The 138,761-nt window shown below is 51.8% G+C and overlaps 5 protein-coding genes and 1 long non-coding RNA gene across 16 annotated transcripts in view; 5 read left to right on the plus strand and 1 right to left on the minus strand.

Moving 5' to 3' along the window:
* The first annotated feature begins 8,169 nt into the window (after positions 1-8,169).
* Positions 8,170-13,479, plus strand: MMP11 (matrix metallopeptidase 11). Its single transcript, XM_050745950.1, has 7 exons — positions 8,170-8,592; positions 9,535-9,678; positions 9,758-9,891; positions 10,035-10,276; positions 10,369-10,585; positions 11,391-11,648; positions 12,573-13,479. Exons 2-7 carry the CDS (start codon positions 9,584-9,586, stop codon positions 12,704-12,706), a joined length of 1,080 nt encoding a protein of 359 aa, XP_050601907.1. The 5' UTR covers positions 8,170-8,592; positions 9,535-9,583; the 3' UTR covers positions 12,707-13,479.
* Positions 13,480-15,913: 2,434 nt separating this feature from the next.
* Positions 15,914-57,357, plus strand: SMARCB1 (SWI/SNF related, matrix associated, actin dependent regulator of chromatin, subfamily b, member 1). Of its 2 annotated transcripts, none has more exons than XM_050745942.1 (9): positions 15,914-16,211; positions 20,908-21,046; positions 22,707-22,836; positions 28,535-28,672; positions 30,889-31,016; positions 41,237-41,403; positions 47,962-48,152; positions 56,423-56,554; positions 56,985-57,357. In XM_050745942.1, exons 1-9 carry the CDS (start codon positions 16,119-16,121, stop codon positions 57,022-57,024), a joined length of 1,158 nt encoding a protein of 385 aa, XP_050601899.1. In that variant the 5' UTR covers positions 15,914-16,118; the 3' UTR covers positions 57,025-57,357. The 2 variants fall into 2 exon arrangements, with proteins under 2 accessions (XP_050601899.1, XP_050601900.1); XM_050745943.1 differs by having other exon boundaries at positions 20,908-21,019.
* Positions 57,358-57,678: 321 nt separating this feature from the next.
* DERL3 (derlin 3) lies at positions 57,679-61,906 on the minus strand. Of its 2 annotated transcripts, none has more exons than XM_050745966.1 (7): positions 61,724-61,878; positions 61,541-61,606; positions 61,337-61,410; positions 61,127-61,220; positions 60,430-60,625; positions 59,824-59,914; positions 57,679-57,781 (listed from the first exon to the last, which is right to left on the minus strand). In XM_050745966.1, the coding sequence occupies exons 1-7, from the start codon at positions 61,814-61,816 to the stop codon at positions 57,694-57,696; spliced, it is 702 nt and encodes a 233-aa protein (XP_050601923.1). In that variant the 5' UTR covers positions 61,817-61,878; the 3' UTR covers positions 57,679-57,693. The 2 variants fall into 2 exon arrangements, with proteins under 2 accessions (XP_050601923.1, XP_050601922.1); XM_050745965.1 differs by lacking the exon at positions 57,679-57,781 and adding an exon at positions 59,507-59,735 and having other exon boundaries at positions 61,724-61,906.
* Positions 61,907-78,610: 16,704 nt separating this feature from the next.
* On the plus strand, positions 78,611-107,943 carry SLC2A11 (solute carrier family 2 member 11). Of its 8 annotated transcripts, none has more exons than XM_050745924.1 (12): positions 78,611-79,210; positions 79,564-79,741; positions 84,362-84,460; positions 90,619-90,779; positions 97,685-97,809; positions 98,578-98,707; positions 99,257-99,405; positions 103,687-103,874; positions 103,987-104,097; positions 104,954-105,206; positions 105,480-105,607; positions 105,841-107,943. In XM_050745924.1, exons 2-12 carry the CDS (start codon positions 79,700-79,702, stop codon positions 106,039-106,041), a joined length of 1,587 nt encoding a protein of 528 aa, XP_050601881.1. In that variant the 5' UTR covers positions 78,611-79,210; positions 79,564-79,699; the 3' UTR covers positions 106,042-107,943. The 8 variants fall into 8 exon arrangements, with proteins under 8 accessions (XP_050601881.1, XP_050601880.1, XP_050601882.1 ...); XM_050745925.1 differs by having other exon boundaries at positions 78,616-79,741; positions 104,954-105,055; positions 105,131-105,206; XM_050745923.1 differs by having other exon boundaries at positions 78,611-79,741.
* A 7,400-nt stretch (positions 107,944-115,343) lies between these two features.
* MIF (macrophage migration inhibitory factor) lies at positions 115,344-116,122 on the plus strand. Of its 2 annotated transcripts, XM_050745974.1 has the most exons (3): positions 115,344-115,479; positions 115,669-115,841; positions 115,945-116,122. In XM_050745974.1, exons 1-3 carry the CDS (start codon positions 115,372-115,374, stop codon positions 116,009-116,011), a joined length of 348 nt encoding a protein of 115 aa, XP_050601931.1. In that variant the 5' UTR covers positions 115,344-115,371; the 3' UTR covers positions 116,012-116,122. The 2 variants fall into 2 exon arrangements, with proteins under 2 accessions (XP_050601931.1, XP_050601930.1); XM_050745973.1 differs by having other exon boundaries at positions 115,669-116,122.
* An 18,094-nt stretch (positions 116,123-134,216) lies between these two features.
* The window catches only part of LOC126929566 (uncharacterized), a 16,522-nt gene continuing 11,977 nt past the window's right edge, over positions 134,217-138,761 (plus strand). The window contains exon 1 of the long non-coding RNA XR_007717214.1: positions 134,217-134,306. This is a non-coding gene — a long non-coding RNA (uncharacterized LOC126929566). The remainder of the gene's footprint in view (positions 134,307-138,761) is intronic.

Below are 138,761 nucleotides of genomic sequence, written 5' to 3' on the forward strand. Positions count from 1 at the left end.
CGCCTGTAGTCCCAGCTACTCAGGAGGCTAAGGCAGGAGAATGGCGTGAACCCAGGAGGCGGAGGTTGCATCAGGTTGCATCACTGCACTCTAGCCTGGGCGACAGAGCGAGACTCCGTCTCAAAAAAAAAAAAAAAAAAAAAAAAGAGAAAGAAAAGATTATGAACTGTCTAGGTTGTAAAAATCACTGCTGTCTTACTTCTCCTTGCCCTCTAGGAGTCTCTGTGGAGTCTTCTTGAATAAGCTGTGAAACGTTTCCCCACCCGCTTCCCTTTCTTGGCCCAGGCTTCCTGACCACAGCTTCACCTTAGAGCAGCTCAGAGCGCTGCCTGCCAGGATGGGAGCCACTGCCTGGATTGTGGCTCTGCAGGGCCACCCATGATGGAACAGGTCGCCTGGTGAGGTGGTGAGGCCCTTCATCATTTCAGGGGGTGTACAGCAGGATTGGGTAACCCCAAAACTCAGGGATAAGACTGGAGGATCCCTTCCAGAATGTGGACACACCCCCTTCTTTAAGTCTAACCTCCTTTCTTTTTTTTTTTTTTTTTTTGAGATGGAGTTTCACTCTGTTGCCCACACTGGAGTGCAATGGCACAATCTCGGCTTACCGCAACCTCCGCCTCCCGGGTTCAAGTGATTCTCCTGCCTCAGCCTCCTGAATAGCTGGGTTTACAGGCATGTGCCACCATGGCTGGCTAATTTTTGTATTTTTAGTAGAGATAGGGTTTCACCACGTTAGTCAGGCTGGTCTCCAACTCCTGACCTTGTGATCCACCTGCCTCAGCCTCCCAAAGTGCTGGGATTACAGGTGTGACTCACTGTGCCCCGGCCTCTCACCTCCTTTCTTTCAAGTCTCAGGTGGCTAGCCTGGAGGAGTCCCCAGGGGCTTGTTGGGCCTTGACCAGGGGACACCCTGGGGGCCCAGTACTACACTCATACACCTCCCGCATCCTTCTGACAGCACCCTCCCCCCAGCTGACCAGCTAGAGGACCTCCTGACCCCTCCACTTGTCTGCTGGCATGGAAAAGCCCGGCCCCTCCCTCTTAGAGCCTCAGTTTCCCTATCTGTAAGCTTTGGTCTATCCCAAGCTGAAGGACTGGCCAGTCCCTGCCATTTGCCTCACTTTCCCCTGGGACACATTTTAATATCCCATTCCTGACCAGGTGCAATGGCTCACTCATGTAATCCCAAGCACTTTGGGAGGCCAAGGCGGGCAGATCACTTGAGGTCAGGAGTTCGAGACCAGTCTGGCAAACATGGAGAAACCCCATCTCTACTAAAAATACGAAAATTAGCCAAGCACGGTGGCACACGTCTGTGGTCCCAGTTACTTGGGAGGCTGAGGCAGGAGAATCGTTTGAACCTGGGAGGCGGAGGTTGCAGTGAGTGGAGATCAAGTCCCTGCACTCCTGCCTGGGAGAGAGAGAAACACTGTGTCTCAAAAGAAAATAATAATAATAAATAAAATAATATCCCTTTCCTCAGAGGGGCTATTGTGTCATCTTCTAGAAGGATCCATTGAGGCTCTGAGGGGTGGGGGAACTTGCTTGTGGGTGGGACCACCTGTCACAAGCTAGCAGAGGTCAGAGGTCAGGCCACCAAGGATACCCAGTGGGATCGCCTTCCAAAGGTGGGGGCACGGATGGGACCCATGAAACCCGACTCCCCTCAGACTCTAGCCAAGTCTAAGACTTTGGACGGCCACCACCCAGCGGAGAAACTGAGGCTCAGAGCGGCACGGGTTGGCCAGGGTCACCCAGCACCAGACAGGGACTTGGCCAGCCCGGAGGAAAGACCCTGTCTCCGACCCTCGACCCCGCTGGGCCGTCCCCTCCCCGTTCACCTCCCCCACCCGGGCCGCGCTGGCTAGGAGAGTTCAGAACAAAAGGCGGTGGGGGGCGGGGCCGGGGCGGGCCGGGGGTGGGGCGGAAGCTATAAGGGGCGGCGGCCCGGCGCGGCCCAGCAAGCCCAGCAGCCCCGGGGCGGATGGCTCCGGCCGCCTGGATCCGCAGCGCGGCCCCGCGCGCCCTCCTGCTCCCGATGCTGCTGCTGCTGCTCCAGCCGCCGCCGCTGCTGGCCCGGGCTCTGCCGCCGGTGAGTGCCCGCCACTCGCCGGGCGCTCCTCGCCGAAGGGGCTCCGGGCACGCTGGCTGGGCCCAGCGGCAGATCCGGACCCAAGGGGGCGCCCCGGGTGGCCTCCTGCGCCTGGTACCCGAAACGGTTTCTGGTTCCCTCTAGGCGTGATAGACAGCGAGCTTCCAGTCCCTGCGGGCGTGAAGGGGAGCCGGCGCCGGCATCGCTCGTGCTGGTGGGACGGGACTCCACGCTGGACTCAGGCTTGCTCCCAGCGTGGGGACCTGCCTCTCGCGCTCCAGCAGCGGGTGCTGGAGTGTGCGTTGAAGGAAGTAGCAGAGGGAGTGGTTACAGGGCCCCCTGTTCATCGCAGGGACAAAGCCGAGCAGATCCCAGGCAGGTGTCAGCCTGCAGGTGTGTGACCGCAGTTAGTACACCTCCAGGTGTGCGGTGCGATGAGGATAAAGGGAGAGCTGGGGAGGGCAGCGCTGTGCTGCGGGAAATGGGGTCTGAGCCTGGAGATGTCCCTCGCGGGCACCTGCCGGCAGCAGCTTCGGGAGGCTTGGAGCCAGGAGAACATGAGTATGAAATAGTATGAGTGCAGTGTGTGTGACTGAGAGGTGGCTGTCAGAAAGAAGCAGGGAGAGAAAGGAAAGGGAGAATTTATGTGCTCAGGAAAGGAGAAGAAAGCCCAGGTAAGAGAGGACGGCAGAGTGAGGAGAGGAGGGACTGTCATGGAAGTGTGTGTGACAGCTTGCATGTGTCCCAAAAACTGACCCTTCCCTGGGGCACTTCCAGGCACCAGTCACACGGCCTGGGGCCAGAGCCTGGGCCACTGTGGGTCCACAGCTCCTTGGGTGCCTGGGCCACTCCACTCCACAGCGGAGGCATCCAGACAGCTCGGGCAGGGAAGGGAGCAGGAGAGGGTGACAGGCAGGAGTCTCAGGACTGGCTTGGTGAGGAGGGAGGCCTGGCCAGGCTAGGAACCTCTGTCCAGCCACTCTGGCTCTGCCCTGGGCAGCCTTGTCCTGTGCTGGCTATGGGAGCAGAAAGGGATGGGATGGGAGCGGTAGAGCGCACAGGGGGCATCTCAGTCTGGAGTCTTGCCTCCTTCCCAGCCCCTCTTAGTCCCTAGGACTTGGGACAGAGTCAGGAATCACTGTGGGTAGCCATTGAACCCACAGGTCTGGAAACTGGAGAGATCTGGGTTTGAACCATGCAACCCTGGGTGAATCCTGCCATGCCTCAGAATCTTACCTACTCTATCTCTAGGGGGTGGGAGGGGGCAATGGTGCCTACTGCTGTGCCCACTGCTGAGCAATGAGGTGATGCCAGGCTCACTAGAAACACTGTTACCTGTAGCTGCCACTTTGACACTTGTGCATGGTCAATGCTGGAGCTGGGGGCCAGCTTGGGGTGGGGTCTGAGCTGGACTGTGGTCTGTCATTCTGCAAACACGCAGGGAGCATTTGGGGTCACCTGTGATGTGTTTATCCCTAGGCTGCCTTCAGCAGGGCTGGGAGAACTCTGTAAATATTTATCCAGCCCAGTTCCCAGTTTTCAGGGTTGATGGAAGCCCTGCAGTCCGATGGACGGGATGAAGCTACCGTCCCTCCTAGAGCCAGCAGCAGAGGGGTGAGAATAGGAAAATTAGGTGAAGGCTTGAGGGAGAAGATATCCCTGCTTGCCAACTGGCTGTGAGGGTGGGGCAGGTTGCTTGACCTCTCTGAGCCTCAGAGGGTCATGATGATACCTGCACGGTGATGCTCCCGTCTTCCTCCATAGCCTAACAAGTGCCTTCCTCGAAGGCTCACCTCCCACTGACATCAGAAGGCATAGCTATAATTAATTATACCCACTAGACCGACTGCAAACTGAAGCCCAGAAAGGGGCACAATGAGCCCGATCTTCCGCAGTGGTTTCCTGGCACCCTGGGGTCCTCCCTTTCTCCCCTCTATCTGGTGCCTCCCATTTTCTGGATTGCAAGTTGACTCCGGGGCGGGGGTGACTCTGAGTCTGTAAGCTCTGCCAGGACACTAGATCAGCTGAGAAATTCCTTGAATGTGTCTGAGGCTGAGGTTTGGTGCCTGCCAGAGGAGGGCGGGGCTAAGTGAGCTAAGAACCCACCACAGGGCAGGCCAAGGGAGGCTACTGGCCAAGACAGAGGGAATGCACTGGAAGCAGGAATGCTTCTTGGGAAAGTAGGTTTTGGAGAAAAGCCAAGAGATGGAGAGACAGGGGGAAGCCCTGGATGTGGGAGGCTTGAGCCCCAGGTCTAGGCCCAGCTCTTGCATGACTTGCTGTGTGATCCCAGGCAAAGTCCTTAACCTCTCTGGGCTCTGTCTCATCTCATCCTCTGGGAAATGGGGGAGCTGTTTGTTCCTCAAATTCCCCAGGGGTGTAGTTGAGGCCAGGGGTAGCCTGTGTCTATCACCTCACCTCACTGAATCCCAAGAGTCCTGGGAAGGCCAAGCCCACCTGTCTCACAAGTAGCAAGCTGCTTGATGCCACGCCTTGTAGTTAGGGCATCTGGCCCCAGGCCAGAAAGGACTCGGAAAGATGAAGTGTGGGAGGACAGTGAGGCAGAGAGTGTGTGTCCTATCCCAGCCATGGGGAAACTGAGGCCAAGAGCTCATGGGCTCTAAAAAAATCATGGGCTCTAAAAACAACCTCACTAGCTGGAGGCCTCATTTCTAGCATCTCCTGCTCACTCACTTTCTAAGAATTTAATGAACGAGACATGGACAGGGAGAAGAGACCTTGATATGCCGGAAGACCCCGCACAAGGCGCTTCTCTTTTCTAGGTCTGAAAGTTGCCTTCTAGCTGTGGCTTCTATTTTACCATTTGAAGCCTGGAGATTTGGTTGGGAAGCTAGAGGGGAGGTGGGTGATGGGAGCTGTAGGGACTGGCAAGGGCAGATTCCCAAGGGAGGGGAGGGCCTACAGGGACAAGGAACAGGGCCAGGTAAGAGGTGCTTCTCTGTGCCAGAGGCTACAGCAGGCATTACAGAAGGATGTCATGTAGCCCTTTGCTGTGGCACCATCCCCATTTGACAGATAGAAAAGTTAAGGCTAAGAGAGGAAGATGACTTGTCTAGAGTCTCCATGTCATAGAACTAGGCCTTCTGAACCTCAATGACTGGCTTTTTTTGCTACACTAAGATTGTCATGATCCAGGGGTTTGGGCATGGACTGGGTGCCTCATAAGAGAAGGACAGGAAAGGACAGTGGAAGGGGTGGGGCATGCCCATGGCTCTCCCTCTATGGCTGTCTGCACCAGGACTCACTGGAGGGCAGAGGAAGAGATTTCTGGCCATGGGCATAGATAGAGCTGGCAGGCTAGGCTCTGGGTTGTTTGGAGCTCCCAGGGGACAGCACAGCTCTGCCCTTTCCAGAGAGGGTCTTCATACCCCTGCCAGGCTGGGGAAAGGAATCTGTTTCTCCTGTAGGTCAAGGAGGCAGTGTGGCCAGGAGGAGGAGGCAGGCCCCTCTGGCAGCCCACATCCTCCATGGGAGAACTTGGACATGTAGCATCTCCACCTTCCTGGTGGGTATTGGAAGCCCAACGAACCTGCCTGCAAAATGCCCGGGAAATAGCAGGCGCTGAATAATTTGAGTTCCTTCTCTTCTGTCACCAAGGTGAGGCCAGCCTGGGTCCCTCCTTCAGGGGAAGGGTGACTCAACCCCTGCAGAACAGAGGTAGCAGGGAGCTGGGTGGGCTGTGAGCACAGACAGTCCGCTGCCTGCCAGCTCTTATCTGAGCAAGCCGCTTAACTCCTCCAGGGCGCATTTCCTCATCTTGGAAATGAGGGTGATGATGGTGGAGTTGGTGAGAGGTTCCATCAGGGGCTAAGAGCAAGTCCATGGAGTGTTGCCAAGGTCCTAACCTGCAACCAGTGATAAGTACTTATTAACAGTAAGCCCAGGCTGGGTGCGGTGGCTCACGCCTGCAATCCCAGTACTTTGGGAGGCCGAGGAGGGTGGATCATGAGGTCAGGAGTTCAAGACCAGCCTGGCCAAGATGGTGAAACGTTATCTCTATTAAAAATACAAAAATTGGGCCGGGCGCGGTGGCTCAAGCCTGTAATCCCAGCACTTTGGGAGGCCGAGACGGGCGGATCACGAGGTCAGGAGATCGAGACCATCCTGGCTAACACGGTGAAACCCCGTCTCTACTAAAAATATACAAAAAACTAGCCGGGCGAGGTGGCGGGCGCCTGTAGTCCCAGCTACTCGGGAGGCTGAGCCAGGAGAATGGCGTGAACCCGGGAGGCGGAGCTTGCAGTGAGCTGAGATCTGGCCACTGCACTCCAGCCTGGGCGACAGAGCGAGACTCCGTCTCAAAAAAAAAAAATTACAAAAATTAGCCAGGTGTGAGGCCAGGTGCGGTGGCTCACGCCTGTAATCCCAGCACTTTGGGAGGCCGAGGCAGGCGGATCACGAGGTCAGGAGATCGAGACCATCCTGGCTAACAAGGTGAAACCCCGTCTCTACTGAAAATACAAAAAAATTAGCCAGGCGTGGCAGCATGTGCCTGTAGTCCCAGCTACTCGAGAGGCTGAGGCAGGAGAATGGAGTGAACCTGGGAGACGGAGCGTGTGGTGAGCCAAGATCATGCCACTGCACTCCAGCCTGGGCAACAGAGTGAGACTCTGTCTCAAAAAAAAAAAAAAAAAAAAAAAATTAGCCAGGCGTGGTGGTGGGCACCTGTAATCCCAGCTACTCGGAAGGCTGAGGCAGAGAACTGCTTGAACCCGGGAGGTGGAGGTTGTAGTGAGCCGAGATCGCGCCACTGCACTCCAGCCTGGGCAACAGAGCGAGACTCCGTCTCAAGAAAACAAAACAAAAAACCAATAAGCCCAGAATCGGCCAGAACCCACAACCCAGTGAGGCTGCGCTGTGCCAGGTAACCATGCAATAAGCAAGCTCGGAAACGGGAGGAAGCTGCTGCACAGCCTCACACCATTAGTAGTTCCATAGCCTCTGTGTTCAGAAGGCCCCCCTTCATGGTGGGGTGTTCTTGACTCCTCAGCTCTGGGATCAGGAGCAGGGAGCGTTGGGACGCTGATCAGATCCCTGGGGTGTCTGGAGCCTGGGAGAGCTGCCAAAGGCTGAGGGTGAGGTGGGGCCTGAGTGGCTGAGCTCCTGCCCCAAATATGGCTGTGAAGAGGTTGCAGTTGCCGGGACCAGACAGGTGCTGAGTCTCTCAGCAAACAGCACAGCTCCATCCCTCTCCTTCAGTGCAGGAAGGAGACTTGGCTTCTGTGCGGTATCCAGAACCAGGCCTTAGCCTTAGCCCTGGGCTGCCAGGGTCCTGGCCTGGCCTTGCCTTGCCCTTGCTGGGTGACTTTGCATGGTCCCCAACCTCTCTGAGCTTCTGTTTTTCTCATGCACAAGAACTGTAACGTCTGCCCTGGAGACTTATAGACGGGTAGCAGGATGTAGCTCAGGTCTGAATAGCCATCTGTGGTCCTGGGGCTTTGGCGAGTGGGGCTGGGCCCCTGGTAATTAACTGTCCCCACCCTCCCCGCTTGAAGAAGGCAGGCAGATCACAGATCAGCTCCCACCTTACTCCTAGCCCTGGTGGGGTGTGACCAAAACTGCCTCTGCTAGAAGCCAGGCCTCAGTGGCCAGGTGCCCTCCCGTGTGCTGGGCCTGTGCTAGGTGCTGTACGTACCTCACCTTGTCCAGTCCACAAATCAGTGTCACCCCCAGCAGTCAGATTACACTGACTGAGGCCACACTACAGGGCTACAGCCGCTCCACACTGGGGAGGAGGTGGGGGAAATCCTGGGCAGGAGAGAGGGCAGAGCCTGCTCACAGGACAGGGACAGCATGGGGGGTGACCCAGGTGTGTCTGAACTTAGTGGACACAGGAAGAAAGGGAGGTGGAAGTGAATTTCTGTGGGGAGCAGGCGGAGGTTGCCTCGTGTTCCCTTGGAGGAAGATTTTTGGGGTCCATTCCTGGAGTGTATGGCTCATAGCCAGTCCCAGTGTGCCCCCACCCCCAGACCTCATTGGCCTAAGTAGCTGGAGTGGGTGACAGGCAGCCCAGGGCCCTCTACGCTGTGGGGGACAGCTTGATGCCTTGGAACAAGGTGTCAGGAAACCAGAGAGCCAGGCTGATGCCAAAGGGCCTGGCCACGTGCTGGTGCCCTTTTCCTCCCATTTGCCCTGCCACACAGTGGGCTGGGGTTGCATGTGGGTTTGCTGATGGGCCACGCCTCTAACTGTGGGCCATGTGGACCTTAGGCCTGACCAGACCCTCGTGTCATCTCTCCTGCCTAGGACACCCACCACCGCCATGCCGAGAGGAGGGGGCCACAGCCCTGGCGTGCAGCCCTGCTCAGTAGCCCGGCGCCTGCCCCTGCCACGCAGGAGGCCCCCCGGCCTGCCAGTGGCCTTAGGCCTCCCCGCTGTGGCGTGCCTGACCCACCTGATGGGCTGAGTGCCCGCAACCGACAGAAGAGGTTCGTGCTGTCTGGCGGGCGCTGGGAGAAGACGGATCTCACCTACAGGTAGGGGCCTGGGAGCAGGACACTAGAAAGCCACCTGTGTGTCCGTGGGTAAGCCAGCCTCCCTCACAGCTGCGGCTTGAGACACAGGCCAGGGGTAGATCTTTGTGTCTAACAGCCCTGTGTGCCCGCTGAACCCCAGGGGGCCATCTATGGGCAAACACCCTGAAACCCCGACTTAGACACACACACATATGGAGACCCTCCCTCAGCAGAGGGGCAGTGCCTCTGTCATCATGCAAAGAGTCCCAGCACATGCCTGCAGACAGGTGTTCAGTCACTCAGGCAGCCTTTACTAGAGACCTGTGAGGACCAGGCTCTGGGACTGCATGGTGAATGAGGCAGACATAGCCCCATCCTCAGTCTGAGGTGGGTGTCAGCCATGTCATTGTCCAACTCTACCATCACAACTTGGGCTTCGAGCAGGTGGAGACAGTGGTAAGCAGGGAGAGGCAATAGTGGGCATCTCACTGGGTGACCTGGGAGGACCCTGGGCAGGTGATGGGGAAGCTGGGACTCACACATCCTGCGGGCGGGGACCCAGCCTGGGAATGAAGAACGGGCTGGTGTCACACAGCATTGGAGCTGAGACTGGGGTCTTCAGAATTTCCTAAGTGGGGGTCTGGGAACCAACAGGGGCTCAAGGAACAAAGGTCTCCCTACAGTGAGTGGCACTGTCACGTCTAGGATGGGGGTCTCGGGACCCCTAGTCCTGGTTCTTTCCACTGAATGCAGACACTTGTGTTTGCCTAAGTATGAGCAAACCACATACACATGTGCCTGTGTGGCCAGGGAGACCAGTGCACTGAAGCTGAGGCCCAGAGCACACCTGGCCTGTGTCCTCAGTGTTCACACACCCACCAAGCATCCAGGGGCAACTCCTGGTGCCGCAGCCATCGGGTGCTGGCCCTTCCCTGAGGCCCAGGCCCCTCCCTCTCCCTCCAGGATCCTTCGGTTCCCATGGCAGCTGGTGCAGGAGCAGGTGCGGCAGACGATGGCAGAGGCCTTAAAGGTATGGAGTGATGTGACGCCACTCACCTTCACTGAGGTGCACGAGGGCCATGCTGACATCATGATCGACTTCGCCAGGTGAATGGGTGGCCTGGGACCCCTCCGGGAACAGCCTCACCTGCCAGCAGCCACTGACCCCGCCCCCACCCATCTGTAGGTACTGGCATGGGGACGACCTGCCGTTTGATGGGCCTGGGGGCATCCTGGCCCATGCCTTCTTCCCTAAGACTCACCGAGAAGGGGATGTCCACTTCGACTATGATGAGACCTGGACTATCGGGGATGACCAGGGTATGGGCTGGGGACCCATTTTCCAGATGGGGCAACTGAAGATCATAAAGAATGGGGACTCGCCAAGGTCACTGAGCTGGGGTCTGGAGCTGGATGTCCTGGGCAGGAGGTTCGGGGGTTGCTGAGCCACCTCCCTTTTCCAGGCACAGACCTGCTGCAGGTGGCAGCCCATGAATTTGGCCACATACTGGGGCTGCAGCACACAACAGCCGCCAAGGCCCTGATGTCTGCCTTCTACACCTTCCGCTACCCGCTGAGTCTCAGCCCAGATGACCGCAGGGGCATTCAACACCTATATGGCCAGCCCCGGCCCACTGTTACCTCCAGGACCCCAGCCCTGGGCCCCCAGGCTGGGATAGACACCAATGAGATTGCACCGCTGGAGGTGAGGCCCTGCCCGCCAGTCCCCCTGCTCCTCTGCTGGCCGTTGTGGCTGCAACGTATGCCCTCGGCATGTGTCCCTCTCTCCCCCCACAGCCGGATGCCCCACCAGATGCCTGCGAGGCCTCCTTTGACGCGGTCTCCACCATCCGAGGCGAGCTCTTTTTCTTCAAAGCGGGCTTTGTGTGGCGCCTGCGTGGGGGCCAGCTGCAACCCGGCTACCCAGCATTGGCCTCTCGCCACTGGCAGGGACTGCCCAGCCCTGTGGACGCTGCCTTTGAGGATGCCCGGGGCCACATTTGGTTCTTCCAAGGTGAGTGGGGGTTGGGGATATGCTCAAGAGACTTCCCAGAGCCAGGAATGTTATGGCCAAAGGCAGGAACAGACAGACGGATCCTCAGGGACACAGTGGACAGGGAGAGGTGCCCCAAAGCCTGGGGGCCAAGGAAGAGAGTGTGGTTTGCTCCTCAGGCACAGGTAGGAGGCTCCCGGAGATGGCTCTTGAGATAGGAGCAGCATGGAAGGGATTGCACGGTGGGGCATTCAACTCTCATAGCCACCCCATGGGGCAGGGTTCTAGAAATGCGGCCTCTGGGGCTCCCAGGCAGTGAAGTGACTCACCAAGAGTGTAGCTGGGAAGAGGCAGGGCAGGGAATTGATCCAGGTCTGTCATCCTAGAGCTGGGATTTCCATCTTCAACTGGCAGAGATGAGAGCCTGGAGCATTGCAGATGCCAGGGACTTCACAAATGAAGGCACAGCATGGGAAACCTGCATGGGTTCCAGGGCAGCCCACCCTGCAGGGGCCCAGGGAGTGGTCAGCAGGCATTTGTCATGGCCAAATGCCAGTGGAAGGAGCAGGCGCCCAGACAGCCCTCCACTGATGAGAGTAACCTCGCCCATGCGCTAGTTTACAGAGCATTCACTGCCCCAGCTTATCCCAGGCCTCCCACTTCTCTCTGCGGGTGGGGTGCTGAGCAGGCATTATTGGCCTGCATGTTTTACTAATGAGGAAACTGTGGCTGGGAGAGTCTGTGGTGGGAGTCAAGCAGGTCCACGGTGGCTGGGCATGGCAGTGGTGGCTGGGCAGGTCCTTGCAGCCTCTTCCCTCTCCGGCAGGTGCTCAGTACTGGGTGTATGACGGTGAAAAGCCAGTCCTGGGCCCCGCACCCCTCACTGAGCTGGGCCTGGTGAGGTTCCCGGTCCATGCCGCCTTGGTCTGGGGTCCTGAGAAGAACAAGATCTACTTCTTCCGAGGCAGGGACTACTGGCGTTTCCACCCCAGCACCCGGCGTGTAGACAGTCCCGTGCCCCGCAGGGCCACTGACTGGCGAGGGGTGCCCTCTGAGATCGACGCTGCCTTCCAGGATGCTGATGGTGCGTTGGGGGTGGGGTAGCTGGTAGGAGGTGGGCACGGCAGCCGCATCTCCAACCTGGTGGTGGCTGGGCTCCTACATGCCTGCAACAGGAAGCCTGGCTCTTCATCACAGGACCTTTGCCCAGCGCCATCTGCCCTCCTCTCGGTGGCCAGATAGTGCTGCATTCCATGTTGCAGATGAGCAGACTGAGGGTCAGAGAAGTGCAAGGTCTTACCCTGGTTCCTCAGCCACAGCCAGTAGAACAATAATCTGCCGTACACTGAGGGCCAACAATGCTCTAAGCTCCTTACTGGTCTCATCCAGTTCTCAGAACAGCCCCCTGATGTAACACCTGTTGTGAACCCAGTTTCCAGAGGAGCAAACAGAGGCTCAGGCAATGAGGCCCCTAACCTCAACTTCTACCCTGATGGTCCCTGCTCCTAACCACTGACCCACCCAGCCTCCCACAACCACAGAGGGCTAGAGCCAGTCCAGTGCTCCCTCCCCTGCTGGGCTCCTCTTCTGTGTTCTTTCTCCCACATCAGGACCCACTGGGACAGCTATCCTAGGATAGCCTCCAGCTCCAGGACTCCGGATGCCCGTCAACAGCCTGGTTAATGGGTGCAGGAGAGAGTGATGTGGAGGGTGGTAGGGGCAACGGGACTTGCTTTCCTGAGAGGTGGGACTCAGGCCTCTGAGGCTATGGGTACCTGTCAGGCTGGGTATTAGCCCAGCCCAGATTCCGCGGCAGGCAGAAGGGCTCCCTAGAGGGAAGAGAGGTTCCAAAAGGCTGGCCCTGGATCCTGCAGGACTCGAGGAACTCAACAGTGGCCAAGGGCTGCTCACCCAGCCCTCCCTTAGTGCCCATCCCTGGGCATAGCCTGACAGGCAGGAGTAGGGCCCAGTGTCCACTCGCCTAGGCTTGACCACCTTCTCTTCTCAGGTTATGCCTACTTCCTGCGCGGCCGCCTCTACTGGAAGTTTGACCCTGTGAAGGTGAAGGCTCTGGAAGGCTTCCCCCGTCTCGTGGGTCCCGACTTCTTCGGCTGTGCCGAGCCTGCCAACACTTTCCTCTGACCATGGCTTGGATGCCCTCAGGGGTGCTGACCCCTGCCAGGCCACGAATATCAGGCTAGAGACCCATGGTCATCTTTGTGGCTGTGGGCACCAGGCATGGGACTAAGCCCATGTCTCCTCAGGGGGATGGGGTGGGGTACAACCACCATGACAACTGCAGGGAGGGCCACGCAGGTCGTGGTCACCTGCCAGCAACTGTCTCAGACTGGGAAGGGAGGCTTTGGCATGACTTAAGAGGAAGGGCAGTCTTGGGCCAGCTATGCAGGTCCTGGCAAACCTGGCTGCCCTGTCTCCATCCCTGTCCCTCAGGGTAGCACCATGGCAGGGCTGGGGAAACTGAAGTGTCCTTGCTCTATCCCTGTTGTGAGGTTCCTTCCAGGGGCTGGCACTGAAGCAAGGGTGCTGGGGCCCCGTGGCCTTCAGCCCTGGCTGAGCAACTGGGCTGTAGGGCAGGACTACTTCCTGAGGTCAGGTCTTGGTAGGTGCCTGCATCTGTCTGCCTTCTGGCTGACAATCCCGGAAATCTGTTCTGCAGAATCCAGGCCAAAAAGTTCACAGTCAACTGGGGAGGGGGATTCTTCATGCAGGAGACCCTGGGCCCTGGAGGCTGCAACATACCTCAATCCTTTTCCAGGCCGGATCCTCCTGAAGCCCTTTTTGCAGCACTGCTATCCTCCAAAGCCATTGTAAATGTGTGTACAGTGTGTATAAAGCTTCTTCTTCTTTCTTTTTTTTTTAAACTGAGGATTGTCATTAAACACAGTTGTTTTCTACCTGCCTGCTTGGTCTCTTTTTGTGAATGTTCAGCTAAGATGGGGAGGCCTGGCCGCTGTTCAGCCCTGTCCTGGGAGCCAGGGTCGAAGTCCGCCAACCTTGGGGCTGGGCACAGTGCTAAGGGCTCCTTCTGCTCCATTTCTATATCACATTTTGTTATAGTGACTTCTTAACTGGCTCCCCACTTTCCTACTTGTCCCCTCTGTTCATCCTCCAGGGTGGTGGTCATTTTATCTGCTCATGCCACAGTCCAGCCTTCCATACATAGCTGTGGTTTCTGCATCCATAGGCTTAACTAACCTCAGGTAGAAAAAAAAAAATGTTTAAAAAAAGGATGCAAGGCCGGGCGTGGTGGCTCACACCTGTAATCCCAGCATTTTGGGAGGCCGAGGCGGGTGGATCACGAGGTCAGGAGATCGAGACCATCCTGGCTAACATGATGAAACTCCGTCTCTACTAAAAATATAAAAAATTAGGTGGGCATGGTGGTATGCACCTGTAGTCCCAGCTACTTGGGAGGCTGAGACAGGAGAATGGTGTGAACCCGGAAGGCAGAGCTTGCAGTGAGCTGAGACTGCGCCACTGCACTCCAGCCTGGGTGACAGAGTGAGACTCCATCTCAAAAAAATAAAAAATAAAAAAAGGATACGACTGGGCGCAGTGGCTCATGCCTGTAATCCCAGTTCTTTGGGAGGCCGAGGTGGGCGGATCACCTGAGGTCAGGAGTTCAAGACCAGTCTGGCCAACATAGTGAAACTCCATTCTACTAAAAATACAAAAATTAGCCGGGTGTGGTGGCAGAAGCCTGTAATCCCAGCTACTTGGGAGGCTGAGGCAGGAGAATCACTTAAACATGGGAGGTGGAAGTTACAGTGAGCCGAGATAGTGCCATTGCACTCCAGCCTGAGTGACAAGAGCAAAACTCCGTCTCAAAAAATAAATAAATAAATAAATAAATAAATAAATAAAGGATGGTTACCTCTGTACTGAACATGTATGGACTTTTTTCCTTGTCGTTGTTCCCTAACAATATAGTATAACAACTATTTATATATCATTTGCATTGTATTAGGTAGTATAAGGAATCTAGAGGTGATTTAAGGTATACAGGAAAATGTGTGTAGGTTATATGCAAGTATGACACCATTTTATATAATGGACTTGAGCATCTGTGGACTTTATTATCTGCAGGGGGTCCTGGAACCAATTCCCATGGATACTGAGGGATTACTGTACTTTGGTTTCCCACTACTGTGAGGATACTGAACAAAGCAACTTCAGTCACTGCCCTTCCCAACTCTCCAGTGTCTCCTTGCCCTACCTTCCAGCCCCATGTGTGTCTTTGTAATAGCATTTATCATAGTTGCATTTTTTTTTTTTTTTTTTTGTAAGAGAGACAGGGTCTCCCTTTGTTGCCCAGGCTGCAGTGCAGTGGTGCAATCAGCTCACTATAACCTTGAACTCCTGGGCTTAAGGGATCTTTCCCACTCCACTTCCCAAGTAGCTGGGGCTACAGGTGCACACCACCATGCTACACCCAGCTTATTTATTTTAAAATTTTTGTAGAGACAGGGTCTTGCTGTCTTGTCCAGTCTGGTCTCAAACTCCTGGCTTCAAGTGATCCTCCCTGCTTTGGCCTCCTAAAGAGTTGGGATTATAGGCATGAGCCACTGAGCCCAGCCACAGCTGCAATTTCATTAGACTGAACCGTATGAAATCATCAGTAGTGGGCCACTGTTTTACTCCCTGCATTATTCAATCAGTTACATGATTGCTTTGAGACTTTCATTAGTTTCACTAGCTTCAGGCTGTAAGAGCCAAGAGGCAGAGCCGAAGGACTGGGCTGCCTGGTTTCGCTCCCCACCATAGGGCTGGGTTAAGCAGACTGTGAAGCTAAGAGGGAAATGGAGAAGGTGGAAGGTGTCTCTCCCTTCCAACTCTCGCTCATCTGACGCACCAGCCAAACCAAATACCAACCTGGGCCTTTGAACATTGCCAAGCCTCATCTGCTGTTGTCATTTTGCCCACCTCCACAACTGCAGGGACAGCTATAGGCCCGGAACTGGAATATCTGTTCCTAGGGGCCTGCCTATCTGCTCAGCTGCACTGCGTTTTAGGGGTGGGGAAGCTAAGGCAGGAGCCTGGGGTCCCAAAGCATGCCAAGACCACTAAGGCTTCCAGATACTAGGTCCTCCTCCTTCAGGTCTCACTTCATTTCTTTTCCCCTGGGCCAGTTCCAGTCCTGGCTGTAAGACTTGGAAAGCCACTGCTTGACTCAGGACCTCAGTGGCTATTTTTGTCCGTGAGAAGTCCTCTACACCACGACTTGGGAGGCAGCCTGGGAGAAAGAGAAATTAGTCGTGGCTCCTTTAAGGGGTCCGCGGAGGCGCGCCCGGCCTTTTGTTTGAGCGGCGGCGCGCGCGTCAGCGTCAACGCCAGCGCCTGCGCACTGAGGGCGGCCTGGTCGTCGTCTGCGGCGGCGGCTGCGGCTGAGGAGCCCGGCTGAGGCGCCAGTACCCGGCCCGGTCCACATTTTGCCTTCCGGCTTCGGTTTCCCTCGGCCCGGCACGCCCCGGCCCCGCCCCAGCCCTCCCGATCTCTCGCAGCCCGGCTCCAGCCGCCCGTCTCTGCCGCCGCAATGATGATGATGGCGCTGAGCAAGACCTTCGGGCAGAAGCCCGTGAAGTTCCAGCTGGAGGACGACGGCGAGTTCTACATGATCGGCTCCGAGGTAGCCCGCGGCGCGTCCTCGCCCTCCCCGGGCTCGGCCCCGCGGGAGCCCTGGGGCAGGCCCATGCGCCGAGAGCGCGCGTCTCCATTCATCGGGGCGGGCGGGCGCGCGCGCGCTCGGGGCTGCAGGGCGTGGCCTAGTGGGCGTGTCGGGCATGGCCCCCGCCCCCTCATCGACCTGGGATTTCCTTACCCATTTCGCCGAGGTGCGCCATCTGTAGTGCTACCAGGATTTTGGTGCCGAGAGGGTCCCCAGTGGTTCCGCGCTGGGTTGATTTCCAGCCAGACGCAAATTAACGAGATATTGAGTTAGCTCCTGCGATGCTTGGGGGACCGCACTGCTGCCTTTGACCCTTTTTAGATGTTGTAAATTTCACATGCGCCCCTCCTCCTATTGCTACTTGTGGGAACCTGAAATGGCAGACTGGAAATCCCGGACTTAGTGAGGGCTCATCCCCATTGTGTTTGTTGCCTCTAAGGTGGGCAGTGGAGGTGTTTTGACCTTTTTACCAGTGAAGAAACAGACTGGAGGGTGTTTGCTTTTGGGTGAATAAGGGCCCATGCCTAAGCCAGATCTTTCAGCAATTCTGAAGCAATTGACACTTTTTCCATATCTGTGAACTGATTCTGAATTGTTACAGCGGAAAGAGCCTAAAAATGTTTAACCCTTAACTAGAGAGGCTGCATTTTGTTGCATCAACTGGATGACTGACTTTAGGAAAACCCTACAACTGGCCTTTAATGGGTGTTTGTTCCCAGTATATTAGGTTCTTGTTTTTCGTTTTTTATAGAGACGGGGTCTTGCTATGTTGCCCAGGGTGGTGTCCAACTCCTGGGCTCAAGCAGTCTGCCCGCCTGGGTCTCCCAAAGTGCTGGGATTACAGGCATGAGCCACCACGCCCGGCCATATATTAGGTTTTTCCAGATTGTCTCAAACTAGCCTTTTTTGCTCCAAAGGCAGTCCCCAGCTAGTATATGTTACCTTTTTAAAAAAATTATGGATATGCAGTTCAGATGTACAAATGTCAAGCAGTGGAGTCTCATGTAAGGAAGTAAGTGCCAATCCTGGAGAATTAAAGCTGTCATGAAATGCAATGAGTTTCTTCTCCTTGTAGCAGTTTTTAGTATCATATTCCAGCATTGTATTCATGCTTTATTTTGTTTTATTTTTATTTTTGAAAAAAGGTCTCACTTTGTTATCCAGGCTTTGGTGCAGTCGTGTGATCGCAGCTCACTGCAGCCTTGACCTCCTGGGCTCAAGCGATCCTCTTGCCTCAGCCTCCCAAGTAGCTGGGGCTAGAGGTTTGCACCACCATGCCCGACTAATTTTTGTATTTTTTGTAGAGACGGGGTTTTGCCATGTTACCCAGGCTGGTCTTGAATTCCTGGGCTCAAGTGATCCTTGCACCTCAGCCTCTGAAAGTACTGGAATTACAGGTGTGAGCCACCACACTCACACTCAGCACATTCATACTTTTTAAACTTGTGTTTTTTTTTTTTCTTTCACAATTGAGCATAGCATGAATGAATGAAGCCTCAAGATGGTCACACTGAGTCCCATGGATTGAGACTAAGGTCAATAGCATCAGAACTTTAGTGTTAGCATTTTCCACCCTTTTTTTTTTTTTTTTTTTTCCCGGACAAGGTCTGACTCTATCACCCAGGCTGGAGTGTAGTGGTGCAATCTTGGCTCACTGCAACCTCTGCCTCCCAGGCGCAGGCCCTCCTCCCACCTCAGTCTCCCAAGTAGCTGGGACTACAGGCTCACACCACCACACCCAGCTAATTTTTGTATTTTTAGTAAAGATGGGGTTTTACCATGTTGTCCAGGCTGGTCTTAAACTTGTGAGCTCAAGTGATCTGGCTGCTTCGGCCTCCCAAAGTGCTGGGATTATAGGCATGAGCCACTGTGCCTGGCCTCCATCAATTTTTGTAAAACAAAAAATGCAGGATGCAATAAAATTTTCACGTTGTCACTTAAACTACAACTGTTCAAAGATGTCAGTGCTGGGGAGGTGGAGCCAGTGCCTGTCCATCTGCCACAGTTCAGAATGGTCCTCATTGGCTGGTAGGCACCTGCCTAACTGCAGAATGCAAAAGGCTGTTGAATTTCAATACTAGGCAAATTGTTTACCTGATCTAATGGGTGTAAAAGTAATCAGTTTGGAGGGGAGAGGGGAGGGATTGCATTGGGAGTTATACCTCATGTAAATGAGGAGTTGATGGGTGCAGCACACCAACATGGCACAAGTATACATAGGTAACAAACCTGCACGTTGTGCACATGTACCCTAGAACTTAAAGTATAATAATTAAAAAAAAGTAATCAGTTTGGCTCTGAGTGGGTGACACTTCAAAAGAAAGCTTTCATTTATTAGTTGGAGCAAATTGAGAAGCTGGGCGTGGCCAAGTGGGAAGAACCTTGGGAGGCCTGGTTCCAGCCCTGCTCTGCCTTGGTGTCACGTTTCTCACGTGTATAATGTGAATGCTTAGTCTAGATGGTCTGCAAGATCTTCCCCAAAACACATTGTAGTTTTTAGAAAGCTAATTACAGTCTTGTTTTTCAGCCCCTTCACTCCTGGGCCTCCCAGTAAGAATGATCTTCCTGAGACCCAGCCTGTAAGAGACTCAGATGGACAGGCAGTTTGTTTTTTTGGACCTGACTTAATCAGCAGAGCTTCAGAGTTTAGGGAAGGGTTCAAGGTCAGAGGTCTATTGAAATTCAGTAGCTCCAGTGACAGTGGTGGATGGATGGTCCCAGCACACTGCCCTGTGGAAAACAGGCACTGTATTCAGAGAGGTGGGCCAGCCAGAGCAACATCCCCAGTGCCTCCATGTACCATCTGTGGTGCTGTCTTGGGAGGGCATCTGCATTTACTATGAGTGTGTGTCACTGTTCTGCCATTAACAGATAGCTGTATTTACCAAACCAGAGTCACGAAGCTTTGAGGACCGTAACAGATCCCCAATCCAGCACCTTCATTTTATATTCAGGAAACCTGGGTCCCAAGATGGTGAAGGCTGGTTCAGAGAAAAGCCAGGAAGGCAAGCCCAGTTTCCTAAGTTCTGAAGGGGCTTTGGGGGGCATCTAGGAGTCTCAGAGCCCTGCAGGGCCTGCAAGATAGTCATAGTGGGGAGTATTGTCAATTTCTTTTAAAAAACTGAATGGAAACTGTACATTTACCATGATACTGGATGATACTGACACACAAGCCAAATAACACAGAGGGGTCTGTGCCTTCTGTGTGGAAAGCGAGTGAGTTGCTGTGGCTGCTCTTCTCTCACAGTGTTCAGTAGCCCTGGTTGTTGATTATAGTCACTGCTGAAAATAGAGAAACATTTAATACTATGCCTGGGTCTCATACCTATGATCCCAGCACTTTGGGAGGCCAAGGCAGGAGAATCACTTGAGCCCAGGAGTTTAAGACCAGCCTGGGCAACATAGTGAGACTCTTGTCTCTACAAATTTTTATTTTAATTTTTTTTAATTAGGCCAGGTATGTGGCTCACACCTATAATCCCAGCACTTTGGGAGACCGAGGTGGGCAGATCGCTTGAGCCCAGGAGTTTGAGACCAGCCTGGGCAACATGGTGAAACCCCGTCTCTACAAAAAATACAAAAATTCGCCGGTTGTAGTGGCGCGCAACTATAGTCCCAGCCACTCAGGAGGCTGAGGCAGGAGGATCGCTTGAGTCCGGAAGTTCGAGGCTGTAGTGAGCTATGATCACACCACTGCACTTGAGCCTGGGTGACAGAGCGAGACACTGTCTCAAAAATAATAATAAAAATTAAAAATAAATTTTAAAATTAAAAATATATACTATGTTGGGTAGATAAAATGGGAAAAATAATAGAAGTGGTCCTTCATAGGGTGAAGTTCAGAGTTGCTGAGCATTTGGCAGATGAGTAAAGAGACCCAGAAAATGGGAAGTGATCCCAGGTTACAGATGGAGCCAGCACCTAGCACCCAGTCTACTGGCCATCCCCTGCAATGTGACTCCGAAGCGATCATACTTGAAAAGTCAGTGAGACAATAGGGTACCCTCATAAAATCTTTAGGACTAGATTTATTTTCCTTAAGGAAGTCACACTCTCAGTACTTGGTACAAGCAAACTGAAGCCATTGTTTGAGTCAGTGATGATTTATATAGCAGTCTGGTGATTGCCAATAATCTGGTGATTGCCTTGTAAACCTTTTGGAAAATTCCTTTGGTATCCCTGGTTGGGGTTTTGTTACTAAACAAAGCAGCACAGGCCATGGGGGAAATTATCTGGCATCTGTCTAAAATTAAAAGACCTTTTTGGTGTTTATTGCATCGTAAAAATATCAAAGTCTTGTCCTTAAGATAAAAGAAGGTCAAGGAGGCCTTGCATTTCTGGAAAGTGCCAGAGATCCTTAGTCCAAAATCAAAATCACCACAAGTTGCTTGCTAAGCTCTGGGGGCCTCCCACTCAGGCATCTGCCTAGGCGTTTCGGAACTTGGTTCTGTTGTCAGGATGCACACATGCAGGCCAGATGTGCACTGCTGGTGAACCCTTCGTATCAGCAGAATGTGTTTTAATGCTGCGGAAAGCTTGGCGCCTGGGGGCCACCTCGAGGCCTGTTTGTCTGTTGCTTGATGCAGTCTGTACCAGGACCCTCCCCTTCCCTGTGGTGCTGCGACCCTCATAATGAGCCTTCTTGCTTTACTCATAGGTGGGAAACTACCTCCGTATGTTCCGAGGTTCTCTGTACAAGAGATACCCCTCACTCTGGAGGCGACTAGCCACTGTGGAAGAGAGGAAGAAAATAGTTGCATCGTCACATGGTAAAAAAACAAAACCTAACACTAAGGGTGCGTCTTCACGAGGGTTTGTAAACCTGTTTCAAAACCACTCGCTTATGTCATGAAGATAAAACGTTTTCACTCCAGAGTGTCTTCACTGCAGCCTTGGCCTTAGTCGGGCAGGGAGCATCCCAGGGGTGGGCCGCCCTGTGAGCACTCCAGGCGAGGAAGCGGCTCCAGGGAGCCATTGGTGGTCCACTGTCAGGTATTCCAGCAGGGCCAGTGGGTACGTGAGCGGGCCGGGGCCGGGACACTAGCAGGTGCTGTGAAGACATGTTGGTCTCAAAACGTTTTAGGAATGCTGTGATGCTCTGCCATCTGCCGTGGGTGTGTCGCCATAATCATCTTCCATGCAGCCCAAGTGGCGGGTGGTGGTCCCAGCTCCCACTCCCCTCTGGGGCTTTCACCGCTTGCTTCCCAGAGCACATCCATCCCATAGCACTTCATCCTGGCAGCCAGTGTGCTAGCGCTCATGTGCATGTCCCTGCTCCTGGTGGCCTGCGTGTGCCTGGGGCTTGCTAGTTGAGCCGCCCAACACTAGTGAAACTAGTGGGCTTTGGGTCACGGCAGCTCTGTGCAGGGTGAAAGGGTGCTCTTCAGACACTCTGGGGGCTCTGCAGGAAACACTCCCATGGAGACATTTGGGTATGGTCACAGCATGTCCTTTGGCAGGTGGCGAAACTGCTTCCCACGTGGCAATGGCGCCTTGTAGAGAGCTGCCCTGGGCCTGGGTGTGTCTGTGAGCACGTGCGCGATGCTTCGTAGTCTGCGCTGTTTGTTTGTGTCTGTAGGTGCTGCTGTGGTTTTGTCCACTGCAGGAAAGTAGTGGTTCTTTTAATGCAGGAGCCGGAGCTTCTTTTTGATCCGCTGCTATGACATTTCTATTCACTTGCTTAAAACAGTTTCCTTTTTGTTCCCCCTCCTCCCCCAGCAGAGCATCAGTCGCTAACACAGTGAGTCCCCAGCTTTGCTTCCCCCTCCGCAAGTCCCTGGGCTAAGTCTTGGGAGATACCTTCCCCATAAGCGATTGATTTCTCCAGGAGAAGCCAGACTGGGCCCACAGACAGGTAGCTCTTGACGGAGGTTCCCCGGAAGAGCGAGGGGTCGAGCTGCCTAGAATCTGTCCTGCTTTCCAGGCAGCCCATCTGGACCGGCTCGGGGATAGAAATTCGGGTTTGGTGTGAAGCAGCTCTTTCCAACTCTCTGGGCTCTTGTTTTAAAAGAAAAGCATTCTTCATCTCTCATTCCATCTCCCCACCTCGCATCGTGTTGTGGATTGTGGTGGTGTCAGACCTCTTCCCACTGGGGTGTTACTCTGGGGCCTTTCTTTTCCTGAGTGAGGACCAAGGTGTCCCCGCTGGTCGCTGGTCGTGCTGTATTGTAGTTGCTAGTGCTGCCCTGAGCACTACCCTCTGCCCCTGAGCCAGTGCTCCTGGGGCAGATTAGTCTAAATCAGTCCCTTTGGAGGCTCTACCCAGCAGGACTTGTAAGTAAAGCACTCAGTCCAGATTGCCCTTTTGGAAGAGGCCAGCATTCGGTAGTAGTGAGTTTGACACCTTGCTTTTCCCACCTCCCGCATGCGAGGACCTTGATGTGCTGCATCCACTTGGCTGGCTGCTGTGTGCCACCGCCACCAGCAGAGTGACCCAGTGATGTCTGTCTGTTACAGATCACGGATACACAACTCTAGCCACCAGTGTGACCCTGTTAAAAGCCTCGGAAGTGGAAGAGATTCTGGATGGCAACGATGAGAAGTACAAGGCTGTGTCCATCAGCACAGAGCCCCCCACCTACCTCAGGTAATGCGTTCCTGGCCAAGGCATCTCTGGGGACATCTGTGGGGTCTTTTCTCAGACTCAAGAACTGGTTGGGTTGAAGTTAAATTGAAACACCTTTTTTTTTTTTTTTTTTGAGATGGAGTCTTGTTCTTGTTGCCCAGGCTGGAGTGCAGTGGCACGATCTCGGCTCACTGCAACCTCTGCCTCCCAGGTTCAAATGATTCTCCTGCTTCAGCCTCCCGAGTAGCTGGGATTACAGGTACCTGCCACCACACCTGGCTAATTTTTTTTTTTGAGATGGAGTTTCACTCTTGTTGTCCAGGCTGGAGTGCAGTGGCATGATCTCAGCTCACTGCAACCCCCACCTCCCGGGTTGAAGCGATTCTCCTGCCTCAGCCTCCTGAGTAGCTGGGATTATAGGCATACGCCACCATGCCCAGCTAATTTTGTATTTTTGGTAGAGATGGGGGTCTCTCCATGTTGGTCAGGCTGTTCTCGAACCCGACCTCAGGTGATCCGCCCGCCTCAGCCTCCCAAAGTGCTAGGATTACAGGTGTGAGCCACCATGCCTGGTCCTAATTTTTGGATTGAAACACTTTTTAACCGTTCCCTCTGTTTTTATACATTTTCTTAGCCAGGTTTCTAAGTTTCTTCTGTATCATTGGAATTTGTAAGAAACGTAAGCCAAGTCCTGGATTCCAGGGAACAGTTATGAATGCTTGGAAAGCGGGACTCTCTGAGGCACAGTGGCTTACGCTTGTAATCCCAGCACTTTGGGAGGCCGAGGCATTGCTTGAGGCCAGGAGTTCAAGACCAGCCTGGGGCAACACAGCAAGACCTCATCTCTTAAAAAACAAATAAGTGGGACCAATTTGTCAGAAAAATTAGTGACTCACATAAACTCACAAAAGAAACAACAATAGATTTGAATGTATAAAAACTTAGAACCTGGTTGGGTGTGGTGGTTCACGCCTATAATCCCAGCACTTTGGTAGACCGAGGCGGGCAGATCACCTGAGGTCGGGAGTTCGAGACCAGCCTGACCAACATGGAGAAACCCTGTGTCTACTAAAAATACAGAATTAGCCATGTGTGGTGGCGCATGCCTGTAATCTAAGCTACTCAGGAGCCTGAGGCAGGAGAATTGCTTGAACCCGAGAGGTGGAGATTGCAGTGAGCCAAGATCGCACCATTGCACTCCAGCCTGGGCAACAAGAGGGAAACTCCATCTCAAACAAAACAAAACAAAACAAAACTTAGAACCTTTAGAAGAGTATTTAGGCCAGGCGCGGTGGCTCACGCCTGTAATCCCAGCACTTTGGGAGGCCGAGACGGGCGGATCACGAGGTCAGGAGATCGAGACCATCCTGGCTAACACGGTGAAACCCTGTCTCTACTAACAAATACAAAAAACTAGCCGGGTGAGGTGGCGGGCGCCTATAGTCCCAGCTACTCGGGAGGCTGAGGCAGGAGAATGGCGTGAACCTGGGAGGCGGAGCTTGCAGTGAGTCAAGATTGTGCCACTGCACTCCAGCCTGGGCGACAGAGTGAGACTCCGTCTCATAAATAAAATAAATAAATAAATAAATAAATAAATAAATAAATAAATTCCAAGCATAAAACAAAAAACTGGGAATGTAAGGAATTGGGGAAGGTGTGATGGAGCTGCGCTCATGTGTGCTGGAGGTGCTGGGATTACAGGTGTGAGCCACCGTGCCCAGCCAGGAGTGCTCTTTTTGTAAAGCATCCTGACATCAAACTTTTTTGTTCTCTGGCCCACTAATACCACCCCTAGGAATTTGTCCCAAAAAAATATTTTCAAAGAACAAAATGAATCAATAAACCCACTATATGTACAGAGATTCTTTGTAGCATTGTGAATAATACTGGAGAATATGGAGTTGTTTAAGTACCCAGCCTCAAGGAAAGCCTAGGTTACTGACGGGTCAGCTACTTGAATAGACAAAGGTGTGACCCATACGTGGTGTAATTAAGTAGATTCTGCAGTGACCCGAGACAGGGGTCCTGTGGGTGAGACGTGCAGAATATAAGATTGTACCCATCTACCTTGTGCATTCAGCTCTCGAAAAAGTATGCATTTCTCTGCACAAAGCCCAAGGAGCATTAAGGAAGAAAAAGGATTATTGTTCAGAGTGATGTGGTTATGGAAAATCTTTTTTATGATTCCCCCCAAAGAAAGGTGGCACGTCTCCAGGCTGGCCAGTGTTACAGGCGTGTGCTTTGCAGATTCTTTTTCCCCCAAGGGATGTGGTAAGAACATAAGGATGGCTTGGCCTTCCCAGGGAAGTTGCAGAAGGAAATTGTGTGCATATGGATGGCACTTTAATTCTGCACACGTCAGCTGGGAATCTTTTATGGGGCGATAAAACACTTTCTTGGTGATCATGACGTGAGGAACAGCTGCAGGAGTGGAATTCCATTGCCCTGGAGGTCAAGTCTTTAGGGGTGGGGGTTGGCAGAGGTTTGAAGGAAATAGCTTTGGCTGACTCCACATTACTCAGTCAGCCCAATAGGGGGACGGGCACCCTACCCATCCTGTCATTGGACAATTTGAGCAGAGGCTGGGTGCCCTCTCTCACGGATCCTGGGATTGCAATAGAAGGAAGGGTGTTTTTTTGTTTTTGTTTTGTTTTTGAGATGGAGTTTCGCTCTGTCACCCAGGCTGGAGTGAAGTGGCGGGATCTCAGCTCACTGCAACCTCCGCCTCCTGGGTTCAAGTTATTCTCCTTCCTCAGCCTTCCTAGTAGCTGGGATTACAGGCACCTGGCACCACACCCAGCTAAATTTTCATAGTTTTAGTAGAGAAGGGCTTTCACCATGTTGGCCAGGCTGGTCTCAAACTCCTGACCTCAGGTGATCTGTCCACCTCGGCCTCCCAAAGTGCTGGGATTACAGGTGTGAGCCACCACACCTGGCTGGAAGATTGACTTTCATAACTTAGATTTGCAGATTCTGTGTATGGCTGAGCATGTTAGTCACATTCACTGTGTCTGGTGACACTTGCATTATCCACTTGGGTTGGTAGCTAGACCTGGAAATGAGAACTTGCTACTGAGATAGGGCAGGATGAGGGGGCAGGGGCTCAGCCCAGGCTCTAACATATCCATTCAGAAAGGAGGAGGTGGTCAAGATCTGTGGTTTCCAAATACAGGCTCAGCTGCCTGGGAATCATCCATGGAAGCTGCAAAGAACCCATCTTCTTGGGCCCTTCCTCAGAGGTGGGAAGTCACTTCACCTGGGTGGGGCTCAGGAATGTGCTACTTAAAATTTTGCATTCTGGGGTCGGGTGTGGTGGCTGACACCTGTACTCTCGGCACTTTGGGAGGCCAAGGTGGGAGGATTGCTTGAGCCCAGGAGTTTGAGACCAGACTGGGCAACATAGTGAGACCCCCATCTCTATTAAAAAAAATAAAAATAAAATTGCACTCTGAGTCTGAGCGGCCAGGATTAGGAACCATGACCCAGATAGGCTGTAGAGGGGACCCCTGTCTTGCTGTCCCCTCTCTTAGTCCCTGCCCAAGCGGATTTCATGTTCCCCAAAATGGGTACTACAAAATCCTCCCTACCCCTACCAGCAATCAAGGGGTAGTCCTAGTCTCAGCATCAGACGTGTAAGTGACCCCTGCTTTAGAAGGGAAAAGAGTTGAAGGGCCCAGAGTCCAGGCAGGTCTTGGATATTGCTTCTGTCCCCCCACCCTCTGGAAAGGAGAAGGACCTTTGTGCTGTCTTCCCGGGTCCCTCCTTAGAGGGCACTGTCAAATGTTTGTCGGCCGGGCGCAGTGGCTCATGCCTGTAATCCCAGCACTTTGGGAGACCGAGGCGGGCGGATCACGAGGTCAGGAGATCGAGACCATCCTGGCTAACATGGTGAAACCCCGTCTCTACTAAAAATACAAAAAAAATTAGCCGGGCGAGGTGGCGGGCGCCTGTAGTCCCAGCTACTCAGGAGGCTGAGGCAGGAGAATGGCATGAACCTGAGAGGCAGACCTTGCAGTGACCGAGATGGCGCCACTGCGCTCCAGCCTGGGTGACAGAGCGTGACTCCGTCTCAAAAAAAAAAAGAAAAAAGAAAGAAACCTTTGTCATGACTTGCTCTGAACTGTTGAATAGTTATTGCGGAAGTGGTTGCGCAGGTGTTGGGGTTACACAGGGAAGTGACGCAGTCACTGCCTGCTCCTGCTCACAGCCTTGCCAGGGAAAATGGGAACGCACAGAGTACAGCAGGCACCCAAATGCTCTCATCTGTCTCACCCAGCCCTGGAGCCTTTGCCTTTGTTTAAAATAGCTTTTGGTGTGTGTGTGTGTGTATATATATATATATATATATATTTTTTTTTTTTTTTTTAATTCAAGATAGGGTGTTGCCATCTCACCCAGGCTGGAGTGCAGTGGCTGATCTCGGCTCACTGCAACCTCCGCCTCCTGGGTTCAAGTGATTCTTATGCTTCAGCCTCCTGAGTAGCTGAATTATAGACGTGTGCCACCATGCCTGGCTAATTTTTGTATTTTGGGTAGGGTTGAGGTTTCACCATGTTGGCCACGCTGGTTTTGAACTCACCTTTTTTTTTTTTTTGAGACAGAGTTTCGCTCTTGTTGCCCAGGCTGGACTGCAGTGGCGTGATCTCGGCTCACTGCAACTTCTGCCTCCCAGGTTCAAGTGATTCTCCTGCCTCAGCCTCCTGAGTAGCTGAGATTACAGGTGCCTGCTACCACACCTGGCTAATTTTAGTAATTTTAGTAGAGACAGGGTTTCACCATGTTGGCCAGGCTGGTCTCGATCTCCTGACCTCAGGTGATCCACCCGCCTTGGCCTCCCAAAGTGCTGGGATTACAGGCATGAGCCACCGCGCCTGGCCTGGTTTCGAACTCTTGACCTCAGGTGGTCTGCCCACCTTGACCTCCCAAAGTGCCAGAGTTACAGGCATGAGCTGCTGCGCCTGGCGCTTTTGGTAAAAGTAACCTGGAATTTGGGAGAGAAGATCAAACTCTTCATGGGACATAGATTATTTAAATTACTTTGGATGTCACCTCTGGAAGGTATTTACCAACCCATCTTCTGACTTCTACTGCTCTGGAAGCTCGGAGGCCAGAGGCCTTGCCTAGTCCATCTCAGGATGGCTAGTATGTCTAAAATGACAGTCTGATCACGTCTCTTCCTTCAAAACCCTGGGGACTCCCAGCCATCTGCTGAGTAAAGTCATCTTCTCACGAAGCATGTGAGACCTGTGATCAGTCCCCTCCCTGGGGGCCCCCTCCCTGGACTGCCCCTCAGTCTCTCCTCCCTGCTGCTGCCTGTGCCCTTCCCCACAGTGAACCCTGACTTGGTGTCTAAGGCTCTGCTCTATTGTCCACCCGTTGTACAAGCCTCCCCCTTGTACCACTTCCCGCATCTCCAGGAAGTGCTTCTGTGGAGCCATGCCTGGCTCATAGTGCAGTACACCATGGCCGTGGGTTAGCAACTGACCTGCGTGCTGGGCTGTGTCTGGTGCCCCTCCATACCTTGCCCTTGCCCAGGTGCCTCTAGCATCTGATGACAGCCTGGGGAGCAGGCTTCTGCAAAATCAGGTGCACAGACAACTCCCACGGGAGCCTCGAGCCTGACAGAGGTACAGTGGGCATCCCCTGAGCATGAATTGATTCCTGGTGGGCAGGATCAGGCTCCTAGACTGACTGGGGGGCTTTTCTTGTATCTCCCCAGGGAACAGAAGGCCAAGAGGAACAGCCAGTGGGTACCCACCCTGCCCAACAGCTCCCACCACCTCGATGCCGTGCCATGCTCCACGACCATCAACAGGAACCGCATGGGCCGGGACAAGAAGAGAACCTTCCCCCTTTGGTGCGGATGTGTCGCTGCGCTCACCCTCCGCGCTGATTCTCCCTTAGTTCTCCAGCACATTTCAGTCCCCTCCTCCCCAGAAAAACACTGCTTTGACCTTGTGCTCCCCACAATGCTACAGTACCTCCTCCTCTTTGAACTGCTGTGTTTCCCTGACCTCCAGGACATTGTCTGTAGCCTCTTTGGCTCTGTCTGCTGTCACCTTGCCGTGTCCTCCTCACCTCTCTGGCCCCTCAAGTGGAGTCACTCGGGGCGCGGTCCTTGTGCCCTTTCTCTGCCCTCAGTTTCACACGAGTGGGTCATAGCCAGTCTGATGGTTCACATGCCATCCACGTGACTCCCACTGCGCCACCACTTCCCAGAGGCTGCTGGAATAAACCACCACAAACTGGTGGCTGCGAGCAGTGCACAGTTCTTCCCTCACAGTTCGGGGACCCAGGAGCCCAGATTTGGTTTCACTAGACCAGATGCATGTGTAGACAGGGCCGTGCTCCCTCCAGAGGCCCTCGGGGCGATTCGGTTCTTGCTGCTTCCAGCTTTGGGGGCTGCCACATTCCTGGGCTTGTGGCTGCCTCACTTCAGTCTCGGCCTCTGTGGTCATGTGGCCTTCTCTGCGTGAAATCTCCCTGTCTCTCTCTTAGAAGGACACTTGGTGATGTAATTTAGGGCCCTTCTGCTTAACCTCTCAGGATCTTTCACTTAATCGCATCTGTAAAGTCTCCTTTTTTGGCCATATGAGGTGACAGTCATAGGTTTTGGGGATTAGGCTGTAGATGTCTTCGGGGTCTGTTTTTTACCTCTGTGGTCCAGACTTCCTCAGCTGCCCTCACCCCCTCAGCCTCATGCTGCCTGAAGACTTCTCCATCTCGGCGCATGGAGATCCAGCCGTCTCCTTGCTCAGGCTGTAGCTTTCTTTCCCAAGGCCTGCCTTTTCCTCACACAGCAAGTCCAGTCTCTCCAGGGTCCCACCCGGGACTGCCTTGGCCAGCCCCCCACTGCTCTCCCTGGGGTCTCTAGCAGCCCCTGCCTCCCCTCCCTGTTGCCTTCTCAGCTCTGCAGCTGGTGTGTCCTCTGCTCCAGGCATATCGTGTCACCTCTCCACGCAAAATCCTCCAGGCTCCCCATCACCCTCGGAGCAGAAGCAGGAGTTCTCACTGGGGTGCCAGGCCCAACCTGGCCTGGTGCTGCCACTGCCACACTCTGCCCCACTCACTCTGCCTCAGACCTGAGATCGCCCTCACTGCTGTCAGACCTCCCAGAGCTTCTGCCCAGCAATTGCCTCTGCTGAGGTTTAGCCCGTTCTCCTTCCTCCCCTCTTTCCTTTCTTCTTTCTTTCCTTCCATCATTTCTCCTTCCCATCCTTCCCCCTCCTCCTTTTCCTTCTCTCTTCCTTCCCTCCATCTCCTCTTCCCATCCCTAGTTGACTGTCCCCTTCTCCCTTAGAGTGGCCACCCCTTTCCTCCAGCACCCCTACCCCTTTCCCTGTCTGTTTCCCAGCGCATTCATGCCTGGCACTCAGCTCGTTTCTCTCTCTCTTCCATCTGCCTCCCAAGATCGCTGGGGCCCTTCTCAGCCCTCTCCATGCTCCCAGACGCCCTTAGGTGTCCTCTGTCCTCCAGCTCCATCTCACCAACCTGCCTGCCCAACTCTTCCCTCTTTATCTTCCCAAAATACTCAACTCCATTGCTTGGAATCCTCCTGGGACTCCCTCAGGGCAGTGGCCAGTTTGCGTAGCCTGAGAGGAGAACTGTGGGTGCTTCGACACCCGCTAGCTTTGCAGCATCCCTGACCACTGCCCCCCATGGAATCTGTGCTCTGTGGTCTGTTTGTGCATCCTCAGCAGTTCCTCTATTCACCTGCTTTGGCCTTACTGGAATATATCCTCTTCTAGAAATGCTATTCTGCTTGCCTACAGCCTTCTGTGAAAGTCCTGCCAAATTTCAGGCTTAAATATCCCTTCACAGGACATCTGGGTTTTGTTCCAGCACTGCCCAGGTCGATCCTATTGCAGACAGACTGGTGCTTGTCATTTATGGACCCACCTGTCCCCATTAGACCATGGCCCTGGGACCCCTGCTGCCTCAGCTGTTAGCTGATAAGTGACCATGTTCCCCAGATGGGTTTGCAGAGGCCTGCTGTGCAGAGAGGGAGGCTGAAAATTTGCATGCCTAGGGCCCTGGCACCCTCACTGACTGTTGCTTCCATTTCACTTTCAGCTTTGATGACCACGACCCAGCTGTGATCCACGAGAACGCATCTCAGCCCGAGGTGCTGGTCCCCATCCGGCTGGACATGGAGATCGATGGGCAGAAACTGCGAGACGCCTTCACCTGGAACATGAATGGTACGAGGCAGTCGGGCTTGGCTGGGCCTGGCCCCAGCCCCTGTGTGTTACGTGGCAACAGTCCCCTTTCCTACCAGCTGCCTGTCAGGCAGATTCTGGACCTGACATGCGGGACATCGGGGCATAGTTTTGGAGGGTGTGGGCTCTGGGTTCAGCCCTGGTTCTGTTGCTGTTCACTGTGGGTTGGGCATGTGAACTTCGGACTCCTTTCCCCATACTGAGGTTGGGGGGCCCAAGGGGCCTGGCATGGGAGGTGGCTGGTGTGCATAGCATGGATGATGATGACAATGCCACTTAGACCTAGTTCAGCCCCCGAGCCCTGCACACACCTGCCTTGGGTCCTGTCCACCACCCTGTTTCTGCTGTGTGAGGCTGCATGTGTGCCCCGTGCCTCTCTCCTCCCCTAACTGGTCATCTCTTTAGATATCCTCACTCTGTAAGTCCTGGGTCAGGTGCCATCTCTTCTGGCTCTTCCTGGGCTTCCAAAGCCTGAACAGAACTCAGTCTTTGTGCAGATGTAGACAGAAAGGTTAGAAGGGTATGCATCCCAAGTGTCTAGACTGCTTATCCCATCTGGGAGGGAGGATCATGCATGCATTTATTTTCCTATTTTTTTCTAAGTCTGTTAGAATGTATTTTTGTTATTTTATTTTATTATTACTGTTTTTTTAGATCTTGTTGAATACCAGGTTTTTTTGTTTTTTGTTTTTTAACTTAGTGTCTGTATCCTGCTGAATTTTTATAATGAACATACTCTTTATATTAAGACAAAATGCAGTGAATATCATCTTTATTTTATTTTACCTATTTTATTTTGTTTTTTTTTAAGAGACAGAGTCTCACTCTGTTGCCCAGGCTGGAGTGCAGTGATACTCTCATATCTCGCTGTAATCTTGAACTGCTGGGCTCAAGCAATCCTCCTGCCACAGCCTGCCAAATAGCTAGGAATACAGGCATGTTCCACTGTGCCGAGCGTTATTTTTAAATGGGTGAATGTTTAAAATCATCAGAATCTCACCACCCGAATAATATTTTCAGTTTTACCTTTTCTCTCTGTCAATTCCACATGCAAACATATTTAAGACAGTTGTCACTATAGAGCAAGTCTTGTTTTATTTTTCTTCACTTGTCCTAAGTATCTTTCTGGTTTCTCTTTTTTTGTGGGGGGAGATGGAGTCTCACTCTGTCACCCAGGCTGGAGTGCAGTGGCACAATCTCAGCTCACTGCAACCTCTACCTCCTAAGTTCAAGCGATTCTCCTGCCTCAGCCTCCTGAGTAGCTGGAACTATAGGCACCCGCCACCATGCCTGGCTAATTTTTGTATTTTTAGTAGAGATGGCGTTTCACCGTGTTAGCCAGGCTGGTCTTGAACTGACCTGAGGTGATCCGCCTGCCATGGCCTCCCACACTGCTGGGATTACAGGCGTCAGCCACTGTACCCAGCCTCTTTCTGATTTCTTTAATCTTCAAACAGTGCAGCATTTTCTACTGGGTCGAGGTACCTTTGTTTGCTAAAACACCCTCTGCTGTAGACGTCTGCACGGCAGATAACATAGTTGCAACATTTTTCTCTCCGAAGGGATTTCCTAAGGGAGGAGAGTATGAGTGGTTGTGGCTGCCTTGAGCTTTCTGGAAGGATTAGGCTGCTTCCTTTGGTCATCCCCAGGCACTCGGCATGCTAGGCCTGAGTGCTAGGACTACCACTTGCTCACACTAGTGCCAGGCCTGAGTCCAAAGGCTTCTGCTTAGCCCTGAGAAGAATGCCTGAGAGCCATCTGCCGGGTGCCTGTCCCCTAGGTCCCACAGGTTAGCTGGTGAGCGGGGACGCCAGGGAGAGGAGACATGGGTGAGGGAGGACACTGGCAAGAGACTCCAGGAGGTTGTATTGAGTGTAGATGGGGACAGGTACAGTTCACTGGTCATGCCCCAGAACAGGGACAGGACAGCCCATGGGCACCAGGCCACCAGCGCTGCACAATGCCTGTTATCTCTGCCAAGCTGCCTGCTTATCTCTGCTGGCCCGCATCAGAGTTATTTGTTAATTCTTGTCTCTCCCTCTCCATTTCAACCCTTTAAGGTCAGGGGCCTTGTTTTTCATTGCCGTTTTCTTTTGAGATGGAGTTTCGCTCTTATTGCCCAGGCTGGAGTGCAGTGGCACGATCTCAGCTCACCACAACCTCCACCTCCCAGGTTCAAGTGATTCTCCTGCCTCAGCCTCCCGAGTAGCTAGCTGGGATTACAGGCATGTGCCACCATGCCTGGCTAATTTTGTATTTTTAGTAGAGATGGGGTTTCACCATGTTGGTCAAAATGGTCTTGAACTCCTGACCTCAGGTGATCTGCCCGCCTCAGCCTCCCAGAGTGCTGGGATTACAGGTGTGAGCCACTGTGCCCGGCTGCTGTTTCTCTTAACATATCATCTAGCCCAGCATAGGAATTTAGTTGTTCACATTGGATCAGTCCATGCTCTGTCTCGTTACGTTTCTTTGGGCAACACATAGAAAGTTCCAGTTTGTTTATACCCCCACCCTGTTCCAAAAAGCATGTAAGGAAGCTTACCATAAGTACACTGGGCCCAAATGACTAAAGCAAATGCAAATGGAGTGGTTAGGAAAAACTGGATAAAGAAGAAATGTTCAAGTTGAAGAGGGAGCTTGCACTCAGATTTTGTTTGGTGAACATTGCTGGGAATTGGGCGTGGCTCTGGGCCTTTTTAGAACCAGGCAGAGTGAGACGTGAGGATCATTTGCACACTCAGTGTGGTCAATGTTAGCAGCAGCCTGTGGCTCTGAAGAAGTAGAATCACACGTGGTCCTGGAATCTGAGGTTTCCTGCAGCCCTCAGGAAGAGGGCACGGTATAGTAAGGAAGACCAGGATCATCCATGAACTCCACAGTGAGTTTCACTGGGCTGTTCCTCCTAAGAGTCCTCATGTAAAATACGATGTCCACTGAAAGTAATTTAGAACACAGTCTTAACTGGTGGAGAACCAAAATAGTGTTGTTCTGTGAACTCTTCCTCAGCTCTGGGTGGTATTTGGCGTTTGGAAGAGCTGTGATTCTTAACTGGTGGTTAGAAGGCCGTGCCAAAATTGTTACTGATTTGCTTTGAAATTTCACATCATCTTAAAGGTGGGCATGAGAGTCTTTATCACAGAGGGATTAAATATGTAAAGTAGCATTACCGGAGTAGCATGAATGAAGTGTATGTTCTTCAGGCCACCTTCAGAATCAGGATTGGCCAGGCGTGGTGGCTCACACCTGTAATCCCAGCACTTTGGGAGGGTGAGGTGGGAGGATCACTTGAGGCCAGGAGTTTGAGACCAGCCTGGCCATGATGGCGAAACCCCATTTGTACTAAAAATATAAAAATTAGTCTAGTGTGGTGGTGCATGCCTGTGGTCCCAGCAAGTTGGGAGGCTGAGGCACAAGAATCGCTAGAACCCCGGAGGCAGAGGTTGCAGTTAGCTGAGATCATGGCGTTGCACTTCAGCCCGAGCGACAGAGTGAGACTCTGTCTCAAAAAAAAAAAAACAAAAAAAGGAATCAGGGTTTTCTCAGGTTTCTGGTAGGTGTTGTGATGCGTTTGAGGTTATCTTCTCTGAAAAGGACTTGAAGTAGGGCTTCTCTGAATCACTGGTGAAGTATGGTGTCACCTGCCTTAACAGTCTGCTGAAGAAGGGAAGCATTAAAATCCTCCAGAAAAGATGAGCTGCCTAACCAGAACACATGCAGACATAGATGCCATCTTCACCCAGAAGGGGAACAAGGGAATCACCTCAGGAAGAGGTTTGGAATCTGTCTTGGCACACAGGCAAAGGAGTGATTAGGGTCCTGAGTGTCTACACTTGGCTATAGAAGGCAAGTTTTTTTGTTTTTTTTGTTTGTTTGGTTTTGGTTTTTTTTTTTGAGACGGAGTCTCGCTCTGTTGCCCAGGCTGGAGTGCAGTGGCGCGATCTCGGCTCACTGCAACTCTGCCTCCCAGGTTCACGCCACTCTCCTGCCTCAGCCTCCCGAGTAGCTGGGACTACAGGCGCCCACCACCACGCCCAGCTAATTTTTTTGTATTTTTAGTAGAGACGGGGTTTCACTGTGGTCTTGATCTCCTGACCTCATGATCCACCCGCCTCGGCCTCCCAAAGTGCTGGGATTACAGGCGTGAGCCACCGCGCCCGGCCTAGAAGGCAAGTTTTTAGGGATTTATATCCATATGCTTGTTTTGGACTCTAAAAAATTAAATGAGGCTGAGCACAGTTGCTCACACCTGAGACTGAGGCGGGCAGATCACTTTGCCCGGGAGTTCAAGACCAGCCTGGGTGACATGTTGAAATCCCATTTCTACAAAAATTCCCCAGATGTGGTGGCACATGCCTGTGATCTCAGCTACTTGGGAGGCTGAGGTGGGAGGATTGCTTGAGCCCAGGAGGTTGTGGCTTCAGTGAGCCGTGATTGAGCCACTGCACTCCAGCCTGGGCAACGGAGTGAGACCCTGACTCAAAAACATTTTTTTTAAGTTAAAAAAAAAATCAAATGATAGATTCAAGAAGCCAAGTGAAGCCCATTATGATTAACCCAAAGCAATCCATGCAAAGACACATCATAATTAAACTTCTGGAAACTCAACACAAAGAAAAAAATCTTGAGAGCAATCAGAGAAAAGGACAACTTACCTGTAGGGAAAAGACCGTAAGAATAATGGTAGATTTCTTTTTTTTTTTTTTTTTTTTTTTGAGACGAAGTCTCACTGTGTTGCCCAGGCTGGAGTGCAGTGGCGCTATCTTGGCTCACCACAAGCTCCGCCTTCCGGGTTCACGCCATTCTCCTGTCTCAGCCTTTCGAGTAGCTGGGACTACAGGCGCCTGCCACCACGCCTGGCTGATTTTTTTTTGTATTTTTTAGTAGAGATGGGGTTTCACCTTGTTAGCCAGATGGTCTTGATCTCCTGACCTCGTGATCCGCCCACCTCGGGTTCCCAAAGTGCTGGGATTACAGGCATGAGCCACTGCGCCCAGCCAAATGATGGTAGATTTCTCATGTGAAACTGGAGGCTAGAGGAAGTGGCATGATATTTTTCAAGTACTGAAAGAAAAGAACTATTAATCTAGAATCCTGTACCCAGTGACAATATTGTTCAGGAATGAGCGATATTGGACATTCTTAGTCAACACATTCTTAGATGAAAGAAAACTAAGTGCTGGGTGCAGCAGCTGACGCCTGTATTCCCAGCACTTTGGAGGCTGAGGCAGGCGGATCACGAGGTCAGGAGTTGGAGGCCAGCCTGACCAACATGGTGAAACCCCGTCTCTACAAAAAATACAAAAACAATTAGCTGGGCGTGGTGGTGTGTGCCTGCAATCCCAGCTACTCGGGAGGCTGAGGCAGGAGAATCACTTGAACCTGGGAGGCGGAGGTTGCAGTGAGCAGAGATCACGCCACTGCACTCCAGCCTGGGCGATGAGCAAGACTCTGTCTCAAAAAAAAAAAAAAAAAAATACACGGACCTAAATGAAAATGCAGCGTATCAAAATTTGTGGGATAAAGCTAAATACAACAATGCAGATTATCTGTAGCACCAGTGCGTACATTAGAAGACAGGAAAAGCTTTCCTCAAATTGATAATCTAAGCTGTCATCTCAAGAACCAAGAGAAAGAGAAACAAAACCAAACTAAGCAGAAGGAGGGACATTTGAAGAGCAGAAATCAATGACATTGAAAACAGAAATCAAACAATAGAGAAAATTAATGACACCTAGCTGGGTCTTTGAAAGATTAATAAAACTGATGTTTTCTTAATCTTTGCCTCTAGCAAGGCTGACAAAAAGAATGTAACTTACCAATATCAGGAATGAAATGGGATGTCACCACAGACCCTGCAGATATCAATACTGCAAACAATTCTATAAGTTTGACAACTTACACAAAATGGATGAATTCCTTGCAAAACACAAATTAGCACAACTCATCCAATATCAAATAGATAATTTGAGTTGCCCTGTAACTATTAAGAAAACAGAATTTGTAATTTTAAAATCCCCAAAAATGGCCAGGCACAGTGGCTCTTACCTGTAATCCCAGCTCTTTGGGAGGCTGAGGTGGGAGGATTCCTTGAGGCCAGGAGTTTAAGACCAGCCTGGGCTAGCAGGATCCCATCTCTAATTAAATTTTAAAATATAAAACATTATTTTTAAAAAGGAAAAAAATTCTCCCCCCAAAAAAATCTCTGGGCCCATATGATTTCACTGGAGAATTCTATCTATCAAATATTGAAAAATGAATTAACACAAATTCTACACAATCTCTTCCAGAAAATGGAAGACGAGAGCGTACTTCCTCAAACCTAAAGACAGTACCAAAAAAAGAAAAATACAAACCAATATCCTTTATGACTATAGATGCAAATTCCTTATCAAAATATTGGGAAATAGGATTCAGCAATATATAGAAATAATTATATACTGTGACCAAGTGGGATTTATTGCAAGGATGGAAGGCTGGGTCAATACTTGAAGCTCAATCAATGTAATCCACCGTATTAACACACTAATGAAGAAAAATCACAGGATCAGATCAGTTGATACAGAAAAAGCATTTTGTAGAACTCAACACCTGATGATAAAAATGCTCAGAAAAGTAATAGCAGGAAACTTCCTCCATTTAATAAAAGCATCTATTTAGTACAAAAATCCTGTCGCTATTTTTTTTTTTTTTTTTTTTGAGACAGAGTATCGCTCTGTCACCCAGGCTGGAGTGCAGTGGCATGATCTCAGCTCACTGCAAGCTCCGCCTCCTGGGTTCACGCCTTTCTCCTGCCTCAGCCTCCCTAGTAGCTGGGACTACAGGTGTCCGCCACCTCGCCCGGCTAACTTTTTGTATTTTTAGTAGCTAAAACTTTTTGTATTTCACCATGTTAGCCAGGATGGTCTCGATCTCCTGACCACGTGATCCACCCGCCTCGCCCTCCCAAAGTGCTGGGATTACAGGGGTGAGCCACCGCGCCCGGCCTTCTGTCGCTAACATTTAATAGTGAAAGGTTGCATGCTTTCTGCCAGAGATCAGGAACAAGCGAAATATGTCTGCTGTCACTATTCTTATTCAACATAGTGGAAGTTCTAGCTAATCCAATAAGCCGAGAAAAGGAAATAAAAGACATGTAGATGGGAAAGGAAGAAATAAAATCCTATTTGCAGATGACATGATTGTCCTTATGGAAAATCCCAAGGGCTCTACAGAAAACTTGGAGAACTAATAACAGTTCCCAAGGTCACAAGATGCAAGGGATACAAGGTAAACATACAGAAATCCATTTTATTTCTATATACTATTAATGAGTACCTAGACACAAATTAAAAATACATTACCATGTATCATCACTCAATAAAAAAAGGAATACTTCGGTATTAATCTAATAAAACATGTACAGGACTTACATACCAAAAACTATAAGACACTGATAAAAGTAATTAAAGAAGACCTAAATAAGTAGACATATCATATTCATGGATTAAAAGACTCTAGATGATGTCAGTTTTCCCCAAATTGATATACAAATTTAATGCAATTTCTATGAAAAATCTCAGCAAGACTTTTTTTTGTAGATATAGACAAGATTGTTCTAAGATTTATATGGAAAGGCAAAGAAACTAAAATAGATAATAGATAAAGCAATTTTTTTTTTTTTTTTTTGAGACGGAGTTTTGCTCTTTTGCCCAGGCTGAGGTGCAGTGGCGTGATCTCAGCTCACTGTAACATCCGCCTTCCGGTTTCAAGCGATTCTCCTGCCTCAGCCTCCCGAATAGGTGGGATTACAGGCACCCACCACCATACCCGGCTAATTTTTGTGTTTTTAGTAGAGACAGGGTTTCACCATGTTGGCCAGGCTGGTCTCGAACTCCTGAACTCAGGCAATCCACCCGTCTCGGCCTCCCAAAGTGCTGGGATTATAGCAATTTTGAAAAAGAGTAAAATGGGAGTAATCATTCTACCCAATCTCAAGGCTTACTATATAGCTGTGATAATCAAGACTGTGTGGTGTTGGTGAGTGACATACCGTGATGGAACAGACCCACACAAACGTGCCCTCCTGATTTTTATAAAGATGCAAATGTAATTCAATGGAGGAAGACAGCTCATTCAACAAAATGGCGCTGTAGCAATTAGACAATTATAGGCAAATAGGCTAGGTGCAGTGGCTTATGCCTGTAATCCTAGCACTTTGGGAGGCCAAGGCGGGCGGATCACCTGAGGTCGTGAGTTCGAGACCAGCCTGACCAACATAGAGAAGAAACTGTCTCTACTAAAAATACACAATTAGCTGGGCGTGGTGGCGCACGCCTGTAATCCTAACTACTTGGGAGGCTGAGGCAGGAGAATCGCTTGAACCTGGTAGGTGGAGGTTGCCGTGAGCCAAGATCACACCACTGCACTCCAACCTGGGCAATAAGAGCAAAACTCTGTCCCCACAAAGCAACAAAACAAAGGCCATGGGTGGTGCTCACGCCTATAATCCCAGCACTTTGGGAGGCCAAGGCGGGCGGATCACCTGAGGTCAGGAGTTTGAGACCAGTTTGACCAACATGGAGAAACCTCATCTCTACTAAAAATACAAAATTAGCTCGGCGTGGTGGTGCATACCTGTAATTCCAGCTACTCGGGAGGCTGAGGCAGGAGAATCATTCAAACCCGGGAGGCTGAGGTTGCTCTGAGCCAAGATCACACCACTGCACTCCAGCCTGGGCAATAAGAGCGCAACTCCATCTCAAAAAAAAAAAAAAAAAAGGGCAAAAGACATTAAAGAAGTTATACAGGTGGCAAATATACCTTGAAAAGCTTTTCCACATTTTTAGCCTTAGGGAAATGCCGATTAAAACTACACTATTTTTTCACATCTATAAAAAGTGGTGACAGCATCAGATGCTGGTGAGGATGTGGAGGAACTGGGTCACTCATAAGCTGCTGGTGGGAATGTCAAGTGGCTGGAAAACTGCCCTGGAAAACAGTTTGGCAGTTTCTGTTAAAAACTAAACACGCAACCAGTGTACCTGAGCATTTATCCTGGAGAAATGAAGACATGTTTACACAATAGCCTACGCATGGATGTTCATAGCAGCTTTATTTGTAATAGCCAGAAACTGGAAATGACCTAGACAGCCTTCAGTGAGTGAATAAAATGTGGCCCCTTCATACCACAGAACGTCACTTGGCAGTAAAAGGAAATGACAACCTGGATGAATCACTGGATACAGATACAGTCCTATATCTTGACTTTTTTGGAGAAAACTGGGCACAGTGTGCATGGAATTTCTCTGTGTTGTTTCTTGCATCTGCAATTACTTAAAAATAAAAAGTTTAATGTTAAAATGCCCTGGGCAGTGTATTCACTGGGTGTTTACCCAGTGCACCTGAGGTTCCTGCTGTTGCTGCCCCGCGGGCTGTTAGGATGCTAGTCCCCAGTGTGTCTTTAGGGCAGGGAGGAAATAATGGGGTTGTGGCAGACCTGCTTCTTGATGGAATCCTGCTGTCTGCTCTGAGGGAATTTTTCCTGGCTTTTCAGCTTATCCCTGCAAGGCGTCTTGTCAGTAAGATCTGGGCGGAGCAGGGAGAGAACGTTGACTGAGGGGACATTGCTAAGGTCTGGCTGGCCACAGATGGTCCCTGTGAGCTCCCATCTGATACAATTACTTTTCCACGATCCGGGATCTGTAGGGACCTCCACACTTGTGACCTTGTTGAGGCCCTGCTGCTGCTACTGCAATCACAGGCCTGGAAATTGCTATGGCTTGGCACAGTGTGTTTTGCTCACATGAGGCCTGGTATTGGGCCAGCCTCTGTGCCATCACGTCTGCCACCAGTTCAGCACAGAGGGGAGTAGAGAGGTGGCACGCAAGCTTCGATGTGCCTTTGCTGGCCTTGCCTGGAGCATCTCATTAGTTAGGATAATCTCATGCGCCCACCCAGCTATGAGCAGAATGGGGGGAGTGTTTATGGCCATGACCATCCCCAGGGTATGGAGCAGGAGGTCTGTGCAGCATGAGGGCTGGGGGCCAGCTAGTCATGTGCTTCCTCCTTCCACTCCCAGTTTCCAGGAAGGCCACCCTCAGTGCCCTGGTTTTCCTCTTCTGCATCCTGAGATGTTTGACTTCGAAGAGGAAGGGGTGAGGGAGGCCGGTCCATGCCCAAGCATGGTACAATTTGTTGGCATCCCTTCCCTCTCCTGATTTCAGAGAAGTTGATGACACCTGAGATGTTTTCAGAGATCCTCTGTGACGATCTGGATTTGAACCCACTGACGTTTGTGCCAGCTATCGCCTCCGCCATCAGACAGCAGATTGAGTCCTACCCCACGGACAGCATCCTGGAGGACCAGTCAGACCAGCGCGTCATCATCAAGGTGGGTGACTTCTCACCCAGCACTGGAGCCTTCCTGGCCCTCAGGGTGGGTGTCATCATAGAGCACTGAGGGTACAACAAGGCCTCCCTCAGCAGAAGCCCATTTTTGGGTTCCATGTCATCTGGAAAGTCATAGCACCTGGCTTAGATCCCTGCAATCCCCCAGGAAGGACATAGGCTGAGTTCTCATAGTAAAGTGTTACATTCTGGACACATTCAGCGGGTGCCTCTGAGGCACTGCCAGGCTCTGAGCAAAGCTGGGAGGTCTAAAGAAGGTGAAGGCAGCTGATTGGCTGGGCCAGGCTGAGCGCTTCAGGGCGACCTAGTAACCCAATAAGATGCTGCCTTAGTGGCCATATTACAGGTGAAGAGGTAGGTACATGGAGAGCTGAGATCACCTGTGGAAGTTTGGTCAGCTGAGAAGTGGTGGGGCTGGCAATCGGACGCAGGCCTGCACCCTGCAGAGCCTATAGCATAGTCCTTGCTGTGCTGAGGCACCACTGCCAGACTATGCCTTGAGGGTGAGGGGAGCTTTGAAAATAGGAAGATATAAGAAGTAGGTGAAACTGGCACATGTGATGACTCTAAAAAGGTCAGTGGTTTGGTTTGATTTGATGCTGTGCCTTTGGCTTCCATTTTAGAAAAACATGAAAGCTTTCATTTCTTTTGGGTGTATACCTAGAAATGGAATTCCTGGATCGTACGGTGTTTAGTTTTTTGAGGAACCGCTACACTGCCTTTCTCAGTGGCTGCACCCTTTTATATTCCTACCAGCACAAGGGTTCCAATTTCTCCACATCCTCACTGACACTTGTTAGTTTTCCTTTTCTTTTCTTTTTTTAAGACAGTCTCGCTCTGTTACCCAGGCTGGAGTGCAGTGGCATGATCTTGGCTCACCGCAACTTCCACCTCCTGGGTTCAAGCAATTCTCCTGCTTAATTAAGCCTCTCGAGGAAGAGCTGGAACTACAGGCACATGCCACCATGCCTGGCTAAATTTTGTATTTTTAGTAGAGACAGGGTCTCACCATATTGACCAGGCTGGTCTCGAACTTCTGACCACAAGTGATCTGCCCGCCTCGGCCTCCCAAAGGATTACAGGCGTGAGCCACCGTGCCCGGCTGGTTTGCCAGTATTTTTTTGAGGATTTTTACATCAACATTCATAAAGGGTGTTGGTCTGTAGTTTTTCTTTCTTGTAGTATTTTTTGTCTGATTTAAGTATCAGGGCAATGAGTTAAAGAATAGTTTGAGAAGGATTGGTATTAGCTCCTATTTAAATGTTTGGTAGATGACTGGGTGCGGTGGCTCTCGTCTGTAATTCCAGCACTTTGGGAGGCCGAGGCGGGTGGATCACCTCGGCCTCTTCTGGTCAGGAGTTAGAGACCAGCCTGACCAACATGGTGAAACCCCGTCTCTACTAAAAATCCAAAAATTAGCCGGTTGTGGTGGCACACGCCTGTAATCCCAGCTACTCGGGAGGCTGAGGCAAGAGAATTGCTTGAGCCCGGGAGGCAGAGGTTGCAGTGAGCCGAGATGGTGCCACTACACTCCAGCCTGGCCGACAGAGTGAGACTCTGACTCAGTCAATCAATCAATGTTTGGTAGAATTCACCAATGAAGCAATCAGGTCTAAGGCTTTTCTTTGTCAGGAGGTTTTGGGTTATTGATTCAGTCTCTTTACTTGTTAATACCTTTTTGAGAAGAATACAAATTTGTTTCCCATAACCTGTTTCAGTTTCACATTATAGCCAGCTAGGAGGAAAAGAAGGGACAATGGTAGGAGAGAAGTGGGGTGAGGATGGGAGCGGCAGCAAGCACCTGGCCTGTGTCCTGAGTATGCTCTGCTGGCTCTGGAGGACAGCCCTGAGGGCTCCACTCTGTGTTCCTCTTTGTCTTGTAAACATGTTGAGGATGAGACCATGTGGGCTAACCCACCCAGCCGTGTGGTTCCAGATGACTGGGATTGGTCACACACAGGGTCCTCATGAAGCCTGACTGGCAGCTTCCCTTAGTTTTTCTCAGAATTGAGCCCATTTTCGTTGTTGTTATCCTGACAGGGCCTGAGGAGGAGCCATACAGAAAGTTGCCCAGCAGCTGTAATCCTCCTGGGACTGTCCCCTGCCCCACCAGAAGAGGCTTCCCCAGTGACCCTCTGACTTACCTGTGATTCCCACCTGGAGGATGGTGGTAGCTGGCAGGTTGAGAGACCGCCCTCAGCCAGATTTCCTGCTCTGCCCTTTGGGTCAGACCGGATGTCACAGGGTGGACACAGCTGGCCCGGGGAAGCCTGTGTTATGTGGGACAGACTGTGTTTTTCAGGCCAGAGGCCTCCTGGGCACCGTGACCCTGGAAACAGTGACCTGTCTTAAGAGGAATAGAAGGTCACACCCAGGGTTTCCCATCTATAACTTGGACTCAGAAGAGCTGGGTCTTTCTTTCTTTCTTCCATCCTTTTTTTTCATGACTCACTGCAGCCTTGACCTCCTGGGCTCAAATTATCCTCCCATCTTGGCCTCCTGAGTACTTGGAACTGTAAGCATGTACCACCATGCCTGACTAATTTTTAAATTTTCTGTAGAAAATGGAGTCTCGGCTGGGCATCGTGGCTCACACCTGTAATCCTAAGACTTTGGAGAGCCGAGGTGGGCAGATTGCCTGAGCTCAGGAGTTCAAGACCAGCCTGGCCAACATGGTGAAACCCCGTCTCTACTAAAAATACAAAAGATTAGCTGGGTGTGGTGGCACGCGCCTGTAATCCCAGCTACTCTGGAGGCTGAGGCATGAGAATTTCTTGAACCCGGGAGGTGGAGGTTGCAGTAAGCCAAGATTGCACCACTGCACTCCAGCCTGGGCGACAGGCTCTTCCCATCCCACTGACTCTGTCTCAAAAAAAAAAAAAAAAAAAAGAAAAGAAAATGGAGTCTCACTGGGTTGCCCAAGCTGGTCTCGAACTCCTGGGCTCAAGAAGCCCTTCCACCTTGGCCTCCCAAACTGCTGGGATTACAGACATGAACCACCATGCCTGGCCAGAGCTGGGTGTTTCTGTAAGGACATCCTTCTTTGTCTTGATCCTGGAACATGCCTGAAGGAAAAGAGGAATCTTTGGAGCCATGGCACGTGAGGACCATCTGTCTCCTCAGAAAGAGTGCCTTAGGTTGGAGCGGCCTCTTACAGATATTCTTGGCAATGCTGGGACCAAAGCCCAGGCCTGGCTGCCCTTGTCAGGGCACTTGGCCCAGGTCGGCTTTGCCCAGTTCCAGCAGGGGTTGGCGGGTAGGGGAGGAAGCTGGGGACGTGGTGCTGCTGAAATTTGAGCCATCAGACCCAGTGGCACTGTCCAGGCCCTGTCAGGAGAGTGCATGGGGTAAGATGTGAGTCAGGGCTGGGGGAGGTGGGCAGGGACCTGGCCCTGCTATGCACCTGCTTGGGAGTCCTTGCCCTGCCTTGGCTCTGTGAGTCCACCTGGAGTCCAGCGCTCCTCACTACCCCACCAAGGCCACTGCCAGATGGCTCCCTCCCTCCTTCCCTGCCTTCCAGTAGAGGTCTCAGCATGGCAACTCAGCCCGTATCTCTTTTCTGCCCAAAATACCGCAGAAGCTTCCCACATCCCTCTGTGGAAGCCAAACGCTTCCAAAGGCCTCAGGGCCCTAACTGCCCTCTGCTCCAGTCCCTCGCCACCCTCATCTCCTCCCTTTTCCCCTCACTGGGCCGACCCGGGTGCCAGACCTTGGCTCCCCAGGCTTTTACATCACTGTGTTCCCCACCTGGGACTGTTCTACCCCAGGGAGCCACATTCCTGCTCCTGGGGTACATTCACTTCTTCCTAAAGGCCTCTCTCCTAGAAGCCTTCCTGGCCTCCTGACTTCTGAGGCCAGCCCGGACTTTCTGCCCCTCCCTCCCTTTCCTCCCTGGCACTCCCGTGCCGTCTGGCACACCACATGCTCACTTCACCTACTTTGTGTCTGTCAGTGCCCCCACCAGCATGGCTTTTTTTGTTGTTGTTGTTTGTTTGTTTGTTTTTGACACAGAGTCTCATTGTGTTGTCCAGGCTGGACTCGAACACCTGAGCTCCAGTGATCTTCCCACCTCAGCCTCCCGAGTAACTGAGACGACAGACATGCACCACCTCACCTTTCTCAGAGCAGCCTTTGGAATGTTTGTCTCTCTTGTGCCTCTCCTTGGTAGACACACAGTCTAGACTTTGGAATAAATGAATGTGTTAGTGACTGAATGGCAGGGGACAGGCAGCTCCATCCATGAGCCCAGGGCAGGGAGGGCTTGCTGGGTGGGAGCCATGTGCCCACGGTCCTAGGGAGTCCTGTTGGGTGGTTCCCTGGGCTGTCTGCTGCTGCATGCTCTTTTCGGACCCAGCACCCACATGGTTTGCTTGGCATTAGATTCCAGTTGGGAAGGGCTAGTACCTCCTGTTCCGGTCATCATCAGGCATAGGCATATGTGGAGATAGCAAAGGACATGGGGGCCTGACTGCAGCCCCCATTGCCTGGCTGCATGCCATGTACAGGATGGTGCAGCTCTGCCCCTTGGCTTCCTCCCTCTGCGTGCGGATTCCTTCATTCCCAGAACAAATACACCCTGCCTATGCTAGGATTCCTGGAGGCAAATGATTCAGATTGTTTCAGACAGTCCTAAGTGCTGTGAAGAAAATAGGAGAGGTGCCAGCATGGTGGCCTGCATGTATAGTCCCAGCTACTCAGGAGACTGTTGGGGGAGGATCTTTTGAGGCCAGCCTGGGCCAACACAGAGAGGCAGCAGGGAAGCCTGGGGGAGCAGAGGGCTCAACCATAGGGTCTCTTCTCTGCCCAAAACACTTGATATATTGCCTGGGCCTTGTAGAGACCTTGGCTCTACAAAACAAATTAGCCAGACATGGTAGTGCCTGTCCGTAGTCCCAGCTTCTCAGGAGGCTGAGGCAGGAGGGTCCCTTGAGCCCAGCAGTTCAAAGCTGTAGTGAGTCATGATCATGTCATTGCACTCCAACCTGAGTGACAGAGTGACATCCTGTCTCCCAAGGGGGAGAAAATGGAGAGAAGGGTGTGGAAAGGGGCTGATGGGAAGGGGAGCTCTCAGGAGCTGGCACTTTAGCTTAGACCAGGATGCTAAGAAGAGGCTGGCCCTGCCAGGTGAGGGGAAGACCATGCTAGCAAGTGGGTGGTGGTGTGCAGGGCTCTGAGGCACAGGGCTTTATGAACATGATTGGGGATTGGGGTGCCCTCATCTCTAAAAGGGGGCAGAAGTCCCCGGAAGGGCTGGGCTCCAAGGCAGTGGTGAGTTCTTCCTGCAACTGCCCACCCTGATCCTTGACTTAAAACCTAAGGACAGGCGGGGCGCGGTGGCTCACGCCTGTAATCCCAGCACTTTGGGAGGCCGAGACGGGCAGATCACGAGGTCAGAAGATCGAGACCATCCTGGCTAACACGGTGAAACCCCGTCTCTACTAAAAATACAAAAAAATTAGCTGGGCGTGTTGGCAGGCACCTGTATTCCCAGCTACTCGGGAGGCTGAGGCAGGAGAATGGCATGAACCCGGGAGGCAGAGCTTGCAGTGAGCCGAGATCGCGCCACTGCACTCCAGCCTGGGCGACGGAGCAAGACTCCGCCAAAAAAAAAAAAATCTAAGGTGAATGGGCAGGTGCCCTGTGGCCTGCTTGCCCCATGGAGCACTGGACAGCAATGAGGGATGACCCCAGCCCCACACTCTAGTGGGAGGAGTCTTGCAAGCATGACACAGAGTGAATGAAACTGGACCCCGAAGGGTCCATCTTATTCAGAAGAGCCATACCTACTCAAGGAGTGAGAAGTCAAAATGGTGCTTCCCCAGGCGGGGCAGGCATAGGTGGGAGCTCCTGGGGTACAGTCTGTGTTTTCTCCGGCTGGGTGCTGGCTTCCCAGGTGTCCACTGGTTAAAACCCCCTGACAGCACACCCAGGGCCTGGGCCCTCTGGCTGTGAGTCATGCGCTGCAGGGAGTCCTCTGGGGAGTGTGGGAGGAGCTGGCCCAGCACTGTGCTCCCCACAGGCTTCCCTGTCGCCTCGCTGTGTTGGCCTAGAGTGGGGTGCATCTGTGAATGTGCTAGGCAGGGTTCTCTGAGAGGGGCAAGCTCTGTAAAGGCATAGACATTGGCTTAAGACAGGACTTAGGGATGCCTTAGCTGAGGCCTGCCTGGCCGATGTAGTCACGTAAGACCGATGGCAGCAGGAGCGAAGGGCAGAAAGGAAGGTCTCCACCAGCACAGGGCACAGCGGGGATGGGATGAAGGTAAGATGGGACTCAGGTGCCCCCGGGGTCACTTCAGGGCCTCTTGAGGGTGACTGTGCTGGGCCCTGAGCCAGAGCCCCTCATGGCAGACAGGAGGGTTGTGGGGTCAGCCTTGTTTTGGGGATGGGAAACTGGAAGGACAAGGGCCACCTGCAGTTCTCAGCCGGTGGACCCTCGTGGGCAGGGTGCGCCGCAGGCCTGGCAGGCCCCGCTCCTCGCGGCCTCCCTGGGCTGGGGGCAGTCCCAAAGGCTCTAACTCATGTCCTTTGGTTGTCGTCACAGCTGAACATCCATGTGGGAAACATTTCCCTGGTGGACCAGTTTGAGTGGGACATGTCAGAGAAGGAGAACTCGCCAGAGAAGTTTGCCCTGAAGCTGTGCTCAGAGCTGGGGTTGGGCGGGGAGTTTGTCACCACCATCGCATACAGCATCCGGGGACAGCTGAGCTGGCATCAGAAGACCTACGCCTTCAGGTAGGATCGCGCACGAGTCTCTCCCTCCCTCATCTCCCTGCAAAACTGTTTTGAGAAAAAGACTTCTCTGTGTGAGTGGTGATACCTTTGAGGCTTTCTCAAGCTTCGCAGCACCATCTGGCTGGGGTCTGTGTGTTTGCTGTGTCCCCCTCCTGCCCTGTGTGTCTCACCGGGGCTCCGCTGTACCAGGTAGGGTTAGAAGCACTTAACGCAATAGCTGGCAAAGACTTGAGTTCCGTCAGGGCAAACCTCAAGTCCTTACCTCCATGGAGCCCTGGGCCTGCCCCCCGCCATCCACCATTCAGTCATCCTGCCCCACACCTTCTCTCTCTGCTCTTGCCCAGACTGTTATTTTGGTCAGGGTGGCCCCTGCCCAGGGTTCTTCATCTGTTAAACTTGAATTCTGTCTGAAACACAAAGGCCCGCCCAGCTTTCAAGAGTCAGGGGTCCCTGGCAGTTCCTTCTTACTGTAGTAACTCTGCCTTTGGTCAGTCAGAGAGCATTTGATGAGTACCATGCTGGGCTGGAACCCATCCTGGCTGCCCTGGAAGATAGAGACAGGTCACCTTGATCCCTGCCTGCAGCATTTGGGCTGGCTGAGATGGTGGTGGAGGTGTGAACAGAATATTCCAGTCCAGTGTCCTCTGTGCTAGGGATGGGGATGGACCTGGGAGAGGCCCTCCTGTTCCTGGCAGGAGGTAGGACTTAGAGTTAAAAGCGAGGTCAGGGCCCAGCACAGTGGCTTACACCTGCAGTCCCAGCACTTCGGGGAGCTGAGGTGGATCGCCAGAACCCAGTAGTTCAAGACCAGCCTGGGAAAAACATGGGGAGACCCCATCTCTACAAAAAATACCAGAATGAGCCAGGCATGTTGGTGTACACCTGTAGTTTCAGCTACTCAGGAAGCTGAGGTGGGAGGATCACCTGAGCTCAGGAGGTCGAGGCTGCAGTGAGCCAAGATCATGCCACTGCACTCCAGCTTGGGTGACAGAGTGAGACCCCATCTCCAAAAAAAAAAATAGCGAGGTCGAGCTCTCCCGGCTCAGCGGGACTCTGGGACTGGGAAGAGGCTGAGCTCTCCCGGCTCAGCGGGACTCTGGGACTGGGAAGCCCTGTGGTTTCTAACCGTGTCCTCTGTGTTGGGACAGGGTGGGGGTGCGGCAAGCATCCCTACATCAAAACAGGATGTTTGGCTTTCATCTGCTCATCAGACTATCATCTTCCACATCTACAGTCATCACTCAGGGAGGACAGCTTAAAATGCTACATGAGGAGCAAATAGGAAGGTCTGTTTTGCAAAGCCATGACAATTAATGGAGCTCGTTAGGTTTGTGTCTAACTTGTTTTCCCAGACATCCCAAGAGACAGCTTCTACGACTTCCCGTAAATCTGAGCAAGGAAGAAGGAATGAGAGCCACCCACGGGGCTCGGGGGCCCCGGGCCTGGGAAACAGCTGAGCCCCTGCCTGAGCGCAGTGGTGCTGAGATCCTGTGACCTGCCCCCCAGCAGCCCTGCTAGTCACATGGTTCTGCTTCAGACAGGGCAGCTCAGAGAGGAGGCTGGGGGTCTGGCGTCTGATGCCTCCCTGTTCCCGCGGGGTGTTGCCTGGGAGTGCAGCTGTAGTGTGCATTCACCCTGCACAGAGCCAAGCCCTATGGCCAGAGAGTCAGTCAAGGGTGGCCTCACTCCACCAGAGCTGGGTCCGAGGACCCGGGAGGCAGTGATGTTGCAAGCATCAACACTGAGCACCTCCTCCCCCAGAGGCTGATCCAGTCAGAACCCTCATTCTGGGCTCACAGGTATGGGTGGCAGACTAGCTTCTCCCAGCATCCGGCCCCTACGGTGTTGACCTTCACCTAGCCCTGCAGCCACCGTGCCCACAGTCCGGGCTCAGGAGGTGAAGTCCCCGGGGCCTCTTGACAGGTCCTCGCAGCATCCTTTCTTTCAGCCACCACAGCACCATCCCTCCTGCTCTGACCTGAAGGTGACCTGAGCCTGAATTCCTTGCCAAACTCTGGGCCCTCTGCAGTTTGCAGAGTGGCTCCAGAGCAGGCCCCCTGGGGAGTCCCTGGTGGTGGCAGGTCAGGACTTAGAGACGGATCCCCTCTTTATCTCAGTGACCACTTAATGCATTCCAGTTGTGGGGCCTGGGGGCGTCACAGACCCCCCACCCCCTGCTGTCTCTTATGCTGAGTGTGCAGGTTTCAAATCTTTAGGGTTAAAGGCAAGGCCATCCCGCAGGGGGGACCAGGGTGAGCACAGGTCCCTATCACAGCAGCCAGGCGGTAGGGGCGGCCTGCCTGGGGACCTGGGAAGTGTCCTGAGTGGCCTTTTAGCATCAGGAGGGCTGCGTGTGTCTTCCCACTTCCCATACTAGAAGACAGCCTCAATGACAGGACAGGGCCTTAGGGTTGGACTGTCATCCCTGACTCCAACCCGCGTTCCCCCCACTGCACCACCCCACCCCATGGGATCTTAGGAGGGACTTTGTTTAACTCTGTCCCCAGGGAGACCAGTGTCAGTCCTGCCTAGCCCTGCCTGGGGAAAGGAGGATGGGCTGCTGAGTCCCCAGGTCCAGGGACCAGTCAGCCCACAGAGAGCTAGACCAGGAGTCCTGGCCTGGTCTTTGCCACGCAGAAAGCTTGGCAACTGCTGTGTCACATGACTTCTTAAAAAGGGTTTTCAGGCTGGGCGTGGTGGCTCACGCTTATAATCCAGCACTTTGGGAGGCCGAGGGGGGCAGATCACCTGAGGTCAGGAGTTGGAGACCAGCCTGGCCAACGTGGCGAAACCCCATCTCTACTAGAAGTAGAAAAATTAGCCAGGTGTGGTGGCGGGCACCTGTAATCCCAGCTACTCAGGAGGCTGAGGCGGGAGAATTGCTTGAATCCGGGAGGCGGAGATTGTAGTGAGTTGAGATTGCGCCATTGTGCTCCAGCCTGGGCAACAGAGCTAGACCCCATCTCAAAAAAAAAAAAAGGGTTTTCAGCTCTGGGCCTAGGTCACCCCATAATGGAAGCACTCGCTGATTCCCCTAGAGCCAATCCCTCCATCTCTCCCAGCCAGAGTTCAGTGCCTGGCTTCCATACCCTCCTCGGCAATGGGGACATTGGATCCACGGTACAGTGGGGCGACTGCCGGCCACAGGACATGTGTGCGCAAGGCCACTATGCCCACACCTTGGGGGAACCGGGTCAGTACAGCCTGCTCCCTTTGGCAGTGGGACAGACAGGAGACAAGCATGAAGGGGAAACGGGCATGTGACAAACTGGTCAGAAGCGCTAGGCTCCTAGAGGACAGACTGGGACCAGAGTGACACAGACGTCATAGAGCCAGTGGAGTAGGATGAAGGGCCAGTGACAGGAAGGAGACAGGGCTCAAGGGGAAGGAGGCTGGGCTAGGCAGAGCCTCTGAGGAGAGCTGATCTTGCAAAGTTACCGGCACCTCCCCTGGGCCAGCCCTGTGTTCCTGGCCAGGGACTGGAGGAGACAGTGCCTTGTCTGGCAGAGGAGACAGATTCACGTGCATGGCCATCAGTGTGCCATGGCCACTGAAAGCACTGGAGGCTGTGGGCATGAGGAAGGGCAATGGAGGGCATAGAACCTGGGGTGAGGATGGCCAGGGCAGGTGCTGACGGGGGACTGCAGCAGGAAGGATCAAGAGGAGGCCAGGGACAGGCAGGTGCTTGAGAAGGAAGGTGGGCCCTGTGGATCAGGCAGGGCGTCTGCCCCAGGGGGCTCTGCACACTAGCAGTCCTACACGTACAAGGTGGGGATGAAGAGAGACTAAGGGTCAGGGAGCTTGGTAGCTGGGCCTGCATGAGGGACAGAGAGGCAGTGTCCCTCTGATGGCACAGCATCAGGAATTAGGCTGGGGGATGTCAGGGACACGTTGTGCTGGTTGAGTGTGAGCCTCAGAGGTTCCTCCCGAAGCTCTGCCCACCAGCCCTGGCCTGATGTCAGGTTTTATTTGTTTTCTTAACAGCTTTATTGTGATATTCATAAATCATACAATTCACAAATTTAAAGTATATAGTGCAGTGGTTTTTGATATATGCACAGAGCTGTGTAACTATCACCACCGTCAATTTTAGGACTTTTTCATCACCCCAAAAGGAAGTGCCACACCCCGCAGCAGGCAGTCCCGTTCCTCCCCACCGTCTCTCAGCCATAGGTGTCCACTCATCCACTTTCTATCTGTAGATTTGCCTATTCCGGGTACTTCATAGAAATGGAACCATCTAATAGGTGGTCTTTTATGACTGGCTTCTTAGCATAATGTTTTCAAGGATTATCCATGTTGTAGCATCTTTTATCAGGACTTCATTCTGTTTTATGATTGAATATTATCTCATTGCGTGGATAGACCACATTTTATTCATTCATCAGCGGACTGACTTTTGGGTTGTTTCCATTTTTCGGATATTGTGAGTATTGCTGCTGAGAACTTTGGTGTACGAGTTTTTGTGTGAACATCTGTTTTCAATTTTCTTGGCCATATACCCAGGAGTACAATTGCTGGGTCACGTGACAACTCAATGGTTAGCATTTTGAAGAATTTCTAGACTGTTTTCCAAAGTGGCTGCACCATTTTGCATTCCCACCAGAAGTGTGCGATTCCTGTTTCTCTGAATCCCGCCGATTCATTTGCTGTTCTCTTTTTGATCACAGCCATCTGAGTAGGTGTGAAGTAATTGTGGTTTTGATTTGCATTTTTCTAATGACTGATGATATTGAGCATCTTTGCCTGTATTTCTGGCCATTTGTGTATCTTCTCTGGAGAAAGTGATTTGCTAGTTTCTTAATTGGGGTGTCTTTTTATTGTTGAGTTATAATTGTTCTTTTTTTTTTTTTTTTTTTTTTTTTTTTTTTTTTGAGACGGAGTCTCGCTCTGTCGCCCAGGCTGGAGTGCAGTGGCCGGATCTCAGCTCACTGCAAGCTCCGCCTCCCGGGTTCACACCATTCTCCTGCCTCAGCCTCCCGAGTAGCTGGGACTACAGGCTCCCGCCACCGCGCCCGGCTAGTTTTTTGTATTTTTTTAGTAGAGACGGGGTTTCACCGTGTTAGCCAGGCTGGTCTCAAACTCCTGACCTGGTGATCCGCCCGTCTCGGCCTCCCAAAGTGCTGGGATTACAGGCTTGAGCCACCGCGCCCGGCCATTGTTCTTTATATGTTCTAGATACAAGTCCCTCATCAGATGCATGATTTGCAGATATTTTCTCTCATTTGGGGGATTGCCTTTTCACTTTCTTGATAGTGTTCTTTGAAGCACAAAAGTTTTCATTTTGATGTAGTCCAATTTATCTTTTTTTTTTTTTTTTTTTTTTTTTTTTTTGGAGATGGAGTCTCGCTCTGTCACCAGGCTGGAGTGTAGTGCTGTGATCTCGGCTCACTGCATCCTCCGCCTTCTGGGTTCAAGCAGTTCTCCTGCCTCAGCCTCCCAAGTAGCTGGGATTACCAGCGTATGCCACCATACCTAGCTAATTTTTTATTTTTAGTAGAGACGGGGTTTCACCATGTTGGCCAGGATGGTCTCCATCCCTTGACCTCATAATCCACTTGCCTCAGCCTCCCAAAGTGCTAGGATTACAGGTGTGAGCCGCTGCACCCGGCCGGTAATTTATCTATTTTTGTAGTTTGTTGCTAGTGCTTTTGGTTTCATATCTGAGAATCCATTGTCAATGCAGAGTCATGCTGCCCCAGCACCATGTTGAAAACTACTCTTCCTCCATTGCGTGGACTTGACACCCTTGGAAAAATCAACTGAGGCTCCTGGCGGCCTCGGAGGTGTTGATTGCAAACATAAGGGCGACACCAAGTTTTGGCATCTCCCCTTCCTGGTCGAGTGGCTGTGGGCAGGTCGTTTTCCTTGAAGTCTATCTATATTTTGTAATTTGTAATGTGGGGATAATACTTGTCTGTTGCATCACGTGAGGTCATGAAAGTGAGATCACATTGAAAGTAAACTTCAAGATACTTGACCGGCATCAGTCCTGCCTCTCTCTGTCAACTCAGACGTGACCATCCCTGCCTGGGTCTCTTTGTCCCCACCTGGACACTCTGGGTGGTAGGAAGGTCTAGGGTCCCTGGTGGCTTCGAAGCCCATGAACCAGAATTCCCTGGAAGGAGTGGGGAGCAGGGTGGCTTCCAGGGTCCCCAGCACCGTTTGGAACTCAGGACAGCATCTCCCTGCCCATATGCCCCCCAAAACCCAAGGCAGGCTAGTGCTGGCTCTAGGCCCATTCTTACGTGGTTGGTGCGAGCATTTATTTTAGAACAAACCCACTGGAGTGGAATCTTCCCAGTGTCAAGGGGAGGTAAACAAAGGAGTCTCTGGGACCCACTCATCAGCTCTTATTTAAGAGAAAAACATGTTTTGCTCCCCTCGGTGTGGGCTCGGTGCCTTTCATGTCTGCCCTCCAAGGAAGGCTGCTGGGAGCCCTCACGGTGAGGAATGCTGTTTGGGGGCTGGGGCTGGGGCTGGGGCGGTCCCTAGACTGCTAACGCCCGCCTCCCCCGTGCTGGCCGGGGACCAGCTGTCAGGAGCTGCTGAGGATGGGTTAGCCCGAGGCCCACACAGGTGGGGGTGCCGACACTGCCTCTGGCCCTGCCTCTGCGTCACCAGCATGAGCTCGAGCTTCTGGGACTCATGGGCACGGACCTGGTGGGCTGAGCGTCAGCTGTGAGGGGTCAGGCCTGCTGCAGGGAGAGCCAGCCGCAGCCAGTGCCCTGTGCTGTGCCTTGTGTGCTCACAGTCCCTGAGACCCCAGGCTGAGGAGAGCAGCACCGAGCCCAACCTGGAACGGGCTCGTGGCTCCCGGTGCTGGGTGTACGCTCACTGGTGTGGATATAGGGAGCCGGGGCTCGCTCTGCAGGCGGACCAGTCCCACAACCTTGAGCGCCGGCTACAGGGAGGCCGTGAGAAGGTCCCTGGCCCCTAGGAAGCTCCCTCAATGGATGTGTGTTGGCTGCTTTAATAACAGTCATCTTTCAAAAGCCCTTCACAGCAATAAATGTTTCCATATTCCAGATGAGGTTTGCAGGGACCTGTCCTCTCTCACTCTATCAGTGTCCGCCTGGCGCTTCCCCTGAGCCCGGCCTGTCCTTGCTCCTCCCAGAACTCACTGTGTTTTGCAGAGCTGCAGGCTGGCAGGGTGTCCTTCTCCCAAGGCTGAGTCTAGGGAGAGCCAAGTGGAGGTGCCCAAGTGGAGGAGAAAGGAAAGGACCGTGGAGAGGGCAGGGGAAGTGGGAGAGTCATGGTTAGGACCGCAGTCTGAGGCCTTCTGCCAAGCCAGGGGTCTGGTGTCACTCAACCGGGAAACATTGTCAGCACCCAAAGCTGCTGTCTCAGAGGTGGGGGTGACAGGGGCCACTGCATGTGGGAGGCACACGGGCCCTGTGGCATCCACAGCTATGGTCTCCTTAGCGTCCTATCACAGACTTGCAAATCAAGGCCCAGAAAGGGGGCCGCCAGCCACCCTCCCACCTCCCCCAGCACTCCTGTGTCCACCCCATGCCTGTGTAGCCTCTGCCCTTGCTGCCCCCTCCTCTGCTGTATCCCCTTGGCAAGAGGAGGGTACCTTGGGGCAGAGTCGGGTGGTCCTTACGAGACCCAGGGCAAAGTGTGGTCCAGGGATATGGCTTCAGTCCAGCTCCCTGCCAGCCAGCTGTCTGATCCTAAGCACAGACCAGCCTCTCGGGGGGTTTTGTTTGGCCAGGAGGTGGGCTGAGGGGCAAGTGTGTAGAACATGCAGGGAACAGGCTGTGCAGTGGCCCTCAGTAGTGGGGCGCTGGGGACTTCTGGGAGACTCCTTTGCTCCCATTCACCATCCATCCCTTTTCCCTGATCAGTGGGCCCTGGCTCTGGACACTGGGTGGAGCATACAGTCCTCCTGCTCCTATGGGTTCCACCTCCTGACTGTGGCACTGTGGCATCAGCGTGGCCCAGCCTGTGCTGTCCTGTCAAGGACGACCACCTCCACAGCCAATGGCCCCCTCCTCCATCTCAGAGACAGAGAGATGCTGGGCGCAAAGGGCCTGTTGAAAGTTCACTTTGAAGGGAAGCCCATGGGGTCATGGTGACAACACTGTTGTTCTGGAGAGGCGCTGGCGCCTCCAGCAGCTCCCTTGGGGTTCAGGTGACTGGAGCATCCCCTGCCTGCCAACAGTGCTGCTGGGAGGAGCAGGGCACAGACAGGGGCCAGAGCTTTCTGAGGACTCTCCATCTGTAGCTGGAAAAGTCATTCCTTTCACTGCCTCCCCTCCTCGTAGTGAGAACCCTCTGCCCACAGTGGAGATTGCCATCCGGAACACGGGCGATGCGGACCAGTGGTGCCCGCTGCTGGAGACGCTGACAGACGCCGAGATGGAGAAGAAGATCCGCGACCAGGACAGGAACACGAGGTACCCCTGGCCCTGTGGTCCTGGGCTCTGCCTACAGGCACCTGGCTTTCCAGGCAGGGGCAGGGCCATTGCCTTTCCCAGTCTCCCATGGTCTTTGGGAACCTCTAGTGTTGCTAGAGGCAGGCAGGCTTCTGGGTGATGAGGCCCCATCCAAGCCCCAAAGTATGTTTCCCTGCAGGGAACAAACACAATTCCTCAGGCTGAGGGTCTGACCACAGCCCAGATCCAGGTTTTGGGGTCCCTGGAGTGATGAGCAGGGCTTGAGTGGCAGACAGGTGAGGCTGAGAGAAGGCTGGGTCCAGACCTGCTGGGGGCCATATCCTGCCTCTGTTCCCACCCCCACACCTGGCTGCCCTGTAGAGCGTTGGGAAGGGCAGCACCCAGGCTGGGAACTGGCCCCGACTCATTGCCCTCCCCACTCCTCTTCCAGGCGGATGAGGCGTCTCGCCAACACAGCCCCAGCCTGGTAACCAGCCCATCAGCACGCGGCTCCCACGGAGCATCTCAGAAGATTGGGCCGCCTCTCCTCCATCTTCTGGCAAGGACAGAGGCGAGGGGACAGCCCAGCGCCATCCTGAGGATCGGGGTGGGGGTGGAGTGGGGGCTTCCGGGTGGCCCTTCCCGGCACACATTCCATTTGCTGAGCCCCAGTCCTGCCCCCCACCCTCCCCGCCCCTCCCCAGTCTCTGGGGTCAGGAAGAAACCTTATTTTAGGTTGTGTTTTGTTTTTGTATAGGAGCCCCAGGCAGGGCTAGTAACAGTTTTTAAATAAAAGGCAACAGGTCATGTTCAATTTCTTCAAAGTTTTAGCATAAAAATAATGAGAGCCAGAAGTGGGGCTGGGGCTTGGGGGGACAAAGGTGGCATGTGAACAAGGCTGGCACACAGGCCTCGCCCTCCTCTGCCTCAGATTCCCAGGTGGGCGAGTGAGGGTGAATGGGGCTTCCGGTAGCACCTCAGCTCCCCTCAGCCTGTTCTCCTTCCAGACCCAGAGAGCTAAGAGTGGCTGCGAGGCTCAGGGCAGAGTTCTCTGCCTTTCAGCAACAGCCCTAACTCTGCTCCGCTTGCTTGGCCTCAGAAAGGTGCCGTGAGCTCTCCTGCTGTCCCTGGGCCGCCCTGGCTCTGCTGTGTTCAGATGGTCAGGCTACTGCCAGCTGGGGCCTTGCTGCTCTGAAGTCCCCTGCGGAGGGCCCAGTCCTGTGTGGGCACTGCTGGGCTGTCGCCAGCCTGGGTGCAGGAGGGCTGTTCTAGCTCCAGTGGCACCCATAGCCAGGTCAACTGGGGCCCTTTCCCACCCCAGCAGGTGCTGTGGCCTGGGCCAGTTCCTGCCTCACAGGCCAGCTGTGAGGAGTATGGGAATAGCCCTCCCGGCCTTGTGCCAGCTCTTGGGGTTGACACGGTGCAGGGAGGAGACATAGCCCGAGGTCCCTTCCCAGCCCTGCCTCCAAGGAGTTCATGTCCCCTCTGTGTTCTCATCTGTAATAGGGAGGGGTCCCCACTCTTTAGAATGGACATAGGATCTGGGAGGGCAGCAAACTGGCTCACAGCTCCAGCCTCACTGAAGGGAGTGGGCACAGATCCCAGCACAGACTGCTGCCACCCTCAGCTGTTGGCAAGTCCCTTGCTGCCAGGGCAGGGCTAGGGTCAGAGATTGCCGTGCTCCCTGGAAGTGGGGTAGGGCCCCATGTGGGCAGAGGCAGAGCTCCGATTAGGGATTGAGGTTCTTGGTCGCTGGGATGTGAGATGGGGGCTTCTTTGAGCACATGTTAGCATGAGACTCTACCGAGGAAGTTTGCACTCAGGGCCTCTGCCCTCCATCAAAGAGTGGAACTCCCCAGAGCCCCACGCACAGCAAGGGGACAGCTGGGCCTTACTGGAAGGCCTTGAACAAAAGGGAAGATTCCCAGCCCAGCTGCTCTTGGACATGAACAGGTTTCATTGCTGAGGTGTTTGTTCCATCCATGAGGCAGGAACCTTGGCAATGAAAGGGTGAGGCAGCCCTGTGCCTCCACAACTGGTGGGATGGAAGGAACCTTGGCTGCCTCACCCCACAGGTCGGGCAGGGCCACCTGGCTGGGAGGTGCCGGGGGAGGCCGGGCCCTCCCTCCTGACTGCCAGTTCACACCGCCGCAGAGCCAGCTCCACAAGGTCTGGCTACAACATGGAGGGCAGATTCAACAGAGAACAGTGTTGTTACCATGAAAATGACAACCTGTAGCTGGAGGAGGCCCCGTGCCACTGAGCATCCAGAAATAAACCACAACATGGACAGGCCTAGAGCAACAAGGAAAGCTGCCAGGTCAGAAGAGAAAAGTGAGCCGTAGGGGTCAGATAAGGCTCACACAGGTCCTCAGCTAAAAAGAGCAGGAACAGAACCTTCCATAAGTCCCTCCCTCACCTAGTCTCAGGACTCTGCTAAGGTGAAAACTAAGGCTCTGGGGTCATAGAAAGGGCAGAAGAAAGACCCAGTCCTGGCCCTCTTTTGCACCTGACTCCATGGGGCTTTGGTGTCACCAGATGATAAATGAGTTATAGGCCCACCTGTCAGGGTGGCTGATGAGGAACAGGAGAGCCTAGATCGGCATCAGCCTGAAGGCACCACTGGCCAGAACATCTATCTGTAGGCTGGCTCGGCACAGTCTAGGAGAGGCCTGTCCTGGCCCCAGCAGCCGAAATCTGGTGAAATTCCCCACTGACTGGCATGGAGCGGAGGCCTATGGTGGGCGGGACTTGCCCAAAAGCCCTGGTAGGGCCAGGATGAAAACCCTGAGCCTGTCAACCTGTGAGCTCAAAGCTCTGCCGGGCAACCATGGGCAGTTTCTTTGCCCTCTATGGGCACCCCTATCCTACCACCTACAGTTGGGCTGAGAGGCCACACTGAATGAGGACGGGGCAGGCAGAGAAGGATGTGGCTGGGTGAGGTGGGGAAGCCAGTGCTGTGGGCCGAGAGACTGCAGGTCATTCTGTTTATTCGGGTGGGCCCTTGCATGGACCCAGCCTTTAGGATGGGTTTTTTCTGCCCCAAGTAGGGATCACAGGTAGGATGGAAGCTGCCAGAAGCCTCTTAGGCCTGGCCCTCGGTGGGGGTCACTGCTGCGGGGGTGGCAGATGGGGTCCTGGCTGTTCCTCAGGAAGGGGCAGGTAATTGGGGTCTTCTGCAGGGGCATCCAGGAGCAGCTTTCTGTGGGGAGGGGCCCGTGTTGAGCAGAGGCCAGCACAGGTCCTCCATCTGAGGGCGGGGAGAGGGAGGGAGGACTCTCAACACTCACAGGAAGCCGGGGGTCAGCAGGAGCCTCTTGCCTCCAGGCTGGTTGGGGAAGACATCCTCCAGGAAGTAGTAGATGTGGCCCACGGCAATCCCTGTGAGACAGCCACGGACTGCAGGGTCACCCTCCACAGCCCAGAGTCCTAGACCAGCAGAACCTGCCCCAGGCCCCCATCCACAGCCTGGTGGCCCTGCAGGCCCCAGAGCATGAGTTCCCCAAAATCTTGCAGAGTGTCAGCCCAGGGTGGGCCCTGAAGGACAAGCTTAAAGGGCCCAGAAGCAGACAGGACACAGGGAGGGGAGGGCCTGAGAATAGTGGAGGAGTGGGAGCCATGGGGCAGGAACCCTGACCCGCCCATCCCCACCCCCATCAGGACCACGCAAGCATCAGCAGATCAGCCCTGAAGATGCAAATTATGTGGGCCGGGTGGCTTGAGGGGCTGTAAGAGCACAGCAGCGGGGAGGGCAGGAAGATGGGGATGGAGCCAGATGAGAGGTCCAGATGTGAGCAGAGCTCCAGCACGGATGGGAGAGGGGCCTCAGGGCATAAGCAGCGTGTCCTGAGGGGAGTGGCCAGCCTGGGGTGGACTGGATGTACCAGGAGGCTCACCCAGCAGGTCCACGAGGATGGAGTTGCCCAGCAGCAGCGAGAAGCCCATGAGTGCCCAAGGCAGGAACGGCGCCTGGAAAGTGAACAGGCCGAAGAAGTTGACCCTCACCCGAGGGCTGCGGCGGCTCCACACGTACACCAACATGGCCATGAGGGCCTGGCCCAGGAAGAACAGGCTGCCCAGGAATCCCAGCAGCTGGGCCAGAGTCAAGGTGCTCCGGTGGCAGGCCTCAGCCCAAGCTCAGGGCCCCTCTGACTTCTCAAGCCCCCGGAATTCTTCCCTTCATCTCCCCTCTGTGCTATTCCCTCATCAAGATGAGCCCGTCCAATAAAGGCGACAGACAGTCTGCTTCAGGTCCCATGAGATCTGCCCTGCACACCTACAGCCTCATCCCAGGGTCCAACCACTGCCTGTCCCTGCCCCAGTTTCTCCCGGCTACTCGCATTCAGGGCTCAGCTAGTGGCCCTGACACCCCACCTGGCTCTTTTGTGCATCGCCTTGTATTTTGCATAGAGCACTGAAGATCTAGCCCTGGCCCCTGCAGCTGAGCACAAAGTCGACCCTCAACACAGACTAAGCTGGAGAGAGCGACTGTGTCCCTTTCTGGTACGGCTGTTCACGTCAAGCCCCAGGACCAACACAGGCCGGACCCCGAGGCGCCCTAGCCCAAGGCTCCAGAGCCTGCGGGAAGGATACGGTCATAAGGACGCCCCCGAAGAGAAACATGAAGACGAAGTCGGCCGTGCGGCCGCGGAAGGAGCCCTCTTCCAGCATGCGGCAATAGCGGAACCTATGGCGTCGGTATAGGAAGTGCCACCAGGTGGGGCCTCAGTTTCCCCGTCCCGGGCTCTCCCAGCCCGGCGGGCCTGCCCTCCACCCAGCCTATGTCCGCAGGGCGCAGGATACACGAAGAGTATGTTGAAGAAGAAGCTGAATCCCAGGGGCCCGAAAAAGAGGAAGTTGGTGACGAGTCTCCAGACCTGCGGAGTACGGGTGGTCAGGTGCAGGGTGGGCGGTCAGGTGCAGGGTGGGCGGTCAGGTGCGGGGTGGGCTGTCAGGTGCGGGGTGGGCGGGCCGGGCCCACAGTTGCGCGGGGCGGGGCGGCCTCACCTGGAACTTCCGGAACACAAGGTGCGGGTTGAAGTAGAGTTGAAACGGGCTGAGGAGCTCCAGCTGCTGTAGAACCAGGGGCCAGTCAAGAGCTGCCAGGGAGCCACGCCGTAACCATGGCGACCCTCACCCTCCCGCCAGAGGCTGTAACCAAGGCGACGTCCGGTCCGCCCGGCCGCTTACCACCGCCGCAGTGGTGAGGACACAGGCTGCGGTGTAAGCCCGCGTCACCGCCGGCACCTGCAGGAACTCGGCCGCTAGTCCCTGCCACGCCATTGAACCTTCTCAAGCACGCGTGGCCCAGCCAGCAAGGCGCTCTTTAACCCGCCTCCCAGCCCCGCCTTCTACCAATCCGCATCCGAGGCGCTGCGCGCCCCGGCTGAAAAGAGAGCCCCTGAGCCCGGCAGCCAATGGAAGGAGGAAGAGGGCAATTAGGGGCGGAAAGGGAGAGTGGGCGGGTAGAGGCTGGTGGCCAATGGGCAGGCGCCAACGTTGAGCACGTGGCGGTTGTTGTGGCTGCGGTGGTGGCGCGGGAGAACGTGTGGCCAATGAGGAACTGGTCACTTCGCGGCTTTCTAGGAGAGGACCAGTAGCGAGGACCCACGACACCACGGGGGCGGGGCTAAGATCGTAGGATTAGAGGAGCGAAGACCCGAGCAGGCGAGGCAAAACAGGAAGGGGCGGGGCGCGTGGGGGCGGGCGCGTAGCGGGGCGCGTGGGGGGCGCAGGGAGTGTGGCGGCTCAGACAGTGCTGGCTCACTTCCAGCTCACTGACAACCTAGCCACAACGTTCTCCTCGCTGCGAACCCGAGACAGGCCCACCGGATCCACAGCAGGGAGGCATTCGGGAATGTGTCCAAACCTCCAGGGCCCCACTCAAATGTGCTGGCCCCTGTCGGAGTTCTTCCCGGGGGCCACGGAAGGAGAGGCTGGACAGGGGGATTGAGTCCAGGTGGGGCCCGAGGGTTGAGAGGCGCACCAGAGCAAATGGACAGGCAGGAGAGAGCCTCAATATTTTGGTGGAAAATAGAAATTTCCTCCCTCATTCCCTCCTTCCCTTTTTCCCTTCCCCTCCCTCCCTCCCTTCCTCCCTTCCTTCCTTCCTCCGTTTACTAAACAACTGTATGCTGGGGATACAGCATCCAGTAAAAGACACTGTCTCTTAATGTCCAGCCAGGAGGCAGTCAATACAATAAGCTAGTGCTGACACTTGATGAGAGTATTGCCAACTGAGGGGTGGGGACACGTGGGGGTCCGCAGTGCTAGGTGGGGTAACCTAGGATGCCTCTGGGAAGATGTGAAGTTTGTCACTTTACAAGGATCCCTGTGGCCATTAGGATGGTAACTGTGAAAAGCAAAACAATAAAGTGTTGTCTAGGATATAGGGAAATTGGAACCCTTGGGCACCATTGGTGGGAATATAAAATGGTGCATCCGCTGTGAAAAACAACATGACCATGACTCAAAAAACTAAAAATAGAATTATCGTATGATCCAGCAATGCTACTTGTGGGTACATATCCAAGAGAATCAAAAGCAGGGACTTAAACAGATATTCATACACCCATGTTCATAGCCCCATTATTCACAACGGTTCACATTGGTTCACCCAGCGATGAGACAGACGAAGTGTGGTGTCTACATGCAAAACAATACCATTCAACCTTAAAGGAATGAAATTCTGACACATGATGCAACATGGATGACCCTTGAAGACATTATGCTCAGTAACGTAAACCAGTCACAATCCTGGGCACAGTGGCTCACACCTGTAATCCCAGCACTTGGGAGGCCGAGGCAGGTGGATCACCTGAGGTCAGGAGTTTGAGACCAGCCTGGCCAACACGGTGAAACCCCGTCTCTACTAAAAATACAAAAATTAGCCGGGCGTGGTGGCAGGCGCCTGTAATCCCAGCTACTCGGGAGGCTGAGGCAGGAGAATCGCTTGAACCCGGGAGATGGAGGTTTCGGTGAGCCAAGATTATGCCACTGCACTCCAGCCTGGGCAACAGAGTGAGACTCTGTCTCAGAAAAAAAAAAAAAAAAAAAAAAAGGCAGTCACAAAAAGACAAATACTGTATGGTTCCACTTATATGAGAAGGATCAGGGAGTTATTGTTTTTTTTTGTTTTGTTTTGTTTTGTTTTTTGAGACGGAGTCTGGCTCTGTCGTCCGGGCTGGAGTGCAGTGGCCGGATCTCAGATCACTGCAAGCTCCGCCTCCCGGATTTACGCCATTCTCCTGCCTCAGCCTCCCGAGTAGCTGGGACTACAGGCGCCCGCCACCTCGCCCGGCTAGTTTTTTGTATTTTTTAGTAGAGACGGGGTTTCACCGTGTTAGCCAGGATGGTCTCGATCTCCTGACCTCGTGATCCGCCCGTCTCGGCCTCCCAAAGTGCTGGGATTACAGGCTTGAGCCACCGCGCCCGGCCGGAGTTATTGTTTAATGAGTGCAGTTTCAGTTTGGGAAAATGGAAAAGTTCTGGAGATGGATGGTGGGGATGGTTGCATAAGAATGTTTAATACCACTGAACTGAACACTTAAAAATAGTTTGGACAAATTTTATGTTATGTATATGTTACTAAACTTAAAACAAACAAAACAAAACAAAACCCTCTGTGTTTGCTCTTAGGGTAGTGGACTGCCAGAGGAATCCGTGAGCAGGGGGAGGCTTTAAGGGACAGTGATTATTTGAGGGGGTGGAATCTGGAGGACGAGGCGGGGTGGGATACGGGTTTGTCCACAGATGGGACAGGGCTGAGAGAGGGGAGTCCAAGTGGATTCAGAGACCTGAGCTGCAGGTGGTCGTCTTTGTTGAGATGGAGGGCTCATGGGGAGAAGGTGAGGGGGATAGAGGGTCCTGTTCTGGCCTCATCAAATTTGAGGCCTCTGTGTGACATCGCTTGGAACAATCTGAGTGTGGTGTTGGGGTGGGGGTTGGAGCAGACAGTCCTAATGTGGGTGCTGTCATCCAGTAGTAGATCAATGGTATGTGTAGCTTTGGGCATGTGTGAGATGCTCAAGGGGCAAGGGTCGATGGAGAAAAGAGGCCAGGCCTGGGTAGCCTGACCTGCAGTAGCCAGGGAGGGAAGGCAGCCCCAGCTGGGGAGGCCGAGGGAGGCTGAGCCAGGAAAGGGCTTCAGGAGCCAGGCAGTGATAATCCAGGGAGACGTGGCCTGGGAAGGGACTGAGTTGCAGCCATGCTAAGGCTCCTGGTAACCAGGATAATGGCAGGCAGGAGGGAGAGGGAGGCACACAAATGGATGTGCCTTCACAAACAAGGGGAGTGCAGCCTTGGAGGGAAGTGTGGAAGACGAGGGATGCTCTGGACAGGGCTGTGAGGTCCCCCGATGAGACTGGAACTGGCCAAGAGGGAGAACTGGCTGAGAAGGTTCTCAGGTGGATCCCAAGAGCATGAGGGTCCCACGAGCGCCCTGAGGGGGGTTCCCTGGGGAGTGGGCTGAGACCAGTGCCTGATGAGAGTGGGTTCAGGAGCCTTCCTCCCTGCTCTGGAGGGGAGGGGGAGGGCCTGGAGTGCTGGAGGGATGTGCATTTGCTGGAGGGATGTGAGAAGGTCTGGCCTCATACAGCAGGGGTTGGACCAAGACTCTGAGGGGTTGGGGACTGGGAGCAGGGTGAGGGGACCCCCGCAGACAACCTTGGTTTTCCAGCAAAGCAGGCTAAGGTCATGTTGGAAGCATGCCAGGCAGAGCAAATCCCACCCTGGCAGCCACAGTGTGCGGCAGGGTGGGGACCCAGGGCCTCTGACGCCGGCGCGGGCGCCCAGCGGGCACAAAGGAGCCGGTACAGGAGGTCGGGTTTCATGTCAGTGTGGGGAAGGGGAGGTATTCCTCCTCCAGGCACTTAGCAGGCGCTGGCTGGCCCTCAACTCAGGGTCAGGCTGGGGCTAACAGGAGGGGCCGTCATTGTCGACCGGGGCGTCTGTCTCCCCTTCGATTGGGGGCCGATAAGACAGGCGCCCAGATTGGGGGCTGAGAAGCACATTCCTGGGAGGCCAGGAGCCTGGGGTGGGTGGGGGAGGCCAGCCAGGGCTGGGAGGGAGCATGGCAGGACATCCAGGGAGCAGCGGCTGGGTCCACTGAAGAGGCTCCCTTTCCAGAGCCCCAGGATATCCTCAGATGGGGAAACTAAGGCATATAAGGAAGCAGAACAGGGCCTGGGGCAGACCTCCATTCTTTTTTGTCCAGTCTGACGCCCAGAACAGGCCACTCTGGAAACACTAGGTCCACTTCTCCTTGGACCCTTGAGCCCCTCCAGATAATTCTTTATGGAGAGAAGCCCTGGGTATCCCAAGATCCCAGGGTCCTAGTGAGGAAGTGCCTTACACTAATATCACGGTGGCAGACCTGCCGGCTGGGCCAGCCTTCTTTCTCCTGTGCTGAGGACGGTGGATGGGTTGGGGACCTGTGGGGTAAGGTAACAATGGGCTCTGCTCCCCATGCCACCTCCCTGGCATTGTGACCCTTCCTGCTGACTCCCATAGGACACCTAGATCTCCTATCCAGGCCCTCTCAGTGTCTGTAGACAGGAGAGCGCCCTCTGTATACTCACCCCACCCAGCTTCCCCCCTCACTGGCCTCACACACTAGGAGGGGCCGTCCTCAGCCCCCAAGCCTGGAGTCAGCTCTGTACCCAAAGCCCCATGTTGCATGTTTTTTTGTTTTTTTGTTTTTTGTTTTTTGTTTTTCTAGAGACAGGGTCTTTGCTCTATTGCCCAGACTGGAGAGTGGTGGTGTGATCACAGCTCACTGCAGCCTCAACCTCCTGCTCTCAAGTGATCCTCCCACCTCAACCTCCCGAGTAGCTGGGACAACAGGCATATGCCACCATGTCCCGCTAATTTTTAAATTTTTTTTATAGAGATGGCGTCTCACTGTGTTGCTTAGGCTGGTCTCAAACCCCTGTCCTCAAACAATCGTCCCTTGGACTCCCAAAGCGCTGGGATTACAGGCGTGAGCCACCACGCCCGGCCCCCTATGTCACACCTGACACTCCCACGGAACTCTCTAGGCCTTTCCCTTCTCTCCTATGCCTCATCACCACCACTAACTCTTATTCAGGCCTCTGGTTCTCTCCTCTAATACTGTCCCAACTCTCCGAACTATTCATTCTGTTACAAAAAAAAAAAAAAAAAAGGAGGAAGGCTGGGTGTGATGGCTCATGCCTATAGTCCTAGCACTTTGGAAGGCTGAGGAAGGCGGATTGCCTGAGCTCAGGAGTTCAAGACTAGCCTGGGCAACATACAGAAACCCCATCTCTACAAAAAATACAAAAATTAGCCAGACGTGGTGGTGCATGCCTGTAGCCCCAACTGGGAAGGCAGGGAGAGCCAGGGGGCTGAGGCGAGAGGATCCTTGAGCCAGGGAGGTCGAGGCTGCAGTGAGCAGAGATTGCACCACTGCACTCCAGCCTGGGTGACAGACTGAGACCCTGACTCTTAAAAATACATTTTAAAAAAAATATGTTTCCTGGCTGGGTGCATTGGCTCATGCCTATAATCCCAGCAGTTTGGGAGGCCAAGACAGGCAGATCACCTGAGGTAAGGAGTTGGAGACCAGCCTGGCCAACATGGTAAAACCCCGTCTCTATTAAAGATACAAAAATTAGCTGAGTGAAGTGGCACTCACCTGTAATCCCAGCTACTCAGGAGGCTGAGGCAGGAGAATCACCTGAACCCCGGGGGCGGAGGTTGCGGTGAGCCAAGATCGTGCCACTGCACTCCAGCCTGGGCGATAGAACAGACTCTGTCTCAAAAATAATAAAAATAATAAAATAATAAAATAAATGTTTTTTAAAAAGCAAAATCAGTAAAATTTTAAAAATAAGAGAGGAAGAGCAGAGGGTAAAAGTGCCTCTTACTCCAGGAAGCCCTCCCTGATCACCTTCAAAGGGACCAGAGCTCACCTACTTCTGTTAGAGTCCCGAGCACTTAATTTTTAAATATATTTTATTCTAAAGGCAGTCCATGCCTGTTGTAACTAACCACAAGAATCAGAAACAAACTGTATGTTTGTGTACCTGCTGGTGCAGCTGTATTTTCTTCTTGATGACACACAGTGCCTCTTTTGGGCCCTGAGCACCTGTCCACTGGGGGACCTCTCCTCAGGGACTGTGAGCACGGGGCCCACCCCCTTCGAGCACAGGAACCCCTGCAATTGCTGTGAGTAGGCTTCCAGCCAGCCCCTCCCAGAAGCAGCTGTGTCCCCCTTGGCCCTTCCTGTCTGGGCCACGGGCTATTTTTAGCACTGAAGCCGGAACCCACACAGCAGCAGCTGCTTGTGGCCGGAGCACAAGAACAACAAACCATCCAGGTGGGTTGTGTCAGGCTGCAGAGGGAGCGGCCTGGGCCTGGCCCTCTGAACCTGGTAGCAGAATCTGGACTTTCCAGGAATAAGCTGGTCTCTGGGTGGGACGGGGAGGGAGGAAGCAGAATGGGGCAGAGGATGGGTTGCACTAACCAGGCCAGGATAGGGGAAGGGCCTGTGCAAAGGCCCTGAGATAGCTGGGGGAGAGGAAGAGAGCAGAGGAGAGAAGGTGAAGGAGGCAATGAAGAAGAGTTGCTTGTGATGGGAGGGAGAAGGGGGGCCAGGCCAGGCAGAGGTGTGTCGCCTGTGGTTTCTGTCCTAATCAGATGAGCAGGGGAGGAGAGTGGTGGCCTGCGGTGGCTCGCATTAACAGCGAGGGAGCGGGAGGGTCAGGATGGCTGAAGCCACAGGCCTCAGTGAATGCTCAGTAGTGGGGGTGAAGGTAGGAGGGCTCCTGGCCTGCCCCGCGTGGGGGACAGTGAGCCCCCACCGGGCGGAGACACGGGTGAATGGCCAGTAAGGGAGGGAGACCACTCATTGAATTGGGCAGGTGAGCTTGGGGTGCTGTGGGGTGAAGCCTTCCCTGTCCTCCACCCCGTCCTCCCAGCTCCTTCCCCTCCGTGGCCCTGGTCATTCCTGCTTCACGCAGAGGGGCTTCTGTTGCCCACATAACAGCCCTTCTACCCCTGGTTTCTGCTGTGGAGCTGGCACAGGCAGGGCCTTGGTAAACAGGGAACCCTGTGAAGACAGACCTGGACTCCAGGGCTGGAGCTGCAGCCTCGGGGCTGGCATTGTGGCCTGGCCACTCCCTTCCCTCTCTGGTTCTCAGTGTCCCTGTCTGTGAGGTGGGGGTCAGAAGGGTCCACGTGTAGAGTCTCTTTCAGCTCCGAGGTTGTACTCTGATCTAGAATGAGGCTATCAGAGATTTCTGGGAGGAAGCCCCTTCCTGTAACAAACACAGCTGGCCTCCGCATCCAAGGCCCATCTCTGCTATGAATGAGTGAATGCGTGTGAGCAAGAATGCACCAACAGAGGAAGCTGGAGGGCCCCGCCAGTCCTCTCTGCCTGATCTGTTCCTCGCTGTCTCCTCTCAGCCAGGAGCTCTCATGGGCCTATGGTCAGGAACAGCCACAGAAGCCTGCAGGGCTGGGGAGGGAGTCGCTGTGGGTACCTGCAGGAGCTCAGCTTCTGGCCGGGGGAGGAGACACTGAATCTCATACCAGGCAGGGAGTGGAAACACACTGGTGAGTGGTCAAGGGCAGCCGTGGGGCAGGAGAGCTCCTGAAGAGGACAGTAGGAGGAGGGGATGTGCTAGGCAGGGAGAAAGGCTTGAGCAAAAGTGGGGAGGCAGGAATGGGCCCGTGTGCTGCTCATGGACTAGGCAAGGACCCGTGAAGGGCAGGAGATCATAGCCTCTCAGTGATCTATAGCCAGACTACACCATGGCTTTTACTAAGCTCACTGAGGCCTCATCACCACCTGATGAAGTAGGTTACTATTCCAGATGAGAAAATAGGCTCAGAGAGGTTAAGTAACCTGCCTGAGGACACACAACTAAAGAGGCACAAAATCAGCAGTCCTGGCCTTGCCACCATGACGGGTGATGGAAGGGATCCATGCGGAGGAAGTGAGTTGTCCCTGACCCCATTGCTGGGGCACAGGGGCGTGGGGGTGTCACCAACCAGCTAACGCTGTGCAGTCTCAGACCCTTTTCCAGCTCTGGTTTGGAGGTGAGACCTTCTTGCAGCCTCTGGGCTCCCAGGGAGTATCTCCACTCATGAGCTGCTTCCCTGCTGTCTGGGCCTCGTTTTACTGTCTCTGACCCTTCATGGCTGATGAAACCGTCCCCATTCAGCCCCCAGCTGCCGGACCTGCCCGAGCCTGTGTCCTGACTGTCATGACCTAGAGCAATTGCCAGGAATTCCCACTTCCTGCTGTGGCCGCTGCCAGAATGTCAAAGCCACCTCCGGCCAAGCACCCCAGAGCTCCAGAGCATCTGGTGGGGGCCTCCCCCGCCCCCGCCTCAGCTATTTTCAGGCTCAGCGCTGTGGGCGGTGTTTGGGGAGAAGAAGATTATCTGTTTGGCAGAGTCAGCCATCTGGCAGGGTCAGGGATGTGAGTTTACAGAGATAGAACCTGAGACAGCTCTGTCTTGGACTTCGAAAAAGCTGGGCGGAGTGGCATGTGGCTGTAGTCCCAGCAGAGGCAGAAGGATTGCTTTAGCCCTGGAGTTCCAGGCCAGCCTGGGCAACAGCGTGACACTCCATCTCTACAAAAGGAAACTAATCTTTAGGGACTGGGGCCACCACTCTGGAAGGCCCTGCCCAGGACTAGTGACTCAGAGCCATGTTCTGGTGGAAGGAGAGGTTCAGAAAGGCCTGGGTTCAGCTGGGCGCGGTGGCTCCCACCTGTAATCCCAGCACTTTGGGAGGTTGAGGCTGACAGATCACCTAAGGTAGGGAGTTCAAGACCAGCCTGACCAACATGGAGAAAACCCGTCTCTACTGAAAATACAAAATTAGCTGGGCGTGGTGGCACATGCCTGTAATCCTAGCTACTTGGGAGGCTGAGGCAGGAGAAGCGCTTGAACCCGGGAGGCAGAGGTTGCGGTGAGCTGAGATTGTGCCACTGCACTCCAGCCTGGGTAAAAAGAGCAAAACTCCATTTCAAAAAGAAAAGAAAAAAAAGCGGCCGGGCGCGGTGGCTCAAGCCTGTAATCCCAGCACTTTGGGAGGCCGAGGCGGGTGGATCACGAGGTCAGGAGATCGAGACTATCCTGGCTAACATGGTGAAACCCCGTCTCTACTAAAAAAAAAATACAAAAAACTAGCCGGGCGTGGTGGCGGGCGCCTGTAGTCTCAGCTACTCGGGAGGCTGAGGCGGGAGAATGGCGTGAACCCGGGAGGCGGAGCTTGCAGTGAGCCGAGATCACGCCACTGCACTCCAGCCTGGGAGACACAGCGAGACTCCGTCTCAAAAAAAAAAAAAAAAAGAAAAAAAAAAAAAAAGAAAAAAAAAAAAAAAAAAAAAAAAGAAAAAAAAAAAAAGCAAGGCCTAGGTTCACCACACCTCCCACCTGGCTTGCATCCACTGATAGCCCCAACAAGCATCCAGGCCCTGCTCCCACCAGAGGCATGCCCCCCCATGCCAGGTGATTGTCCAGCCGCTGGGATGGGAGGCTCCTAACAGTGGGCTGAGATGAGAACCCAGGTGACCCATCCTCTCACAGTGACACTACCAGAGCCTCTGCCTCCACGTCCTCCTCCAAACACTCACCCAGCCCTCCAATGCCCTTTACCTTCATAAGATTAGGAGGGCCTCTTTAAGAAAATGAATGCTCACACCTGTAATCCCAGCACTTTGGGAGGCCAAGGTGGGCAGATCACCTGAGGTCAGGAGTTCAAGAGCAGCCTGACCAACATGGCGAAACCCTGTCTCTACTAAAAACACAAAAATTAGTCAGGTGTGGTGGTACATGCCTGTAATCCCAGCTACTCGGGAGGCTGAGGCCGGAGAATTGCTTGAACCCAGGAAGCGGAGGTTGCAGTGAACCGAGATCGCACCATTGCACTGCAGCCTGGGCAACAAGAATGAAACTCCGTCTCAAAAAAAGAAAAAAAAAAAAAAAAAAGGAAAGGAAAGAAAAAAAGAATAATGCAAAACAAATACAAGATTAGGTTGCAAAGTGAGTATTTGAAATGCAAACAGATGACAAATTTGGTTGCCCCTTTGGAGAGAAGAGAAAACCGAGGCTGCCGCACGGCATGGGGAGGGCTTTCTTGAAGTGGGGAGGGCAGACGCAGGAAGGCACACCTGTTCCACTGCCTGCACATCCCAAACCTGCGGAAGGTGGTCTAGCCACAGCAGACTGGCTGCTTTGGTGTCTCCCCACCCCCTTCCAAGGGGCCCTGCTTAGAGGCCCCCCCTTTCGCCCCAAGGAATGCAGGCGTCAGTGCTTCAGACTCTGGCCTAACCACCGTCCCCACCTCCCAGGCCCCCACCCTTTCCCTCCAGATGTGGGCACAGCTGTATTTTTAGAACAGCCGACCACGAGGACATTCTTTCCTTCTAATTAAGATGGCTTCAAATCTCTCATCCGCAATCAGCCCCATTGTTCGGTCCTCAAACATCAAAGGGTGACCAGGAGGGGCCGCCTCAGCTGGTTGTGGGGTTAGGGTTTGTTTTCTTTCTTTCTTTGTCTTTGAACTATTAACGCTGGAAATGAGACCCAGAACCGGAGTAGATGCCAGCTCTGAGGAGGAGGATGAAGCAGGGCTTTGGGTAGTTTGCAGGACCTGCCTCTCTGCACCCCTGCACCCCAGTCAACCCCAACATTGACTGGGGTTGTCCAGCTAGGCTGCAGCCCTCCAGCACACTCCTCTGAGGTTAGGGTCTGTCTGGGACAACTAGGGTATCAAAAAAGGCCCTGTGTTGGCTGGGGGTGGCGGCTCTCGCATGTAATCGCAGTGCTTTGGGAGGCCAAGGCAAGCAGATCACCTGAGGTCAGGAGTTCGAGACTAGCCTGGCCAACATGGTGAAACCTCATCTCTACTAAAAATACAAAAATTAGCTGGGCATTGTGGCTCACACCTGTTAATCCCAGATACTCGGGAGGCTGAGGCAGGAGAATCGCTTGAATCCCGGAGTCAGAGGCTTCAGTGATCATCAGGACTCCTGACCTCTGCCCCCTGCCCCGCAGGAGGCTCCTGGTGTGGGACAGAGATGCCCACCCACGTGGGGGGAATAGGAAAGGCTGCAGGAAGGAATGGCCTCTGGGTAGCCTTGAACTGCGTTGCAGTCCTCCGTGCTACAGCGCTCTCAAGCCCACTGACAGATGAGGAAACCGAGGCTCAGAGAGGCCAACAGGCTGGCCTAGAGCTGCTCAGCCCACTAGTAGTGAGGTGCTCAGGAACGCTAGGTCCCCGCTGTCAGCCATGCCCCGCCCCCCTCACTCACCCCCAGGGATGGACCGGGCCAGCTGCTGCCTGAATCTTGGGTTCAGGTAGGAGGCACCTGTCCCACCCCGCAAGGAGCAGAGACGAGAGCCACGCAGGCGGTCCGACGCCGGCGGGAACTGGCATCGGGTTTCTCAGCTCCCCGGGGTCCTGGCCCACCTGGTCCCGCGCGGCTAGATGTGAGGACAGGGGAAGTGAAATCGCACCGGGGCGGGTGGCGCAGGACCGGAGGCTGCAACCAGGTACAACGGCCAGGACTTGAGCGCCCAAGGGCTGAGGGGCAGGCAGGGCAAGGCAGAAAGAGGAGGCTCCCCAGATGAAGTGCCCCCTACCCAGCGGCGCTTGGGTGCAGGCCTCCGTTTCACCGCCAGCACTGAACCTTCGCGAGTCTTCGGCGATCGCTGGTGCCGGGTTCCTCAGAGCCCGGGCTCTGTCGCCCCCTCGCGGCCGGAGCCGGTCTAGGCGGCATCGGGGAAATCCCGAAAAGCCTGCGGGGAAGAAGCTGAACGCCAGCGGGACCCGGGCGCGGTGAGCCCATTCATTCCCCCACGGCTGGGAAAGTCTCCATCAGGAGGTGGAATCCCTGGGAGGCCCCCAAGCCGGGCCCCGCCTCCCTAGGCCCGGGTAATGGGCATTTTATAAGACACTTCGGGGACACGGAGGCACCCCGCTAGAAGAGCCGGTGGGCTCCAGGGTGGGGTGCGGACCGAGTGGGAGTCAGTATCACCAGCGGGCTGCGCTGGATTGATTGTTTTTGTTTATTTATTTCTTAATATTTATTTATTTTTGAGAGGGAGTTTCGCTCTGTTGCCCACGCTGGAGTTCAGTGGCACCATCTTGGCTCACTGCAATTTCTGCATCCCCTGCTCAAGTGATTCTCCTGCCTCAGCCTCCGGCGTAGCTGAGATTACAGGCACCCACCACACACCCGGCTAGTCTTTGTGTTTTTAGTAGAGATGAGGTTTCACCATATTGGCTAGGCTGGTTTCGAACTCCTGACCTCTGGTGATCCGCCTGCCTCAGCCTCCCGCAGTGCTGCGATAACAGGCATGAGCCACCGCGCCTGGCCTGCGTTGATTGTTTTTAGTTTGAGCTGCACTCCTCCCTGTTTCCTGCTTGTGCCAGGGCAGATCTCTGCTGGCTCTAGGCCTCAGTTTTCCCATCCTTGGAGTAAGAGGCCCTAGCATGTAGGAAGGTGTGTGAGCAGCTGGTGGTTGTGGGCAGTTCACCTCCATCTCCACCTTCTCACCTGGGAAACAGACTCGATGAGAATCAATGCAGAAAGCCAAGGGCTGGAAGAGTCAGGGGGTGTTCTTTTGACCCCTTCCCCAGTGCCTTCCACTCATGAGGTTTGGCCCCCGCTGTTGGGGTGAGACCAGCAGGGAGCCCCAGCCTGAGGGTCAGCGGGCTGACCCTGGCAATGTGAGGAAGACCAGCTCTGCCAGCCGGGCTGTAGGGCTGGTGTGGGCACAGGCTTGGCCTCGCAGAGCCTCAGGGACTCCCCCTGTAAATGAGGTTGACATCCACATGCAGGTAGTTGCACCTAGCACTGCACAGGGCGGATGTGAGCACCAGGCTGCTACAAATACAGCTATGACTTTCACATGCTCAAGGTTAAACTCCCAGTCAATTTGCTGAGGTGAAACCCAGAGCTTCCTGGCCAAAGGATAATAATGGCTGGGGAGCCCGCACATGGGGACCTGCCTCCGACGAGATGGGGGTGGCTTTAGGGCATCCAAGAGGCATTTCAGGGAGAATCAAGGGACAGCCAGGTATCATTAATGGTGGCCAGATCAGGGTCCAGTCTGGCAGGGTCTTGGATTCAAGGTTAAAACCAGTTCTAAATTTGGAACTTATCCCCAGGCTCGCCCCCAGGCTTTTACTATGTAGACATGTATTCCCACACACATCAGGTACAGTTTTGTATATTTCCAAACAATATATAGGCATAATAGTGTATGCGTCTTTCTTTCTTTTTTTTTTTTTTTGAGACGGAGTCTCGCTCTGTCGCCCAGGTTGGAGTGTAGTGGTGCCACCTCGGCCCGCTGAAAACTCTGTCTCCCAGGTTCACACCGTTCTCCTGCCTCAGCCTCCTGAGTAGCTGGGACTACAGGCTCCCGCCACGACGCCCGGCTTTTTTTTTGTGTTTTTAGTAGAGACAGGGTTTCACCGTGTTAGCCAGGATGGTCTCGATCTCCTGACCTCGTGATCCGCTCGCCTTGGTCTCCCAAAGTGCTGGGATTACAGGCGTGGGCCACTGTGCCTGGCGCGTATGCGTCTTTCTGCAACTTTGTTCATGCAGCGTTGTGATTCATACATGTTGATATCGTTCGTCTAGTCTAGTCCACTGATTTTCACTGATAAGTGGTATTCTATCATATTCCACAGCTTATTTCCCCTTTTTTTGGAGGATTGACATTTGGGCTGTTTCCAGTTTTCCTATAGTACAAACGATGCTGCATTTGTGAACAGTTCTTGAACGTGGGATTAAGAGTTTCTCCAAGGTAAACCTAGGAGTGGAATTGCTGGGTAGGTGAATCAGCTTCCTTGATCTGCCCAAATTGCACTGACTTACATTTTCCCTCCCTCTCTCCCTCCCTCTCTCTCTCTCTCTCTCTCTTTTCTTTGTTTTTTTTTGAGATAGTGTCTTATTCTGTCACTCAGGCTGGAGTGCAGTGGTGTGAACATGGCTCACTGCAGCCTTGACCTCCTGGACTCAAGCCATTTTTCCCACCTCAACCTCCTAAGTAACTGGGACCACAGCTGTGTGGTGTGCCACTGTGCCCAGATAATTTTTAAAAATAAATTATAGAGATAGGGTCTCACCACATTGCGCAGGCTGGTCTGAAACTTCAGCCTCAAATGATCCTCCTATTTTGGCCTCCTAAAGTGCTGGGATTACAGGCATGAGCCACCACACCTGGTTCCAACTGACATTTTCATCAATAGTACATGCGTGTTCCAGCTGATCGCCAGCACCACTTGGTATTGCCAGAATTAAGCTGTTACTCTGTTGAGTGGGAACCAGTATGCTGATGTGGATTTAATTTGCATCTCCTGATTACTAATGCAGCTATCTTTTAATTAGTTTTTTGGTCACTTCAGTTTCTCTTCTGTAAATTCCCTGTTCACATTTTTTTTTTTTTTTTTTTTTTTGAGACAGAGTCTCACTCTGTAGCCCAGTGGCACAATCTCGGCTCACTGCAACCTCCGCCTCCTGGGCTCAAGTGATCCTCATGCCTCAGCCTCCCGAGTAGTTGGGACTACAGGCTAAGCCACCATGCCAAGCTAATTTTTTGTATTTTTTTGGTAGAGATGGGGCTTAATTTTTTGTATTTTTTGGTAGAGATGGGGTTTAATTTTTTGCATTTTTTGGTAGAGATGGGGTTTAATTTTTTGTATTTTTTGGTAAAGATGGGGTTTAATTTTTTGTATTTTTGGTAGAGACAGGGTTTTACCATGTTGCCCAGGCTGGTCTCGAACTCCTGAGCTCAAGCGATCCGCCCCACCTTGGCCTCCCAAAGTGCTGGGATTATAGGCATGAGCCACTGCGCCAAGCCTGTTTGCCCATTTTCTTTTCCTTATTGGTATGTGGGTATTCTATATACATTCTGAATACTAATACTTTGTTGGTCATATGTTGTAGATACCTTCTACTTGGTGGCTTTAGGTTTCACCTTTTAAAATATATATATATATTTTATTTATATATTTATATATTTTAAAATATATAAATATATATAAATATATATTTTAAAATATATAAATATATAAATATATATTTTAAGAAATATATATTTTAAAAATATATTTTTAAAATATATATTTATATATTTATATATTTTAAAATATATATTTATATATATTTATATATTTTAAAATATATATAATTTAAAATATTTATATATTTTAAAATATATAAATATTTTAAATTGAGATGTGGTCTCACCACATTGCCAGGGCTGGTCTTGAACTCTTGAACTCAAGTGGTCCTCCCACTTTGGCCTCCCAAAGTGCTAGGACTACAGGCTGGAGCCACCGCACCTGGCCAGGTTTCACCTTTTCATGGCGTCTTTTGTTCATTTGAGACAGGGTCTTGCTCTGTTGCCCCGGTTGGAGTGCAGTGGTGTGATCACCAATTACTGCAGCCTCCCAAAGTACTTGGATTACAGGCATAAACCACTGTGCCCGGTCCATTAATGGTATTTTTTGACACACAGATTTTTAATTTTAATGAAGTTAAATCCTCATAAGAAATCTGCATGGTTTATCCTTGTTTATCCTGAGGTTATAAAAGTATTATATATTTTCTTTTTTTTTTTTTTTTTTTTTGAGATGGAGTTTCACTCTGTCGTCCAGGCTGGAGTGCAGTGCCATGATCTTGGCTCACTGCAACCTCTGTCTCCTGGGTTCAAGTGACTCTCCTGCCTCAGCCTCCTGAGTAGCTGGGACTACAGGCGTGTGCCACCACACCCAGCTAATTTTTGTATTTTTAGTAGAGATGGGGTTTCGTCATGTTGACCAGGCTGGTCTGGAACTCCTGACCTCAGATGATCCACCCACCTTGGCCTCCCAAAGTGCTGGGATTACAGGTATGAGCCACCAGGCCCAGCCTCCTAATTTTTTTTTTTTTCTTTTAATAGAATCTTGCTCTATCACTCAGACTTGAGGGCAGTGGCACAATAATGGGTCACTGCAACCTCAACCTCCCTCACTGCAATCCTACTACCTCAGCCTCTGAAGTAGCTGTGACCACAGGTGTGCGCTATCACACCCAGCTATTATTATTATTTTTTTTTGAGATGGAATCTCGCACTGTGGGTGAGCTGCAGTGCAGTGGTGCGATCTTGGCTCACTGCAACCTCCGCCTCTGGGGTTCAAATGGTTCTCCTGCCTCACTCTCCCAAGTAGCTAGGATTACAGGCGCCCACCACCATGCCCACCTAATTTTTTGTATTTTTAGTAGAGATGGAGTTTTACTGTGTTGGCCAGGCTGGTCTCAAACTCCTGACCTCGTGATCCGCCCGCCTCAGCCTCCCAAAGTGTTGGGATTACAGGCGTGAGCCGCCTCGCCAGGCCTTTTTTTTTTTTTTTTTTTTAATAGAGATGAGGGTCTGCCCTTGTTGCCCAGGCTCATCTTGAACTCATGGGCTCAAAGTGATCCACCTACCTCAGCCTCCCAAAGTGCTGGGATTACGGGTGGGAGCTACTGCATCCAGCCTAAAATGTTTAAAGTTAGGTTTTTGCATTAGGTTTGTGTGCACCTGGAATGACTTTTGTATATGAAGTGAGACAGAGGTCCAGTTTTCATTTTTCCCCATATAATCAATTGTCCTAGAGCCATTTATTAGCCCGTCACTTCCCGCTTTTTTTTTTTTTTTTTTTTTTTTGAGATGGGGTCTTGCTCTATCGCCCAGGCTGGAGTGCAGTGGCGCCATCTCGGCTCGCTGCAAGCTCCGCCTTCTGGGTTCACGCCATTCTGCTGCCTCCGCCGCGTAGCTGGGACTACAGGCGCTTGCCGCCACGCCTGGCTAATTTTCTGTATTTTTAATAGAGATGCGGTTTCACCATATTAGCCAGGATGGTCTCGATCTCCTGACCTCGTGATCCGCCCGCCTTAGCCTCCCAAAGTGCTGGGATTACAGGCGTGAGCCACCGCACCCGGCCACTTCCCACTTATTTTTTAAGGGGGAAAAGGCAATGGTTGTTTTGAAAAAAATTAACCTATCTAAATAAAGTATCAGCAGTTGAAACTAACGATGTATATTACAACAGTATTATGACCAAGTTGCCTCTACCCCAAGAATTCAAGAATGGTTTACCATTAGAAAGTTTATTGATGTAACTGATCTCATTAACAGATTTAAAGAATACCCATATGATCATCTTAATAGATGCAGGAAAATCATGCAATAAAATACCTATTTATGATAACTGCTGATATGTTATTTGTGCTTTTCCTTAAAAATGCAGTGTTTTTAGGAATTAAAGTTCAGAGCAGCAAAAGTCGAACAAAAACCAAGTCTGAGCAATAGAGCTACTACAATGCCCATCACAGTCTTTGCTCAGATGACTACCTAAGGTCATGTTCAGCTCTATGTTTCTGTGACCACAAATAGCATCTTTGGCAAATCTGGTTTCAGTTGGTCTTTGTCCAGCTCCTGGATTCCATGCAGGGCCTGAGAAGCCCTCAAGGATAAGAGATTAATCCGGTCCAGTGGACTCCGTGGTTCCTCAACTCCAAGTGCCCCCACCATAGGTGGGACCTGCCTCTCTCGCAAAGGATCCCTGGCGGCAACCCGAGACCGGTTCAGACCGGTTCTCCTACCCGCATTCCGCCGAGTCTCTCGCTCTGCCCAAGACGCACAGATGAGAGCGCTCAGCAGACTGGTGGGTCTGTCTTTCCGTCCTTCCTAATTTCCCCCTCCTCTGGGGAAAGGTCAAGGATACCTGAACCAAAGTGTCTGGCGGGGTGTAGGTGGCGGGGGGGTGCATCTGTGCACAATCAAGGGCTTGGCCCTCCCGAGAGCGCCCAGGGGCAGGGGCCTCCTAGGTTCTGGCGGCCGACAGGGGCGACCGGCGCAAGGGGTCGCGCAGGATTGCGGCTGAGGTCCCATCAGCGAGAGACAGAGACCCTCAGACATTTAGTCCAGAGACTGCAGCAAGGAAGGGGGACAAGGGGCCAGGGCCGGAATTTCGGGGGAGGGAGCGCAGCGACCAGAGTCGTTTGCTGGCACCTGTAGGGGCGAATGCAGGGGCTGGGCCGAGATGACCTTGGACCAGAGCTCCCTTCCGGCCTGCAGAGATGAGCTTGGGGTTTAGCTTAGTGAGGAGTGAGCAGCTTTTCAGCCGCAGTGCTGCGGCAGAGGCGGATGGAGGATGGAGGATGAACTGGAGCCGTCCTTACGACCTCGGACGCAGGTAAGCCCCCAACGGTGGCGACCCCCCACCGCACGGTGGCGACAAACCCCGCGGCGGCAACCCCCTCCCCCCACCGCGGCGGCGACGCCTTCCCCCCCCCGCGGCGGCGAGCTCCCCAGCACCGGCAGCAACTCTAACACGCTGCGGGTCCGCGCTTGCGCCTCAGGCGCCCTCCGCGACAGTCTAACGGCTCTGCCCTCCACTGCGCCTGCGCTTGAGTCTCAGGCCCCATTCCCGGCCACTGGTTAGCGTTGTGCGAACCTTCTGCTTGTGCGGCCGCTCTGAATACCCACTGCGCTTGCGCCACCGCTTCGTCTCGACTGGTTGGCGCCTCTCAAACGCTTACTGCGCGTGCGCTAGCCCCTCTTCCACAGCTGGGTACCGCGCGCTGACCTTCCCTCCGCGCGCATGCGCCCGGTTAACCGCTTGGTAATGGCAGCTGGGGTCTCCCTGGGACAGCAAGACCTCCGCTCAGGCCCCTCTTCCGAATGCTCCATGCCCTCCTGCGATCTGGAATGGTCTGAATTCTCATACCTGCCCAGACCAGGCATTTCAGATGAGGGATTGAGGACCTAAGTGAACTGCGCATGTGTAGCCACCTTGGAGGCTTAACTAAGTCGTCAAATGTTCAAAAACATCGTGCTTGTATGTACAGTGGCTTTAGGTGCTAGGCTCAGATGTCCATAGGCAGGTGTTTACGTCCAGGGTCGGCCTGTGGGCCAGAGCAAGGTTGCTGGACCCTGGCATCCCAGCCCCCAGAGATGCTAAATCCTCTGCCGATCATCCCTGACCTCAGAGGCAGTGAGCCCTCCGAGCACGGCAGTCCTGACCGCTCACTCCTTCCCGTGACTGTTTCCCACCCTCGCCTCTTTCCCTCTCATGATGCCCTCAGCTCTGACCTGGCGTCCTGCCTCACAGAGGGAAAGGGCGCAGCCAGAGGAGAGCGCCTGCACTGCCCACCGCTTCTATGGGTTCCTCCCCAATCTGGACTGATTTCTTTATGTATTTGCATGGCACATTTCCTCACCTCCTTTGTCTTCATTTGCACTTGTATTCCTTGACAGCCCTATTTAAAATAGCACCAGCTGAGGTGGGAGGATCGCTGGAGCCCAGGAGTTTGAAGCTGCAGAGATCTAATAGGATCTCACCACTGCACTCCAGCGTGGGCGACCTAGGGAGACCTTGTCTGTAAGAAATAAAAATAAAATAGCACCACCTGGTCCTAACACTTCCTACGCCCCTTCCCTGCTTTAAGTCTCTGTAGCACCAGCTGATGTACTATATATTTTGCTCATTCATTTTGCGATTGCTTGTCTTTCCCTGCTCTGATAGCTCATTGATTTTGTCTGTCGTTCACTGCTGTATCCCAACACCCAGAGCAGTAGGATTATTGACCATAATAGGGAGGCAGTAAATCTTTGTTTGCCTAATTAATGGTCTGTATCATAGCTAATGTCTGAATGCTTACCATGACCAGGCACGGTATAGGCAATCTCCATGCATGATCTCATTGAATTAAAAAATTTCCTGTAGTCTTGGAGACCTGTCTACATCTGCTACATGAGTTCAGCTGCTATCAAGCACTGTGTTCGCTGCTTCCTTCAGATCTGCTGTCTTAAGGGAACTCTCACTTCCATGAAGCCCCCGTGGAGCTGTAATGTGGCCCCATTGGGACCAGACTCCAGGTTTCTCACCTGGCTTCTTCCTAAGGCTTCCAGCCTAAGAGAAAGTTACTTAGGCCTTATGGGAACTATGGGCAGCTAGGGCCCCTGTCACCAACCTGTCTCCAGACCTATGGCAAAGCCTTCAGCAGGATTCTGCCCTCCAGAGTCACTTCCTGTGCTCCCCCACCTTCCAGTGCAGTATCTCACTGAATGGTGAAAGCACAACTGGCTCTTTCCCAGCTATATCTTGCCCCCCCAGCACACTTCCTGGCTGAGATAAACACTCAGTTTTTTTTTTTGTGATACAGTCTCACTCTATTGCCCAGGCAGGAGTGCAGTGGCGCAATCTGGGCTCACTGCAACCTCCGCCTCCCAGATTCAAGCAATTCTCCTGCCTCAGCCTTCCGAGTAGCTGGGATTACAGGTGCCTGCCACCACGCCTGGCTAATTTTTGTATTTTTAGTAGAGACGGGGTTTTACCATGTTGGCCAGGCTGGTCTTGAACTCCTGACCTCAAGTGATCTGCCCACCTCGGCCTCCCAAACTGCTGGGATTACAGGCGTGGGCCATCGCATCTGGCCAACACCCAGTATTTGACTAATGAATGAATAAATAGTCCATAGGTTCTCGAAACTTCAGAAAACCTTAGCCAAACATCCTTCTGTCGTGAAAATTGTATCAAAGTTTTCAAAAATAATAACTTTAATTTTACAGAACAATTTGCCAGAACAAGAAAGGCAGTAATTTTTGGGGGAAGATATCAACGATTCAATTTTTGTAAAGTCAACTACTTTGCAAATATCTAAAAAAATACCTGAGGGAAGGAGTTCATTGTTGTGCCTTTGGAGGAGTGGAGAACTTTCAGTATATACTGAATTTTCAAAAATCTTAACAAACGTGTCATTTTGTAATTAAAAATCACAAAAGAGTAGACCAGGTATGGTGGCTCACGCCTGTAATCCTAACACTTTGGGAGGCCAAGGCGAGTGGACCACTTGAGCTCAGGAGTTTGAAACCAGCCTGGGCAACAAGGTGAAACCCCGTCTCTACAAAAAAATGCAAAAAAATTAGCCCAGCGTGATGGTGTATGCCTGTAGTCCCAGCTACTTGTGGGGCTGAGGTGGACGGATCGCTTGAGCCCAGGAGGTTGAGGCTGCAGTGAGCCAAGATCGCGACACTGCACTCCAACCTGGGTGGTAAAATGAGACCCTGTCTCAAAAAAACAAAACAAAAAATCACAAAAGGAGAAAGATAAACAATTTTGTGAATCCCTCAGAAGACCTCAACTATAGGTCAGGTGCAGTGCCTCATGTCTGTAATCTCAGCACTTTGGAAGCCGAGGTGGGCAGATCACTTGAGGTCAGGAGTCTCTACTAAAAATACAAAAATTAGCTGGGCATGATGGTGCATGCCTGCAATCCCAGCTACTCGGGAGGCTGAGGCGGGAGAATCACTTGAACTGGGAGGCCGAGATTGCAGTGAGCCGAGATTGCGCCTGGGCGGCAGAGCAAGACTCCGTCTCTCTTTTTTTCTTTTTTTTTTTTTGAGACGGAGTCTCACTCTGCGCCCATGCTGGAGTGCAGTGGTGTGATCTTGGCTTGCTGCAACCTCCACCTCCCTGGTTCAAGCAGTTCTCTGCCTCAGCCTCCTGAGTAGATGGGATTACAGGTATCTGCCAACAAGCCCGGCTAATTTTTTTTATTTTTTAATTTTTATTTATTTTTTTGAGACGGAGTCTTGCTATGTTGCCCAGGCTGGAGTGCAGTGGCACAATCTCGGCTCACTGTTTGCCTCCCAGGGTCACGCCATTCTCCTGTCTCAGTCTCCCAAGTAGCTGGGACTACAGGTACCCGCCACCAGGCCCGGCTAATTTTTTGTATTTTTAGTAGAGACGGGGTTTCACCGTGTTAGCCAGGGTGGTCTCGATCTCCTGACCTGGTGATCCGCCTACCTCGGCCTCCCAAATTGCGGGGATTACAGGCGTGAGCCACCGCACCTGGCCAATTTCTGTAGTTTTAGTAGAGATGGGGTTTCACTATCTTGGCCAAGCTGGTCTTAAACTTCTGACCTCGCGATCCACCCGCCTCGGCCTCCCAAAGTGCTGGAATTAGAGGTGTGAGCCACTGCGCCTGGCCAAGACTCCTCAAAAAAAAAAAAAAAAAAAAAAAAAAGGGAGAAAATCCCAACTATAAATGATGAGGCATTGGCGATGCCTTTGGGAATTCTCCCTCCATCTCTAAGAGTGTTTCACTGTCCTTTTGTGTACCAAGTGTGCATGACTCATGTGTGCCCAGCCTAGAAGTAGGCTTCATTATCTCCAGGTCCAGGTAAGGAAGTGACTTAGGATGAGGAAGTAAGGGGAGAGCTGGGATAGGGACCAGGCACCTTGGCCATCTATGCTGCCTCTCTGCTTCTCCTATGTCCCCAAGTCCTTGCACCTGCAGGTCCATGTGGCCTCTTTTCTTAGCCTAGTTGCAGAACATGCTGGTGGGAGGTAAGAGAAGGAGGCTCAGCCCAGATTCCTGGAGCCTGGCCACTCTGTTGGAGAACGTTTTCCTGGGGCAAGTCAGGGGCTCCCGTCCTGCTGGAGGCAGAGCTTTACTCTGCTGGGGCCCCAACTCAGGCGACTGTCTTTCCCAAACACAGCAGACATGCTCAGGGGCAGCCCAACAAGGAGGGATGGGAACAGCTCTCCAGCTCAGGGAAACTTTGGGGCTATGGGTGGCGTGAGGGTAAAGTGGGGTCCTGGACTCAGAGCAGGAGGCCTGGATTCCTCTGCTACCTGCCAGCCATGTGACCCAGGTAACTCCTCTCTGAGCCTCACTTTCCTCATCTGCAAAGTGGAGACATCACTGCTTGATTCAAATAAATTGCAATGCTGTGATTGGCAGCTCTGGTCCAGGGAGAGGGGTGGTGGCTGTTGTTGGTCACTCTGTGTTCTCCCCTCTCTCCTCAGATTCAGGGCAGGATCCTGCTCCTGACCATCTGTGCTGCTGGCATTGGTGGGACTTTTCAGTTTGGCTATAACCTGTCTATCATCAATGCCCCGACCTCGGTACGTATCCTCTCTGTGTCGACTGCCCCTTTCTGAGTGGGTACTGGCTAACAGCTGCCCACTGAGGGGCTTCAGCCAGGCATCCACTTGGTGGCGCTTTCTGCCACAAGTTTGTCTCCATTGGGTTGGCCCACAGGTTCCTGCAGGTTCAAACTGAGCATACATCTTCCCCCAAACCTGCATGTCCTCCTGAGTCCCTAATCTCAGCGGATGACTCCATCTTCCACCTAGTGATGGGGGAGTCAGCGTTGACTTCTTTTCGTCTCTTGGACACCAAGTCCTTCCTAACTATCTCTAGAATCCAGCCACTTCTCCCCATGTCTCCACCACATTCCCAGTTCTGGCCCAGCCTCCTCACTGGCCTCCTTGCCTTCAGCCTCTCCCCATCTTGATCTCTTCAAGTCACTCTCCTGCTCAGAATTGTTTTTTTTTTTTTTGAGACGGAGTTTTGCTCTTGTTGCCCAGATTGGTTTGTAGTGGCGTGATCTCAGCTCACTGCAACCTCTGCCTCTCGGGTTCAAGCGATTCTCCTGCCTCAGCCTCCTGAGTAGCTGGGATTACAGGCATGTGCCACCATGTCCAGCTAATTTTGTAGTTTTAGTAGACATGGGATTTCTCCATGTTAGTCAGGCTGGTCTCGAACTCCCAACCTCAGGTAATCTGCCTGCCTCAGCCTCCCAAAGTACTGGGATAACAGGCATGAGCCACTGCTCCTGGTCTCATGAAGGTTATTTATAAAGTAGCCAGTGGAGGTTAAGTTTCCATGTTCAGTGGTGAGGCCTGGAGCTACCAGGGCCTCAGCTTCATGGAAAAAGGAAGAAGAAATTTTAAAAAACCAACTGACCAAAAGCAAGCAGGGCAGGCAGATCTGACCAAATGAACCCCTCGGTTTCACTGTCTCACACCTTCGCTCCCCCAACCCTGATACCAAAGCAAGTTAAGTATAGTTCCTCAAATGCCTATGACACAGCCCTTCCTCTAAGCCTCCTTCCATGGAGGGGCCCTCTCTGTTCCACCTGTAGAAGCCCACCCCAGATACCACCACCTTCTTGAAACCTTCTTCCCTCTCCAGCCCGTGGTGTAGGCTGTCCTCACTCAGGCTGTGTGAGGGCTGTTTTGTGTCCATCTCCTTTCTCCTGCTGATTCGCTCTCAGCATCTGAGTCATCTTTGAATCTCCAGCACTTGGTCGTAGCCTGGCCCGAGCCGATGTTCTGTGAGTGTCTGTGGAAAGGATGGGTCTTTCAGCCCCAGTGATAGAAGCCTACCTCTAACTTGCTTAAGTAAGAAGGGCAAGTACCTAGTCACATAACTGGGAGTGATGGGATATGGGGCTTCACACAGCACTGGGGGAGAGCTGTAGGAACCAGGCCCTAGGACAGAACTGTGGCTGCTGTCCTGCCCCTGATTTTCCTCTCTTGGTTTTTTTTTTTTTTTTAGACAGAGTCTTGCTCTGTCACCCAGGCTGGAGTACATTCACGCAATCTCGGCTCACTGCAACCTCCGCTCCGCCCCAAGCTCAGGTGCTCAAGCGATCCTCACACCTCAGCCTCCCAAGTAATTGGGACCACAGATGTGTACCACAAAGCCCAGCTATTTTATTTGTATTTTTTAGTAGAGACAGGGTCTCATCATGTTGCCCAGGCTGGTCTCGAACTCCTGAGCTCAAGTGGTCCGCCCACCTTGGCCTCTTGAAGTTCTAGGATTACAGGCATGAGCCACCGTGCCTGCCTTGGCCTTGTTTTCATACCCAGTTGGGGAGCTGCTGTCACCAGATTCACTTCCTGCCAGCTGAGAACTCCCCCCACCAACAAAAGTCTTCCAGATTAGCTCATGTAGAAAGGCAGGGAAGAGCCCGAGGGGCTGGTTTGGTTTACGTGTCCGCTCCCAGACCAGTAATGTGGTCAGGAGGCTGGGATGCTCGGATTGGCCAGATCTGGGCCAGATGATCACCTTTATGGGGGAACCAAGAGCTGTACTTGACTATGGAGAGAACTTCCTCCAAAGTAATATTTGTTAGCAGAAGATAGAGATGGGGATAGAAAGAATGATAGCAGCCCAGCCTCTTAAAGCAAGGATGAGAATTTAGAAAGGGGGGTCTGAGCTGGCTACATTGGTTTGTTTGTTTGTTTGTTTATTTATTTATTTATTTATTGAGATGGAGTTTTGCTCTTGTTGACCAAGCTGGAGTGCAATGGCGTGATCTTGGCTCCCTCTGTCACCCAGGCTGGAGCACGGTGGCGAGATCTCAGGTCACTGCAACCTCTGCCTCCCAGGATCAAGTGATTCTCCTGTCTCAGCCTCCTGAGTAGCTGGGATTACAGGCGCCTGTCACCATGCCTGGCTAATTTTTTTGTATTTGTAGTAGAAGTGGACTTTCCTCATGTTAGCCAGGCTGGTCTCAAACTCCTGACCTCAGGTAATCTGCCTGCCTTGGACTCCCAAAGTACTGGGATTACAGGCGTGAGGCATTGGTTTATTTATTCATTCATTCATCAAGCATTTGAGCACCCACTCCAGTGCACACTCAGACTAGAGAGGGGTCCATCCCGGGCTGGGCAGGTCACTCAGACCTTACCTCCCACGGCCATCACCAGCCCTCACAAAGGAGACTTTCCTAGGCTCAGAGGCTTCCCCTACCCTGCTGAATAGTGTTAAGTTCTAATTGTTAAAGAAAAAGTTATTCAGGCTGGACATGGTGGCTCATGCCTATAATCCCAGCACTTTGAGAGGCTGAGGCAGGCGGATCATTTGAGGTCAGGAGTTCGAGACCAGCCTGGCCAACATGATTAAACCCTGTCTCTACTAAAAGTAGAAATATTATCTGGGCATGGTGGTGCGTGTCTGTGACCTCAGCTCCTCCAGAGGCTGAGGCAGGAGAATCGCTTGAACCCAGGAAGCGGAGGTTGCAGTGACCTGAGATCTCGCCACCGTGCTCCAGCCTGGGTGACAGAGGGAGACTCCCTCTCAAAAAAAAAAAAAAAAGGCTGGGCACAGTGGCTCACGCCTGTAAACCCAACACTTTGGGAGTCTGAGGCAGGTGGATCACCTGAAGTTGGGAGTTCCAGACCAGCCTGACCAACATGGAAAAACTGCATCTCTACTAAAAATACAAAATTAGCCAGGCATGGTGGCACGTGCCTGTAATCCCAGCTACTTGGGAGGCTGAGGCAGGAGAATTGTTCGAACCCGGGAAGCGGAGGTTGCGGTGAGCCGAGATCGCGCCATTGCACTCCAGCCTGGGCAACAAGAACAAAACTCCATCACAAAAACAAAAACAAAAACTATTCAATGACACTTGTCAAAGCACAGTAACGAAGACTTTATTCAAGAGGTGGCAAGCACTAGTTGGAGGGACCATGGCAATGGGGTCCTGCCCTGAGGCAGAAAGATTGGATTCAACTTCAAATACAGCATGGGCAAGCGAGAACTGATAGCCGAGGAGTAGAGCAGGGTCAGTGGGTGCACAATGACTGAGAGGATCATCAGGCATTTGTGGGGGATTCTGGTTAAATTGACCCAACAGGATTCTTGTTGAGGGCAGGCCAGGGTAACCAGACATCATGGAGGATGGCAGAGGATAAGGAGGCCAATTAGATTTTGAAAGTGATCAGATGTGGAGGATGAGGATTCTAGCTAAATCAACTTAGCAGGACACTTGCTAAAACTGAACAAGGCAGAGATGAACACGGAAGTCCAAAAGTTGAGACCTAGTTGAAAAAGAGCTCAGAATACCAGGCGCAGTGGCTCACCCTTCTAATCTGAACACTTTGAGAGGCTGAGGTGGGAGGATTGCTTGAGCCCCGGAGTTTGAGATCAGCCTAAGCAACACGCAAGATCCAGTATCTACAAAGAAGTAAAAAAATATTCAACAGGGCGCAGTGGTATGAGCCTGTATTTGCAGGTACTTGTGAGGCTGAGGTGGGAGGATGGCTTGAGCCCAGGAGTTCGAGGCTGCAGTGAGCTACGATCATGCCACTGCACTCCAGCCTGGACAACAGAGGGAGACCCTATCTTTATTTATTTTTATTTTTTTTTGAGACGGAGTCTCGCTCTGTCGCCCAGGCTGGAGTGCAGTGGCCGGATCTCAGCTCACTGCAAGCTCCGCCTCCCGGGTTTATGCCATTCTCCTGCCTCAGCCTCCTGAGTAGCTGGGACTACAGGTGCCCGCCACCTCGTCCGGCTAGTTTTTTTGTATTTTTTAGTAGAGATGGGGTTTCACCATGTTAGCCAGGATGGTCTCGATCTCCTGACCTTGTGATCCTCCCGTCTCGGCCTCTCAAAGTGCTGGGAGGGAGACCCTATCTTTAAAAAAAAAAAAGAGCTTAGAAAACTCTGAGGAGAATCTTTGTCAATGGTCACTCTTGAGGAGTTCCAGCCAATGTCAGGGGAAGCTGGCCCTGGTCCCAGCTCCTGTGGACAGTTCCTCCCCCGAGAGGCAGCTGGTGGTCACTAGGCTGCCAGTCATTGCCCTGAGCTGGGCAGGGGAGAGCTGGCCCAGCACCTGAACCCACTGCCCTCTCTTGTGTTCTGTTCTGTCGGGAGACCTGCAAATGACATTTCATCTCTAACCAAGAGAAGGGTGTCCATGTCTTCCCCACTTCTTTCCTAACCATGTGACTTCCCTTCACTCACCTGAGGTTTGGAGTCTGGGGAGTCCAAACTACCTGGTACAACCCTGACCCATGGCTAAAGCTGTGAGCAAGTCACTTCACCTCTCCCAGAGCCTAATCCCCAGTCTTGACAGTGACCAAGCCTGAGCATGGTTGCTCATGTCTGTAATCCCAGTGCTTTGGGAGGCTGCCTCCCAAAAGTAGTGAAACCCCGTCTCTACTAAAAAAATGCAAAAAAATTAGCCGGGTGTGGTGGCGGGCGCCTGTAGTCCCAGCTACTCGGGAGGCTGAAGCAAGAGGATTACTTGCCAAGATTGGCACAATCTTGGCTCACTGCAACCTCCACCTCCCGGATTCAAGCAATTCTTCTGCCTCAGCCTCGCAAGTAGCTGGGATTGCAGGTGCCTGCCACCACACCTGGCTAATTTTTTTTTTGTATTTTTAGTAGAGATGGGGTTCACCATGTTGGCCAGGCTGGTCTTGAACTCTTGACCCCAGGTGATCCACCCGTGTCTGCCTCCCAAAGTGCTCTGATTACAGGTGTGAGCCACCGTGCCTGGCCATGGAATTTCTTGAGTGATAGGAGCATCTTTTGTTATTTGCAATGAGCCCCATTTCATCATACCTGCGCGTATGCTAATGAGGTGACAGGGTAGGGCCATTAGACTGCCTCAGGATGGAGCTGGTCACCAAAAAGACCAAGAGATTAGAGGGTCAGAATGTTCAGCCCCACTCACAGAACTCTGAAAAAGGGAGAGGAGCTGAAGATTAAGGTCTATAAAAGCTCTTGAACAAGATTTGATGAGCTTCCAGGTTTGTGAACACATTGAGGTGCTGGGAAGGTGGTGCTCCTGCAGGGGACATGGAAGCCTCTAGCAACCTACTCCCCCAGGACCATGCCCAGTGCATCTTTCCCATATGGCTGTTCATGAGTTGTATCCTTCATAACAAACCAGTAAATGTAAGTAAAGGGCCTTCCTGAGTTTTGTGAGCCATTGTTGCAAATTTTCAAACCCATGGAAAGGGTCCTAGGAATCCCCAGTTGATGGCCAGTTGGTCAGAAGTGCAGGAAACCTGGTCTTGCAGTTGGCATCTGAAGAGGGGACAGTCTTGTGGAATGGAGCCCTTTGACTTGTGGGATCTGATGCTAACTCCAAGTGGATAGTGTCAGAATGGGATTCCATTGTAGTACTCCAGCTCGTGTCCGGAGAGTTAGAGAATTGCTTGATGTGGAAAAAATCCACACATTAGCTGTCAGAAGTGTTGTGTGAGTAGGGAGAAAAAGTGTTTTTGCAAAGAGGGGAAAATGGGGCATGTCCAATGCTAGGCTCTGAGGGATATTGAGGGATTAGAACCAGCATGGTGCCCTGCACAGGGGAGGTGCTCAGGTGAGTTAGTTCCTGCTCCACGGGGAGCTCAGAAGACACGGTGCCTGTTCTCATTGCCTGTTCTGCAGAAGCATGGAACCCTGTTGGGGAGAAGGCTTGTCTTGTCTAGTGCCCCCACGCCCCCATCCCCAGAAGGCTGACTGGCATTTCTGTCCACAGCACATTCAGGAATTCACCAATGAGACGTGGCAGGCGCGTACTGGAGAGCCACTGCCTGACCACCTAATTCTACTTATGTGGTCCCTCATCGTGTCTCTGTATCCCCTAGGAGGCCTCTTTGGAGCACTGCTTGCAGGTCCCTTGGCCATCACGCTGGGAAGGTAAGTGCTTCCTGCGTACCCCCTGAATGCCCTTTAATGAAGAGTGCTGCAGCCTGCAGGCTGAGGGACATGGAAGCAGGAAGAGGCCCAGCAAGCTCCAGGCCCAGATCAGCTCCTCATCCAGCCTCTTACTCTGCCTGGAGTTTCACCTTGCAAGACACATCTTCCGGGATTTGGTAGAGCAAACAGTCCTGTGCTACGAGAGAGGGAGGACTCCTGGTTTCTAATTTCATATCTACCAACAAGTGCTAACTGACCTAAAACAAGTATTTTCTTCCTGGGCCTCACTTTCCATCTGCATATCTAATGCAGTTCTTGGATTGCAAACAACACAAACTGACTCTGATTAACAGAATCAAAAATGTAATAGCTCAAAGGACATTGGGGCAGCTCATAGCATGAAAGGAAGTTCTTAGAAGCAGGGTGGCTTACCCCTGTAATCCCAGCACTTTGGGAGGAATTACACTAAGGAGGAAAGATTGCATGGGTCCAGGAGTTTGAGACCAGTCTGGGCAATATGGTGAGACCCCATCTCTACAAAAAATTAGCCAGGTATGGGCTGGGCGCAGTGGCTCATGTCCGTAATCTCAGCACTTTGAGAGGCCGAGGCGGGTGGATCCTGAGGTCAGGAGCTTCAGACCAGCCTGACCAACATGGCGAAAACTCATCTCTACTAAAAATACAAAAATTAGGGTGTGGTGGCACACTTCTGTAGTCCCAGCCACTCAGGAGGCTGAGGCAGGAGAATCACTTGACCCCACAAGGCAGAGGCTGCAGTGAGCCAAGATCATGCCACTGCACTCCAGCCTGGGCGACAGAGTAAGACGCCATCTCAAAAAAAAAAAAAGAAAAAAAAAATCAACCAGTTATGGTGACACATGCCTGTGGACCTAGCTACTCGGGAGGCTGCAGCAGGAAGATCATCTGAGCCCAGGAGATCGATGCTGCAATGAATCTTGATTGTGCCACTGTACTCCAGCCTGGATGACACAGTGAGCCCCTGTTTCAAAACAGCTGGCTTACTAGCGATCTTAGTCTATTTTTGTTGCCATAATAAAATAACTGAGACTGGGTGATATATAAAGAACAGAAATTTACTTTCTCACAGTTCTGGAGGCTGTGAAGTCCAAGATCAAGGCACCAGCAGATTCAGTGTATGGTGAGGGCTACTCTTTCTGCTTCTAAGGTGGTTCCTTGTCCCTGTGTCCTCATATGGCAGAAAGGGCGAATGCTGTGTCCTCAGGGAAGACAAAGGGGCAAAAGGCAAAAAGAGCCTGCCTAGTTCCCTCCAGCCCTTTTATAAAGCACTAGTCCCATCAATGAAGGTGGAGTTCTCATGGCCTAATCAATCTCCCAAAGGTCTACCTCTAAATACTGTTGCATTGGAAATTAAATTTCAACCTGAATTTTGGAAGAGACACAAACCATCAAACCATAACACTAGCACAGGATCACCAAGACTGGATTAGACCACTGGGGCTCATATCTGCACCGTGGGGAGTAGGGGAACAATCGCAAACAAAAGTGGGGCTCTTCCCACGAAGATGGAGGTAATAACTATTGTGTGGCTATCTCATGATACCTGGTTCAGCTGGCATAAGCATGAAAGGAAGAAATTAAAAATTCAAATTTAGCACATATGCCTATTCTGATTATGTCAAATGTCTGTTCCCCTCCCCAGGACAGGGGGATGTAGTTCTTCCATTCAGCAGCTGACTGGAGCTCTGAAATGTGTTGCCATCTTTGGGTGCTCAGGGTTGGTTGCGTAGGGGAACAGGTGGGTTAGTCATCTCGGTGCCAGGAAGCCCCTATTGTTGAGCCCATGTGCGTTTTCTGTGCTTTCTACCCTATTTGCTTCATCACCCAACTGAGTAAGCACCAGGATGGTCAAAGGCAGTTGAATGCCATCTACAGATAGAAGGTCATATTGTCCATGATTATGCATGATTATGAAGAGCCTCTTTGCAGCAGGAAGGGGATTCTGATAAGCAGAAACATATTTATGTATATTTTCAGGTTCTGGGTTATTTATTTATTTTTTTGAGACAGAATTTTGCTCTTCTTGCCCAGGCTGGAGTGCAATGGCGTGATCTTGGCTCACTGCAACCTCCGCTTCCCGGGTTCAAGTGATTCTCCTGCCTCAGCCTCCCAAGTAGCTGGAATTATAGGCGCCCGCCACCACGCCTGGCTAATTTTGTATTTTTAGTAGAGACGGCATTTTCCATGTTGGTCAGTCTGGTCTCGAACTCCTGACCTCAGGTGATTCACCCACCTCGACCTCCCAAAGTGCTGGGATTACAGGCGTGAGCCATGGTACCCAGCTATATTTTCAGATTCTGGGCTAATTTTAAAAGATACACCCACTTAGTGTTTCCCTGTACCTCCTTGAAACCAGTCTTCAAATTCTGCTTCATCTAAGACTGTCTGTCCAACCAAACCTTTTGAAAAAGGGACAGGCCGGGTGCGGTAGCTCTCGCCTGTAATCCCAGCACTTTGGGAGACTGAGGCGGGGGGGTTCACCTGAGGTCAGGAGTCCGAGACCAGCCTGGCCAACATGGTGAAACCCCATTTCTACTAAAACTACAAAAATTAGCCGGGCGTGTTGGCGGACGCCTGTAATCCCAGCTACTCAGGAGGCTGAGGCAGGAGAATCACTTGAACCCGGGAGGCAGAGGTTGCAGTGAGCCGAGATCGTGCCACTGCACTCTAGCCTGGGCAACAAGAGTGAGACTCCATCTCAAAAAAAAAAAAAGAAAAGAAAAATAAAAAGAGGCAAAAGAAGTCCATGCTAGGCTGGGCGTGGTGGCTCATGCCTGTAATCCCAGCACTTCGGGCAGATCATGAGGTTGGGAGATCGAGACCATCCTGGCTAACACGGTAAAACCCTGTCTCTACTAAAAAAATACAAAAAAATTAGCCGGATGTGGTGGCGGGCGCCTGTAGTCCCAGCTACTGGGGAGCCTGAGGCAGGAGAATGGCGTGAACAGCTGAGGCAGGAGAATCACTTGAACCTGGGAGGCAGAGCTTGCAGTGAGCCCAGATTGCGCCACTGCACTCTAGCCTGGGTGACAGAGCGATACTCCGTCTCGAAAAAAGAAAAAAAGTCCATGCTAAAAAATCTATTGGATAGGTTTAAGTCCTTCAATACCTTTTAGGTCCAAACTGATGTGAGTGACCTATTCATGGGAAACTTTGGGGCCCACATTGGGCAAGTTTGGTTTATACCACTTCTATTCAGTGACGGAGTAGTACAGGGCACACTCAAGCTTAGTAGGAGGGTGTCAGACAGCACCCAGTTATGATAAGTACATGGCCCTGTGGCATCCCGCAGCCTGGTGTTTATTCCTCACTAGGGCCTAGTGACAAGGCCAGGAGCTCTTTCTCCTTAAGAGGATAGCAGGCTGGGCATGGTGGCTCATGCCTATAACTCCAGCACTTTGAGAGGCCAAGGGAAGAGGACCTCTTGAGCCCAGGAGTTTGAGACCAGCCTGGGCAACATAGCAGAACCCCATCTCTACAAGAAAAAAAGAAAAAATTAGCCAGGCATAGTGACGTACACCTGTGGTCCCAGCTACTCAGGAGTCTGAGGTGGGAGGATCACTTGAGCCTGGGAGGTCGAGGCTTCAGTGAGCTGTTATAACACCACTGCACTCAAGCCTGGGTGACATAGTGAGACCCCATCTCTAAATAAATAAATATACATATTTATTTATATATCTATGAAAAATATATATTTATATATATCAAAAAATATATATAATATGTATATATAAAAGAGGCTAGTAATTTGCTGAAGGAGAGTAGTTCAACTTAAAAATCTTTGGTTTTGCATTGTGACCTCTTTTTAGAGTATTTTAACTGCCACTTTGAGCACCACAGGCTCTCCTAAAGCTAAAGGGTTGAGTGGCAGAGCTCTTTGAGCTTGGCTTGGGGCCGTGATTGTGTATAGTTGCTAGTGCGATGTGAATTTGGCTTCGACCCACTAGAGAAATACTTCTCTTGGTTAGCACCACTCAAAACTGCCAGGTTTTCAAGTCACCTGATAAATGTGCCAGGTCACGACACCTGATGTGGTATTCCGCTGCCTCCAAAATGGAAAGAAGCTCTCAGAGGCTTGTCCCTCCTCCTTAGAGGAAGGGGACTATGGTGCAGCAATTTGTCATGCACTTTGGAGAAAATACGCTGCCACCTCTTAGTCCTCTAGACCTCAGGAACTTCGTTGGAGTGGCAGCCCCCTGTCTCGTTTTTAATCTTCTACTCTTTGTCACAGTGTACCTTACCAAGACATCTAGTGCACTTGCTGCTTCCTCTTCTCCAGGTCCTTTCTGTATGAACTCATCAAAATAGTGGGACAGCAGCATGTCCTGTGGGATGCACAGGTCCCTGTGGAATGGACTGTCGCCCACAGATGGACAGCTGCTATATCCTTTTTTAAAATTTATTATTTTTTTTTGAGACAGGGTCTCGTTCTGTCACCCAGGCTAGAGTACAGTGGTGTAATCTCAGCTCACTGCAACCTCCGCCTCCCGGTTCAAGCGATTCTCCTGCCTCAGCCTCCTGAGTAGCTGGGATAACAGGCGCATGCCACCAAGCCTGGCTACTTTTTGTATTTTTAGTAGAGATGGGGTTTCACCATGTTGGCCAGGCTGGTCTCAAACTTCTGACCTCATGATCTGCCCACCTCAGCCTCGCAAAATGCTGGGATTATAGGCATGAGCTGCTGCACCCGGCTGCTGCTATATACTTAAGGCAGGTCAGTGGAGGTGTATGACTCTTCCTGCAAGGTGAATGCTAAGTGTTTTTGGCAATGTCTGTGTATTTAAATGGAGCAAAGTGCACTCACCAGATTGAAGTACTTAATTATTATTAATGGATTTATTAATTCCAGTGAGGAAAATGTCTGTCATTGTAATTATAATTATTAGTTACAGTTGGAGTTACCACTGGATCAAGTTTGTTATAATCTACTGTCATTTTTGATTCTCTAGACACAAGACACACAGGCTTTGGCTCATATTTTATCACCAATGTGTTGGTCACTTTGAGCAGAACACTGGCCACTTCTGGTCTTCGGTTTCCCTCTCAGTACAGTGAGCTGTATCATCACAGTGAGCTCTCCTGGGTGATCTGTATGACAGCACTTCTGAGCTCAGTATTAGGAGCCAAAGCTAATGCTTCATCATGATGGAACAGGTGACATTTCCAATGGCCCCTCCTTGGATTGGTGTCTGTCCCATTGATCAAGGCATTGAGACATACAGCCATTCTGAGTTGTGAGAAGCGACTCTGTAATACATGGAGGAAAATATAAGGAAACTCCACTTGACTATCTATGCATCCATTCCTTCACTCTAAAGTCCCTGTTCTTCCTCCCTGGAGTTGTATTGAATCTGATAAATTACATATTAGTACCTTCATTGTTGTTGTTGAGACAGTCTCACTCTCTCACCGAGGCTGGAGTGCAGTGGCGTGATCATGGCTCACTGCAGCCTCGTACTCTTGGGCTCCAGCAATCCTCCCACCTCAGCCTCTTGAGTAGCTGAAATTACAGGCGTGCGCCATCATGCCCAGCTAATATATATATATTTTTTTGAAATGGAGTTTTGCTCTTGTTGCGCAGGCTGGAGTGCAATGGCGCAACCTCGGCTCACCACAACCTCCACCTCTCAGGTTCAAGCAATTCTCCTGCCTCAGCCTTGAGTAGCTGGGATTATAGGCATGTGCCACCACGCCTGGCTAATTCTGTATTTTTTTTAGTAGAGATGGGGTTTCTCCATGTTGGTCAGGCTGGTCTCGAACTCCTGACCTCGGGTGATCTGCCTGCCTTGACCTCCCAAAGTGCTGGGATGACACACGTGAGCCATCGTGCCCAGCCTAATTTTTTTGTATTTTTTGTAGAGATGGGGTTTCATCACGTTGCCCTGGCTGGTCTCCTGGGATCAGGTGATCTGCCCACTTTGACATCCCAAAGTGTTGGGATTAAAAGCATGAGCCACCATGCCCAGCCCAATTTTTACATATATTTTAAAAATTATGTGTTCCAACAGACCTATAAGTGTAGGAACTCTCATCTCATTTGACAGCAAGGTTACCAGGACTCAAAGTAGTTAATGGCATACTTGAGGTCATGAACGAATGAATGACAGAGTCAAGATTTAAATTCAGGGTCTTGGCTGGGCGCTGTGGCTCACGCCTGTAATTCCAGCACTCTGGGAGGCCAAGGCAGGTGGGTCACCTGAGGTCAGGACTTTGAGACCAGCCTGGCCAACAGGGAAAAACCCCATCTCTACTAAAAATACAAAAATTAGCTGGGTGTGGTGGCATGCGCCGGTAATCCCAGCCACTCTGGAGGCTGAGGCACGAGAATAGCTTGAACCTGGGAGATGGAGGTTGCAGTGAGCCAAGATTGCACCACTACATTCTAGCCTGGGTAACACAGCAAGACTTTGTCTCAAAAAAAACCAAAAAACAAAAAAAAAAACAAACTCCTGGGCTCAAGCAGTCCTCCCACCTCAGCCTCCCAAGGTGCTAGAATTATAGGCATAAACCACCACCCCTGGCCAGTCCCTTCATTTTCAAAAAGTTTGGGGAGAACAATACTTAATCTGAAGGGGGAAAGCCATACCACATAAATTCTGTTATTTCAAGCTTTGCTGTAGGCAGAAAGGAGAGTAATTGGGGTGCATGGCGGGGGAGGGGAGTGGGAATATTCACCTGAAGGCATACCATAGGTGAGCCTAGGTATAATGGTCATTTCCGTTCATGCAGTTTAGACTCTGAAACACAAATACACAACGTGTGTGTGTGTGATCAGGGCTTGTTAGAGTTGCAAAGAGTGGTCCCCAAGGATGGTCCCTCTGGACTGAACCACAGCCTCTCTTTCTGTGTGTTTCGCTTCCCCCAAGGAAGAAGTCCCTCCTGGTGAATAACATCTTTGTGGTGTTGGCAGCGATTCTGTTTGGATTCAGCCGCAAAGCAGGCTCCTTTGAGATGATCATGCTGGGAAGACTGCTTGTGGGAGTCAGTGCAGGTATGGGGTGGGGGCTTCTCGTCCTACCTCTCTATGCCTATTTATTCATAAATTCATTAATTTCTTTTATTTCATTTCTTCCCTCATTTCCTCCCTTTATTTATTTATTTATTTATTTAATTTTATTTTTTTGAGATAGAGTCTCACTCTGTCGCCCAGGCTGGAGTGCAGTGGCGCCATCTCGGCTCACTGCAAGCTCCGCCTCCCGGGTTCACGCCATTCTCCTGCCTCAGCCTCCCGAGTAGCTGGGACTACAGGCTCCCACCACCATGCCTGGCTAATTTTTTGTATTTTTAGTAGAGACGGGGTTTCACTGTGTTAGCCAGGATGGTCTCGATCTCCTGACCTCGTGATCCGCCTGCCTCAGCCTCCCAAAGTGCTGGGATTACAGGCGTGAGCCACCGCACCCAGCCTCATTTATTTATTTTTTGTTTATGCCTACCTTTGTCACAAAAGGATGAAATATAGTTTATCTTAAAAGACTCATATGACTAGATATTTAAAGTAGGTACAGAACAATGGAAAAGTTGTGTAGGGGTGGGGGAATAAACACCTGCAAACTAACACTAACAGAGGTCCCATGTTTGAGTAACACTGTAAGCCATGAGCTTCCTGGCAGCCAAAGTATAAAAGGATATATATCAGCCCTCAGTGCCAGGATCCAGTTGAGTGGCTGGACAGTGCTGAGTGGGGCAGGGAAGACAGGCTGATGTCGTGGAGGGAAGTCCCAGCTGGTGGCTGATGTGCCTCTGCTGTGCACACGTCCAGGCGTGAGCATGAATATCCAGCCCATGTACCTGGGGGAGAGCGCCCCTAAGGAGCTCCGAGGAGCTGTGGCCATGAGCTCAGCCATCTTTACCGCTCTGGGGATCGTGATGGGACAGGTGGTCGGACTCAGGTAAGCACCCCTCCCCCACATGCATTGAGTATTTCAGAGATACCAGTAAAAACCTTTCTTCACCTAAATGTCTCCCCTACCCACTAGTAGATTAAAGCATTGTTGCTTTGCATGAAGGCATCGAATCCTCTATCCACATCTCTGCTGCCAATTCACAAAATGGGTATCAGTCAACATACTGCAATGTGAATCACCTTATCCTATCCTCTCCAGGTCAGGGAGCAAATAACAGGTCTTGACAGAGGAGAGGGTAAAGATTTGGGCTTTCAAAGAGAAACCTGTTCCAGTCATTCCAGAAAAAAGAGGAGAATGCAGAGCCTGGACTCTTGGAAAGAGGAGTTGCTAGGGATGAGGTGGGGCAGTGTCCCTGTCCTCTCTTGGTCCCAGCCTGGGTGGGAGGGATCTTGATGTTCAGACCCAGACTTGGATAGGAAGAGGCACGGGGCAATTGCAGACCCTCTGCAGGGAGGTGTGCAGGTGGGCAGGAGAGCAGGGTGGTAGGACTCTGGCAAAGAGGAATCTGGGCTGGCCTCTCCTCTGCCTCCTTAGGGAGCTTCTAGGTGACCCTCAGGCCTGGCCTCTGCTGCTGGCCAGCTGCCTGGTGCCCGGGGTGCTGCAGCTCGCCTCCCTGCCTCTGGTCCCCGAAAGCCCACGCTACCTCCTCATTGACTGTGGAGACACCGAGGCCTGCCTGGCAGGTGAGTCTCTGTCCTTGGGCTCCCAGACTGCCTTGACCAAGGGGTGCATCTCCTCAGAGTATATGGGTCCCCATTTCATAGGTTTCATTTATCAAGGAAAAGCTATCCCTCTCTTTGTGTCTCAGTTTCATGATCTGCCCATACCTGCCTTCAGTCAGAACTCTTATCAAGTGGCTGTCCAAACTGCCAGGCAGCAAAATGGATCAGACATAGCCACTGTTATTCAAGAACTCCAGAGTGGTGTGGAGAAACACACACACACACACACACACACACACACACGGTCAAACACCTGTGCAAGACCTCACCTACCCAATGCCAACTGGGTGATGGTCATCTTATCAGTCAACTATGGCTACAATAAGAATGCCTAAGGAACAACTGCCACGTTTCTGGTTTAAAGCAACAATTATTTACTGCATCTTTTATTTATTTGCTTGCCTGGCTGGCTGCGCAGCTCTGCTGATCTCAGCTGGGCTACCTCACAGCATGGGGCGGGGGACGGGGGCAGCGGTGAGGTTCAGCTGCGGCTTGGCCGGTCTGGGCTAGTCTGGACTGGAGTCATTCAGCTTTGCTGCACTTTCTGTCCTCTCACTTTTGGTACCAACGGGTTAGCCTAGGAATAGTATGATGATGGCAGGGAAACAAGAAAGCAAATCCAGTTGCATAAGTGCTTTCCAAACCTTTGGTCCCCTCATGCTATTAACATTCCATTGGCCAAAGGGAGTCAGTCATGCTGCCAAATCCCAAGTCAAGGGAAGGGAAAATTGATGGCATATCCTCTCCTATCGCAAGGGGTGTGGATTTAAGGAGGGGTGAAGACCAGAACCCATTAGTGTACTCTTCTCTGTCACCATGGCCACAATTATTATGTCTCTCCTCTGTGCAAAATGTGTTCAGTCCCATCCCAGGATCCCCCAGAGCCTCATCCAATCATGGCATCAGGCTTGAAGTCCCAGATCTTACACCACATTAAGTCTATATGGGCCTTTTCCTGATCCAGAAACCTAGGATCTAGAAAGATAAGTCTTCCTCCCTTCCCACACTCAGCGTGCAATGGTGAAAAGTAAGATGAGGTAACCGGAATTAAAGCTCTCATTTCAAAAACGAGGAAGCAAGGCAGGCATGGAGCAGTCACTAATCTATAACAATTCTGAAGTGCCCCTAGGAAAATACGGCCATGTCCCCTGCCTTGGGGGTAGGGAGTATTCTTTGTTCAAGTTCCGGCTCTGTCCCCTGCCCCCTAGGAAGGGCACCCCAGGCCATGGTTCTTTTTTTTTCTTTTTTTTTTCTTTAATTTTTAGAGACAAGTTCTCGCTTGTCCAGGCTGGAGTACTGTGGCTATTCATAGGCATGACCCCATTGTTGATCAGCATGGAAGTTTTCTTCGTTTTTGTTTTGGTTTTTTGGTTTTGTTTGGAACAGGGTCTTACTCTGTGGCCCAGGCTGGAGTGGTGTGATCTCAGCTCACTGCAAGCGCCGCCTCCCAGGCCCAAGCAATTCTCCCACCTCAGCCTCCTGAGTAGCTAGGACTACTGGCCCGTGCCACCATGCTTGGCTAATTTTTTTTTATTATTGTATTTTTTGTAAAGATGGAGTTTCACCTTTTGCCTGGGCAGGTCTCAAACTCCTGAGCTCAAGTGATCCATCCTCCTTGGCCTCCCAAAGTGCTTGGATTATAGGCATGAGCCATTGTATCCAGCTAGCACAGGAGTTTTGAACTGTCCCGTTTCCAGCCTGGGCCAGTGCATTCCTCCTTAGGCAGCCTGGTGGTCCCTGCTCCTGGGACGTCACTATATTGATGCTGAACTTAGTGTAGACACCTGATCTGCCTAGCGTACCACAACCCAGAGCTCCTGGGCCCAAGCGATCCTCCTGCCTCAGCCTCCTGAGTAGCTGGGACTCTAGGCACACACCACTATGTGTGGCTCTCCATGCTTCTTGCGTCTGCCCTCTGAGATGTTTTTCCTTTTCTATCACCTTCCTTGATTCCTTCTGAAGAGGGCATTGCACAGTGTGCTGCTTTTGATGGTTGAGCAAATTTCTCAGCTTGCTTCCTGTCTACAGAGAGTTGGGGCAGGCTGGGCGCCGTGGCTCATACCTGTAATACCAGGGAGGCCAAGGTGGGCGGATCACGAGGTCAAGAGATCGAGACCAGCCTGGCCAACATGGTGAAACCCCATCTCTACTAAAAATACAAAAATTAGCTGGGCGTAGTGGCATGCGCCTGTAGTCCCAGTTACTAGGGAAGCTGAGGCAGGAGAATCGCTTGAACCTGAGAGGTGGAGGTTGCAGTGAGCCAAGATGGTGCCACTGCACACTGCACTCCAGTCTGGTGACAGAGCAAGACTCCATCTCAAAAAAAAAAAAAAAAGAAAAAAGAAAAGTTGGGGCACAGAAGTCTTTATATTTCAAATTGTCCTGGTCAAAAAGCAGAGCTTTTGCCAATACAACTTTCTCAAAAATAATGTGAGTTTTCTATGTATTTGAGGTTTTTTCATGTGCCAACAAACCACGCTCACAATTACTTTTGAGACAGGCTTCTCTCCCAAGGCCTAATTGCTGTTATTTAGGGTATGTCAGGCTACCCTGAAGCAACGCCCGCAAGCCTCCTAAATGCCCCCTTTTCTAGCTGTGAGGGTCTATGAGGCATTGCTTTAAGCCACACGCTTGATTTGATCTTTACTATGAGTCCATGGCTTCCTGGCAGTGCTCCGGATTTGATCTTTGCTCACAGGCTGTTACTTAATTTGGGATTCTTTTGCTAGCTGGAGAGGATAGAGGTGAGAAAACATTTTTGTTGTTGTTTTCAACTAACCCAACGTTTCTGAAATATGCTATATTTAATTAAATTTTGTTGCCTCTGAATTCTGTTTGCAAACTGGCCAGTTATTTTCTGAGCTAATTCTTCATGTCTTACAGCGAGCTTAGAATACTCATTTAACAGCAACCAGTTCATGCTTTCAACATTTGGAGTTTTCTTTGCTCAAGTCCATAAGTTCATTGAGCCCATTTTCTTTCTTCCAAGTTACTGCACTATATAACATAGCATTTCATTTCTTCAACCTCATCGCCATCCTTTTCCTGGTCTTGGAATTAATACCATATTTCACAGGTCTTTGTTATGGTAGCACCCACTCCTGGTGCCAATTTATTGATCAGCTTTCTATTGCTGACTAATAGACAATCGTAACATCTCAGTGGTAAGCAAACAAACAAAACAAGCAATTGTTTAGCCTAAGCCTCTAGGTCCTCTGGGCTGGGCTGATCTAGGATGGTTCTGGCTGATGTCTCTGCTGATCTTGGTCATTCCTGCAACTGCAGCTCAGCTGGGCATTGGCTGATCTAGAACAGTCCCAGCGAGGGTGGCTCATCTGGGCCCCTTTGGCTGTCCATGTCTCTTTTTTTTTTTTTTTTTTTTTTTTGAGACGGAGTCTTACTCTGGTCCCCCAGGCTGGAGTGCAATGGCATGATCTTGGCTCACCACAACCTCTGCCTCCTGGGTTCAAGCAATTCTCCTGCTTTAGCCTCCTAAGTAACTGGGATTACAGGCGCCTGCCACCACGCCTGGCTAATTTTTGTATTTTTAGGAGAGATGGGGTTTCACCATGTTGGCCAGGCTGGTCTCAAACTCCTGACCTCAGGCCCGCCTCTGCCTCCCAAAGTGCTGGGATTACAGGCTTGAGCCACTGCGCCTGGCCAATGGCTGTCCATGTCTCTTGTCATCCTCCTGGCTAGCCTGGAATGTTCTCATGGTGGCAGAAGAGCAAGTATAAGTGAGCAAGGCCTCTTAAGGCTCAGGCTGGAACATGGCACGCCCTCACTGCAGCCTCATCCTATTGGCCAAGCCCAGAGCCAGGAGCAGGGATGTAGGCGGTACTTGCCCCTTTAGTGGGAGGAACTGCAAAATCACACAGCAAGCAGCATGGATGCAGGGAGGGGTGAAGAATTGAGTTTGATAATGTGCTGCAATAGTCATGATATTGTCTGCAGAACCCCGAGTTTCTTTCTAAAGCCTTTTTTCATCCACGGTAGCAACACCCCAACAGCCCTGAGAAATGTCAGGGCCAGGAAGATCATCTCCATCTGACCAGGGAGGCAAACAGACACAGAGATTGAGAGAGACAGAGGCAGAGAGAGACACACACACACAGAGACAGACACAGAGACAGAGAGTGAGCCAAGAAGGAAAGGAATGGTGTGATGGAGGAGAGGGTCCCTGTGGGGGGACCAAAGAGGGGCTTGGGGAAGGGGAGCTCAGTACCCTCTTCCCTGGCTCAGCACTACGGCGACTGCGGGGCTCAGGGGACTTGGCAAGGGAGCTGGAGGAGCTGGAGGAGGAGCGCGCTGCCTGCCAGGGCTGCCGTGCCCGGCGCCCATGGGAGCTGTTCCAGCATCGGGCCCTGAGGAGACAGGTGACAAGCCTCGTGGTGCTGGGCAGTGCCATGGAGCTCTGCGGGAATGACTTGGTGAGACCCCTGCCCCGCCCCATGCCCTGGGCCCTGGAGGCTTGGTGTTGCAGGCTGCTGGGAGCCATGGGAGGTGGAAAGGAGCCCAGGCCTGAAAGCCATGCTCTCCCAGATGTACGCCTACGCCTCCTCCGTGTTCCAGAAAGCAGGAGTGCCAGAAGCGAAAGTCCAGTATGCCACCATCGGGACTGGGAGCTGCGAGCTGCTCATGGCGATTGTTAGTGTGAGTCTGGAGGGCGCCCTTCTTCCACCAGCCCTTGGGGGAGGGACCCCCAGGTCCTCTGCATTAAACCAGTTTACACTCCAGCTTATGGTGTTAAAATGCAGTGAGGGGCCGAGTGCAGTGGCTCACGCCTGTAATCCCAGCACTTCGGGCCGAGGCGGGTGGATCACGAGGTCAGGAGTTCGAGACCAGCCTGGCCAACATAGTGAAAACTTGTCTCCACTAAAAAATACAAAAAATTAGCCGGACATTGTGGCGGGCACCTGTAATCCCAGCTATTCGGGAGACTGAGGCAGGAGAATCACATGAACCCGGTAGGTGGAGGTTGCAGTGAGCCGAGGTGGTGACATTGCACTCCACCCCAGGCGATAGTGCTGAGGTGGGATCAGGAGTTCGAGACCAACCTGGGCAATACGGTGAAACCCGTCTCTACAAAAAATACAAAAATTAGCCGGGTGTGGTGGTCTTTGCCTGTAGTGCTAGCTACTGGAGAGGCTGAGGTGAGAGGATCACTTGAGCCTAGCAGGTTGAGACTGCAGTAAACCGAGATTATGCCACTGCACTCCAGCCTGGGCTGGACCAGCGAGACCCTGTCTCAATCAATCAATCAATGCAGTGAGTTAGAGAGCATCTATTGTTTGTGGGTCACTTCCAGCACCATTTTGAGATGCGGAAACTGGCTGAAGTTGGGTGATTGATTGACCAAGTTCCTTTAGGAAATTAATAAAGTCACATTGAAGCAATAAACTACCCCCACCTCCACCACCAGCTTTCTCAGGAGACCCCTTCCCATTGCCTGCCCCACACCTCAGGAACCATGGCTGGGTGCATGGGTCTGTGCTTTCTTCCTTTGAAGTGTGTGGCAGTCGAGAGGATGGGTCGGCGCGTGCTGCTCATCGGTGGGTACAGCCTGATGGCCTGCTGGGGGAGCATCTTCACTGTGGCCCTGTGCCTGCAGGTAGCTGGCGTGGATGAGGGCTGGAGGGTCCAGGCCAGGCTAACTTCCACCTCACCCCTGCCCCGTCCATGGCAGAGCTCGTTCCCCTGGACACTCTACCTGGCCGTGGCCTGCATCTTTGCCTCCATCCTCAGCTTTGGCATTGGCCCTGGTGAGTGGGCCCAAGGGGCTCTGGGCATCCGTCATCACATAGAAGGAGTGATGGGTGGCTGGGTGCATGGTGGTGGTGTGAATGCAATGTCCCCTGCGGGCCCTCAGAGACCACCCCGTGCTGGGGCTTCTGGGAGGGAATGGCAGGAGGAGAGCCCTGGGGTCCCCCATACAGACTGGGCCTGGGCTCCCACTCCCATGTCTGGGCTGGGGTAGGGGAGAGGCAGGCAGGGACCCCTGGCCAGCAGACCCCTGTCCCTGCCCCTCCTTCCAGCCGGGGTGACGGGGATCCTGGCCACAGAGCTGTTTGACCAGATGGCCAGGCCCGCTGCCTGCATGGTCTGCGGGGCGCTCATGTGGATCATGCTCTTCTTGGTCAGCCTGGGATTTCCCTTCATCATGGTAGGCCCGCCCCTCCCGCTGGGGGCCCTGCCTTACTTAGGCTGTGTCCCTGTCATCTCAGCCTCCCGCTGAGAACCCCAGCAGGAGGCTTCCATCCAGGGAGACTGAGACTGAAAGGGAGGGGTCTTAGGGGAGCAAAGAGGGGGGCAAATCCCTCCTCACAACCTGTCATGGGCCTTCCGTTTGGGGTTGATGGAGCCACACCAGGTCTTGGGGTCTCTTTTAATCCGCAGGAGGCCTTGTCCCACTTTCTCTATGTCCCTTTCCTTGGTGTCTGTGTCTGTGGGGCCATCTACACTGGCCTGTTCCTTCCTGAGACCAAAGGCAAGACCCTCCAAGAGATCTCTGAAGAATTACACAGACTCAACTTCCCGAGGCGGGCCCAGGGCCCCACGTGGAGGAGCCCGGAGGTTATCCAGTCGACAGAACTCTAATCCCAAAGGGGTGACCAGGGGCCAAAGCCAGCTGCTGTCCTGTCCTCTGCTTCCTGCCAGGGCCCTGGTCCTCACTCCCTCCTGCATTCCTTTGTTTAAGGAGTGTTTATTGAGCACCCGTTGTGTGCAGACATGGCTCCAGGTGCTTAGCAATCAGTGGTGAGAGTGGTGTTCCAGGCTAAAGGTAATTAACTGACAGAAAATCTGTAACAACATAATTACAGGCTGGTTGTGGCAGCTCATGACTGTAATCCCAGCACTTTGGGAGGCCAAGGTGGGAGGATCAATTGAGGCCAGAGTTTGAAACCAGCCTGGGTAACATAGTGAGACCCTCTGTCTCTACAAAAAAATTAAAAAATGAGCTGGGCATGGTGGTATGTGCCAACAGCTCTAGCTACTCAGGAGGCTGAGGCAGCAGGACCACTTGAGTCCAAGAGTTCAAGGTAGCAGTAAACTACGATCACACCACTGCATGCCAGGCTGGGTGACAGAGGGAGACTTCATCTCTTTAAAACGTAATAATTACAGACTCAGGAAATGCAGTGAAAGAAAAATACAGGTTGGCCAGGCGAGGTGGCTGATGCCTATAATCCCAGCACTTTGGGAGGCCAAGGCAGGAGGATCGCTTTGAGACCAGGAGTTTGAGACCAGCCTGGGCCACACAGTAAGATCCTGTTTCTACCAAAAAATAAAAAAATAATAAAATAAGCTGTGTGTGGTGGTACATGCTTGTGGTCCCAGCTACTCAGGAGGCTGAAATGGGAGGATCACTTGAGCCTGGGAGGTCAAGGCTGCAGTGAATCCTAATTGAGCCACTACACTCCAGCCTGGACAACAGAAGGAGACCATGTTTCAAAAAAAATAAATACAGGTTGTAGTGGGTATGGATGTGCGTACCAGGAGGACTGATCTAGTCTGAGAGGGGAGTGATTAGAATTTTCTGAGGAATTGATGTTTTCAATCAACTTTATTGAGGTACGATTTACACATAATCAAATATATCCATTTTAAGTCTATATTTGGTGAGTTTTGAGAAGTGTATACACTTGTGAAACACCACCGCAATCCAGATGGAACGTTTACCCTGCCCCAAGGCACCCTCATGCCCCTTTGCTATCAATAACCCACCCCAGCCCCAGCCCCAGGGAACCACTGACCTGCTTTCTGCCTCAATTAGTCAGATTTACCTTTTTTCAGAATCTGAAGTCATTCCATACTGTATGTACGTATTTGTGTCTGGCTTGGCTTCAGATACAGTTTTTAGGATTCATGCATGTTGTTGCATGTATTAGGAGAGACTCCTTTGTATTGCTGAGTAGTATTCCCCTCTGTGGTTAGACCATGATTTATTTATCCATCAACCTGTTAGTGGACATTTTGGCTGTTTCTAATTCTTGGCCATCATGAATAAAACTGCTGTGAATGTTCCTACACAAATCGTTGTCTAAACATGTGTTTTTATTACTTTTGTGTCTTAGTCTGTCAGCTGCTATAACAAAGAACCATAGCCTGGGTGGCTTATAAACAACAGAAATGTATTTTTCGTGGTTTTGGAGGCTGGGAGGTCCAAGATCAAGGTGACAGTGGATTCAGTGTCTGCTGAGGGCCCATTGTCTTGATTCATTGATGGCGGTCTTCTCACTGTGTCCTCCTAGACATGGCAGAAGGGGCAAAGGAACTCTCTGGGGTCTCTTATAAGGACACCAATCCCGTTCATGCAGGCTCTGCCCTCATGACCTAACCACCTCCCAAGAGGCCCAAAGGCCCTACCTCCAAGTACCATCATATGAGGGATTAGGTTTCAATGTATGGGGAGGTTACCGGGGGAGGACATAAACAGTCAGTCTAGCTTTTTGGGTAAATGAATTGCTGGGCTTAATAATAAATGCATATTTAACTGTATACAAATTGTTTTCAAAAGTGATTGATAATACTATTTCACATTCTCGTTAACAATGTGTGAGAGTTCTGGATACTCCAAATCCTCACCAGCACTTGGTATTGTCAGTCTTTTCAATTTAGCCATTCTAGTGAGTGTGTAGTGGTATCTTGTCATTTAATTGTGGTATTTCCCTGATGACCAATAATGTTAGACATCTTTTCATGGCCATTCGTGGGTTTTCTTTTATGAATAATTTGTTCAAATCTTTTGTCTACTTTTTTTTTTTTTTGAGACAGGGTTCTCTCTGTTGCCCAGGCTGGAGGGCAGTGGAATGATCTCAGCTCATTGCAACCTCTGCCTCCTGGACTCAAGCGATCCTCCCACCTCAGCTCCCCAAGTAGGGGGGACCACAGGTGTGAGCCGCCATGCCCTGCTAATTTTTGTATTTTTGGTAGAGATGGTATTTTGCCATGTTGGCCAGGCAAGTTTCAAACTCCTGACCTCAGGTGATCCACCCACCTTGGCTTCCCAAAGTGCTGAGAGTACAAGCATGAGCCACCGCACCCAGCCCTTATCTGCTATTTTTAATCAGGTTGGTTGTCATTATTTTTGAAATGTGGACATTTTTTATACATTCTGGAAGCTAGCACTTTGTTAAATATATAGTATCATAAATATTTTCTTGCAGTCTGTAGCTTGCCTTTTTTATTTGCTTAATGCTACCTTTCTAAGAGCAGAATTTATTTATTTATTTATTTTTATTTATTTGTTTGTTTTTTGAGACAGTCTTGCTCTGTCACCCAGGCTGGAGTACAGTGTCGCGATCTCGGCTCACTGCAGCCTCTGCCTCCTGGGTTGAAGCAATTCTCCTGCCTCAGCCTCCTGAGTAGCTGGGACTACAGGCACACGCCACCACACTGCTAATTTTTTTGTACTTTTAGTAGAGATGGGGTTTCACTATGTTGGCCAGGATGGTCTTGATCTCCTGACCTCGTGATCCGCCCGCCTCGGCCTCCCAAAGTGCTGGGATTACAGGCATGAGCCACCTGGCCCAGCCAAGCAGAAATTTTTATTTTGGTAAAGTCTGATTTATCAATTTTTGGTTTTTGTGATTCATGCTTTTTGTGCCATAAGATATCTTTGCCTATCCCAATGTTGCAAAGATTTTCTTCTAAATGTTGGATAGTTTTAGCTTTTACACTTATGTTGCTGATGTTGAATTTCAAGTTAATTTTTGTGTATGGTGTGAGGGGTTGAGGTTCCTTTTTTTTTGGAACAGGGTCTCACTGTGTGTTGCCCAGGAGTGCAAGTAACATGATCTCAGCTCACTGCAACCTCCACCTTCCAGACTCAAGCAATCCTCCCACCTCAGCCTCCTGAGTAGCTGGGACTACAGGTGCATGCCACCATGCCTGGCTAATTTTTGTTTTGTTTTGTTTTATTGTTTGTTTTTGTAGAGACAGAATTTTGCCATGTTGCTCAGACTGGTCCTGAACTCATGGACTCAAGCCATTTGTTTGCCAAAGTGCTGGGATTACAGGAATGAGTCACAGCGCCTGGCCCTTTTTTCTTTTCTTTCTTTTTTTTTTGAAATGGCTATCTGGTCGTACCAGCACCGTTTGCTTAAAAACAGCCATCTTTTCTTCATTATTTTACTTTGGTGCCTAAATTAAAAAATCAATGGACTATTGTTGTATAAGAAATAATTTCGCTTTTGTCAGGAAACAGTGACTGTTAAAGAGAAATGGTGGCAGTGGGTTCTCTGGAGAGAGAAATATGTGGGTCAGGGGATCAGTAGGGGTCTCAGGGAGATGGTGACTCTGAGCTGGCTTCCCAAGGATAGGCTCAGCTGGGAGCCTTTTAAAAGCTAGAGCCTTGGTGGCATATGCCTGTAGTGCCGGCTGAGGTGGGAGGATCGCTGGAACCCAGGAGTTGGAGATTACAGTGAGCTATGATTGCACCAGTGCACTCCAGCCTGGGCCACAGAGCAAAACATTGTTTCTACCAAAAAAAGAAAAAAAAAAAAAAAAAAAAAAAGCTGGAGCCACTCAGAGGCAGCAGCGTTGCGGGATGGGAATGAAGCCCCCGTGTCCAGTCACTGTGGAGTCTTCAGTTGGCAGGGGCAGCCCTCCCAGGAGCCCTGTGTGTGGTCACTCTGACCCTCTGTGTCCATCCACCCTGATCCTGCATCTGTTGACCTGCTCCCCAGCTTACCTTTGTGCTCCAAATGGCTTCCCTGGCCGCCCTGGCTGCAGACCTCCAATGTAGAGTCATGAGTAAGAATCCGTTGACAAGCACCCCTGAGATCCTGGGGTACATGCCACAAGCAGAGCAGGCATCAGGTGACACCCAGGTCCCGGCCTACCTCAGACCCACTTGGTGACCTGGTCCCCAGCCGGAGCCCTGCCCTCTCACTCACCACCCACCCAGCCGGAATTGGCTCTGGCCACTCTGGGAGCACAGGGTGGGGGTTGCAAGTCCCTTGTTGCCCAGGGAGCCCCTCAGTTAGGGAGAGGAGACAGGATCTCAGGACAGGACCTTGAAGACAAGGAAGGGCAGCGCAGAGAGGGGCGGGAGAGCCGGACTGGGTTTCTAGGGGGTGGTCCAGGGTGGGAGCTGACCTGTCTCTTCTGAGCCTGCGTTCCAGGTGTGAGCATCGATGTCTAGCTCATGTAGCTGGAGAGGAGCCACAGCCATGCTCCCCAGCTCCAGCCCACCTCCCCAGACCCCAGACCCAGTGTGGCCTCTCCCCACCTCCCAGAGCATGTGATCAAGCCCCTCAACTAGCCCGAATCCCTCCAGGACCTACATGTCCCAGCTTCCCAGGGCCAGGAGACAGGGCCCAGCCCATCTGGCAGGCTCGAGTTGACTGCCTGGCCGCCAGGATCCAGGCGGCGCTCACAAGGATCTGGGCTTGCACAGCCTGCAAAGGGCCGCTGTCCATTCTCTTGTATTTGCTCTCATCCTCTCCTTTCTTGGACCCTCTGAGTCTCTGGTTCCCTCTTGTTGGGACCCAGATCACTCTGTACCTCAGCTGAATCATTTTTCCCTTCAGTTCACATATATCCACCTAGGGTCCACTACATCCAAAGGCTTCCGCCTCAGTCCTTGTCCTCAGGCTGTGCCCAGGCTTATGAGGATGGCATTCATCCTTACCTTGCAAAAAGTAAAACAGTCTCCCAGTGACAACAATGTTCAGGGATAACATCTATGGAGGGCTTTCTACGTATCAGGACCATTCTGAGTGTCTTCCAAGTGTTAGCTCCTTTAATCCTGGAAAGGACCCCATGAAATTAGTACTTTTATCCCCCCTGTTGTACATATGAGAGACTGAGTAGAAGCCGGTGGCTTGTCTAGGGTCACCCAGCTAACTGGAATGGCCAGGAGTAGACCTGGTGACCATGGACCCCAGACCTTGATCACTGCACACGCTGCGTCTGGGGCCTCACCTGGTATCTGAGGTCCGTGGCACGCTGGTGCTGATCATTCAGAGTGCTCATGGGCAGTGTAGTCTAGAGTCTGTGTGCTTCCTGATTTCCTTGATCTCCATTTTATTGAGGAGGCCTTTAGGCCACCCAAGGGGTCCAGAGTGACCCGGTGGATTAGCAGTGGAGCTGAACTTGAGCCAGTGCTCTTCGAGGCTCGTGTTCTGCCCCCACTCTGGTTCATTCTGCAGGTAGCAGGGAATCTCACCTAGAGAGAGATGACTCTGCCCGGGGAACCCAGGCTCCTGTCTGGGTGCACACTCCAGGGCTAGATGGTGACTTCTCAGCTACTCTAGCTTCATAGGCTCATACGTGCATGTGAGCATGCGTGTGGACACACACACACGTGCACGCATACACACATGGACACACACACACACTGCTGTCTTTAGAATCAGACCGTGAAAATGCTTCCTCAGAGGCCTAGGGGTGAGAAAACTGACAGGTGGGTGGTGCCTCCAGCTGGATGTGCTAGGATGGGGTGGGAGATGAGGTGACCACACCTGGGTGGCAGGGGCTCTGGGGCAGTGAATCTTCTAACTAACAGATCTGGGATGCTGCCATGAGGAAGAAGAGGGAGTCAGCAGCCATGCCTGCCAATGCCTCCTGGAGCATTTGCCCATGGTTTGCAGATAATTATTGTGTCCCTATGGGTCCCAGGTTTATTATTTTTATTGCTGTTATAACAAATCAACACAAACTTTTAGCAGCTTCAAACAACACACATTTATTATCTCCCATTTTCTGTGGGTCAGTAGTCCAGCGTAACGTGACTAGGTCTTCTGCGTCAGGACTCGCATGGCCAAAGTCAAGGTATCGGAAGGGACAAGGGAAAAATCCACTTCCAAGTTCAATCTGGTTGTGAGCAAAATTCAGTTCCTTGTGGTTATACCATGAGGTCTCTGGTCCCCTTCATCTTCAAAACCGGTAATGGACATCGAGTGCTTCTCTTGCTTCGAATCTGGCACTCTGGCTGGAGAAAATTATCTGCTTTTAAGAGCTCATGTGGTTAGATTGGGTGTACCCAGATACTCCATGCTAATCTCCCTATTAGGTCCATAATCCTAATTGCATCTGTGAAGTACTTTTTGCCAGGTAACATAGCATACTCATAGGTTCCAGGGATTAGTGCTTGTCCTCCTCCTGCTATTCTTTAGTGGGCAGGGGGTCATCTGCCTACCATGGAGGTAAGGGGTCAGGAGGTAGGCATACAGCAATGCCCAAAAAGAGACTGTCCCCACTGGCACGGAGTTTACCGCCTAGACATGCAGTCTTAACTCAGAAATATGGAGATAGCCTTGAAGGACAGGACAGGTGCTGGGCACATGTGGGAATGGACCAAGCCAGGTGCTCCAGGGGCTTTCCCAAGGACCTGAGGCTGAGTCAAGAACTAGAGGATGAGTTGGAGTCAGACAAGGGAAAATGTGGGCAAGCTGGATTTCAGGACCAACCCCAACCCTGGAGCCAGGAGCCATGGTACTGAAGGACAGTGTGCCATGACTCAGAGAACAAGGGAGGGTTGGGGGAGGCTCACAGGGCCTTGTGACAGTACAATATCCCTAGTATCAGAGGAGACTGTTACTGGCATTTAGGCCACTTGGTGCTTATAATACCTCTATGTCAGGTGAACACTATTGTCATCCCCAAATTACAGATGGGGAAACTGAGCCAAATGCCCATGCTAGTAAGAGGCAAATCATATCACTTCTTTGGGTACCCTTCTAGAAAGATGAGGCTGACTGCCACTGGAAACAGCTGGGGAGGGTACAAGGAGATGACAAGTGGCTCAGAGGCTGTCCTGGCTGTAAGAATTAAAGAGGAAAGAAACATGGTGGCTCAACAGTCAACATGGACAGGTTTATTTTAGAAAACAAACTTGAGAGGGGCTTCTGGTCGAATTAGGTCAGAGCCACACTCTCTTACAAACTAAGGATACTTAAGGGTTTTGGAGGGGGTGCTTATCATAGGTTCCAAATGTTTCTGTGTGAGGGAAAGTTTATTGCAGGGTTGGAATGTCTCTGGTTGGAGGGGAGGCTGTCTCGGGGTTGGCATGTTTCTGGTGAGAGAGGGGTTTATCTTAGGTTTGGAATGTTTCTGGTTATGCTGACATTAGCCATTAGGCTGATGTTTTGGGGCTGGATTTAGGCAGCTTTTAATTAAGGGGGAACTTAGAATGGTGGTGTTTGTTCAAGGTGGCAATGCTCCTGCTCCGTCACTGGCCAGGTAAGGCAACCCTCTGTTATGATAACAACCTGAGATTGGCAGGGGCTCACATCCAGGGGGAGCTCAGGTGCTTGCTGGCGAGGCTGCACCTTGTCATTCAGGTTCACAGGGAACAGGTCAACCAGGCCCTGGCTCTTCAGTCTTCTGCCTGGAGTGATTTATGTAATTCTGTTCAGCTTTCATTGGGCACAGGGAGTCATAGCTAAATCTGCTGCCTGGGGCTGGGAAACAGACTCCTCCCTCGAGAAGCAGCAGTCCACCATAGGGAAGTCACAGTGGTCCAGGCCAAAGGCAATGCGGCTAGTGCAGACTAGGCAGTAGTGCAGGGAATGGAGAGAAGTGGGAATAAAGGGATAGTGAAAGGAGGCACATTTCACTGGCAGGTGATCAGGTGTAGGAGGACAAGTCATATATCTGGACTTTACAGAGCAGTGGACACTCAGTCGGCTGCTGTCAGTGCCTGGGGCTTAGGGGAGTGCCCCTGGCTGGAGACATGGCATGGAGTGCCATCATTTAGGGAGCCCTGGACACAAGTAAGAGAAGGTGCGACAGCAGGAGGGAAACAGTCTGGGGCCCAGCTGCAGGAACCAACACCCATAGGCTATTTGTATAAATGGGCCATGGGGCCTCCCAACTGGAGGCTGGCTGGTGCCACGAGGGTCCCACAGGCATGGGTGTCCCTACTATATCACATGGCCTTCACCGAGACTGGTATATGGATTGCACCTATCAGAGACCAAGGACAGGACCTCCAAATCTGAGGACCTGGCCTGTGATCCACTTGCTGCCTTGTCCTCTTCCTGCTATGTCATGGCTTATCTTCTTTCACCCATTCATTCATTCATTCGGCAGTATTAAGTCAATGTCTCTAGTATGCTTGGCACCTGCTAGATGGTCCCCGAGTTTACCATTAGTGGAAAGGACAGTTAAGAAATTCAGCAAGGGCTCTATGAGAGGGCATACACGGTGGACCTGACTAGGGTGTGGCTTCCCTGAGGAGCTGAAGTTGCCCAGAGGCCCAGAGAAGTGGAGCTGCGCACGTTTGAACCACTGAACCTGGTCTCGACCTCACCTCCTTCCCTTCGGTGCCTCCCAGCATCCTATCCTCTTTAAAGAGCAGGGATTCAGGGAAGTTCCCCGGATGGTGATTCACAGGGGCAGCTCCCCTCTCACCTGCCGCAGTGACTGCCCCTCCCCATCTCAAACACACAAGCTAACGCGTGCAGGGACTGGAGCCCTTGGGGACGCGTGGCCCAAAGACTCAGGAGGTACAGGGGCTCAGTGCGTGCAGTGGAATCAACTCGGCTTCATCTCTGGAAGGGCAAGGGGCCATCTTCCGGGTTCACCACCGCATCCCCACTGCCGGCACAGCGCCTCCTGGCGACTATCATCGGTGACTTAGTGAAAGGACTAAGAAAGACCCGAAGCGAGGCCGGGACAGGCCGATTTCTAGCGGCCAGGTGGAGAACGGTTTGGAACAGTGCGCCGGGCTTAGCGGCGGTTGCTGGATGAACGGGCAGAGTCGCCCAGGGTCCTGCCCTGCGGGGCGGAGCCGAGGCAGGCGGTGACGTCCCCACTGGAGGCGGAGCCGCAGCCTCGCGGGGTCGGGGCCTGGCGCCGGTGGTGGCGTCACAAAAGGCGGGGCCGCAGTAGTGTCCGAGAAGTCAGGCACGTAGCTCAGCTGCGGCCGCGGCGCGTGAGTTTGTGCTTCTGCGCGGGTGTCCGGGTTCTTCTGCCATCATGCCGATGTTCATCGTAAACACCAACGTGCCCCGCGCCTCCGTGCCGGACGGGTTCCTCTCCGAGCTCACCCAGCAGCTGGCGCAGGCCACCGGCAAGCCCCCCCAGGTTTGCCGGGAGGGGACAGGAAGAGGGGGTGCAGGCCGGACGAGGGGGTCCCGCGCTGGGAGCTGGGGAGGCGACTCCCGAACGGAGCTGGGGGGACGGAGCGGGGGGAGGACGGTGGCTCGGGCCCGAAGTGGACGCTTGGGGCTTGGCGAGGTCGCTGGGGCGGGCTGACCGCGCCCCTTCTTGCAGTACATCGCGGTGCACGTGGTCCCGGACCAGCTCATGGCCTTCGGAGGCTCCAGCGAGCCTTGCGCGCTCTGCAGCCTGCACAGCATCGGCAAGATCGGCGGCGCGCAGAACCGCTCCTACAGCAAGCTGCTGTGCGGCCTGCTGGCCGAGCGCCTGCGCATCAGCCCGGACAGGTACGCGGAGGCGCGGAGGCGCGGAGGCGCGGGGGAGGGGCGGCGGCGCGCGGCCAGGCCGGTGACTGAGCCGCCCGCTGAGTCCAGCCTCCTCCCCGCGCAGGGTCTATATCAACTATTACGACATGAACGCGGCCAACGTGGGCTGGAACAACTCCACCTTCGCCTAAGAGCCGCCGGGCCCCACGCGGTCCGCGCTGTCTGGACCCGGGAACCCGCCGCACGCAGTGTTCTAGGCTCGCCCACCCCAACCTTCTGGAGAAATAAAACGGTTTAGAGACCAGGAGTGCCTCGCTGTTCCTTGGCTTGCGGGAGGAATTGGTGCAGAGCCGGGACATTGGGGAGCGAGGCCAGGAACGGTGTTGGGGACGGGGGTCAGGGCGGGGTTGCTCCCCTCAGAGCCTGTTCGGGAGCCCTTTTGTCCAGTCTTTCCCTCCTACGCTCCCAACAGAGAAGCCCCAGTGTCTTTCCATTCTGTGGCCTATGAAGGGATGAGGAGAAGTTGGCACCCTGCCCTGGGCTGCAGACTGGGGATCTAAGGCGCTTTGCCCGCCCGAATCTGTTCTACCTAGGGCCACCACGTGGGGTGCTTGAGATGAGCCCACTACGGAAGTGGGGGAGGAGGAGTTGGAGTTGAGAGTCCCAGGTCTTCTAGGCCCTAGACCTTTCTCTCAGCCCCACCTCCCCCAGCCTTCTTGATGGGCAGAGGATAGCCAGAAGACAGAAAGATCCCACCCAGAGCCATTCACTGCCATCTGCTTTGTTAAGTGACTTCAGTAGAGTTTTCAGGCGGGTGGGTGGGGGAGGTGCGGAGTTCTTGGTTATATCGCTCCGTCCACCCCTGAACCCTACGCCTGGGTTCTGCTCCCTTCAGCCACCCAAGCCCCCGCCACAACAGTTCCCGGAGGAAATTGGGCGTGGGGTTTCCACTGAGACCGTTCGTGTTCTGTGGTGCCACAGACATGTCTGTAAAGCCTTCAGTTATGTTTGGGCGCGGTGGCACACGCCTGTGATCCCGGCACTTTGGGAAGTCGAGGTGAGTGGAGTGTGACTCCTCTGCTTCTCTTAGTCTCCAGCCACGTCGCCTCACCAGTCCCGTGTTCACTCGGTCATCCCGCCCAGCACCGGACAGCAAGATCTCCTTCCAGAAGAGCAGTGGGGCTGGGTGGGGTGAAGATTAGAAAGAGGAAGGAGAATAGAAGCTCCAGGGAGCCTGGAAGGGTGGCACCCATCTTGGGGTGGGGTACCCCTTCCATAAAGGTCTCTAAAGCAAGGCCCTCCTTAGCTTACTTCCTGCCAGCCGAGGTCCCCAGTGTCACTTCAGTCTCGTTAACTCAGTGAAAGGGCGGTGGAACCCCTTGTCTGCCTCCCGGCTGGGGGAGGCATGGGGGGCATGGCATGGCTCCAGCTGTAGCAGAAGGTCCCACTCCTCTCAGCCTGGCTTTCCGGCTGGAGGTTTCCTTCTTGGATCTGAGTACCTGAGGTGTAACAGGCACCCTCCTCGGCCCTGGCCTTTGTCACATCCCCTCAGCTCCTGGGTGCCCCCAGCTCCAGCCTCCCAAGGCCTGAGGCAGAGCTTTGCCCAGGACCCCAGTTCCCCCCACAACAAGCTCTTTCTGCCTCGGGCCCCACACCCCACCAAGCCCTGGCTGGCCCCCGGCCCCCACCCCACCTCAGCAGTCTTCACTCTCAGCTGTGCCACGGATGGGGAGAGCAGGGCCGCAGGGCTCCATGAGCATCTAATTCAACTCCCTCATTTCACAGATGAGGACACTGACCCCAGGATCCAGGGCATGGCCATACACTCAATGCCATGCCCCCTACAAGGGCCCTGGCACCTGCTGTGTGAGGGCAGGAGGGTTGATGGGAGAGTCACCCTCCAAAAACAGGTGAGTGTCTGAGGTTCTGTGGCCCCCCGGGGGCATCTACAAGGTCATGGCTCCTTGGACTGCAGGAACAAAGTGAATGTCTATGGGTCGGGGACCTATCCACTCGCCCTGCTGAAAGTGTTCCTAAGTCCCCTGGGACTAACAACCAGCCTGCCTGCTGGGGAGGGCAGCTGCTACATCCTACCTTCAAGCCATACTTGCCCCCGTCGACCCCCATCCCATGGCCAGCTCCATTTCCTCCAAAGCACAGGCTCCACTGCCCGCCAGGTGGTGGGTCTCTTCCTCAAACCCCTGTTTGACTGCCCCAGAACCTGCAGGGTCAGCCTTGGAAATGCATTTCCAAGTAACACCACAAACCTCGAGGTGCAGGACAGACAGGTGTGGGGCCATCATGCTGCCTGTTCTCCATCACTCTGGTGGTACCATGTCATCTGCTGAGAAAGACTCCTGGCCTACAGGGTGACCCTCACTTTCCTCAGGGCCACTGTTTGCAACGGACAGACAGCCTGGCAGGCCTTGAACCTCATTTTGTAGGTTCAAGGCCTGTCCCCCATCTGTCCACTATAAGCCTCACACACACATTCTTCCGGGATACCCTCCCTGAGGCCACCTGGTCAACGCCCACAGGCCCTTTTGCTTCAGCCCAGGTCCTGTTAGCCGAGATTTCCCTTTCTGGGTGTGTCTCCTGCACGTAGCTCCACCCAGTTCTGTCATCCGTTGAGCTTGTGGCCCCAGGGGCCTCCTCGGTACTTGTCCATTCTGGAGAGTCCAGCAATGTAGGCTTTTCCCAAGACTTCCCACCCTGCACGTCTCCCACCTCATCCCCTCCTGGAACAGCTTCGTTGCAGAGACTCCCTCCCCACCACCCCTCACTGCCAGCCTCCATTCAGACCCCACTCCCTTCTGGGAGCTCGATTCCAGCAAGATCAGGATCAAGCCCCCACTCTGCTCCTTCTCCGGGCCTCAGTTTTCCCCATCTGTGAAATGAAGGGATTCATCAGAAGTCCTTCCCACATACTCACTCAATCATGTAGGCATGACAGGGACATGTCACATCCTCAGAGGCACGATTAATCCAAGGAACGCCATGGGAGGGGAGGAGAGAGCAGGTGGCCTGTGCCTGCACTCAGGTCTTGATAAATTGTGAAATCTCTCCCTTACCCCTTCCTCAGAGGGCACTATTGTTCCTGATGTGCCAGCCTTGATGGCAGTGGATAGGGAGGCAGGGACAGAGACAATGTGGAAGTGTGGTCAGGTATCTACTTAGAAGTCTCCAGATGGAGCCGGGAAGTGCTAGGAGGCCAATGAGGCCAGTCTGTGGAGCAGTATCCTGCTGGGATGCAACTGAAATGCATTCACTGGGAACTGCTCCCCCACCAGCCCCACACTGAAGGGCTGGCTCTACCCCTCACAGGAACTGGCAGGGCAGGCAGTGAGACAACCCTACAGCCTCTAACGCAGTAGATAAGATTAATGCAGGGCCAACCCTCATATCAGAGTGGTTTTTCAGTTACCTGGACAAGTACTGAGGGAGGGGCCCCTGGGGCCACCAGCCCAAAGACCACAGAATTAGGTGGAGCTCTCTCTATGCAGGAGACACACACACAGATCAGCTGATCCCTGGAACTTGGGATATTTCCAGGATTTTTGGGCCACTGACACTATGTTTCTATAAAGCCCTCTTTGGCCATCTCAGTTCCTTTCCAGGCTGAGCAGTGAAAGCCAAGTCTTAGCTCTCCAGGCCTGGGCCTCCCTGAGTAATTTCCAGGACAATGTGGGGGACAGTGTCAACCCACCAGCCAACTGCCCAGATTTCCCCTCCTGGTGAGTGAGGCCAAGCCACTTCATTTCTGTGTTTGAAGCCCATGTAAAAGAGACAGAGATTGTCCGTTTCAGAAACTGACTCTGTCCCTTCAGTCCTGGAACCTCAGGCGTCATCTGGTGACCATGGGGTCTCAACTCACAGTTTAGCTCTCAAAACAGCCAGATAGAGCACTGAATTGAAAGGCTACAAATGAGAAGCTTCATCCCCCATGTCGTCCCCCCCGCCCCAGTGACTTGGCTTCTTGGGTACCTAGCTCTCTTCTCAGTTTAATAGGTAATAGATTTACATAGGTCAAATTCAAAGCATGCCAAGGGGCTCCAGAGAGAAGGCTCCCTCCTGTTGCCTTCCTCCACAGGGTAATCCTCTCTCAAATTCACCAGATCACTGCATCCAGACAAGGAGACACTGGATCTCTTGGTTATCATGGTTGCTTTCTTACCCCTCCCTAATTCCTTCCCAAACATAGCTACATCCCTTCCACTGTTATATAATCCTCCAATTTTAGTTGGTCAGGGAGATGGATTCAAGACTTATCTCCCATTCTCCTTGAGTGCAGCACCCAAATAAAGCCCTTCTTCCTGGCAGTGATTGGCTGTGCAGCAAGCAATGGGACCTAGATGAAACCCCTGGTGTTTCGGTAACACATTCAGACTGCGGAACAGATTAACCCCGGCTCTCTAGAATTTGTTTTCTGAAGAAGAAACAAACACAGCAATAATGTCTTATAAAAAGGCATGAGTAACCCTAAGCCTGTAAACCCCATCCATCTGTAGGGCACCCCATCTCACAGCAAAGCATGAGTGACAGCTATGTGCTGAGAAGAATCTGAAAAGTAGCCATGCTTCCAAGAATGTCTCCCTCATAACATGATGGGATGAGTCCTTAGTGAATTGCCAAACAAAACAAAAAACACAGTTGCTGAAAAAGAAGGTTCCTCCTTTAGAATCCTTGTACTATCATATCAAAATATTGAGAAGGAGCATCTCTTAATTGACAGTAAGGACGCTGATGACTATTAGTGAATAAAAAGCCAGAAGAAGACAAGAAGGACAAGAACTTATACACATTTAACATTTTGGCCAGGTCAAGTAACTACAATAACCTATATACAAGACAAACAAGACAAAGTGTATTTAGAATACATGCGATGAGTATTAATGCAGAAATGGACATTTCTCAGAATAAGATATGACTTTACAGATTACCATACAGAGAATATGATTTCATGCAGATGGAGAAGATGTGGGAGTTGTAGGGGAGCAATAGAAAATAAATTTCCTGGCTGGGTGCAGTAGCTCACGTCTGTAATCCCAGCACTTTGGGACGCCAAGGCCAGGAGTTCAAAGACCAGCCTGAGCAACATAGTGAGACCCTGGTCTATATAAAATATTTTTTAAAAAGTTTCCTGTACCTAGAAACAAATCCAAGATGTACTCTACAGAGAACCTCTACAGAGAAAAGTAACACCCTAAAGGTTATTGGGGAACTAAATAAATGAGACTGACCATGTCTCTGCGTTGGGAACAGGCCCCCCAAAATCGGCCATAAACTGGCCCCAAAACTGGCCATAAACAAAATCTCTGCAGCACACTGTGACATGTTCATGATGGTCATAATGCCCATGCTGGAAGGTTATGGGTTTACCGGAATGAGGGCAAGGAACACCTGGCCCACCCAGGGCAGAAAACTGCTTAAAGGCGTTCTTAAACCACAAACAATAGCATGCGCGATCTGTGCCTTAAGGACATGCTCCTGCTGCAGATAACTGGCCCAACCCATCCCTTTATTTCGGCCCATCCCTTCATTTCCCATAAGGGATACTTTTAGTTAATCCAATATCTATAGAAACAATGCTAATTAATGACTGGCTTGCTGTTAATAAATATGTGGGTAAATCTCTGTTCGGGGCTCTCAGCTCTGAAGGCTGTGAGACCCCTGATTTCCCACTTCACACCTCTGTTTCTCTGTGTGTGTGTCTTTAATTCCTGTAGCGGCCACTGGATTAGGGTCTCCCCTACCGACCGAGGTGGTCTTCGCATCTCTGTACTGGAGGCAATATTGTGCTGGTAACAGTTCTGTCTGGTTGATGATTCAGCACAGTCCCAATCGAAATTCCAACAGGTTTTTCTGTGGAAATTGACAACCTAATTCTAACATTTATATGAGACTCTAAATGACCAAGAAGAGTCAAAACATTTTCTTGAAGGAGGCAAGATGTGAGGACTTGCTTTCTCAATATCAAGACACATTATCAAGTTACACAATTAAGGCAAAGTGGAATCAGAACATAGCAGACAACACACCAATGGAAAAAAGAGTAATCCAGAAACAGACCTCTCCACACACATGGACACAATATCATACTGGGGGAGCATTGAAATTCACGTGAAAAGAAGAACTCATTCAGCTAGGGGTGCTGGGCAGCTGGCTACCATGTAAGAAGAAAGATCAAACTGGACTCCTATTTAACTCCCACACAAAAGTCAATTCTACATAGATTAGAGCCATAAAGAAAAGGCCACAAAGATCTTAAAAGATGATGTAGAAGAATATCATCTTTATGATTTAAGTAAGATAAAATGAGTACATACAATAAGGAAAGATTGACACACTGATGTTAGTAAGACACCGTAAGAATAAAAGACATGGTACAGTTTCTGCAACTGGTCTTAATGCAAGTGAGCCCCCCAACTGGGACTCAGCCTGAGAGCGTTCTTGGCTTTGCACAGGAAATAATTTGTGACCCAACAGAAAAAAGTGAAAGCAAAGCAGGTTTATTAGAGCACCAGAGTACAGAAAAGTGGGTTTCACAGAGCATCCATACAGATGGATGGGGTTTAGAGGGCTACCCCACAGGCAGAGCAGCATTCCTGGACTACCAGCTCTCTATATGTATAGCTACTTCTTAATTATATGTTAAATAAGGGGCAGGTTTTTCATGAATTTTCTAGAAAAGGGATCCGGAGTTCCTGGACCTGAGGGTTCCTCCCCCTTTTAAACCACATAAGATAACTTTTGGGTATTGCCATGGCATGTGTAAACTGTCATGCTGCTGGTGGGAATGTCTTTTAGCATGCATTATCACTAGCATATAATGAGCAGTGAGGGCAACCAGAGGTCACTTTTGTCGCCATCTTGGTTTCAGCTGATTTCTTCATTGCATCCTGTTCTGACCAGATTCTGTTTTGATCAGCGGGGTCATGACCAAGGTCTTGACCAGTGCTTGGAAAACAAGTTCTGCTGATTTCCTACCTCAACATTACATTATTAGGAAACCCTATTAAACAGTATGAGCAAAGGACTTTAGAAGCCACTTCACAAAACAGAATATCCAATGGAAAACTTGTTCATCCTCAGTAGAAATCAGGGAAATAGGAACCACTATGACACACCACTACCAACCCCATCGGCTGTAACTAACATGCCCACAATCCCACTCCTCGGTATATCTATCCTGGAGAAACTTGTATCTGGAAGCAACCCAATGTCCATCAAGCATTGAATAGATAAATTATGCTTGTTCATTCACGGAATTATTCAACAGCAGTGAAATGAACAAGCTATAGGTACGAATATCACCACAGACAAATCTCAAACACATTGAACAAAAGCCACAAGATGCATATAATGCAGTTCCATTTATATGAAGTTTGAAAACAAGAAGCCCCAAATTGTATTGTTCAGAGGATGATGTGTAGGTCGGAAAATTGTGAAGAAAGCCAGGAAAATGGTTTCTATCACGGTCAGGACAGCAGTCCCATCGACCAGGGGCATTTGGGAGGTGACGGGGTGCTGCAGTATTTTTCTGTTCTTACAAGTGTCTGTGTATATTTATTAAACCTTATGCATTTTTCCATATCTCATATTCCCTGATACAAAAGTTAACATGCACAGTAGAAGGGAGTGAACAGGAAGTGAAGAGCACCACCACCAGGTCGACGGTTGGGTACTGTGCCATGCAGAGGCACTGCCCAACTGCCCCATCCTTCTAAGACCTTGCCAGTCACTGGCCCATATGGAGGGCTGTTCCCACTTTGTTGGCCTCTTCCCCAGCCCACCTCCAGCCTCCCTGAGCTTCCCACCACTGTTTCTCCTGGGATTGGGGGCCTCATCCTCCTCACCTCCTTGTTTCCCCATGAGGTGCTTATGTCCCTAAACAAGCACCCCCTTAGCGCCCCCTGTCTAGCTCAGCCTTTCGGGGCCCTGCTTTGCCGTGTGCTCCCTGCCTTCTGGCAAGTGCTGTGACCCCCACAACTGTGGTGGAGGCCCCAGGATTGGAATGGGAAGAAAGGCGTGTTCTATTTAAGCCCCCTTAAATCCAGCAGAGGCTTTGAGCTTTGAGTCCTCAAGTAACCACATAAAAGTCTGAGGCTTTGGGATGCCTGGTGTGTGCACCGGGGCTTCACGGGGACCACGCTGGCTTCTGGCCTTGGCAGTTCCCCACAGTGCTTTGGAGCCATGAGCTGATCCTTATGGTCTTAGGGTTGGCTTTTAACTAGTGGCCCAGGCCGGAGGTCCCACCTTGCTGATATAAATAAGGTCCATGTGGGGGTATGACCTTGGCAACTCAGGACAGTGCTCTGGGGACGGTCACGGCTCAGAGCCATGTTCTCTGCCTACCGCACAGGCCTCCTATTAATCCAAACAGAGATGGTGCAGAGGAGGCTACAGAACCTCTGAGGCATGAATGGAGGAGGGCAGGCCCAGGCTTGCTGCCTTTCCTGTGCTCTCAGCCAGGTCTGAGGTCACCACTTCCAACTGCGAAGGCAGCAAGGGGCCGGTGCACCCTGGTATGACTCTTGTACCACCCACAGTGGAGTTGTGCCAGATGAGCTGCCCCCGAAGCCTCCTGCCAGAACAGGGACTGGGGAGGGTCCCTCCTGAACCCACAAAGCACATCCCTAGGCCTGCTGAGTTCATCCCCTTGTGCGGCTCAGCTTTGCTGTGGATTTGTGCCTTATGTACATTTTGTTTTTATTTGTTTTTTCTTTTTGGAGACAGGGTCTCACTCTGTTGCCCATGCTACAATGCAGTGGTGCAATCAAGCTCACGGTAACCTTGAACTCCTGGGCTTAAGTCATCTTCCCGCCTCAGCTTCTTGAGTGACTGAGACTACAGTTTTGTACCACCATGCCCAGCTAATTATATTTTTATTTTTGTAGAGACGGGATCTCACTAGGTTCCCCAGGCTGGCCTCAAGTGATCCTCCCGCCTTGGCACCCCAGAATATTACAGGGATCACAGGTATGAGCCACCGTGCCCAGCTATTACATACATTTTGACCCAGGAGTTGGGAGAGTCATGGCTTTGCCCATAGAAAGGCAAGAGTTTGTTAATGGACAACAGCATTAAAGGGAATCAGAGCCCTTCAGAGAATATGCTGTTTTCTTGGGTTGAGATAGAGAAACAATGAAATCAATACACATCTAAAGTTAGCAAGGGCCATCCAAATGGCTTTTGTTGAGAACCGCCTGTCCCAGGGAATTGGGTTTACTTAGGAGTTCCAGAAGGAACTGGAATAGTTTGAAACACACACCACAGTCTTACCCTTAGAAGGGGAGCAGTGGTGTCAGGAGGCAGGTTGGGCAGAGATGAGGGATCATGGGACCCTGGAGTGGGCCAGACCAACGTAGGGGACAGGAAAGCTCCCTGATGTGAGGGGAGGGCAGATGTTGGGAACAGACAGGGTCACCACCAGGGAACCAGGTGACCCAGAACACTCTTGAGGGGTGGCCATTCAATGCTGCAGACAGTGACTCTGTAAGAACCAGAAGCCATTCCATGAGCCAGGGCAGCCCTCAGAGGCTGTAGGAAATTTGGACAAATTAAAGGACAGAAGATCAGCATCAAACATTGAGAATATTTTGGGTACACTTGGGGAAAGCGCAGTTACTGTGGGTGGGTGCCTGGGGTTGCTCAGGTCCTAAGGGAATGCATTTTTTAAATGTAGGGATTAGGTGGCAAGGAGGGTTCAGTGGAGTCCTCCCTGAGGAGAGCACAGCCAGTCAGGAGAGAGGGGCTGACGGCAGGGAGGCTGATGGCCACGGCCGCCATCTCTTGGGTGCAGCTGTGGGACTGTTTCAACGGCAATTCTTGTGGCAAACCTGGGATTGCCTGGTTTTGCTTTCTGTTGCCAGGGGAGACCCCCAAGTGACAAAATCTAGAGGAATATGTCAGAAAAAGTAAATATATGGGCCGGAAAGCAAAGAGAAAGTAAAAGGAGGGAAGGCACTGGGGTTGAACACAAATGACTAGCCCTCTGTGTGAAGACGGCCAGCAGCCAGCACAACTACCAGGAGCCCAGCTGAGCCGTGCTGGGGATACGAGCCAGCAGTCGCGTGAGGAAGCACAGCTGTGGACATCTGTCCCTAGCTGCGGACAACTGTGCTGCAGAAACTGTGCTGCTTAGTTAGGGCTGGGAACATCCCCAGTGGAGGACAGCTAGTGTCCTGAGAGCCAGTGGGACATAACCACTGCTCCCTGGTGCTCAGCTCAGCAACCTGCCGGGCTGCGCTCCACTGACTGGGGCGGGATCTCTTAGGGCCGAAGACACCCATGCAATGGGCACACAGAGAGAAATGGAAATGATGAGATTTCACACATATGAAAAGGAAGGTGGTGTTATAAATAAGACCCAGGCAGGTGATGACTGCTTGTACACAGACGCTCAGGGAGGAGGACAGCAGAAGTTGCTTCCTGCTGCACCACAGCGGGGTCGCCAGGGCTAATGCTAACCCTCCACCTGGTCAGCTATGCCATGGGGTCTAGGGTTTGTCTTCCCTGTCTACTCTCTTTCCATCAGCTGCCAGGGCATTCCTGCTGGAGTACTAAGGTAGCAGGAAGAGAGGGCTACGTGGGGCTGGGTCCGGGATCCTGGAGACATCTCATGGCCTGCACGCTGCTCTAAGGACTTCCCTGTGGTTGGCGAGCAGGAAGCTGAGGCTATCACCATCCGCTCATTCCTAGTAACCCTGAGTCTTTTAAAACTGGAGCACATGGCAGGCCAGTGAAAATGCTGAGATGTGGAGAGAAGGATCTCACTTTCCAGGAGACACCCAGCCCTCCCGTGCCCACGGGCCACTTTGCTCACTGGGTAAGCACAGAGCCTTGGAGAGGAGGTTAACACCACTGGGCTCTAATAGGCCCCTGGGCTCTCTTTGAATGCTTTGGGCTTGAATCCTTTGACCTTAAGACTTTTTTTTTTTTTCCCCTTTGGACTTTAACCTAAAAGGACAAGGGAACTTAATTTTTTGACTTGAATTTGACCCTAGGAAATTTATGAAAGACATTTCTGAGGTTGACTTTTTATCTAGGTATCTGGCATTTTATATATTTGCAGAACCTCTGACTCCAATTTGAACTTTGAGGTTGGACCTAATTTAGGATGGGAAAGTAGGAAGAGTAGTAAAATAATTTGTAGTCTGAGGTCCAAGCTACCCTTGGAATCAAATAGCATTGAATGATGACTCATTCCAAGTCCTAGGTGGGGGGAATCTATGCTGCCCCAGGTCTCCAGCGGGGAGTGGATAACACAGGGGCAACTGGGCTTAGCAAGTAGCAGCAATATCGCTGACCCCTGAGGTTCAGGAGCAGGGGGCAGTTTCAACTCAGCTCCCCGGGCCTTCCCTTGGGATTTGGCCACTTTGCCATGTGGGTATCCTGTGGTGCCCTCTAACCTGGAGTGAAGCAGAGCAGCCTGCCCAACTTGTGAAGGTCTCTCTCCACCAACCCAGACCCCTAGGAACTCCCAACTGGCTGCTGATATCAGACTTCCTGCCTCCTTCTGGGCCCTAAAGAAGTGGTGTCCTATGTGGTCCCCACCCCACTCTGGGACTCCTCCTTTTAATCCCCAATGCTACAGTCAGCCTCGGTATCACTCCCGATTTCCACAGGCCTGTCCCAGAACCCCTTACACCTATTTTTTCTTCTGGAAATGAGCCCTGAACTATCATTTTAAGTAATTTTTTTTAAAGACCCACTCTGTCCATATTGCAACAGGCAGAATATGTTCTGATAGTAGAGGCCATGGGGAGCGGGAGAGGGAAGAGGAGAGCTTACAACAGATATCACCCACTGTCCATGCTGTGAGCGTGCGGTCCCCTGCTGCTGGGGCCTCTGCAGGGAGTTGGTGAGCCTGATCCCTGGGCCTAGAGACTGAAGTAAGACTTTGGCTTTGCAGTCCCTTGCTGAGTCAGACCCCTTGTTGATCCCTGCCTGGTGGGCTCCCAAAGCCCCCCGTTGCAGCCCCTGCTGAGCATCCTCCTGCATGCAAGTTCCAACCTTGGGGGACCCTTCTCCTGGTACCCCCAGCCTCAGCTGGTTCTCTTCCCTGAAGGCGCTTGGAGGGGTAGGCTGGGCTACCCCAGCAGCGGGGACCTGGCTGCATCAGCAACTCAGTTTTCCAGGTGCAGGTTCTAGGGTACCCATACGTTGAGCTCAGTCCCTCTGACTCCCAAGCCAGGACTCTCTGACGGCACTGCTTCGGTCAGGGCGTGGGAGGTTGGCTCGGGCAGGACTCTTCCTCCTAAGGTAGGGTCAGTGTTGAGTAAAGGCCAGGGCCATTTCCCCAAACAGGCAAGGCAGGGCCCAGGCCTGGGTCCAGGGCCTCTGAGTCCACATCCCCACTTTGGCCAAATGGGTCATGAGCAGTTTCTGTGTAAGTGGCCTTTTACACTTTCCCAAGCAATTTCCCCCGATGTTACCTCATGTTATCCTCATGAGGACCACCCTGTGAGGTAGGAATTAGCAACCCTGCTTTAAAGGGGAAACTGAGATAAGGTATCAGGCTTTCCTGGCAGGGCCAGCCTCCGGCACGGCAACAGGGGGACAGTAAGGATGGCCTGATCTGGGTGCCCCTCCACATTGCCCTCCCTTCCAAGCTACAGTCTTTTATTCCAATTCTTCTACTCTTTTTCTCTCGTTTCCCCTCCCCTACTGCCACGTTTTTTATGCTTGTGGACGTCTTATGTAAGAGTGTTCAATAGCTCCTCCCAACAGTCTTAGAAGGCAGTGTAAAGGTGACCAGACGCGGAACCCCGAGAGTTCATTCAGGGTTCCCAAAGGCATGTATAGGATCCAACGTGTTTTTTCTGCCTCCCACTCTGCCCCCTTTCAAGAAGTGCACCTGTGGTTCAAAGTTCAGCTTTGACTGCCCGGGCATGTGCGGCATAGGACAGGGCAGGCTACAGCCCTGCTAAGGGCCAGAGAATCTCATCCCGCCCAGAGGAGGGTTCTTTTAGGGGGTGGGTACAAATCTCAGAACCTCCCCACTGTATGTGTTGAGAGTGGGGTGAGGTGGGACATGTTGGGGGGAAGAGCAAGCTGCAACGGGTGCAGCTGCAATTATTCAGAGCAGAGGTGGCTTCACAGACAACATGAAGCTTACCCCTCAGGGGTCCTCTTTGCCTTGGGAGGAGCCCTATCAATGCTTTTGTCATGTGCTTTTGGAAAATATGTAGAAGACATTTTTACAAGTTGGTTGAGGCCCACTCTCTCTTTTCAGTTCATATTCTCCCTCATGCATCTGTCCTGTTGGAATGACTGTGGCTATTTTGGATATGGCTAAGGGAGAAGGTAAAATTGGGGATCATTTTGTGTGTGTTTAAGTGGGATGGATTTCTGGGCTTTGAAGTCACTTCTGTATCTACTAAAAATTGCTATAGTTATCTTTGTGCATAAATTACTTCCGGCTGACGCAGGCGAACCCCCATATAGGGACTCAGCCCGGAGGGTTTTTGGCTTTGCTCAGGAAAGAATTCAAGAGTGAGCTAACAGACAAAACTGAAAGCAAAGTAAGTTTATTAAATCAACACTGTACAGCAAAATGGCTGCTCCATAGACAGTAGCACTCCAGGATCGCTGGCTAGCTATATTTATTCCCACTGTTAATTATATGCTAATTAAGGGGCAGCTTATTCATAAACTTTCTGGAAAAGTAACAGGAAGTTGCTGGAACCATATAAGGTAATTCCTGGGTTATTGCCATGGGATCATTTGTAAACTGTCATGGCCCTGGTGGGAGTATTTTATGCAAATGCATTATAATTCCTAATCCGAACTGGTTTTGGCCGTTGTTATTGTTATGTTCTGTTTTGATTAGCAGAGTTTTGACAGGTGCTTGAAAAGTCCTGCTGAGCTCCTACCTGACAGGGACATGCCTACTGCCAAAGGAGAGACAGAATTCTCTCTCTATTCCATCCATCGAAAATATTACAAAATCACTGTCACACAAAAATGTGATCAGAGTCTGCAGCCAAAAAATATGGGGGGGACAGAGTATTTTAAAGGCGCAGATGGGTCTGTCACTTAGTAAAAATGTCAGGATGTTTTTTTCCCGGAGTTTGTGGTGTTTGTCGGCTTTTCAAAATTTGTCGTTCCTTTTCTTAATCTAAATAATCACTTTATAGAGAAAAAAAATTACTCGTCAGTGTTGATGATGCCCTGGTTTTCTGTTCAGCTTTGTTTTCCAATCAACTCTTCACCCAAGACTCAATCCTCCACCCTCCAACTCTTCACTCAAGACTCAATCCTCCACCCTCCAACTCTTCATTCAAGACTCAATCCTCCATCCTCCAACTCTTCACTCAAGACTCAATCCTCCATCCTCCAACTCTTCACTCAAGACTCAATCCTCCATCCTCCAACTCTTCACTCAAGACTCAATCCTCCACCCTCCAACTCTTCACTCAAGACTCAATCCTCCACCCTCCAACTCTTCACCCAAGACTCAATCCTCCATCCTCCAACTCTTCACCCAAGACTCAATCCTCCACCCTCCAACTCTTCATTCAAGACTCAATCCTCCATCCTCCAACTCTTCACTCAAGACTCAATCCTCCATCCTCCAACTCTTCACTCAAGACTCAATCCTCCACCCTCCAACTCTTCACTCAAGACTCAATCCTCCCCTCCCAGTGCTTACTGATCAGCCTCTTATCAGTTATTAATGGGACCTCAAACATTCTCTATGGCTCTGTTCTCATGCCATGCAATCTGCTAATCTCTAGGAACTGAAGACCCCACTTAATGCAAATGTGACCCAATCGCTTCTTTATCCTAAGCTTATTGATTCCTATAAGAATCATCATCCTCAAGTTGCATATGAGGAAACTGAGGCCAAAGCCAATGCTAAGGCTGATGGAAGTGACAGATGTTGAAGATGACACAGCATGACACGAGGGATGAGGTCAAGGCTATTGATGAGGTCAAGACAGCTGCTGTGCTTTGTCCCAAGGCCATTCCAGTTGGTGACAAAATAACTGTAACAGATTCCTGACCAGGGCTTCTCCCTCAGAGCAGCTGCCTCCTACTGGAGCCAGAAATGCCTTGGTTTATACAGTTTCATTCATAGGCTGTCTTAGCTCTATTTAAGCAGGAAAGGACTGAAATGACTTGCCCAACATCACTCAGATAGTAAGTGATAGATGAAGGTTTCAAATCCAGGTCCCTGGACTCAGGGCAGGGCCAGGGAGAATGAGGGCAAACAGACTGGCAGCTGATCAAACTGACACAGCCTTCCTGGTAAAGGGGACAGTGAGGAGAAACTGACAATAGCAGGAGGCTCTGGCCACAGCAGGCTGCCTCCAGTCTCTTCTCTCACCAGTGGCTCCCAAAGCCACGTGAGCTGGGTTTTCTGACAACATTTTATTGCATTTGCAGACCCTACACACTTTAAACACGCTTTTAGTATCTCACTGGGTCTCTAACAACCCCAGGAGTGGGCAGAGCAATAGTTATTTCACAGTTGACAAAGCAGCTTCACAAAAACATTGGAAGCTCAATAACTTCCCTATCGCGATGCACCCCCAGGAGCTGTTCACTTAATGTCACAGCAGGTTCTGTAGGGAGAAAACCAACAAGGTCTTCCCTGTGGGACATGGGCTTAAATCCAAAGATAACCTACACCATTTTGTAAGCCTCCCAACATTTCCCATCCAAGTACTAACCAGGCCAGACCCTGCTTAGCTTCTGAGATCAGAAGAGATTGGGTGTGTTCAGGGTGGTATGTGAAAGATTCTCCCCAGCACCTGAAAGCTTAGGGGGATGAATAACTCCTCCCTTCTCAGGCCCAGTCCCAAGGCTCAAGGCCACTTGCGCTAGCTAGCAGCATGTGTCAGCAAGATAGCAGAAGCAGGAAGAGAGCTGGCCAGAGGACAGGTACCCCTGAAGATCGAGAGAGAGGTCAACTGGGTACCACATAGCCATTACGTCGGACTGGGACACTTCCTGTTTACAGGAGACTATAAAACCCCTGCCCCATCCTCACTTGGGGCTGATGCCATTTTAGGCCTCAGCCCGTCTCCACCCAGGCGCTCATTAAAACAGTGTGTTGCTCTACACTGCCTTGTGCTGTTTGTTGGCGCGCTCTCGGGGTTTGAACCAATGCAAGAGCCTTACAGTATGGCCATAGACATTTCCCAACATTTCATAGACCCTGGTTGGAGTAAAACATTCCATGGGGGTTCAGGCCGTAAAAAAAATATTGCCTAACTACCTAACTATAGGAAAACCTCTATCAAATCCTCCTGGACGAAGGGCCCAAGGAACATCTTCAACATCCTGCTGGGCAGCAAGCCATACTGCCTATTCTCCCCGCTTCCAGACCTATAACTGACAGAGCAGGAGCACTGCCATCTTGAACAAACACCACCATTCTAAGTTCCCCCTTAATTAAAAGCTGCCTATATCCAGCCACAAAACATCAGCCTAATGGCTAATGTCAGCATAACCAGAAACATTCCAACCCTGAGATAAACCCCTCTCTGACCAGAAATATGCCAACCCCAAGACAGCCTCCCCTCCAACCAGAGACATTCCAACCCCGCAATAAACTTTCCCTCACACAGAAACATTCGGAACCTACGATAAGCCCCCTTCCAAAACCTTTAAATATTCTTAGTCTATAACAGAAGTTAGTCTGAGCTAACTTGTCCAGAAGCCCCTCTCAAGTTTGTTTTCTAAAATAAACCTGTCCTTGTTGACTGCCCAACCACCCTTTGTGTTGCTTTCCTCTTTCTTACAGTAACTGTCCCAGTCTGTAAGCAGGACTCGTGATCTGAGACTAAGCTGGTCCCCACTCCACAGGTTTCTGCTGGCAATAAACCTGTGTTGCTGTTAAGCTGCCAACTCTTTCTTCAACCCTCACCTTTCCTTTAAAACCTAACAAGGATGAATGAGGCATGATCATCAAGACAGAGGTCAAACCCAAAGAGCAAATTCCATGAGAAGTTTCCCTATTGACAAGGGTTACTAAGGATGGGGTCTTCTCTGGACCCCCGGTCTTAGACTTAGTCCACCACAACCAGAAGCTCTTGAAATACGATTGCAGTGCTTCCAGCATAGCCAAAGACATAGATTTCTCTTAAAATCAGTGCCTAGCTCTCCCCAGGCTGGGCCCTCACTGTTAGTCCAAGCTGTATTATTTTGTAAATCTTACCAACATTTCATAGACCCTGATCAGAGTGAAACATTCTGCAGGGGTTTGGGCTGTAACATCCTCCCCAACTGTCTGACTTCTTTATCACATCTCGTTGCGACAAAGGTTTAAGAAATATTTTTATTAACATCCTCTTGGGCGGTAAGTTGTACCATTCCAGATCCCTCATCCAGGCCTATAATGATTCCAGGCTGTAAGTGCTAGTGGGGCTTTGGCATTAAGTTAGTCCCCACCTCTCTAGGATGTGTTAATAAACCTGTGTTGTAGAGTCGTCAACTCTGTCTTTAACTTTAACCCTCGTCTTTTTTCAAAAACCTAACACTCATGTGTCCTCTCCCTCACCTTCTCCTAGCATTCCTTGTCACTGTCCCTCTTTCCCTTCCTTGACCCGAAGGGAAATCTCTCCCGAAGGTAAAAGTCTCCCAGGGGTTAAAAGGGAGCTTGAGGCACCAGAAAGAGCTGCAGTCACAGCCACCTGTGAAAGCCGTCTCTGAGGTCCCTTCCTGTCCAAGAGCTGGGCTCCTGACTCAGACCAAGACAGCTTTTGTTTCTTTTCCTTTCTAGCCCCCGACTCCCCCACCCACCTTTCTGCTTTCTCATATGGGCTCATTATGGTTTACAGGGCTAAGTAACGTTGCCTCTTCTGCCCGCCATTTCTCCCATCTCCCTTCTTTCCCCTCCACCTTTTCTGAGTCCACCCCTTTTCCCTTCTCCTTCCTTCCCTTTGGGACGCTGCACAGTTCCTTCTAGACTCTCTCTGAAGGCACGAAAGTATTTCCTTCCCTCCCTCAGACCCGAGCTTTCGGCCCTTGATTCAAAACAATCTGAGGTCCCTAGGCCCTTCCCTTTCCGCCTCTGCACTCTCCATGGGGTCCGGGGTAGTTTTCCCGCCCCTTCCCTGCAGCTCCCGAGGCACTCGGACACAACGGAACCATCCAGCGCCCTCAGAAGCCCTGGGCACACTGGCAGACGGTCACCGCCTCCTAACGGAGCAGCGCGCGCCCGTTGCCCGCTGCCGGTTGCCGGTAACCGGTAGCCCCGTGGGGCGGGGCTGGCGAGGAAAGTGAGTCCGTACTTCCCCAGCATGCTCCACGCTGGCCGGGGCTCCAAGGGGCCAGGGAGGGCGGGACTGGCGTGGTCAAACCAACCTATCAGCCTCCAGCATGCTCCTTGGGGGGGCGGGGTTCCCGGGGGCGGGGCTCGGTTTGTGTGCCCTTCCGGCGTTTCACCCGTCCATTCTCTGAGATGCTCCCACGCAGATGTATGGGCCTAATTCGCTAATTTCCACTCTATATCCTGTTCCATCCTCTTGTAATGTGCGTTTGGAGAGTTGCCAATTATTTGCTCTTATAATGATTGTAATAGCGTATTAAATAACTTGAACATAATTTGATTGTAATAACATTAAATATAGCATCTTAAACATACAATTTGAGCGTGCCAACCTGATGGGTGTGGAATGTAATATTCATCATAACTTTGATTTTCATTTCCCTACTTTGAGTAAGTTTGAACTTTTTTTTCTTATTTTTTTTTGAGACAGAGTCTCGCTCTGTCGCCCAGGCTGTCGTGCAGTGGCTCAATCTCGGCTCACTGCAAGCTCTGCCTGTCAGGTTCACGCTATTCTCCTGCCTCAGCCTCCCGAGTAGCTGGGACTACAGGCGCCCGCCACCACACCCAGCTAATTTTTTTGTACTTTCAGTAGAGAAGGGGTTTCACCCTGTTAGCAGAATGGTCTCGATCTCCTGACCTTGTGATCCGCCCACCTTGGCCTCCCAAAGTGCTGGGATTACAGGTGTAAGCCACCACACCCGGCTGGACTTCTTTTTATGTAATTATTGGCTACTCTGTTTTCATATTCTGAGGATGCCTGTTTATATTTTTTGCCCATTTTTCTATTGGGTTGTGGTTTTTATTGACTGGTAGTTCTTTATAATTTTATGGATACCAGTTCAGTGCATTAATTGCAAATATTTGCTCCTACTCTCTGGCTTGCTTCTTTTCCACCCCTAATTCCTAGGGTGTGTTTTTGAATCTCAAATTTAAAATTGTAACACAGGCGACTATCAATCTTTTCCTCTATGATTTGAGCATTTTGTGTTTTGCTTAGAAACTCAGCCCTTGTCCCAAGGTCATAGAGATATTCTCTTGTATTTTCTACTGATTCACCCCCCATATTTAGGTCTTTGGTCCATCTGTATTAATTTTTATGTGTGATATGAGATAGGGATCCTACTTTATCTGTATTGTGTTAACCAAAAAATAACTGAGACAGGTGTCTCAAGCAATAAAGGTTAATTTAGCCAAAGCTTGAGGTTATGCCCGGGAAAAATGCAAGTCTCAGTTCCTAATATTAACCCCTTGCATTTAGTAGAAATGACCTTCAAGGTTCTCTGTAGCAGAGATGTGGTTGAAGAAGGAAATGAAGACATGGGGTTTGTAGATGGCCGTAGCTTCATGGAAAGAGACGGAAGAAGGGCAGGATATGTGGTTCTCTCCCTATGGAAAACCACAGAGGCCAAAAGCCTCCCTGCCCAAACTTCAACCCCAAAGACTGAGATAATAGCCTTAACCAGAGCCCTGGCACTAAGAAAGGACAAGGCTTTGACTGTTTGTACAGACTTGAGATATGTGTTCGCTGTGATCCATGCCCATGGTGCAATCGGGTAAGAAAGGGGACTTCTAAATGCCAATAACAAATAAATCAAATATGCAATATAAATATTAGCACTACTGCACAGTGGAAATGACTAGACAGATCGCGGTGGTCATCTAACGGGGGACTTTGAAATAATGAAGGGAAGCAACCTGGCACGCACAGGGAGGGAAAGTCCCTGCTTCATTCAGAACCTCTTTATGAATATAAACCAATAAACCAAGACACTCCCCTGGGGAATTACAGGAAGCCATGCGAGAGGGAGATCATCAGAGTTCCCTCTCAGAGGGATGGGCCCTAAATAAGAGAAGCAGGATTTGGGTGCCCAGAAATCTGAGTTGGGCTATTATAAAGCCTGTTCATGATCTCTCAAACTATGGCAAGGAGGCTATGCACACCTAGCTCCTCAGGATAATAAGGACCCTAAAAAGCAAAGAAAATGATAGGTAAAGTGGCTGACCAATGTGTCTATTGTCAGAGAAACAATGCTTAAACCAGACCTCCCATATCTCCCTTGGCCAAGGTGGTACAATTCAGGGGAGCCATGTGAGGGGAGGGACTAGCAAATTGACTCCACTGTTACGCCTATGTCTTGTAGAGGATTTAAATATCTCTTGGTGCTTTCTTGATGCCTTTACTGGTTGGATAGAGGCTTTTCCATGCTGGACTGAAAAGCAGAAGCCATGAAGGCTTTACTAAAGGAATTTATCCCTCGATTCAGTCTCCCTGAGTCAGTCCAGAGTGCTAATGGACCTGCATTCACTTCTAACATAGTGGTAAAAACTACCCAGGCCTTGGTCATACAGTGGAAGTGGCACGTAGCCTGGAGACCAGACTCCTTGGGAAAGGTCTGAAAGGTCTCATAGAACTCTCTCTTTTTTTTTTTTTTTTTTTTTTTTTTTGAGACGGAGTCTCGCTCTGTCACCCAGGCTGGAGTGCAGTGGCTGGTGGCCAGATCTCAGCTCACTGCAAGTTCCGCCTCCTGGGTTTACACCATTCTCCTGTCTCAACCTCCCGAGTAGCTGGGACTACAGGCACTCGCCACCACGCCTGGCTAATTTTTTTGTATTTTTAGTAGAGACGGGTTTTCACCATGGTGGCCAGGATGGTCTCGATCTCCTGACCTCATGATCCACCCGTCTCGGCCTCCCAAAGTGCTGGGATTACAGGCTTGAGCCACCGTGCCCGGCCCTCATAGAACTCTCAAAGGTATCCCAGCCAAGTTATGCCAGGAGGCCCAAGATAATTGGTTAAAGCTGTTACCCATAGCCTTGGCCCAAGTATGGGTAGCTCTCAGAGGAAGAATGGGTCTTAGCTCCTTTGAAATGTTATATGGGGCTGGGCGCTGTGGCTCATGCCTGTAATCCCAGCACTTTGGCAGGCTGAGGCAGGTGGATCACTTGAGGTCAGGAGTTCAAGACCAGCCTGGCCAACATGGTAAAACCCCATCTCTACTAAAAATACAAAAAAATTAGCTGGGTGTGACGGTATGTGCCTGTAATCCCAGCTACTCAGCAGGTTAAGGCATGATAATTGCTTGAACCTGGGAGGCAGGGGTTGCAGTGAGTCGAGATCATGCCACTGCACTCCAGCCTGGGCGACAGAGCAAGCCTCCATCAAAAAAAAAAAAAAAAAAAAAAATAGAAAGAAAGAAATATTATATGGGGTTGGGTGTAGTGACTCACACCTGTATTCCCAGAACTTTGGGAGGCGTACCCGTGAAGAGGATCACTTAAGCCCAGGAGTTCGAGACCAGCCTGGGCAAGAGAACAAGACTCGGTCTCAAAAAAAAAAGAAAAAAAAAAAGGAAGCATTATATGGGGCCGGGCGTGGTGACTCACACCCGTATTCCCAGAACTTTGAGAGGCCCACCCGTGAAGAGGATCACTTAAGCCCAGGAGTTCGAGACCAGCCTGAGCAACATAGTGAAACTTCATCCCTATTTAAAAAATAATAATAATAACCAGGCATGGTGGTGCGCACTTGTAATCTCACCTACTTGAGAAACTGAAGGAGGAACACTGCTTGAACCCAGGGAGGTCAAGTTTGCAGTGAGCTATGATGACACCACTGCACTCCAGCCTGGACGACAGACCCGGTCTCAAACAAAAAGAAATGTCATACGTAAGGCCTTATCCAGGCATGGCCAGCCCCTTCTCTCGCCCAGATGGGGAGATAGAAAGGGTGATGAAGCATTTCATATTATTCATCTGGAGTCATTGGTTACTGTTGTCAACCACCTCTGCAACCCCAGCCTCCTGGTCCCCTCTAGGGTAAAACTTCATCTGTACAACCCAGGAGACTGGGTATGCCTCAGGACCCGGAAGGCTGAGTACCCCCAGGACCAGCTCAGCCTGGTATGGATGGGGCCCTACCTAACACTTCTAACCACTCATTCTTCTCTTAAACTCCATGAAGTAACCCCTTGGATCCATCACTCAAGAGTGAAGAGGCTGGGCATGGTGGCTCACACAGAGTGGGGAGGATCACTTGAGGCCAGGGGTTCAAGACCAGCCTGGGCAACATGGTGAGACCTTGTCTCTGCAAAAAATAAAAGAATGAGCCAGGCACGGCTGATTGGTGGTGCACGGAGGCTGAGGCGGGAAGATCCCATGAGCTCAGGCGTTCAAGGCTGCAGTGAGCTGTGAGTGAACCCCTGAACTCCAGCCTGAGTGATATAGCGAGACTCTGTCTCTAAAAAAACGAGTGAAGAAAACCCAGAAGCCCCCAGAAGATGCCTCCCCAGCATACATTTGTGAACCCATCTCAGACCTCAAATTGATTTTTAGAAGAAAAGGCTCAGACAAGTCAAGCGTGCCCCTTACGCTTCTCTTGCCATAGTAGGCATCTTCCTTATCCCTGCAGGAACCCTCATGGTGTTGCCCTTTTACACTGTGGAGATGCTTAGGTGGTGGCAAATCCCTTCATAAAACATCTTAAAATGGCCCCTCTCCTTCCCTTATGCTTTTTGGCCCTTTTGGTTGCCATGGCCAGTGGTCTCTGGGAGGCCAATGTAATAGTCAAGGTCTCCCGTATCACAGCTGGTGGGAACAATCTGTTCGAATGTTGGATGTGCCATAGGCATCCCCACACTTCGATGGGATGACCTGTTGCT

The sequence above is a fragment of the Macaca thibetana genome, chromosome 10 (assembly GCF_024542745.1).
Source record: "Macaca thibetana thibetana isolate TM-01 chromosome 10, ASM2454274v1, whole genome shotgun sequence".
Lineage (NCBI taxonomy): Eukaryota > Metazoa > Chordata > Mammalia > Primates > Cercopithecidae > Macaca > Macaca thibetana.

What these genes read in the sequence shown, in the direction of transcription:
- MIF (XM_050745973.1), top strand. Translation starts at nt 115,372, where the DNA reads ATGCCGATGTTCATCGTAAACACCAACGTGCCCCGCGCCTCCGTGCCG. An exon ending in CCACCGGCAAGCCCCCCCAG is followed by an intron (nt 115,480 to 115,668) that starts GTTTGCCGGGAG and finishes CCCTTCTTGCAG; the next exon opens with TACATCGCGGTGCACGTGGT.
- SLC2A11 (XM_050745923.1), top strand. Translation starts at nt 79,700, where the DNA reads ATGGAGGATGAACTGGAGCCGTCCTTACGACCTCGGACGCAG. An exon ending in GGACAGGTGGTCGGACTCAG is followed by an intron (nt 98,708 to 99,256) that starts GTAAGCACCCCT and finishes CTGCCTCCTTAG; the next exon opens with GGAGCTTCTAGGTGACCCTC. An exon ending in CAGCTTTGGCATTGGCCCTG is followed by an intron (nt 105,207 to 105,479) that starts GTGAGTGGGCCC and finishes CCCTCCTTCCAG; the next exon opens with CCGGGGTGACGGGGATCCTG.
- SMARCB1 (XM_050745942.1), top strand. Translation starts at nt 16,119, where the DNA reads ATGATGATGATGGCGCTGAGCAAGACCTTCGGGCAGAAGCCCGTGAAG. An exon ending in AAGAGAACCTTCCCCCTTTG is followed by an intron (nt 28,673 to 30,888) that starts GTGCGGATGTGT and finishes TTTCACTTTCAG; the next exon opens with CTTTGATGACCACGACCCAG. An exon ending in GACCAGGACAGGAACACGAG is followed by an intron (nt 56,555 to 56,984) that starts GTACCCCTGGCC and finishes CTCCTCTTCCAG; the next exon opens with GCGGATGAGGCGTCTCGCCA.
- DERL3 (XM_050745965.1), bottom strand. Translation starts at nt 61,816, where the DNA reads ATGGCGTGGCAGGGACTAGCGGCCGAGTTCCTGCAGGTGCCGGCGGTG. An exon ending in CATCCTCGTGGACCTGCTGG is followed by an intron (nt 59,915 to 60,429) that starts GTGAGCCTCCTG and finishes GCTGTCTCACAG; the next exon opens with GGATTGCCGTGGGCCACATC. An exon ending in CTGCTGACCCCCGGCTTCCT is followed by an intron (nt 59,736 to 59,823) that starts GTGAGTGTTGAG and finishes CCCTCCCCACAG; the next exon opens with AAAGCTGCTCCTGGATGCCC.
- MMP11 (XM_050745950.1), top strand. Translation starts at nt 9,584, where the DNA reads ATGGCAGAGGCCTTAAAGGTATGGAGTGATGTGACGCCACTCACCTTC. An exon ending in ATCATGATCGACTTCGCCAG is followed by an intron (nt 9,679 to 9,757) that starts GTGAATGGGTGG and finishes ACCCATCTGTAG; the next exon opens with GTACTGGCATGGGGACGACC. An exon ending in TGCCTTCCAGGATGCTGATG is followed by an intron (nt 11,649 to 12,572) that starts GTGCGTTGGGGG and finishes TTCTCTTCTCAG; the next exon opens with GTTATGCCTACTTCCTGCGC.